The following is a 143829-nucleotide window of genomic DNA, read 5'->3' as shown; positions in this document are numbered from 1 at the left end:
CTGGGGAGAAGCCTTAGCGGGAGAAAGGAGTCCTGGTAGAGTCTGAAAGTGTGGGCACCATGTCAGGGTAAGCAGAGGGTGTGCCTTGCATGCGTGCACATGCTGGAAGTACAAACACCGTTCTAGCTGAAGCATCGGATACAGCCAAATTCAGGAAAATATAATGGACATTTTTAGGGAGCCAGGGGCGTTGCAGTCCCAGACTGTGGCATTCTTCACAACTTTGGAGCCATTTACAGTTTTGAGGGCTCTCTTAATGGAAATAGTTACAATTGCATTTCTTAAGGAACATAAATCAGCATGGATGGCATCAGGCTGACAATTTGGAAGGGTGCTTAGCCCGGCTCGGAAAAACGTGAAAATATTCAAAGCCCTGAAAGTTTAGTTGGAGATGGTACAGGTTAGCCAAGGGTGTTCCACAGTGGCTACGTGACTCACAGGTGCTTACAAGAGGGGGGTAGAGAAACAAGCTTCCTGTAACAAGCTATTTTTGTGGGAAATGATGGGTACATGGTGTTAACATGGGTGCGCGCAATGGGGCCAGGGGGAGGTAGAGCAAAGTAATTTCTAAGGAGAGCTGTCAGAGTCCCCGAGCCCAGCCAGCAAAGGGGAAGATCCTGGCCTTTCCCAGCCAGGCTGTAGCCTCTGAGCTTTTCTACTAATCTTGCCATCTTTTCTGACAAAAGGTGGTAAATGGCTCCCCTGGTCTCCACGGTCATCCTAAAGCTGCAGAATAAAGCCCCGCTCATTGTTGCCATCCTCTATCCAGAGGGCTGATATTTTATTTTTTATAATCCAAAACTATCTTTGATTGAGCAGACCAAAAATGTAATGTCCCTGTTGCAGGCGTCATTCTGCAAAGGCGGTACTGGGCTGTGCCCCTGCAGCAAAAAGCCTGGCATAGCCAGCATGGCCAGCCCCCAAAGCCTCCAGTTCTGCAAGGGATTTGCACTGGATTAAGCTAGGACTACCCCAAAAAGTTGGGAGGGAGGCAGAGAAAGGGGCTGCTTGCAGCATGTTGCTGCATGGGTCGCTAAAAAAGGAATGAGCCCTTCCCCACTCCCCCTGAAAGCACTGCGGGATAAATAGATCACAGAGAGGAGCTATTAAAACGGGTGCCGGGGGGACGTGGTTTCAAGCAGGGCTTGGGACACCGAACAATAGGCTACCATTTTGAAGCAGCTAGAGCCCAGGGTGCTTATGACGACGTGGCGGAAAACGCTGTCACAGGGTACGACCCTTGCTTGCAAAATAAACAGGCCCCTGAGAGTTCATTGTGCAGTGGCTGCTGACGTGCAAAGCTAGCACTGAAAAACAGAAACTGTGCTTTCTAAAAATATAAAAGAGCAGTGCCCAAGGGAGGGCGGCTCGGGAGGGAGAAGCAGAGGGAAGAGACCAGCGTTGTCGCCGAATCCCTGTGGGATTTTCTGGAAGGCACCATGCCTTTCTGTGCCCCACTGAAAGCAGGGTACCTCTGGGGGCCCCGCTCGCAGGAGCCACCACACCGTGCAAACAAGCCCCCGAAGGAAAAAAACCCTTCCCTTCATGAGCCCTCGGGGGAGTTCGCATACCTCCAGCAAGTTTTGCAGGCTGGAAATAATCCTCCAAGCAACACTGTTGGTTTGCAGAGGAGGAGCTGCGCACCCTGGCTGCCACTCAGCAGGGGACAAGGGACAAGGGGTGCTGCTGCCCCTGCTGAGCTCCCCAGATCCTTCCCGACCAGGACAGCGGGCTTCCAGACCTCGGAGAGGCTTTGCTACCTGGCAGGTCTGAAGCACATGGCCAGACGCACCCGTGCAGGGCAGCCTGGCCTCTGCCGCCGGGGTGATCCCGGCTGCCACCACCGCCTCCAGCTCCCCTTCCAAGCCCCCAGAGATGGATAGGGCTCCTCAGCCAAAGGAGAGGCCAGCCAGGGAAGAGGGTCAGAAATGGTTAAAGTAGCCAGTAAATAGAATTCCCAGTAGAAAACCATGATCTGGGCAGAGAAGAGCATCCTTTCCAGCACTGCCAACCCACATACTCAAAAATTATTTGTCAGGCTCCAGAGAATCATGGCTTAAGAATCACAAGGGGTTTTGTTCTGTTTTTTTAACAAAATTATAAATGTTTGAGCTTTTCCTAATTGCACTCTGGTTTCTTGAACTTTATGATCACATTTTCAAACTTTTCTCCAAATCCCTGAGGGCTACAAACTTCTACATTTTTATTATAAAATAAAGTTGAGAAGCTCACCTAATGCCCACAGCTTTGAGGCAAACAGCAAAGATCAAAAGACTTACGCTAAAATAAGGAGAATAGGCAATACTGGAGATCTCAAGAATGAACACCATGCAGTATACGTGTCTCACCGTTTTTCTCCAGTGTTGCGCAAAAACACTTTTAGAAGATATTTTGCTGTTTTAATAAACATCATGTTGCTTAAGTACTTTATTCGCCAGCGTGAAAAGCAGGTCTTCAGTGACATTTTGCCCCCGAGAACAATGTGTCTTGCAGCCAAGGGCTGTAGAAAAGTTAAAACTGAGGCTGCTGTCCCGGGCTAAGGAGACCAGAGGAGCACAGTTTCCAAGAACATGTTGTGTGCTTGGGGCTGCTGCTGTTCACGGAGCAGAGAAGGTTGTGAAACATTATCCAAGGTCAAACTCAGACCTGACCTTCCATTTTTAGCCTGATCCATACAGAAACTTACTGCCCAAAAAGGGGTAGTTGGGTGCCATCCAACTTACATTCCTCATCTCCGAAGGCGCTGAAAGAACTGCCATATGTCTTTACAGGGATACCTGTGTCACAGGGCAGGTAGACTGTGATAAATGTATCAGCCTGTAAAGAGCTCAGTCATCCTCCAAGATTAAAGGCTGATCTGAGTGCAGACTCCCTATTGTGCCTCTTGAAAGGATCTGGCTTGTAACAGCCTGATTATCGATTGCTGCCTGTAAGAGAATGTGATACTCTCTTCTGCACTGGTCCTGTTAGCTTTATTTACTGTAGCAGTTGCTGAAACATCCTCTTGTAGAGATAATGGCTTCCTTTGGTTGCTGTCAGAATGAACAAATGGAAATAAAAACAAGCTGCTAATAATTGTGTCCTCTTCTAATTAAAGCAAGACAAAAGCATTGCACTGCTGGGTTCAGCGGCTCATCATTGCCTGGGTGCTTGGACAAGCCGGAGCACAGGGGCTGACCACAGGAATGCCAATAACCAAAAGACAACGGTGCCTAATGCATCGGTGGAACTCAAAGCCACGAGGTTTCTGCCAGCCCAGAAACTCAGCAAAACATCCAGAAGGATGACGAATACATTTGGCACCCAGACTGGGATCCAGCACCCAGAGGTGCTGCTCCAGGCAGAGCTCAACCCACGTGGACCTAAGGGGCTGCAAAAGGTGAAGGCGGATGGTGAAGTACACAAATAAGCAAAGTTTTTTCAACAGTCCTCTTGAACGTTTCATGGCCCATCTGCACCACACAGAAAGGCCAACGGCTCAGTTCAGGCAGGAGGCAACAGGGTTTCCGCAGCATGGTGCACACCGTCTCCCAGGGTGCTGGGGACCCCGAACCCCTTCAGACCCGAGGACACACCTAGAGCCCATCGCACCAAACTCCCAGCCTTCCCAGCATTGCATCAAGGCATGGTGGAGTCAAGTACCACGTCTCCCATCCTCCAGGGTCTTCATCCTCACCACACCACCAGGAAGCAAAACGTCCCTGCCTGCAGAGGTGGAAGAGAGGCAGAAATTTGCTTTCCTGTGTCCTACAGCAGGGGTAAGCAAGGAAATAGGTCCAGCTCTCTTCCCCTGCAAGAGAGCATCGTAACCCTCGGCATGTCCTGCCTCTTCAGGCTGAATCAGGGTCCCATCACAACAGGTGCAAGTTGAAGAAAAAGGCAACAAAATAAGTGGGGGGAAAAAAGAGCAAAACTCTTCCCCAAATCCAAACTAAAAAGCAGTGGCATAACCACTTCACTGAGCACTCACAGAGCTTGCCCTGTAAACAAAGAGGTGGCCATACCCAAGCACTGCTGTACGCCCAGGTATTTATTTAGGATTACTCCACTGATTGAGTGCGGATCATGGGAGAGCTGGGCCAGTAGTCCAGGACTGACCCAGCGACAGCCAGGCTTCAAGCATCCCTTGGGACACGGTTTCAGGTGCCCCACCTCAGCTGCAGTGCTGCCTTGTGAAGCCCTGCTGTCCCCCGTGCCTGCTCGGGGTGCTCCCTCGGGCTGGCACACTCGGGGTGCCCCGGGGTGCTAAGGGAGCCAGGCTTTCACACCGGCCTTTCTGCGGCTGCTGCGAATCGAAGCAGGCTTAAAAGAAAACCCTTCTGTAGCTAAAATGTGCTATGCTCATCTCTTATTAAGCTCGGATTGCTTCAGGAGCTTTCCCCACTGTTTTCCCTGCACAAGAGGTGGTGATAAAGCAGGGAGCAAGATCTAGACCGACCCCAGCCATCCACTCAATGGCTTTCTTTGTCCTGAGCCTCATGAACAAGTGCAGTGCAGCTGCTGCAGCCATTTCTGCCTCTCAGGGAGGTCTTCACGGCTAAGCAAGCTAACGTGTCCTCTTCTCAAAGCTCCCAACACACCTATGGGAGAGAGAGAAGTCTGATCTTCTAATACGCAGTCCACAGCTTGCCTGCAAAGTCTGTGAGTAACCACAAAAGGAAGAGAGAAGAGAGACAAGATCGTTTCCAGGCACCACAGTCGGTGACGCAAGGATGCCAAAGGAGCAGACAAGAACCAGGCAAAGCCATGGGCTCCACAGCGGCAGCACCGTTTTCCTCCTTATTAGCCCTGTAACTCCAAAGTGTCAGCTTGGTCCTACAAAGTCAGGTATGCACTTAAACATAGCTCTGTTTAGGACTACATTACTTAAATTGTATTTTCTTTTTGTTTTCCAAAAGAGAGATTTTTCCTTCTCATGCTAGGAAGGATGGTGGCTGAGGGCATCACAACAGAGTTGAGGGACAAGAGGATATGGAGGTCAGCATGTTGACAGATAATTTACCCAAATTGATTCACAGGTGAGGATTAAAATTTCCAGGCAGCTAAAGCTGCTTGGTTGCTGGCTGGAGCATTGTCTCAGCAGCTGGAGGACGGTCTTCAGAGCCATGTCAGGACGTAGGCTTTGCTGGCATCCCACTGACACCTGCAAAGGCACTGAGGAGCATGGGATACTCTCCTCCGGCACCGCATGCGTGCTGCAAGGGAACCTCGGCTCTCCTACTGAGCCCTCGCATGCAGGCGCTGAGTTGAGTGGTTCTGTGGCACTGCTGCTCTGCGCCCAGTGGAGAAGTCTCCCACACAGCCACCTGGAGAAGAGGATCAGAGTAAGCTCATTTTTCACTGCTGACCGACCAGAGCGTGCTCCAGCTGACACTGCCGAGTCCTCTCCCGGTCTCTGGCTGTGATGAAGCCGTCAGTAAAATCACAGGAGGGTGCACCATCCCCTCCTCTGGCTGTTTAAAATAAGTGTCATTAAACCAGACAGGTGCTGGTGCTGTGTCTCAGCAGGCGCTGCTTCAGCCCATACTGAATGCTCCTACATCATTTGTTCTGGGCACAGCTTAATTGCAAAATTAATTATTTTCCTATCAAACAAAATTGCATAAGAGGGTAGTCATGGGATTTTTAAACCTGATGGATGCTAAATGGGATTTGAATAAATATAAACAACTTTGGCTCCTGTCTGTGCTCAGGACTGCTAAGAGAGTAGCACTGCCAGGGCAGGGAGCCAGCGAACGCCCGGTGATGGGGTACAGGGCACGGCTGCCACCGGGAAGGCAGAGGCGCACGGTCCCAGCCACCCTGCCACAGGGAGCCAGGATGGGGCCGCCATCCGTGCCGGGATGCCATAGCAGACACAGCTGGGCATTGAACCGCAGATCGCACTGCCGCCCATCTCCGGCACATCCCAGCGTCTGCCGGAGGCTTCCAGGACGTGCTGCTGGTATCATGGCAGGGCTTCCAGCCCCACTGCAAGGACCTGGCAGGACCATGCAGACCTGCGGGAGTCTGTCCAGCCCCCCTTGCCCTGTCCTGCTCCAGATGTGCCCCTTCCCCATGACGTGCCAGGTCCAACATGGAGCTGGCATGGCAACATAATGGCACCTGGCATGGGGGTGAGGAGAGGGGAGTGTGGCCATCACCGTGACATCAGGCTACAGCTGCCTGTGCCCAGACTGCTCCACACCAGGTGGTGAGTGGTTTGCATCTCAAGACAAGCCCGTTCAGTTTGTTCTCGTTTCTGACCCTATCGCAGCGAGCTCAGACACAAGCAGAGCTGATCACCACACCAAAACATAAAACTTTTCCCATGCCAGGGCATATCAGGCCTACATTTTAATTGGGGGGCATCCCATTTAAGTGGACTGCATCCTCAGGTGATGACAGAAGTGAAAAAAACATGGGTAGGACCAAAACTGTGGCCTGAGGGAGACACAGTTGGAACAAGTCGGGACAAGGAGTTATTGTCCCTGCAGAAGCCCTCCCTCTTCAACCCCCTGACAGCCACTCCAGCACAGTGCCTGCCATGCGGGCAGGGCTGTGGTGGGCAAATTGCCTCAGAAGCACACAGAAATGAGTAAATAAATTAGCCAAGCACGTAACAGTACAGTGAGAAAACCTTACCTGAGCAAAATATGGGCACCAGATGCCAAGGTCATATCTCGGATTGTGGGCCAACATAGTGTGAAATCCGGCACAAATCAAGTCACCGCTGCTCTTGTTGGGCACGTCTGCTGAAGTATGGCCTTTGGGTAACAACTGGGCTGAGCTCAAGTTACATTAAATTCTGTAAAAACACAGAAGAAATGACAATCCCAGCTGCAAAGTGGAAAACTGGACCTCAGCTCCTCACCAGTGAAAGGGGCACGTGAGCCATTTCACGTTTATCCAGTGAATTTATGAAGCTGCATTATGAAAGCATGAAGCACTGAATCCTTCGGTGTCTAAAAAAAAAAAGTCTACAACACAGGTTATTTCAAGCTCCAGCAGGAAGTCTGCAAACTTGTATACAGGGGTTTTTTAAATGCCTCACGTTTGTTAAGCATCCTGGGATGCCTTTTGCATTAGACCGTATCTCTGAATTTGGGAGTATCTGGCTTAACAAAAACAATCCAAGCCACAGCACTTACGGTGAGGATTTGTTGTTTTATGAGGTCGTCTATCCTCAGAGAGCAGCCAGGCTCCGGGCAGGCAACCAGTGCCCTCAAGTGGCACGAGCAGTGAAGGACCTTTCACGAAGCTCCTTACCTTTATGCAGCGCAAGGACACAGGCAAAGGCAAAGAGGCCTTTGCGCTGTGGGAAAGCTGTCTGAGCATATTTGGGCCTTAAGAGGAAAAAAAGGAGACCATTTAAAGAGCATCTAGAAATCTACCTTTGACAAACTGAGCCCGGAAAGCGGTCAAAGGAAGGAAAAGGCACGCTTTGCCTAGGGATGGAACCAGAGGCTTGTTTGCCAAGCAGTTGGCTCCTCCGAGGCCAAAGCCTCCTCTGAACCGAGGTAGATGATGGTCAGCAGCAGCCCGTCGCAGGCTACCAGCAGAATGCCCATGCACCACCCGGCCCCCCTGCCTCCAGGAATGGGAGCTGCTCCTTCCTCCAGCCACGCTCCCACCTCCCAGATCCCAGGTTCCACCGCAGCCAGCAGTGGCTTTAGAGCTGAGATGGAGCTCTTCGGCCATGTCTGAACACAAACCCCCAGCTCCAGTGCCCATGTGAAACAACTGGACATCCCCAGCGTGAGTCAGGGTGAAATAATGATCCTAATTCATTCTGCTTCTCTCGACCAGTCTCTCCCTTGGTTCCCGTGGCATTTCCTGTGTTAACCACTGGGAACCAGCAGGAACACTTGAAGAGCAAACAACTAGCAGGCATTTTTTTAATTATTGGGGTAGCTGAAACATTCTTCTGCAGCCCTGCAAAGACAAAGGGCGAGAGCGTTACGACATCATTGTTTTAAAACCCTGAGCTGGACTGAGCTTGCCAGGGGGGTCTGAGCGCTGCCGAGGCAGCAACGCTTTGTAACCAGTTAATTGTTTGACTTGACCTTTCTCGCATCTTCTGACAAAATTCAGCGCACAGCTAAAAGGCAAACACAGCGAAAACAAGCATTTCCTTAGGATGACTGGGGATCTATGGGAGAAAAACCTAAAGGGAGGGAGAGAAAGAGAGAAGAAATTGCTGTGTGCTTTGCTCCTGCGTTTTCTGCTAATTCCTATGGGCCGTGCCCACGTGCTACTTGGGCAGCCCTTACTTGTGCCTGGAAATCTTGCAGATGCCCAAGGAAAAACAACACGTGTGCAGTACTGCAGGCCTCCTCCTCCTGCTTGCTTAGCCAGGGCCCAGGCAACGGGGCTGGGCAGTACTCTTTGCCACCACAGCGATGGACCGAGAGGTCTCAAAGCACCGCCTGTGATTTGCAGGAAGGGCCCTTGTTCCCAGGCATGGTGGTGTGGTGCTCACAAGGGTGTAGGAGAAGCCACGGGCATGGATGCACAGAGCCACGGGGAGCTGCTGGCACAGCTCTGTCCCACATTGCTGCAGGCATCGCTCGTCCCCGCTCGATGGGAGATGCCCGTGCTGGGCTCCAGAGCTGTCGTCGGTGCTTTTCCGTCCTGGCTGCCAGCCTGGAAAACAAAGTTCCCAGTCCAAGCGAGAGCAAGTGGGGAAGAAAGGCTCCAACATTCCTGCCTGCGCCAGTGGCGTTTCCAGAGCAATGGGGCTGGAGAGGTTGAGCCTGTTGAGCTCCCAGATGAATAGGAGTGATGGACATATTACTGCAGCATTATAAGGCCCTTCAGGAAAGGGTTTAGAACTCAGCCATGTTGCAGCAGACCTCCCTGGTTAAAATCCCTTCCCCAGTCCTGCAGCAGAGAGAAAAAGACTGCAGTCCTATAACACAACTACCAGTTAACAACTTCCCTGGCCTCAAGGCTCTTTTAGACCCAGGCTTTATATTCTGCAAACAGAGGACAAGATTTTGCCAAGGGGGAAAGATTTTCTTGGAGCAGAAGGACTGAAGAGTGCTATCGCTCACCGAGCTCGGCCAGGAAGGGATGGAGCAGCAGGTAATCTCACCGAAGCCCCCCCCAGCCGCATCCACAGGCATGTAAGGTAACGGCATTCCTTTCACTCTAGTTTAATCTGCTCAGCACTGTATGTTTCTAGAGTCCCGCACCAGAACTAGGAGTTGTCTCAGGTCGATTTGCAGGCAATAAATGCCTTAAATGAAGGCAAAACCTGCAGAGGGATTAGGGAGCATGGCACCTGGGGACGGGGCAGGCAATGTGCCATTCCCCATCATGGCAGATGCAGGGAAGCACATCCTCTGTACAGCCAGGGGACAGGGAGCTGTGGGAGGATGAGCAGAAGTCACCTCTGCAGCAGCTGGAGGAACAATCTTCATCAGCCACCTCTCTGGTCCCTTTTCCTGCCCGAGCACCAGCCGCCCAGCTCCCGTTTCCCTGCACACCAGAGCTCTGCATGCATGTCGCGCTGTGCAGCCTTGTACTGAAAGCACAGGGGTCCGGGGTGGGTAAAAGCTGCCTATATGGCTTTGCTTGGAGAATTTGGGTGATGCCTGCACCGCTCGCCTCATCACGATGCAGAGCACCTGAGGCCCTGAAAGCAGCACTGCTGTGCTGCAGCGAGCACAGCTTTGCGCTGCAGAGGTCGGTTAAGGCTCCTGCCACACAGAACCTCCCCTCAATGCTATGGAGGGAATAATGTTTTGGATGTTGGTGAGGCTTGGAGAATTCATTCTTATATGCAATCAGAAAATTTCTAAACAATGTCAGACTTACCGCATCGGGAAAAGAGACATGAAGGCCCCTAAGAGTTTGCTAGAGAAACTACTTGCCCATGGAGGAAGTTTCTTCCTAGCCCTCCTATTGAGAGATTGATTTGTGGCCAGAAGCATAAGCATTTTATAACCCTCGTTAAAAATAAAGTACCCTGGATGCATCATGTTTTTAAGCGTTGGCCTCTGCAGTATCTTGTAAACAAAGGTTGTTCTGGTTCACTTTCCCTGCTGTGAAGTGCCTGTCTTTATCAGTTTTGAACAAGTCTCCCTCTCGCTCTTACCAGCTATGCCCTCATTCCCATAGTGAGAGCGGATGCTGGAAGAGGTGAGGGACCAGAGCAGAAGCTACACAAACTGCACAACGTATTACTGAAGTGAATGGGGTTCACAGCCAGTTGCTCAAAGATGGACTTCTGTTTCAACAGCTGCTGAATGATAAGAGTGATAGCTAGAAGGAGAGCTCTTGTTTTGCTTGCATTAATTGGATGTTATTTGGACTTCTGAATAAATCCCTTCCTCACCTTCCCAGCCACTTACAGAAGAAGGGACCTCTAAACCCTTCAGCAGGATGAACACGACCAAGGGAACTTTTGAGACCCCGGAGCTTTGGAGCCCAGGTCTCACGCAGAGCACCTCCTTGACCAGTGTGGCACCACCATTTGCATTTGGCCAGCAGGCCACGGACAAAGCCCTGAATGTGATCCTTATTGTGGTCCTCTTCGTCATCATGGTATCTCTGGGGTGTACGATGGAGATAGCCAAGATCACAACTCACCTCAGGAAACCCAAAGGCGTGGCAATTGCTGTAATGGCTCAGTATGGCATCATGCCCTTGACAGCATTCGTATTGGGCAAGATCTTCCAGCTGGGTGCTACAGAATCCCTGGCCCTCCTCATCTGCGGCTGCTGCCCGGGGGGGAACCTCTCCAACATCTTTAGCCTGGCACTAAGAGGGGACATGAATCTCAGGTAAAGCAAGCCGAGTACGTGTTCATTGCCCAGGCCGATCTAGTCATACAACTGGTTCAGAAGCTAGCTTAATCAGCTTCATCAATCCCCAAGAAGCTGGGCAAAGACTGAAATACTAAGTCTAGAATATTTTTAAAGCACCCATATTGCTCAGTGAGCCAATTTGTCCCTGTTTCACAATAAAATAGGATTTTGTACCTTTCTGTGAAGCATACGGCATGCTGCTTTTGATGAGATGAGTGCAGGAACACTATTTTGCCTCCACATAGCAGTACATATAGTATATATCAACTAGATCTATCCATACAGCAGCATATAGTTATGTAAACTGAGCACACTGTCTGAAGAGGCTGCATCAGTGAGAGAGAAACGTTGAACTAGCAGGACCCCACAATCCAACAAACCCCAGCGATAAAACAAGATCCAGGGGGAAAATATTAAGTATTACTTTCTCTGTCACTTGGGAATTTCTGAAGTGTGAGCTGTACCCATAACAAAGGTCCTTTCTGAGCTGGTATAGAACTTGAATCATCTTCCCCTCCTCTATTCATATCACATCCTTATACAACCTGATAGCGATGGGAAAACCTCAGTGACAGGTTGGGAAAGAGCAAGGTAAAGTCTTATATTAAAACCATGTCTCCAAGGTAGTAAGAAAAATGAGCGTATTCCACAAAAAAGTGTCATTCTTCTACTGAAGAGTCCTTTCTTCACCCCAGCATTGTAATGACCACATGCTCAACGGTCCTGGCAATTGGACTAATGCCTCTGCTTCTGTACCTTTACTCGGGAGGACTATACGAGGGTGATTTGGAGGGCAAGGTGCCTTACAAAGGAATAATCACTTCCCTGGTCCTAATGCTAATCCCCTGTGCCATCGGCATCATCTTGAATGAGAAGAAACCACAGTACACTGGCTTTACCATCAAGGTAAGAAGTATCGTGTGCTAGTTGCCTTTCAACCAAGGGCCTCGAGGAAGTTTTCAAAAATAGAGGCACAAAACTACTATGTTCTTTAAGGCACGCCACAAATCAATGAAAGGGTTGAGGACAGAACTCAAGACATCCACTTCACCACTTTAATCATTAAAATATTTGCCTAAAGTCCTCCACCTTTTAGAGACAAACAACATTTTGTAGGCAACTTCCTACCTTGCTCTCCTTTGTTGGCTTCAGTTTTAACTTCATTTTCTTTTGCTACAAGCAGCCTTTTGCTATAAGCCTCATAGGCACTGCCCCCAACTACTGCTGTAACCAAAGCAGACCCCAGATTTAAAAAAACAAAACCAAACCAAACCAAAAACCAACCAAACAAAAAACCCACCCCACTGTTCTCAGAGATCTAGCACAGGGCAAAAGACACATCACAAAGTTGTGTTCACATCAATGAGGTATCTATCCAGCAGAAGCCACTAGATCACTAAGCGCCCACTTATGCCTGGGATCATCTCCCTGCCTCCTTTGTACATCAGGCATTTAAACAGCAAAAGGGAAATCCGGATAACCGACTACACCATTGTCTAACTCAAGAGCTCCACTAGCAGTATCCAGATAGCTGCTGTGTAACCTGTTTTTCATAGTTTCTTTCACCAAGGCTTCCTCTCGGAGACACTGCATGGCAAGAAATGGGTGCCAAGACTCAGTAACAGACCTGATAAACTGACATTAGGAATCACTAACCTCTAAGAAGCATGGGAACCTGGGAGCCAGGCTAGAGCAGATGCAGGAGGACCAGAGCTCATCAAAGGTTCCTCTACCCAGGCAGCGAACAGTGGTCTGTTTCAAAAGAAGCTTTAAAAGCCTCACATGAGAAGGTGACCTACACCAGCCCTGCCAACCCTTGGTTCATGTTCCTTTCCGCTAACACCACCTTTCCATTTATCTTCTCTACGAAAGAGGAAGGGGGTAGACAGTTGCTTTTAAAGAACACCTGGGGAACTCTGTCCAAACTGGACTCCAAAGTGGAGAGACAGGCAGGAGAGCTGTGTATTCTGCCTCCCAAAATTCCCCAGGTCCTTCATCCTGCTGAATCACCAGACACCGGTGAGATGATGTGACAACGCAGCCACCACCTTCCGTGCCTGCTGTAGGCAGACTCTACCTGTGAGTAAAGTGGTTTCCTCCCCACCCGCTTCGGGTGGAAGGGGTGTCATGCTAGACCCCCAAAGGGACTTGAACAGGGAGACACACAGCAATGCCTGAGAAACCAGTGGCTGGTGCAGCAAGATGGGAGGTTTTGCCTATAGACCAGAAAGATACATGTTATTTAAGGTCTACTGGTAACAGTTATGTCCATGAAAGGTACTTACACACTCTATGTACTTACATATGTGGTGGATAGGGAACTGGGCAGCCTCTTCCAGCAAATTTTCCTGGGAATTTTTACCTTCTCCATGTCTTGACCACTTTTATTTTAGGCAGGGGTGGTTGTGCTTCTACTGTCATCTGCTGCAATAATCGCTCTGTCTGTGGCCAGTGTGGGAAGCAGTATCACGGCTGTTTTCTCACCAACCCTCCTGGGATCTTCTGCCTTGATGCCTTTTATTGGATTCCTTCTGGGCTATCTTCTCTCCGCAGTCTTCAAGCTTAATGACCGGTATGTTGGTCCACTCCCCCCTGCCCTCACTCTCTGTCACCAGAAGGAACAGAGAGGTATGACAGCTCTGGTCTATGGAGCAATGGTGAAAACATGGGTTTCAACGTGGATGTGCTTTTGTAAAACAAACACTGACTGCAGTCTCCCGAAATGGGCCCTAGGAGTACGAGCAGACACGCTGCAAGCTGGTCCCGAGTCAATACTCCCACACCTTGAGCGGGGAGAGAAATGAGTTCAACCTCTGCTTGGCTCAGCGGGGAGGGGAGGGCAGCTGGAGCAGTTTTTGACACAGGTACGTGATGGCCACGGAAGGGGTGGAAGTCCATTATGCAGGTTCACTGAACAAGCAGAGAGATGGTTTTGATTTAAGGTCACTAGTGACCTGCTAAGCATACATTACCAGCCTCTGCTCTCAGTAATGAAACTGAGGGAAGCAGAGAATGAATAGCACCAAAGAACAACAAAGAATTAGGGAATACCAACAGAGACCAAACCCCAAGTGACACAACTGTTCCTCAGCTGATAATTACCCCAAACCAGTCAGTGCATTCAGCTGCAGCCCCAAGAATTCAGGGTGGAAACCTTGCATATAAAACCCACTCCTTCCCTTTCTCATCCTACCTAATCCAGGTAGGAAGCCTGCTAGTCCTCACTATTTTTTACCTTCACACCTTGGACTCTTCACCTCAGAAGCAGATTCCTTCCCTGTGGGAAGCTGCAGCGCGCAGCACAGGACACAAGGCCTCCAAATACCATTAAGCACAAAGTCCACATTTATAACGTGATCTGCCTGCACATTGCAAAGGGAGCATGAGGCAAAACCTTCCAGGCATCCCAGCATTGCTCCTGATAAAGCAGCTTTTAGCACAGGCAAACACATGAAGCATTGCAACAGCAAGGTGGGCAGCATTCTTCTTAAGTTGTTTGAAAGTGGATTAAATCTGTGATCCATTTAACTTTTCCTCCTTCAGATGCAGGCGGACAGTGTGCATGGAAACTGGCTGCCAGAACGTACAGCTTTGCTCGACTATCCTCAAGGTTGCCTTTGCCCCAGAAGTCATTGGCCCCCTGTACTTCTTCCCACTGCTCTACTTGCTGTTCCAGCTTGGAGAAGGACTTCTGCTGGTCCTGGTCTTTAGGATCCATGACAGAATAAAGAAACCAAGTGGCAAGTACAGCTTTGCTCCTGTATTTCTTACACTTTCCAATCCAAACCACATATGCTTACGTATAATTGCCAACAAATTGCTGCTTTCTAGGGGCAGAACCAGGTTGCCCTTTAACTCAGTTACCATACCAAATGCATTAAATACAAATCACAGTCAAAAATTCATAGGTAGCTGAAGATATTAGAAATTATGACTTCTTGTATCAGCAGACTGTTTCGTACAGCTAGGTACTATCTATATTATCGGAGGTTTTCAGAGTGCTCGGAGGTTTTCAGAGTCCTGTGCTTAAACTAGGATGGGTGTCCTGCAAAAGCCAGGACTTGCACCGAGCACATGCGAAGAACAGTCACACACACCCCTGAAACTACATGAGAACATCAGATATTCTTTAATGCAACGAATTCCAGCTTTGCTGTAAACTGTTAAGAGATTCACTGAAGGGTGTCACTTTTGGAGTGAGGCTAGGAAAGGACAGAACTGTCAAGTACCGCAGCTGAAGGAAGGAAACACGTGGGTCTTTTGCTAGAAAAGTACATAAATAGATTCAAGCTTAAGTAAAATACATATACGGTATTGGTATGGAGAAGAGTCTGCCTCACATCTAACTTCAACAGGTCCATAATGCCAAAGCTCAGCAGAGTGCCTGCGAAGATGGCTGAAGAATGCACTGCTGGATGAGATTTTCCACCAGTCATCTCTCTGATGTTCCAGACCAGCTTTCTCCAGTCCCTTGGGACAGAGAAGCAGCTGAGCAGCTGCTACAGAAGCACTTTACCCTATCTTATAGCTATAGCTGAAGGATGACTGTTAATGGGGAAAAAACCCCACTCAATTTGTATACTCAGGTGTGCCTTCAGTGCAAAGCAGTTGATATCGGATAGAGTCATACAGGTGCTTGCAAGACTATTATAAAAAGGGTGGCTTTCCAGGCTCTGACTTGTAAGTGACTGGAAACAAAATGGCTTAAATACTTTGGGAGGACTTCCAAGTTCCTTCCTTTTGCTTTAAATCACTCAGTGACACCAGTTGTAGCTCTGTCACAATCTTTCCATAACCTGGGTTCAGAACTTCCTGTTCTAACTACATTTTTCTTCAGATGCAGCAAAGATGACCTGCGCAGCTGCGGACACAGTTACTGCTCAAGAAATGAAACCAGTGTCAACACCCTGCAGAAACAGTGGGAAACCAGGAAAACAATACAGATGGATTCTGCAGCAGCCACTATCACAACCTCCCCAAGATCCACCTTCTGCAGCTGGCTTACCGGCCTCCAGCAGTTCCGTGTAAGACTTTTATCTGGATGCTCATTTTACGGCGGACAAAGGGATCGCCACGGAGCTGTCTGCACCCTGTTACTTCCCGAAGACCTTGCTCCACAGACTAAGCCTCTCCCTGCCTGCCCGTGAGGGACACTTCCAGCTACCTCCAAGTCATCACAACAACCCTTTGGCACAGTTTAGGGCCATGTTCCCAAGCAACTGCCCCTACGAAAAAACCACTGCCCCCATCAGTTCCCTTTTTTAATTTCACTTACCTGTAATTGTCCCACTGGCACATGTTGGAAGCAGCTCCTGAAGACATCGCTCAAGATTAATGTAATTTCTCTAACAAAGACCCAAAACACAGTGTGAAAGTTTCTCAGTGCAGGAGCCACCAAGACCCAAGTGTGCAGCTGAGCAGCCCACGGACTGCTGGTCACTCCCGTTTTCCAAGGCCTGAGCACTGTGCAGTGTACCACTGCTGCCCATGTAGCAGAGGCCACAAAAACTGGACCCGGCTACGCAAACTGCCATAGTACGTCAAGTTTGGGTCCAGCAAGCTGTACCTCTGAAAATACATGAGCCTTGGGTGTGCCTTGATTTGTAGGAGCCAGTGGACTAAATGCAACACCTCTTCAGGATACCATCTAGCTATTGTCACACTACAAATATGAGGGAAGATTGGCATTAACACGTCCAACGTGCTAAGTATGCATTGTAACCTGAAGTAATCCACCTTAGCTAAGAATAAATAGGCTCATACCAAGAACCTACGCTTCACAAATGCGGAATCATTTCTGGCCGGAAGTCAACGTAACTCTCCAGAAAGCAGAGCCTGGGAGTTTGCTTTAAACTGAAAGTTCGTCATCACAACCCCTAGTAAAATGCAGCAATCTATTCATGCTGCTTGCAAGCCAAGTGGCACGGTTTAGAAAGAGAATTTGGAACAGCTATTTACAGAGCAGGCAGTACTTCATGTTTAGCCTGAGGGAGGGAACTGTCTGAAACACCACCCCTTTCCAATCACCAGGTGCCTTCAGCCACCTGGGCTCCTGTTGGAGCCAAGTCCCACTTGAACACAGATGCCCATAATCATTCAAGTAAGCAGGAAGGATCAACAGACTTGAGATAATGCAGCTAACCTCACACCCAGATGAGTGTCAACGCTGCCTCTACCCTTAGAGGTTAAAGCCCTCTTCTTTCATACCTCTTAAGATGATCCAGCATCTGAACTACCAACCTCTGAGACTGAAGCCTCCCACCCCCCAAAGCTGACTAGTAATAATCCCACTAACTGCATACCAGCCTGACCACCACTCAATGCCTGTTCCCAGGAGCACTGGGCAGTTTGATGCAGTGCTACCGTAACAGACGAATTCACAAGGCACAAAAAGCTCATTCTTGTTGGTCAGCTTGGAACACGTTTACTTACAACTCTGCAACAGCATGGAGAAAAGGCAGCAGGGCCTGCAGAGACCCCAAACCACTAACCTCCCCCAAAGCCAGACCTCGCTCTGAACAGAACCACCTTGCATTTCCTAGGACCTAATCCAAAGCCCATCCTAGGCTCCAGAAATATTTTTAGAAGTTTCAGTGGATTACTGGAGTAGCTTTGTAAAACACTTTGTAAGAAAACATGTTATTTTTAAATTGAATTCTGAAGGTCTCTCTTGTAACATGGGGGAGGGCTTGAGAAACACAGAGATTAAAGGGTTGTTGCCCCTCTAAGGCACAAACACCAAAATGCAGAACTGCCGGGTGCCACTGCTTCAGTACTCCCACCCGCAAACTTAAAAATCCCTCCTCCTCCAGGATGAGGACTAATGCCTGTAAAAATGCTTTATCCGTGCCTCAATGTTCTCACACACACTAATGAAGTACGCTGACTACATTAATCTTTTATAGTCTAAGCTTATTATCTGAACAGTGATCAAAACCTAAATGACTTGTCCATTCCACTTTCTGCTATGAACTGACAGCATGAGTCTCCTTATTATCAAGGTTCTGATTTCAGAACATAGAAGTATCGACAGACACAGCGTGATATATTTAAAAGGAAGTTCTCCCCCACGCCCAAAACACTCAACGATAGCTTTACTGTAGACCCATCTTTAAGAAACACTTTAACACTGTCCAAGGACATGAGGCGCGGTCACTTTATTAAGAACACACTAGAAGCAGAGACATTATTTCTTTATACTTTATTTGAGCTATTTAATTCTTAAGTATCAAGAATTAGGGTGCTTTATAGAGTATTATTACCACAGGGCAGTGAAATGGGCATTTTCTTAGTGTAGTGCAAGTCATATTAAATGAAAAGCTTTTAAAATAAAGTTTTATTACCAGTACTGACCAGCACTTAATCTGCTGACCTGAAACAATGGTTCAAAACCACAAAAAAATACCCTCTGAAATAAAGCTTTATGTACAGCACATGTAGAGCTCTTAGATGCCTAAAGCTATTAGTTTAATTTGAGATATTAAACTAATGTTCTGAGTTGCTATTCACAGTTGAATATACTGGGAATTAAGTGTTCAGATGACTTTTTCTGGAGTACAAAAAAATTTGTCTGCTTTAGTTATAAAGAGCTCTGCCAATATACACAAACTATACACTTCAGACATTCACAAAAAAATGTCAGCAAGAAAAGGGTTATCAAAAAACATTTAATACAATTAGTCAATAACCCTTCCCACCATGGTCCACATCTACAAAGTTCCCCCATCCCTCCCCCCTCCCCATCCAAACCCTTCCCCACAGAAAGTCACATACTTACCACAAGTTTTAGCAAGTATGGTTTAAAAAAGGGCCCCCAGGGCAAGTTACTTATAGTTCAGTTGCCACTGTCAACAGATCTGGACCTCGATCTGGACCTCTGCCGATCCACAGATGATGGAGATTTAGATCTACTGGAAGAACCACGTTTCTGGCTCTTCTCTGGCATTGGAGATCTACTAACTGATCGAGACTTGCTACGGCTCCTACTCCTTGACCTGCTGTAAGACTTGCGGCTGCGGGAACGGGAACGGCTACGAGACCTGGACGAGCTTCTGCTACGAGACCGTGACCTGCTTCTGGACCTACTGTGGAAGCAAAGAGCATCGGTGTTAGCAATGAAACATCACGGACCACAGACCACGACAATAACCAGGCAGTTCACTGGTCTCCAGTTCGGTTGCCTGGTCACCGACTTCAAAGCTTTCTCAATGAGTATTTAAGCATTATTTAAGAGATTAGTAATCTGTACCTGTGCCTTTTGCTGCCTTCAATTAGTTTGATTTTCCTTCCATTAATTTCTTTACCAGAAAGCTTTTCAATAGCATTCTTTAAATCACTGTAAGAGGCGAATTCAACCACCCTACAGAAACAAAATAAAACAAAAAACACAGAGCTCACTATTACAACTTGTGATTTTGATGACAGAGCAAAACATACTCTGGGGAAAAAAAAAAAACAACTCAAAAAACCTCACACTATTCAGTGTAGTCATCCCTTGTCATACATGAATTGAAGAATTCCCCTCCCAAAATACCAGAGAATGCATTTTCAAAGGGTATCTAAATTAAACCATGAACAGCTGCTGAGCACTGAAAGCAGCCAGCTTCCCTCCCCAAATATATACATACAAATATTACTCTACAGATTTCAAGAGATGATTTTAGAGGCTTACCCTTCATTTAACTTAGGTCTGTGTGCATCTGCAAAGGTTACTTCCCCAGCTTGTCTCATGAAGTCTTTGAGATCCTAACACAAGACCAGTTATGTTATGCAAAGAAGTGAAATGAATACTTATCTATATAAAAATAGTTAAAAACAAACAAAATAAACTTATGACTACTGAAAGAGAAGATGTTAGATAAATTACAAACATGGCAATTGCCATACTTGTATTCTATCAAAATTGAATTATCTTTATCAGGGCACGAAATAAATGAAAAAAGCATATTGCTTTAAGCAAAATGCTAATAAAGTGTCTTAACATTAAGGAAAATATTAGTCTACAAAGATTATAGAGATTAAAGAACAGAGAGGAAGAGAGAGAGAGAGAGAGAGAGAGAGAGAGAGAGAGAGAGAAAGAAAGAAAAGTACATTTGTATATATACTGGACTGAGCGTGAAATACTACCCATATATTTTTGTACTATTTCAGTCTCCATTTACATTACAAGTCTTATATGCATACAGAATTACATTTACATAACACCAATTATTTTGTGCCCCATATGCCATTAAAAATATAGTTTACTTTACCTTTATTAACCTTTCCCTAGGCTAGCCAAGCAGCAAACTGCATTAAGCGACCGGAGATACCGTCATGATATATGCCCGACTGGCTCTTCGCCACCCACTTGACGAACACTACCCAGTCGATGGAAGCCATTAATCGCACTGCCCTCCCTATTAGGAGACTATTGATGGATCCAGACATTCTCTATGCTTGATGTTACCAAGGACCACTTTACTGCGATCAGGATTCCAACGACCACCTAATTTCGTATCTTTCAACTCTTTTCGACCAGGACCTCTTTATTCGGAAGCGTTACAGGAAGAACAGCTCTCAACTTAGGAATCAGATCTCGTTAACGCTCTGGGATCGCTGCAATGTGGCACTTTAAGGAGTGCATCGATTACGTCTAGACCGGCAAACACAGATCTAGAGGTGGCCAAGTGACATTGTAGGAGCTGACTGGAAAGTCAACCAGGCCCAACCAAGAGTGACCAAGACAGAACGATTAGGATAACCCACAGGCACTCCTCGTCATAAGGCCAACGACACAGATAGGCTGGCAAATAAAGGGTTTAATATGTGGTTAAAATGGATTTAAAAAACAAGAAAAAATAAATATATATCCTCAAATATATACATTTATTATTATTATAAATTAAAATTAACTAATTTTCATTCAAAATATTTAAATTACATTATTTAAAATAACATTAATTACATAAACATTTTTAATAAATTATATTTAATTTTAATTAATTAATTTACAAAATAATTACATTACATACCGATTAAACGAAGTCAAAATAGTTAATCGTGTTTCAACAAACCTGCCAGCTGACTCGGGAAGACAAATTTTCTACTATGAGGCGATTTTCTGTTCTTACAGGTGGGGCATTTCTATTTGGACATAAACAATTGAGACTTTTATTAGTAATTAAAATATAACCGCATGTTAATATTAACAAAGGCTGTACCAATAGTCAGTATCAGCATATCACCATTACTACTACAACTTAACTGTGTAATGCCCCAAGTAATCTAAAACAAGCATTAAGTACTTTGGGGAGGGAGCATAAAGATAACAAGCATATCTGAGAAGTTTTGTAATCCTCACTATCCTACTGCCACATCAAATAACTGACTAAAAAGGCGAACAATATGTTTTAATATCTCATTCTAGCTCAAGTTCTTGGATCAGATGAGCCCACAGTGTTCTTTTTCAAACTATGTCAGTTCAAAGCTATACATACCTCCTGTCACTACGTGGACGGCGGCTGCTAAAACGGTCAGAGTACCTCCCTCTGCCTCTACCCCTAGAGCGTGCTCTTGCATGCTCAATTGTAACCCTGGAAAAAAAAAAGAAATGGAAAATTACACATTTTTTCATTTTTCTTCTTATATATTCCTTCACGGTTATAGGGAAAAAAACCCACACACAATAGTTTAAATGAAACTGGTAACATAACGCAAGTTAATTGTAACTCACTTCTTATTTTAGATATTCAAGCTTATATACTCATAAGGGTACCTCACCTCTCACTGCAAAGCTCTTTTCCATCCAATTCATAGACAGCATCATCTGCATCCCTCGGATCCTCAAATTCCTGCAAAACCACCACAGCAAGAACATAAAAGTAAAAAATTACATCTCTAAGAAATTAACAAATACTCATTTGCCACACAATATACTTAGCTGAGCACGTTAACGGCATTATCTTTAAAAGCAGCTTCGCGCACGTCAAAGGCGCATGAGAACCGAGCGACCAACAACGGACAGGGACGGCAGAGCCCTGCAGAGGGGCGCACTCACCACAAACCCAAACCCCCTCTTCAGATCGATGTCCCGGATGCGACCGTATCCCTTGAAGAACCTCTCCACATCCTTCTCCCTGGCGGCCGGGTTCAGCCTCCCGATGAAGACGCGGCAGCCGCTCATGGCTGTGGGCGCTGAGCTCGCTGCAGGAGACACGGCGCCCAGCCCGTCAGCGCCCCCGGCCCGCCGCCCCCGGCCCTGCCCGGTGACTCAGCACACCCCCGCCCCGCACAGCCGTCCTCCCTGCCGCAGTCCGCAGCAGGCCCCCGGCCCGGCCTCGCCCCCGCTCCGACCCAATAGGAAGCAGCCAGGTGGGGTCCGCCTTAGCCTGCGCCAATGGGAACCCGACGTTCCGCCTGCAGCCCCGCCCACAACATGCCTACGGCCGGCGCGGCCCCGCCCCTCTGCCAGCGCATGCGCGCTGCCCCCGCCGAGCAAGGGAAGAAAAGTGAACGCCATCGCTCCGCCACAAAATGGCGGCCCGGGCCGCGCCCAACAGCGCCCGCTCCGCGCAGGACAGCAGAGTAAAACAGAGCGACAAGAACACCGGCGGAGGCCGGCCGGCTGCAGAGCCGGGAGCCCGCTGCGCCACCGACGCTGTTCCCCCAACGCCGCCCGCCCGCGGCGCTGCGCTGCACTCCGCTCCGCAGGGAGGCCCACGCGCTCCGCCGCACCGGGCCCCCGGGCCTGTCACGAACCTGGGCTGCAGGTCTCGGTGCGGGCCGAGCCGGGCGGGCGCGCGGGGCAGTCGGCGCTCGGCTGGCGGGCAGCTCCCTCCTCCCTCGGCGGCGGCTGACTCCGGACTGCCGTGCCCCTGCGCTGCAAAATGGAGGCGGCCCCGCGCGTCACCGCCGCCCCGCGTGACGCTGGCGCGGCGCGGCCATTGGCGGAGGCGACGGCCTCGCCCCTTCCCCAGAGAATCTAGGTCAGGGCGGGGAGGGGGCGAGCCCCGGCCCGGCTCGCAGTCTTCCCGTAGGGCTGGCGGCGGGGGCCAGCCCTGTGGGCGAACGCCCCTTGCTGCCTGCCCCCTGTAACCGGGCCTTCCCTCGGGGCGCGGAGGGAGGATGGCCGCTGCGGTACTCACCTTGGCTGGTCAGCCCATCCGGCCTGGGCTAGGTAACCGGTGGCGGTACGCTAAAGCTGCCTGCATGGGAAGAAAATTAACAGTGGCATTAATGCTGGTCCGGAGTGTGGAAAGCACAGTGTGTTACTTCATCTGGAAGCCATTTTGAGAAGGCAGTAAAAACGCAAACAAACCTGGATTCTCACAGTGCTGTGTAGTGTAGGGCTGCCGTTAAAGCTGAGGTGATGGGTTAAAGACAACCGCTGGGCTGTTTCATTCATACAGTATATAACAGACTAAAAACTGTGCTGTGCTTGTGTGCCAGGCAGGCACAGGGGTGGGCAAGGCCTTGCGGAAACAGGCATTTCTCTCTTGGCCGTGAGAGGAGAGAAATATGTAAAGAGCACCTGATGTATTTGCATGCTCGTTTGGAATCAGGTGTGTAATGACAAGGTAGAGAGCTGAGCTTTGTTTATGTTTCACATAACTCTGCAGAATTTATCACAGCTTGGCTTCAAGATGATTGCAGTAAAGGCAACAGATTATCCCAAGGGGCATTCGGAATGCGGAAGACATCTGGAAGTAGGAAGATACACCCACTAGTTTTCTAATGCAGATGGAGGTTGTGGCTCTGTGACTGTCATTGCCAGATTTGTGCACTGCTGGATCAGTTGGCTTTACACAAAGAGTTAGCCAGCAATTACAGCTACGTCAGGCTGACCTGAGGACAGTATGACCCTTTTGATAGCATTTCCCTGACTTGTCACCTGGAGTCCCATGCTGCCTCGAGTCCTACCCCCTACCCATTCCCCTTGTGGACTGTGAAATGCCAGCTTTGTTACACCCAGTGCCTGTTATTAATCAGCTCTATGGGGACGAACTTCTCTTTTTCATGCTTAGTCACTGACGTACAGTAAATTTCCCTGGAACAATACCACACGTGATGGCAGTGACATCATAACTTTATACGACTGCCCCCCCTCCTACTCCTCAAACTGCAACAGTATGCAGAGTCCCCAAACTGGGAAAGTTATTTCTGCTATGTGCAGGCAATGATGAGAAAGGCTACAGTGTAGCTAAACGTTTAGCATGGGCCACTGGCAGCATCCCCTGCTTTTCTCTTCGATTACAAAAATGTGTACTTCCATGCTGCGCAGCATTCGGGTCCGTGAGAAAAACAAGGATGATGCACGCAGGGGAGAATCTGCAGTAGAGGAAGGACTTTGAGCAATGAAAAACAGCACTTGTGATTATCCCTGTGGATCATAACCTTTACCTGCTGAGGAAGATACATTCAGATGTGCCATCTAACATTTAACACTGCTAATTTCATAATGAGTTACGGTGATCTAACAGGTGCCATGGGAACAGGCAGTCCTGTTCCTGCCAACACTGGGACTCTTCTGACTGCAGAGTGAGCTGGTTCACAAAGCTAAACCAGCAAAAACTAGCCCCGAAAAAGGCAGCAAGCAGATTGCTGCTGGTTTAACTCCCTGAAAACCAGCTTGCAGCAGGATAAAAACAAGGGTTAGCACTGACCAGAGAGGAGAGGAAGGGGCAGGAGTACCCCATTAAGGAAGAGCTGTTCATTTTAGCAGTGTGAAACTGCAGCCTAAGAAGTGTTGTCCTTGTTACCGCAAGGCAGTAATCTCCTCTGTGCATCTCATTTTCCGACCTCTGAGAGAAGAGAAGCAAAAGTTAGGAGGGAATCCAGGAGACAGCAATCACTCTTTGAAAGGTTCCTGTGTTACCCACGAGTGTTACTGACATAAAGGTCACATGCTTTTTTACTCACATGGGCTTCCCGCATGAGGGTCATGAGCAGGCACATCTCTTTCCTACCCAGTTTCTCCAAGTTTTATGTTAACAGGATGGAGTATTCCTCCCTTTGGCTTGAGGGTGTTTGAAGACCACCTAGGACTTGTTACTATTCTTGTTGCTGGCTAGCCCAGTCATGTCCACACCCCTACCTTCCTTGCAACCCTGGGCTGCCAAAAGCCACACAAGCAGACTGAAATCCCTCTAGTTAATTCATCAAAGTAACTAGATAAATACAATCACTATTTGGAAGCCAAAAGGGCACGAAGCAGCAGAAGACTAAATGAAAGCTGAAATGAAGTCCCAGCCAGCCACCATTACTATCTGGTACTGCTTGTGGAAAATAGTCGCTAGGGATTAACTCTTCACTGTCTCTTCCAAATAAAAAAATTAGATGTCATCAAATTAAACTAATGAAGTTCAAAACATGCAAAAGGATGTGGTTCTTCACCAACTGGTAGTAGACCTCTGGAATAACTTGCTGGAGGATGCTCTGGGTACAAGAAGTTTCTATGGTTTCACCCTACAGACAACTTTAAACCAGGAGGAAGAAAAAAGGGAAAAAAAAGGAGGCGAGAGAGAGAGGAAGAAAGAGAGACTCCACTTAAGAGACTACCTGCCGTTGCTGAAGATCCTCTGCAAAAACTACTGCCCCTCAGATCCACAGTGAAGGTGCTTGTATAAGCCATATAGCCAAAGACTCAGCACTTGCTCAGCTCTGCAACAGTTCTGTGAACAGAAGCAGAAATGTAGCTATCATCCTCTTCTGTTGCTGGTGAATATATTTGTTATTACTTTCACTATGGTTCTCCATGTTAATCTCCTTTACCTTTCTTTACTTTCTCCTTTTCTGTATGCTTATTTGCCTGTGCATTCTCTGTCCTTTTTTCCAAGGCTCTGTGAACTAACGTATTTCTCTTATTGCTAGACTAAGCGTAGCTCTCTTAAAGGTAGCAGCAATGCGGGCTCAAGAGCTGCTTTGCAGAAGTCTCAAGGAGATGGCAAAAACTAAATAGATAATTTAATCTTTGAGCACCAATTGCTTTTCTTCAAAATATTTGGAGAAAGAAAATGAAACTCGTCCTAAAATAATAAAATAACAGACATTCAGAAATAAGTTTGTCACTGGGTTGTTCCATTTTTCTACTTTTCAGGAGAGCTAAACTTCAAATTGCTTAAATCCAAGTATATGGATTTCTCCTATGTTAGTGTTAGGCTGAGAGTCCTTGCCCACCATCTGGAAACATATTTAGCTGCAGCACCTTTTGTCCACTAGACTGCAATTCAGAGAGAAATGTGCTGCCGTGGGGCTGTGTTACTCAGCAGTAAGTGGAGTTAGGGAGCCTGACTGAGGGCTACTCTTCCACAGTCCGAATGGATCCTCGTTGACTAACAGGCCTTCTTTCAGCTGGCTCCTGCTAGAACCCCTTGGATACAGTTCCTCACACTTGTCTTTCCTAGCCAAACGTAATAATTAACATCCTATTAATTATAGCTTAGCAGCAGTATTCAGCTAGTCCCGGAGGTACCTTATGGTAACCGGGGGATCTGTAGCTCATCACTGAAGTTGCAGACCTTAGCTCTTAGTTCAGGTGAGTCTGTTAGTCAGGGCTGTGCTAACGGCTGTGGCTCAGGAAAAAGCAGCAGAGCCAGGAACCCACCACCTCTTCTTCCCTAGGATATGGAGCAGGCACTGCCTATGTCTCTGCAGTCTGCCACTGTGTGAAGCAGTTAGGGCAGATTGACAGCAGAATAGTGCATCATCACATCAGATCACATCCCAATAGATATTTAATACTGATAAGGCACTACACACCATCACATTTTTTACATTATCTAGTACATGCAACAAAGTTTAGGTTAGCTTTATGTTTTTACGCTGAATTTATGCCAGCTGCAGAAGGACAGGTGGTACCTGGTCCAACATGAAGCTTACAGGTACAAAGTGGAAAAGATTTTTTTTCTCCTTGGGTTAATATTTGAATCATCAGAACAAGTTTACACCAGCTCAGTGTCTTTAGTTGTAGACGCTGAACATGAACTCGTGAGGAAATCTCACAACATTGTGAAAGCAAGCTATAGACCACTACAAAAACACTTTACTGGGTCAAAGCTATTTATAAACCTTCAGAAGGTAACAGGAGAGCTTCTGCCAGATCATGTGTCCTTCCTTGGCTGCCCCTTTCAGGCCTTTCCTAAAAGCCACCTGAGCCCCTTTCTGATTTAGCTCAGCATTAGATGTACCCCCAAATGCAACCACTGCACTCATGGCCATGGTCTGCCATTTCATTTCGAAGCAGCTCAAATCATACCATGTCTTTGCTTTGACAAACCATCTTCTTTGTTTACACAGACCCAGAGACTAACATTGGCAACAGTTTTTGTTTTCAGATTGCAAACACTGAGCATATCATGTAATCTCTTGCTTAATTGAGACCCAGTATTCATCTTAAAAAGGGTGTGAAGAACATAGGTCATAATAGGGGAAGAACAGTATGAAGAAGTTCACATTTTCTCAATCACTTTCAATCCTTAAGAAACTCCCTGTAGTAATGAAGGAACCATTACCAAGAAATCTCTAGCACCATCCCAAATGCCTGACTTCCTGGCGGTGCAGTGATTTTTTGATTGGCAAGCTTAACTTTAAAGGTCAGAAAGGCAGTGGAACAAAAGATTAAATCATCAAGTTATAAGCACTTTCATTCAGTAAACTGGTAAGCTGCTCATGCCAACAAGGCAGGCAATCAAGAACAAGCTGTTTCAAATGAATCCAATACTCCTTATTGGAATAACTATGCCAGCGGGCAAGGGGAAAAGTAGTGATGTGTTAAACCTGACTATAATAAAGATTTTAGTTCATTTTTCTTAAGCAAACAGGAAAACACCACGGTAAAATTCATTGTAAGCTGGAAGCACAACTTTTTCAGAGTTTGCATTCAAAATAGCTCCTTGACAAACTCGGGGGCAATTCCTTTGTGGAATCAGGGATCTCTTCTTAGCACAGGACCATTCAACACCTGCATTAATAATTTGTTAAGCAGATTAGAGCATGCAGTGTTAAAACATGCAGATGAATCAGCCTGGGAATAGTTTCAAACACTCCAAAGACAAGAACAGAATTCAAAATTAGTCTCAGAAACCAAAGGAATGATTCAACAACAAGATGAAATTCTGTAAGAACAAGGGCACACTATGTTTAGAAGTCTAATCCACCAGTACAAAATCAGAAATACCCATTTAGGAAATAGTAACATCTATAAAGGCTTGAGCTGAAGTAGATCGCAATCTAAAAAATAACTCAACAAATACACTGGCATTGCAGAAACAGGTAAAACCTATTCTGGGATGTGGCAACAGAGGGTATGATATTTAAGGGACAAGTGATGATCTACTTAATGACAGTAAGGTAAGAAAGATTTAACAATGACCTCAGCTTTCTTACAGCACAGTACTACTTCAACATGCGTATGGCTGCCACACAGTTCACAAAGAGCTTTGTGGTATCTTTAAGAAATAGAGGTCAAACCCTTGCGGTGCTCTTTCCCTGCTGGGCACCATGCCACCACGTGACATCAGGCCCTTGAGCTTTAAACCATCCGGTGATCCATGTGACAGGTATAACAGCACAGAGCTAATATAATTAGGGAGAGCACTGGAATTCACCCTTCCCCTAGCCCATAACGACAAGCCCTCAAGAAGACAGCAATTCATGCTCTGAATATTTCACTTTCAGCCACAAATGCTGGAAAGGTTGTCTAAATGAAAGGTAAAATTCAGCTGGTTTTGTCTCATATTATCCTTAGACATGGGCTCTTTCTGCAAGAAGCGCTCCATCAGCACAGTGGGTGTTTGGTGCTACAAAGCACTCTCATCTGCAGGCATTAAGATGTGATTTACACCAGCAAATATAGAGGTCGAGGTGGGACAGCCCTCAGGGTGCAACAGCTGGAAGGCTCAGAAGAAGATTTCACAGGCATCTCTTGATCGTTAAGCAGCCGGCTTTGACTGAACAGTGGTACTTTCTGTGAAGGCTTTAAAGGCCAATACTAGGGTATGAGGGTCAGTTCGTACCAAGTTCAACCTCAGAGCCCTGATGTCAGTGCGCAGCAAGCTGCTGTGCATGCCAGGCTGCAAAGCAGCAGTAACCCAAGGTCACAGATGTCTCCGGCATTGCCTCCCCTTCTCACTCACTTCAGTGGGCCTCTGAGGGGCCGGTTGTCACCCGGCTGGGGCCAAGGGAGCACTGGCAGCACACGGAGCTGTCAGCCTCAGCCTCCCTCAGCAGTTTACTAACATGGTTAGATTTGACAGTAAGTTTCTAGCCATGCACTAGTTTTGCATGGAGTGGTTTGGTATCTCAGCTTGGTTCCCAGAGCCACATCTATCTGGGTGTGGTGCTTTCGGTTAATTATCTGCCATCAGGCTAACTTGGTGCCAGAACTTAATTAAACTTTCAGCCTCAGAGACAAGGGTTGCTCTGCCTCAGAATTTAGCCACAAGGACCATCAGGAGGCAATGGCAGAGCTGCTGCCTGACTTGCCCGCTCCAGAGAAGGCGGCAGCTCGATTCCCAGACCTTTCACCAGGAGCACCTGCACCGCCCTGGGCTTGCTGGCACTATCTGCTGGGCCAGCTGGAGCAGTGGCTTCTCCTTGCAGAGCCAGAGAGGAGCAGGGCTTTCCTGCTCCAGCTTAGAAAACAAATGCGCGGTCAGGCACTCCGGGGTTGTCAGGATGCTGCAGAGGACAAGGCCAGGAGTGCTGGTGTCTGGTTCCTGCCAGTGAATCATTATCTGTTTGCATTAGCTTTGCTCCTTCGGCAGTTCTTGCTCCAAAACGCCTGCTTGCTTGGCACAGGAATTGGTGTCACCACCCATAAGGAAATGTCAGCGGTGCAGCTGCCTTCCCGAATTCTGCACGCAGCTCAGTGACTCTGCTACTTTTTCAGCATTGAGCTGAGGACGTCCCTTTTGGTGAAAATACGTTCTTTGTTCAGATACTTTTGGGGCTTTTCTCATGAACACAATGGCCAGAAAGCCTACTGTTTAAATTGCATTTTAAATTGGTTTAGTAAGATTAAATGCTTTGGGGAATAGGCATATTTTCTATTTGTTCTTCCTCCCAGACCATTCAGAAGCACATATTGCACCTATTGCTCTAGAATTAAGCGTTCAGCCACCCCAATGTCCTGACCGTGTGTCTGCCAGCAACAGACAACATGATTATGCAGACCTCTGTTCTATTTGGCATCATTTCTGCAGCTCTGAAACAGCCAAGGCATCTCTCATGCAGCCCCCTGCACTGCACAGTGCATTAAATAAAGCCACATCAGTTTTTCCAGCGGTCTGATTCTGCTACATGACCTTCTGACATCCCCAGTTGCTAATTCCCAGCACATACACTGGCAGAAGAGTTTTCTTTTATTGCTATTGTCAAATTCAAGCGTCGGATGGCACGTAGGATAAGCAACAGGCACAGGCCGTTATTTCCGGCAGGCAGAAAGCTGGAAGACAAAGAGGCTGGCAGGTCAGTCCATCGCTCTGTACTTGCCCCGGGTCCTCGCCACCACCTCTTGCCTTTCGTAAAGCACAGGAGAGTACATCCCCTCCCTGGCACACAGACAAGTTGAGAGCCTGGGCTTCCACGGCTCCCCATGGGAAATCACTTCAGTTTAACAAATGACATCAGGAGGAACGTTTTTTTCTGTTGAACGCGTATTTTCCTTTCAAAATTCCTCCTGTCACATTGAGTTACAAGCCCCTGAACTAGGCTAAAGACTCCCTTTTCCTCCCTGGGGACTGTTGCCTTTGGATGGTAATATCAACCTTCCTTAGCCATCCCTGCTCAGCTGAGATACACATATTTATCCCTTTTCATCTTTTCTTGTAAGTCCTTCCAGCCGCTGATCATTTCATTGCTCTTGTTTGACCTTTCCTCTGTTTTCCTGCGTCTTGGACTTATCTGCAATACTGCTGATGACAATGATAAATATCATGCTGCTTGAATACGTGGCTGCTCCCCAGGGTGCCTCCCACCCCTCCTTCCCATCTGTTGGTGAGAGTGAGCCTCCTGGCAGCCCGGGGGGCTCGTTTTCAGGCAGGGCGGAATCCGTGTTACAAGGCTGACCTGGTCAGCCTCTGCTGCTCTGGGCTGCGCTGCTGAGAGAGGAAGGAAAATGGACTCCCTGTGTGGTGAAAAAAGCTCTCCGTGACCCTAGCTCAGCCGTCCGACTGAGATGGAAATATGGACGTTATGCCACTGGCTCTGGCAGGAAGCTTCATGGTAGAGGAGAATAGTGATCTGAGGAGAATACTGCCGGGCTCTGCACTTGGTGTGTAACACGCTGCGGCCAAACGGCGTGTGCAGGGAAGCTTGGAGCATTCCTGACAACTGCACTGGGGTTTCATTCGGTTCTATTTTGGGTTTGTTTTTTCCCCAAGGCTAGGGAAAAAAAAAAGAAGAAGGAAAAAATAAAAAAAAAAGAAGGGCTTTTTATATTTCATTCGCTATTTAGGAAAAGGCAATTTTAATAAGCTTTTATATTTTACCTAATTATTGTCACATTCAAGAAAAAAAAGGGTGGCTTTGTGGTTCAACGATCAGGTACCCTGACTGCAAAGGTAGAAGTAGCCATGGCTGTGTAATAGCTAAGTGCTTCGTCATCTAGGTTTCATGGTCCAGTAGATAGGTTGGTATACAGATGAAAATCCAGGCAAGACCTACCTTGTGTGACTACGAAGCATCAGCAACAAGACAACATCACGCAAACTTCTGAAAGAAGGAATAAAGGCCCTCGCCAAATGGTTAAGCTCCATTTTTGTTATACATGCTTTTAACTTCAACAGCTAAATGACATACTGGCTCACAGCTGCTTTATTTAAAGTTTCATTGATCTTACTCTGTTGGGAGCTTATAATGAATACCAGACCCCATATCCCTAATATTTTCTATGGAGACAGGCAGAAAGAAAACACTTAAAACAAGGCAAGCTTTCTTTGAGAAGCAGGGGAGGGAGGGAATCCCCCTCAAGCATTAATATCCCCCTGCTCCCTCACCAGACTACGAAGGAGACACATAAAAGTTTTAAATAACCTTTTTTCAGTTATCGAACCAAATAAAAGAAGAAAAATATTTGGGCTTTGGACATTTAAAAAAAAAAAAAATCAATATTTCATGGTTTTGAAAATTTCAGGGGGAACTGCAACAATTGCCCAGAAGGGCATCATGTCTGGAGAATTTGTTTCCTCTCCTGTAAGAAAACGGCTCCGCATTGCTCTGGCGAAGAAAGCAGCTAGCTCTGCTGACTGCAGGGAGCAGATGATCACCCCGAGCAGCTACAGAGATTTGTTTTCCCAATGGCCGTTCAGTCCGACAAACAAATTGGACACCCTCATGCTGAAGAAATCATCAGGTTTTTGCCCGACAAAGCAAAAAAATGCATTCTACCATCAGGTCTTCTGCCAAGGACTTTGTGGCCCAAGCCAGGTGAGTATGTTTAGGATGGGCTTGTGACCCTCTGCAGATGGCAAGTGCCAGGTTGGAATCTATGGAGAGGAGCGGCCTCCCAGCGCATGTCCTCGAGGTGGCTTTCTGAGGGTGCCCTGGTGGCAATGGCCCTGCTGCAGCACCATTCACAGTCACCGCAGAACACGGGCTGGTTTAGACCAAAGCCACCGCTATTTCGAATTTTGTCATCTTGAGAGTCTGTTCTGGCGTAGGTGTCCTGGCAGTTGCGTTTACCAGCTCCTTTTCAACTCCATCACTGTCGCTGGCACCGTTCAAACCGCGTGGGAGTGCTAATGGAGGCTTGTTTTAATACTAAGAAAGTCCAGCGTAGGAATAACACTTGCAAGGCCCCATTCTTGGGCAAGTATTTGACATTTCATAAAGCGATCACACTACACCTTAAAGCCAGCCATCTTCCCGGCTTCCCTGACCCTGCCGCAAGGCTTCCCTGGTATCTAACCGACGGTGGTGATCCTAATTTCTGGCCTGATTTCCATCATGGCTAGTTTAGACCCATTTATCCCTGTGCCAGCACTCTGTGTAGACGTGTTGTGGGTTGGTTTTGTTTTTAGGGTTGTTTGGGTTTTTTGCAAAACTTCCATTATTTTGATCTTAAACACAAATAACCTTTTCTCTATTCCCTCCCAAAAGAGGCAGCCACCCCCGCGCCCCAAAAGATTGCGTTTGGGTTGCAGCGTGTTGCCCCCAGCACCGCCGGAGGGAGAGTGGAAAGAGCGCTTGCTCTCCATCCCATTTACATCCCCTCCTTGCCACCATGGCTTGGGTGAGCGGCCGGTGAGACCTTGCTGTGTGGGTTTTGCCTCCTGTGGGAAAGGTCAAGATGCAATTGGAATTTGCATCCTGGAAAACAGACAAAAAAATCCCCAGTATAAAGTGAGCAGGGTGGCTTTGTATAAATGCAGAACAGGGAAGAAACAAAGAAGAAACATTTAATCTCTCTGGACCTCTCATAATTGTCTCCGCCAATTGCAGGGGGAAACTAGAAGGCACTAATCCTTGGTCCTCAACTCACAGGGACCAGGACCAGTCCGACAACTGATAAACCAACCAGAACAGCAACACACTTTGTTCCCTATTGCCCTAGCAAGCAAGACAACCTAATTCCAGCATCTCAGAGGCACCCCAGCACCGTGTGCCCCTGCACCCAGGCCCCTCCCATGCGCCATTCAGTTGCGTTTTTACCACCTTGTTCTGAAATTCCTAATTTTGCTGCCAAAATGCAGCAAAGAAGAAAGCTCACCTTCCTGTAGGACTCTCCCAGAGTCCCCACTGACCTGTCTTGCACCGGGAGCAGCAGGGCCTCCATTTGATTCCCCAGGGCACAGCCCTGACTGGTTTATCTCAAACTCGTTAGCCACAGGGCAGAATAAGAAGAGAGTAATTATGCAGCAGGTGTTGCCCTTGGCATTACACTTCCACGATGAGGAGAATTAATATCTCTGAATTACCATTTCAGTCATTCCCTTCGGGCACAGCCGCGGTGGAATAAAGGGGCCGTCCCTCGGGGTGACGGCTGGATCACCACACACAGAAGAAACAGGAGCTCACAGCTAAAGCAGAGGTCTGGAAGAAGACATGCTGAAGGTCTCATTAAGAGCATTTTTCTCCCTGTCTACAACCTATCCTGTGGTATGACCTGAAAAAGGTTACTTCAGTTTTCTGTGTCTTGTTTTTCCCCCCCCCCGTCAACAGGGACAGTGTGGGCCTTCCCACCCACTGAGATGCCATGAAGATAAATTCACAGTTATTTATAAGGCTGTTGAAAATGCACCAGAGAAGCACAAGAGAAGTACTCAACAGTTTCAGTAACAACTCAACTATTTTAAAACTTCCTGGAGACAGCAATCATTTAGAGCCAGGTTACATTTATGAGAGGAGACAGAGACTGTAGAATGGTAAAACTTTGTCTGCAGACCTGAACCCTGGATCATAAATCTCTTGGAAACAGCCGTTACAGGGACATTGCTGCCATCCTGCGCAGGCAGCTCGTAGAGGTGGAGGAAAGTCATTTGTACAAGACTGCTGTCCTGTCCCACCTGCAGAGAGGCCCACGCTGCCCTGCAGCACCCAGGGATGGGAGCACGAGGTGAGAAACCCAGCGCTGTTGCCCCTTGGGTGCCAGGCTTCCGCTTCTGGCTCCCATCAGGCTTGTCCAAGAGGGTTTTGTTGCCTAAGTTTTCCTCCCCAGAAAAACTCTGTGTATTGGGTTTGCGTGGCAGCGCTTTGGTAGCAGGGGGGGCTACAGGGGTGGCTTCTGTGAGAAGCTGCTAGAAGCTTCTCCTATGTCTGATAGAGCCAATGCCAGCCGACTCTAAGACGGATCTGCCACTGGCTAAGGCTGAGCTAATCAGCAACAGTGGTAGCGCCTCTGTGATAACATATTTAAGAAGGGGGAAAAAAACCGGGAAGCGGCAGCCGGAGAAGAGAGGAGTGAGAATATGTGAGAGAAACAACTCTGCAGACACCAAGGTCAGTGAAGAAGGAGGGGAGGAGAGGCTCCAGGCACCAGAGCAGAGATTCCCCTGCAGCCCCTGGTGCAGACCATGGTGAAGCAGGTTGTCCCCCTGCAGCCCATGGAGGTCCACGGTGGAGCAGATATCCACCTGCAGCCCCTGGAGGACCCCACGCTGGAGCAGGTGAATGCCTGAAGGAGGCTGTGATCCTGTGGGAAGCCCATGCTGGAGCAGGCTCCTGGCAGAACCTGTGGAGCCGTGGAGAGAGGAGCCCAGGCTGGAGCAGGTTTGCTGGCAGGACTTGCGATCCCGAGGGGGACCCACGCTGGAGCAGTCTGTTCCTGAAGGACTGCACCCCGTGGAACGGACCCATGCTGGAGCAGTTCCTGAAGAACTGCAGCCCGTGGGAAGAACCCACCTTGGAGAAGTTCGTGGAGAACTGTCTCCTGTGGGAGGGACCCCACGCTGGAGCAGGGGAAGAGTGTGAGGAGAAGGAGCGGCAGAAACAACGTGTGATGAACTGACCGCAACCCCCATTCCCCGTCCCCCTGCGCCGCTCGGGGGGGGAAGAGGTTCAGGAGTGAAGTTGAGCCCGGGAAGAAGGGAGGGGTGGGGGGAAGGTGTTGTTTTTTTAAGATTTGGTTTTACTTCTCATTATCCTACTCTGATTTTGATTGGTAATAAATTAAACTAATTTCCCCAAGTTAAGTCTGTTTTGCCCATGATGGTAATTGGTGAGTGATCTCCCTATGTCCTTATCTCGACCTACGAGCCTTTTCTTCATATTTTCTCTCTCCTGTCCAGCTGAGGAAGGGGAGTGAGTGAGCAGCTGTGTGGTGATTAGTCCGGCTGGGCTTAAACCACGACACTCTGCTACTCCTAAACCTGATCCCTGGTCTCCTCTATAAAAGGAGACGTTAAATGTTTAAAGATGAACGTTACATACTTTCTACATATGGGTAGCACGTTAGCCCTTCTTAAAGGAGGACCTGCCCGATGGGCACAGCCAGTGCAGAAGCAAATCCAGCTGTGTGCCAGCTGCAGCCAGCAGCTCTGCCCAGCCACATGTCCAGCCCCATGCGAACAGCATCCCCAGCTGCCATTGACCTGGAAGGAGGGATGTGCACTGCCGCTGCCAGCTCTCCAACCTGTCCTCCTCCCACCCCAGCTGCCGCTGAACCGCAGGGAGGTGGCAGCCCCAGGCACAGGGGCAGGAGCAAGTCTAACTACATGAACACCTTGTCAGACAGCGGTGGCAAGGGGAGGGACACCTACCTGCTGCCAAGGCCTCCTTGGTGCTCGCAGGTATCCAGAGCGCACTCCAGCCCCTGGAGAGCATCAGACCTGTGCTCAGCAGTGCCCAACTACCCCTGCTGCAGGCTGCCTCAGGGCTGTTGGGCACCGTGGTTTGGCACGTGTGGGGACAGGGAGAGCATATCTGCCCCATGAAGTGGGTCCCCTGGCCTCACTTGGGATCTATGGGCCTGGAAGACAAACCCCGCTTGCCAGGCAGAGCTGCTAAACACAGTGTGGTCTCAAACATCACGCCGCAAAGTAGCTACAAGGAGATCTGAGCGGCACGCCTGGAGAAGCAGACAAGGAGACAAGGGTGTTTGTGCTCTGAACGCCAGCGTGTTGGCACCAGTCTGTGCCCTCTTGCCCCAAAATCTTTTTTCTTTCATGGATGTAACATGAAAAGCCTGAGCTGCATCGCATAGACCCACCTTGAGCTCAGTGCAGGCCAGGTGAGAGCGAGCTGCTGAAGGACAACCACCTTATGCCGAGGTACCCTCAAGGCTCCTTAGCTCTGCTGTGGCCCAGCCCAGGTCTCCCTGAAGATTAAGGTAAGGAGTTTGCTGGTAAACATCATCCTCCTGCAAAAGGGAACAGCAAGAATTGGAAAGTCCATTGTGCGCGTTTATCCATCCCTTCCCCTGCGTGCCGGATGCCATTGCAGTTTTGCCCGATGAGGGATGGGGGCTGGCAGCGTGTCCCAGCCAGACCCGGCTCTCTTCTCCAGTGAGAGCACTCGTAAGGGACCCCCTGCATGACCCTGGCGAGTGAGGAGGAGTGTGCAAACACTTGCTTTGCAAAAGCATGGGGCTTGTTGCCATGTAGCCTGCCAGCATCCTTCTGCTTTCAGGAGGGGGAATCGTGCATTTCATGACACCCCTAAAAACAGGTCAGAGGCTGGGGGAGCTGCTCATGCAGGGGAGGTTTCCAGCAGGGGCAAAGCTATGGTACATCAAGGGACGATTTGAAAACACAATCCCACCGCCAAGCTTTCTAATGGTGGCCTTGCGGCATGGAGCAGCCGGGGTGCCGAGGAAAGGCTCCAGATGCATTTGGTCCTGTTAAAGAGTTAAAGCCCGTAGCTGTAATGGGGCCGGTGTGTCCGTGGCTTTGTGTTCCTGGAAAATCCACATGTACAGAACATCCTGTTTGGGAGCTGGGCAGTATAGCATGCCGGCTGGCAGGATGCCTGGTAAGGGCAGGAACCCATCTATCCCCTTTCCCGAGCAAGTTTCTCAAAGCGGCTTTGTGGTGGGGTAGATGTCTTTGTGGCGAGGCTGCTTTTCTGGAAGCGGAGGTGTTCCTGCGTGCCCTGGCCTTTCCGCCCTTCAGCTGAAGGGCCACCTGTCAAGGAGGATTTCTCAGACCACCCGCCTCCAGCTTGCTTCCCTCGGGCTTGGCTGCCACAGTCATTCCTCATTGCAGACACAAACCAGAGGTGACAAATTATTTCCAACATATCCATAGGTAAGAGCTGCAGAACAACAAGGAAGGCGCATTCCTGGCTGCCAGAATTGCTGTGGCAGGAGACCACAGCCCAGTGAAAAATACTAGTAATTTAAAAGCAATTCCTGGAGGCCGCCGACTCCCACGTGCCAACTGTCGGCTACAGGAGGGCAGACATAGGCTGCAGAGCTCCAGTTTCGCCATGGCAAAACTACAGTAAGATCAGTTTGCCGTGTGGGAATAATCTAAGGAATAAATGGAAATGGGAGGAAGGCAAGTGTCACCTCTTACCTTCGCTTTAACCTGCCTGTTCCTCCACAGAGGGGGAAAAAAATAAATATATATATACATGCGCAACTATACAACAAATCTCGTAACATCTTTCAGGACTTTCCTTGGACAAGTGGGCCAAAATGATCTCCTCTCTCCTTCGCTTTACCTCTTTTCCTTTCCTATTACAGTACCAATAGATTTTGTTAAAAATAAATGAATTCTCATTAGTACAGTTGCCTCAAAGTGCAGTGTTACCTTAGGTCTTTGAAGCAAAGCAAACAATAACAGTAAAAAAGGACCATATATAGCACTAACAGAACAACAGGTGTCCTTTCCTCTGCAGTTTCTGCTTCTGCCATCCTCTCGGTGCAGCACAACTACCCAGAAGAGGGAAGAGCAGAGCCTGCACCCAGCCCCACCGCTGCACTCAGACCTGCACTGTCTACACCCACGTATTTGAAAGATCTCGCCAATGTCTCCTATGCTGTCCTGCTACCCGCTTTGGGTTAGTATTTTGCCAGTCAGAGCTATCTTCCCTCTAAAAATAACACCCTCTTCCTATATATACTGTTCTCTTTATCTAGTCTCCAAGATTAATTAGCCATTTATTATACTCACCCCTTCTTCCTCTCTGAAGTCCTCTCACGCCATACATCATCTGTTTAAACCTTTCTCCCCCCTTCCCTTTCCCATCGTTAACAACTCGGCCAGCCTCCCGTGGCATACTGTTCCCCAGGGCCCCACCAATGATGGAGACACCACAGCAGCTCTCAGCCATTGGTGCCGTAGTCATCGATGCAGGTTCGGAGCCCAGCAAGCAGGGGACTGTACGAAAACGACGCAGCAGTTGCTTCAAACACCCCCCAAAATGCATCTTCTCTCCTTACATCAAATCCAGACCCAATCTTGTTCCCTCCTTGAGGCCTCCCTGGGGCTTCCAATCAGCCCATGTCTCCTGACACAGTCAGCCCCCCTTGCTTTATTGCTACTGCCTTTCCTCCTGCACATTCCCAGTGGGCACACGTTTCCTACCGCTGCCGGAGCAGAGCCAAGTAATTGCCATGTCCTCCTCCCAACTCACGTCCTCCCTCTCCATCACTGACTGATCATTGCTGCTTGCTCCCAAGTAACTCAGACTGCACAGACTATGTTTTATCTGGGGGAGCAGAGGAAGGGACAGAGCACATGCAGGGGTCTTTCCCCACCACATTAGTAAACTGCTATGCCTGCATACAGTACTATAGGAAGTAAAGGCAAATACCTGGCCCAGGCTCATGCAGCAAGTCTGCACATTGGATCAGGGGACTTCACATGGAAGGCGCTGCACCATTGCAATGTATTCACTAATGATCTGCTAGATCTCCAGCCCGTAAGGCCCAAGCAGTTAAAAAAAAATACACAAGAGATTATAGAGTCACTTCAAAAGAACTTTTTTTTTAATTTAGAAATGCAGTTATATACATAGAACAATTAAATTAAACTTTGTACAAATATTAAAATACTATCTTCACACCCACTGCAATGTACAGGATACCAGAAAATATATATAAAATAAAGCAAAATAAAACTGATTGAGTGACATCCTGCACAGCATCAATTATGGTTTTGTTTTTAAATCCCACATATATATGGAGTACCATTCTGCAAATAATTCCATAGTGGTGCAATTCAGATAAAAAGAAAACACATACAGGAAAGAAAAGATTAATGCACAAAGGCAATCAAGCTCCCTTGCATTTGCATCAGCAACTACCAGCAGTCTACCCGCCGCATCATAGGACATCTGCTTCACAGACAACTTCGCTTTGTTTTCTTTTGGAAGGAAGCAAATTTGAGTATCGAACTAAAACGCTTTCCAGCACAACTCAGTTGCCTCTGTCCTTGCACACCCCAGGAGAGAAGCAAAAGCACAGCTTACAGAAAGCATATGCAGAGCATCAGTAGAACCTACTCTGGTGGGTACATATATCCGTACATCATCTGCAGAGGGTTGAGTTTGGAAGCAGTGCTGAACACAGGGCCCTGAAGAGAAGTCTGGGAAGTGGTGTGCTCTGTCCCCGTGTGGAAGGGCAGGAGGAGGGGATGAAGGATTGAAAGGGGGCTTATTTCCTGTATAAAAATATGCCTTAAAATGAAGCCTGCTCTAGGAAACCTCTCTGCACTTTCAAAGCGTAGAGAATAAATGTTTTCTAATGAAGTTCTTCTGCAAACAAAGGTTTTCACAAAGAGCAAGTTCAACCTGCAGTTCCCTCGTAAGGACTGAAGGGTGAGGCAGGATGTGCAAAATGGATGGGATTTATTGCATTTATATATAGAAACCAGAAAGTGAAATTGATTTAATTAGTTAGCTGGATACAGTAATAAGGCAGATTTTTTTTTTTTAAAAAAACAACTGCTATCAGAACAGTAAAACCAGGTTTTGCAAATATGTTCTAAAAAGGTCAGCAAGGAAATCTCAGTGTGTCCACCCAGTTGTGTGTTAGTATTTTTTTTTATACAGCAAGCCTGCTGGTGTCTGCTAAATCATCTGAACAAAGCACAAGCTTCCTTACAACCCGGTCATGAATGCATTAGCTCATTAGCCTGCAGCATACCTCTGTTTTCAGTCACAGTTCTTTCTTACCCCCCGCCTTGTGTTCCCCTTTCTGTACTGCAAATGACTTAACCATCCCACATTATTTCCAATGGCTGAGCCTGTTGCTCTCCTAAGCCCCGCTCCTCAGTATTGACCCAAATCAGCCACCTCTGGGAGCATCTCAGGATGTTTCCTCCTAAACACATGTAACAGATTTCTTCCTAACACACCTGACTTCTCCATGTGCTGAAAGGCCAAATAAAGGCTCCAGATGCATTAAACAATTCACCACACTGGAGCTGAAAGGCTAAGGAGAAACCTCAGGGGAGACCTCCAAGGGGTGAACAAGCAGCATGCTTGCTGAGTAAGCATTCTTCTACACAGCAAGTTCCCTGGTAGTTAAGAAAAAGGATAAAGATGCATTAAGCTCTTCTCCCTCCTAAACTCATGAAGTTATAACTCAGCAACAACTCGGCAGGCTCACATGCTGCAGCACGTCTCTCTTCCTGACTTCATTTTTTTACCTCTTCTGCAGTTAATGATGGGGAGATGCAAGCTATTTAAAACGAGAATGCACAAAGCCATCTCTCACCAATGCCGCTGACCCCCTTCAAGGTGGCAGGAGGCTCCGACATAATCATTTGAGCTGAGCTTCATGATGCAGATCCTGACAGGAGACTGCCCCGCTTCCCCATGGGTTACTGCCAGCTTCACTTTCTGGTTCTCTTAGGCTGGTCCAGTTCTGCAACACTTGGGCTGTAAACACTGCATTTGGTTGCATTTTATTTATTTTTCTAAAAAAATTATATAACTGAAAGGGAGCAAGGAGGTTTTTCTATTGCACATAATATTCTGAATTTCTGAAATGCCTTTTTTTAACCTATCAGACTCCTAAAAATAACAGAAACCTTTAAAATAAGTGCTATTTTTATTTTCCAATTGCAATTAAATCATTTTAATATTCTTGAATATCACAGGATCCAGCATGTATGACAGAGCATGAGATTATGTCAGGAGTGTTAAATACAAAAAAAATGCCTCCCTCTGATATTTTTTTTTTTTTTTGCCAGGCATAGGTGGGAAAAAAGGTAAGGAGGCTGTGCCCCCATCAGAAAAAAAATCAAAACAAGAGAAAAAAAAATCATTTACTGTGTTACATCTTGCAAGGCTGAGCCCCTGTGCTTCCCATCCACCACGCTGAGATCCAGGCTGCATCTACCCATGGCAACAGCCAAAGAGGACACGCTCCTTGCTCAGAGGTAATGAACGCTCCTCAGATAGAGTGGAGCTCATGACTGAGGGATCTTTAAGCCTTAGCCCTTGCTCCCATAAGTAAAGACAATCTGTGCAATTTCGTTTTTCCTAAATCTCTGCCCAAAAGACTTCCCAGTCCTTCAGCCTCCACAGAATTAAAACAAAACACACATGAGTAACAATCACTTGATAATCAGTAATTAAAGTGAGGCCTTGCTCCCTCTCCCCCTTGAAAAAAACTGCCAAGCAGGCATCTCTCAGGTTCCTCCCCAGCCATTCTACCTCATTTTATATGAAAATAAACCCCAAAGCTGCGGACATAGGCAAGAGAACGCGATGCCCCCAAACTGTTTTCCATGTTCTGGCGTGCATGGGTCCTTGGGGCCTGTTCCCACAAGCGTCGCTGCAGGGGACGGGCTCTCCTGCAAGCGCTGGAAGGGTCAGCTGGGGTTACCAGCCCGCACAGCAGAGACTGGCCCTGGAGCTGCTGGTGTACCCTCAACAAGCCAACAGAAGCTGCCTGTTTATGCCTCATCACAAGATTGATGCTTGCATATTTCCCTCCACCTCCGCATTTCTCCCCCCTCCTTAGTAAAGCCATTTCCCACAATTTCCATAAATGAAACAAAATTAAAGCACTCCTTCTTCTGTACAGCTTGCTTCCTTCTCTTCCCCGCCCAAATTTAATTTTCTCTCCCAACCTGGCAGCTGCTTGCTTTACAATAGCAGAGAGAGGAGGCAGGGCCACATGGTACATGCTTTCTGCTGGTGGAGCAGGCGCTCATCCAGGGCAAGGTCAGGCCTTGGGGTCAGCTTCCAGCTCCGTTGTGGGATTCTCCCACCAACCTGGTGCTACCACTGAGTTGAAGGACTGTCTCTTGCAGGAAGACAGCAGCTACCTGACCTCTGCACCTTGATTGCTGAGGGTCAGTTTGAGTAGACAGGACCTTAAATGCACAAAGAGCAACTCCTCCTGCTCCGAGTTGGTTAGGTAGCAGGAAAGAAGTCATGTGTTCTTCCCTCCACACTCCCTTACCACTACACTCGCTCGAACCCTTCATCTGCCCTGATAACCAGTGAATGAGACAATTTGCTCAAGCTTAGACTATTTCCAAGGTAGGAGTTAAAAACTAAATACAAACGTTCCCACACTTATTTTCTAAAATTCCAATAGAAGATGTGTAAACAACATTTGCCCTCTTGAGGGCTCGAAGCTGAGATACCGCAGCCCACTGTAAAACGGCGTGGGATTTTCACCATCCAAACTGAACAAAAAATACCCAAACCACCCAAACTGGATTTATCAAATCCTTGTGTTAATGCAAGGTAGCATGAGCAATAGGGAAGGAAGTTCAAAATACTGTATTTTTAAATTAATAACATCCCTCTAAAACAAGGATAGGGAAAGTAGGATTCTTCCATCCACAGGCACGCACTGTCCCAGGTGTCCTGGGATTTAACAGCTAATCAGGAACAGGAGCAGCAGGTACATGGCTGGATACTATGGCCAATCCCCATTCCTAGGAACGGGAGCTAAACCACAGTATTTTTTACAAACAAAGGTGTTGTGTCACTTCTACCAAGTGCTGTGACGGTATGTTCCTGGAGCAACAAGGATGAGGATAGTGAGGATCATAAACAAAAAGCAAAGCAGCAAAGACAGCATCCCTATTTACCTGTACATTCCCACATGATGTATAAGGCCATGACATTTTGCTCCTTCAACTCAAATAAAAAATGTAGCAGCTTCTCAAAGGGCAAACACTTCCCTGGTTACTTCAAGAGAGTTATGACAAGTTACATGCACCTAAGAAGCCAACTCTTCTTGCTGAAACCAATCCCAAGGAACAGTGCCCAGACTTCCCCAGTGAAGAACCTTACAACCACCACAATGCTCTTGTGATTGGATCACCTACCCCAGACAAATGTGGCTTCCTGCAAAAAGAGAGTCCTGTTAACAGCAACCAGGATATTCTAACCTGCTGTAGATAACTGTGGGGGGCAGAGGTATACGTGTTTTTTGATTTTCTTTTCCTGCTACCAGAACTTGAAACAATCTTTGAATCTTCGGTTCAGGAATAAGCTATGGTGTCCTCTAGCACTGCCATCAATTTAGCCAACCTTCCCTCACAGCAACAGGCAACTGTGATGTATTTAGGAGAGACTTTACAAATGCTGCTTACTCCCAGCCACAAGGAAGGAGCCCTTCTCTGTGGGCCCACTGAAGCCCATGAGGATAAAACAGCAGACTTGTGTATGAAGCTAGGAAGACACACTAGCCTCTGACATGGTAGCTACGCAGGATTCAAATACCAATGTACCTAGTGTGGCTGGAAAGGTAATTTGGGATTGCACCAATAGTGCTAGGCATTCGCTACCTACAGACATTTTTTCTCTTGACATTTTCAAACACCTGAACCACTTCCAGATTACATCTTAAAAGTGTTACCTCTGCCTGAAGATCTGACCAAAGGAACCTAAGCTTTAGTGCAGAACCACCTTAACTGAAAAAGCTTTGAGACACACAGCTTATTCAGAAGAGCAGGGCCACAAATTTGGTTCCAGTCCTGATGCCTCAGTGAATGGGACTAAGTCATAGTTAGCAGAGGGTTGGTTAACTGAAAGTCACATCCTCCAAGCTTTCTGGACCCTGCTAACCACTGGCCATTCTCCAAGGCTCTTCTACAACCTAACACCAGGAGCTGTTCTGGCACCAGACCAAAGCTGAAAGGTTTATTTTATCGCCAGCACAGTGCCAGTCCCAGCTTCTAGAAACACAGCATCATCAAGTAGGCTGCACAGGTAGAGAAGGAAGGAGAAGACAAAAGTGATTTTCAGGAATGGACTCCTGAAGAGATTGTTTTTGAGAAGGGGGCAGAGGGCACTCCTACACATTGGACTTCTCAGCCTTCAGCGCTCTAGCAATTCTCAATGAACTGTTATTGCACAGCTAAGTTGTCACACAGCCCATCTCATTGGAGGCGCTTCTAGACATCACAAGCTGCCCCTTAACTGGGATCTCTCCCAAGCCCAGCTTCAGTCCCAGTGAGGCGTTTTGTCCTGCCCTATCACAAAGAGGATGCCGTAAGAAGAGCCTATATAACATATATACGTATATATAAACTGTGTCTGCACCCAGTGAGCAAGCGGTTTTAGCCCCTGCTCTCTGGGCAGCAGAAGGGCGAGAGAGGCTGATAAGCTGCAGCAAGCCGGTGTGAGGAGGAGAAAGGCACAAGAAAAGAGCAGCTCTTCAGAGACTGCTGTCAAACATCTGGCTGGGGAAGAGGAGAGGAGAGCTCAAATCCACTCGGTTCCTTGAGCCCTTGATGCTGATGGAATGGGGAAGCCAGCGCTGCACCAACTCCACTGGTGCATCCAGGAGGCAACCTGGCGACATCCTTTGGATCATCAGCTGAGGGCGTCTCTGCTTGGAGGTATCCAGGGCACAGCTCGCGAGGACGGGGAAGGCTGCACAGAGTGCTTCTGTCCTGAAGGCAGGGGGAAGGGAGGAGGGAGAAATCCAAGAGGAAGAAGGCTAGACAAACACAGCAGGCCTCATGCTTCCTTCAGTAAGGGAATATCTGAATGGTGGGGAGAGAAAAAAAGAGAAAGTAGTCAAACTTTTGCGGTTCCATGCACACCAGAAAAAAATACTGCTGAAAGCAAGACAGGCTCCCATTTCCATAACACAATAATGCAGTGGTCTTCCTGTCATCATAACACAGCAGAAGGGACCTCTGGAGGAGTCTGCTCCAACCTGCCCCTGCGAGCGGGACCATCGCCAGCTCCAGCCTTGAAAATCTCCAAGGACAGAGATTCCATGACCTCTCTGGGTGCCCATCAGGTCCTGCACTACCCTCCTAGCGCAAGATATTTTCCTAATGCCCAATCTGAATCTGTCAAGTTACAGCTTGTGGCCATTGCCCCATATTATATCATCTATGATATAGAAGATATATATATATCATCTATGATATAGAAGAGTTTGGCTCCATAGTCTTTTCAACTCCCTGTAAAGTAATTGTAGTCAATTGTTGGGCTTGGCCCTCAGCTGCTTCTTCACCAGATTAAAGGAGCCCACCTCTCTCAGTCACTCCCCACAAGCCCCTGACTATCTTGGCAGGCCTCCAACAGAGCCTGTCCAGTTTCTCCATATCTCTCTTGAACTGGGGGTGTCCTACAACAAGACACAGTATTCCCAGTAAAGCCTCACCACTGTTGTTTAGGGAAGGTAATAATTTTGCTTAAGAATGACAGTTTTCTTCTTTCACATGACCTCCTCAATCTTTTAGTTTCTCAAAACGTCCAAGACATGTTTCTTACTGTGACAGGGATGGTTGGAAACACAAGGATCACACTTGCCCTTATCTAACTTGAAGAAATGCAACCTTCTCCAGTAGCTGCAGTTTCCTCATCTTTGAGCCATAAGCACAAGCTTTATGGTCTGCTGCAAGGGGCAATCTGCTACTGTACAACAAAGCCTTAGAGGCAATACATGTTTCCAGGCAGTGATATAAATGACAGCGCAGAGGCAACATCCTCTAATTTCTACACTGCAGACATTTTTTGTTAAACTTCACTTTTGGATTTCTTCTGTTTACACACTTGAGGTTTAATGCCCATCTCAGGACATGTTGCCATTTCCGCCCTTTAGCAGAAATCACCTTTAACTGTTTTTACTGCAAGGGTTCTGGGTGGCGTTTCTATGGCTGTAGGGCCTGACACCATGGCAAGGAGAAGTTCTGCCCTGAGCTATCTACAAGCCAGTTACACTTCTTGCCTAAGACACAGCAGCCTCTGCAGAAGCAACCTTAAGCTGCAGCTTCACATCAGCTCTGGCATTGTAAAGCCACTCCTTCAGGGCAGAATAGAAATGAAGAATGCAAGATGCACTGACTGTTTACTGGACTTGCCCGTCTGTCCTGTACAGTAAGTTCAAGCACATCCCGTTCAGGTCTTCTCGCATGTCAAGGCTGCAGCACTGTATGCACTGTGGCAGTAAGCTGCTTACAAAAACAGTCTAAAAATGAAGCAGCCCAGACATCACAAAGGGTTTGTATTCCAAGCATATCCTCCCACTCCCACCAACTTGTTTTCCACAAACACAACTATTTACTGCATTTGTGCTATGATGCTGGAGGCTGACATTTCTCTGCAAATCCTTTGCTAAGACAAGAGCAGCGAGTAGCAGAATCCCAACAGTCTTTCCAGACTGCCCTAGGCTCCCAGTCTGAAAGCACTGCATACTTCAGAAGAAAGTATTAAATACTGCTTGCACATCTAAGTTGTGAAACATGCCACAGAGACTGGAACACCTCTTTCCAAAAGCTCCTCTGGTGCCTCACATACATAGGTGCATTCCTTGCCATTTTCATCCTAGGTAGTCAACTGCAGAACCTGCTCTTATAAGGGTCTCATTCAGTGCTCCTTGCCCAAGTCACATACCATCTGTGTATTCCTCGGAGGAAGTGAGTGATAAAAGGCTCTGTATGTCACTGCTTTCTGAATCTTGGACGTCCTTGTGTACAGGTCTACTGCTAGCCATGCCAGCTACCCAGGAAGAGGTAGCAGCCTGATGCACAAGAACAGTTTCAGAGCGCTGAGAGCCACTGGCTTCACACAGTCCAGAATGTCCGGGGGCTTCATCTTCTCTTTCAAAGCTATTGCGAGCCCCTTGGTCCTGCTGCTGCATCTCTCTGGCTCCATTCTGCCCAGCTCCCTCCGAGAGCACGATCTGCACTCGGGAGTCCGAGGGTGGAATGCAGTTCCCTGTGCTGCCATACACCGCTTCTTCATAGGATGGCAAGGCCACTTGGACACCATCCACCATGATAGAGACCTGATCGCCAGACACACCTTGGTCTCGCCTCAAAAAAAGAAAAAACGGGGGGGGGGGGAACACAACAAAAAACAAGTTGAGCATTTTCTTTTTTTTTATATATATATTACTGAGAACTCCAGTAATCTCCCACAGCAGAACTCTAATGCTCACCATTGACTTATTTAGGGGAGAACAGACAGAAACATGAATGGTGGTTTAATGAGGTCAAGCAAGCACAGCCTTGCAGCCCTACTGTGAATTGCCATAAACATGAGCAGGGGCTGTAATTCACAGTGCCCGATGGATTTAGCAGCAAGAGCTGAAAAGGTTACAATGCTTCCCACTTCACCTGCCTCCATAGCTAAATCTGACAAAGATCATGACTCAGAGCCCTCTGCTGTCACAGCCAGCAGATAAAAAGAGCTCTGACCACCGCCGATTTCAGCTTGTTACACTCCTATATTCTGCAACACCCAGCGCTGCCTGTTCTGCCACCTTTGCTGCTGGCAAGAAAACCTCTGGTGGGGCAGACAGCTCTTAAACTGGCACAGTGTGAATCACCTAGGCTCATGAGTCAGAGTCCTGAGATTGTGAGATTGAATTTTTCTTTTCCAGTGGTTTGGACTTCTTCAGAAAAGGGCAGACTGAAGGATCCCACCTCTCAACCTCCCTGCTGCTGGACAACCACGCCTTTACTCTTATTTAAAGAGTACTAGTAGCTGGTTCAGAAGAGAGAGTCCACAGTGACTTTGTTGACCTCAGCTGGCAGCAGTGTTACGGCTGAGTCCCTCCTCTCATCCACAAACCGAGGCCAGGAGGGTTCTCCTCCCACTGCAGGGAACAATGGCAGATTTGCATGTGCATCTAATCAGCAGTACTGTCGGAATTAGTGTCCATTGGATCTTGCAAACAGACTGCGGGAGATGCACATACATACCCAGACACATACTTCGGTAGCTATCCAAGGCTAGAAGAGGCAGGAGACTGATCTATAGCCAGGCTAGTAGGGATCATAACTTTTCACATTCAATGCCAAGGAAAAAGAGCAAGGAAACCACTCATCAGATGGCATGCTAGAAAGGGGACTACAGCTGGGTATCACAGACCACCATTTCAGACTACTGCTGCACCATGGGGCACAGGTGCCACTGAGGTGATTAAAACAGGAGCAGGGAAGCAAGGAGTTAAGTTGCTCCAAAATGAAGGCCTAAACCAAAAACCTTAATGGGTTTCTGCTGCAAAGAAACAGGATGCCTCTGAGCCCCTCCAAACCGTAGCTACACTTACCTGCTATGATGGAATGACTTTAGCTTTGGCTGCAGCAAAACAAACAGCACAACTAAGAGCAGAATCAGGGCGACGGAGCTTGCTGTGGAGGCTACTATGGATAGCGTGGGTACTCCAATTGTTGGAGGAGAATCCTTTTCTACAAAACCAAGAGGAACACAAGGTAAAATGATCCACTCCTTTAAATGACTGCCACAGGGGAGGGAAAACACACTGCCTGCTCTCAGGAGTTACACTTGGGCGCACATGTGAGGAGCCCAAGTTTCCTATACAGTCAAGGCACACCAGCTACGTTGTATAGAGGACAGTTCAGAGCTCAAGCTGACACCTCTCCATCAGCTGTAAAGGGAACCTAAAACATGCACATACAAGGGTCCTTCGGAAAAACACAAGGCAAACAGAAAAGCAGTGCAAGCAGGCCACAGGAACTGATAGATGGTGGAAAGGGTCATGTTATATACAGCTCTGGCTGAGCAAAAGCTAAAAAATGTCCTGATGTCACCAGCAAGGCCAATAATTGCCTAGCACAATAAGCAGGATATTTTAGGCCAGACAATAGGAAAAGTTCCAAATAACGTGTTTTCTTGACTAATGGAACAGCCTCTCAAAGGAAGGGGTGGAAGTCACCTGGCTGGGTATATTTAAGACATAGCAAGTACTCAGTTTCTCTCTCACACAAAGATGTGCCAGGGAGCAGAGAGGGAACGCAGATGTTGCTTCAGAATGCTGAGTTTTCAGTGTTAGATATATGTGCCCTGTTCACACTACTCCTTCCTACCCTTCCTCAGCTGTGCTGTGTGACTGTACAGGAACCAATTTGGCTTTTAAAGATCCCTTGCAAGACAGGAATAAAGTGGGAGTGGAGAGAGAATGGCCTGGAGCTGGTACTGCTGAGCACTGCATATCATGCCTAGAATGCTACACTAGTCCTTTCACCTCCCTAAAGCAAGTAACTGTCTGTATGTGTGTTGCCTCTGTCCCTAATTGATGTCTTTGGTAGAGATCTGAAAAACCTCACCTCCCCATAGGCAAATACTGTCGTGCATTTCACATTCAGGACATTCCCATATACGCAATTCCTTAATTCCTGTTTGCTACATTCAACACGTTCTTCGGAAGCACAGGTCTCAAACTGCAGGGGGAATGCAGGACACACATGCAGGTAGGGATGAGGGGAAGAAGAGCATGCAAACAGAAGAAAAAGCCAGAGGACCACTGTTTTTAAGCCTACAGCCTGAAATCTAGGCCCAAAAGGGCATGTAAGCTAGAAAGCCAGTTTGCACTTTCTGCATCTTCTCTTGGGGTCAGACCTACTGGTTTAGTTGTTTTGAACTGGTTTTCCTGAAATTTTTCAGAAGTAGCTTGACCTTTCCCCAGGGGGCGGTGGGGGAAGTTTGGTACATTTTTCCTTATGCCAGATAGGGTTGAGTAAGGATTTCCATTTTCAGCATTCCTTAGGGCACTTCAAGTATGCTGACAGGGAAGAGGGTAGGCAAATATGGGTGCTCCATTTTCAGCATCAGCACACGATGCTGTAAAACTGCTCACTAGCCAGGGTACACCCCAGCACATTCACCATCTCATATTCCAAGAAGATCCTCACTAACTCATACAATAAACTGTCAAAAGGCTATGGGACTGACAGGCTCAGAGCTACACAAAACATCTGGCAACTGCTAGGGATTTCATTTACTCTATATGGAGCAAGTGGGCTCTTACCCATTACCAATCACCTTAAGACTTACTGCCTTTCTCTCTACAGTCTCTCCCCTCCTCCTCCTCTTAGCCCTGTGAAAGAGACCTGCTAGTTAAACCTCTGCTGTCTCTGACCCTAACCAGTCATTTCAAAGCCTGTGCTGTGAAAGCAATGGCTTTTTCACTGGGTCAGACTTTTGAGGCCCCATATTTTTGATAAGACCACTGACCCTTCAGTATGCTAAAGGAATCTAAGGGATTTCTGCTCCTCACAACGCAATCCCTTCAGCTCTGATGTAGACCAAGTGCCACTATGCAGGAATGACACCCAGGGAACACTATCTGCAACAGCACAGCTTTGTTCTCCAGCCTGGGTGCAGCAAGGGGAAGGGGGACCACTGTAGAAAGGAAGCTTATGCTGAATTTGAAAAGTCTCTTCAGGATCTAGCTGCTGCCAGGTAAACTCCCAGTTCCCTTCCTTATACGTCATAGGAAGGGGCTATTGGAGTGGCTGTGACAGAGACGCTGAGAAGACAGTGTCTTTGGGACAGGACAGGATGTTCCAGAGATCACAGGTATGCAGTGAGCTCCATAAAGAGCTACAATAAGGTGCTTTTCTGTTTCCTTCTGATTAAGCTAATACATTTAGCTTTATGGATTTCGAGACTTAATTCAGAGTGTACATCTTGCTGACTTAGGATGACTGAGCAGTAAGACTCTATTAACAAGCCAAACCTGAAGATGGGAGGGAGTTCCCCCTTTATCCAGTATGCATGCTTTTAAAACCAGAAGGGCCATAGGCAAACTAAGAGCTGTATGATGAACATTCTCCTGCAAACCTTCTTGCTTTCCTGCTTTGATGGAGGAATTCCTGTTCAGCTGGGAGAGACCCACAAAACAAAAAGCTGTCCATGTCCATTTGGAGAGAAGCAGAAATAATTTGTCAGTAATGTCGTTTCCTTCCAGTACAGTGAAATGCAGCACCATTGAGCTCCTTGCTACAGGAGGCCAACAGTTACTTAATCGGTTTGCAAGGAAGATCGCCTCTACATACTCGCACACACGTGCACGTGTGGACAGACGGGTACACCACTGAGGGGGATGTACTGTCAAACCCGTGAGGAGCAAAACCAGACAGCATGGAAAATGCTTCAGTTAGGGCCTCCCTCATTTCTGGGATGACAGCTGTCAAAATAAGAGGCTCCACATAAGTAACAAGTCGCCTCCTTTAAACTCTCTTCCATGGGTTGTCTCCTTGCATGAGGGACTCTGAGCCTGCATCTGATGGGCTATTATGGAAGATATCTTTTTAATTAAGAGCTGTGTTTGTGAGCCACATTTATGAAATTGCTGGAGCAACGAGAGGTAGCTGTATGGATTTCCTCAGCATCACACTGACTCAATGTTTAAGGATAATCTGAAAAGCCAATGCAAGGGCAATTCTGACTATCTCACCGGAGTCAGGGAGCACTCACCTGGGCTGAGCCTGCAGCTGACTTCCATGGCTGGGTTCCACTCTCCATTCTTGCAGGTCAAGTATTTATAATCTCCTTTCAGCATGTAGCCTTCGACGCACAGATACTCTATGACACTGCCTGAAGTCAGAGGGTTGTTGCAGGGGCTAGGGTGGCATTTATAGCCTCCATTCTCAGGCTGTGGTGGCTGGGGACAATCTGGAAAAAAGAGAAAGCATCATGGACATTATCTCAGAGGAAGGTGTCTGTTGCACAATAGATACGGCACATAGGCAGACTTCCACCTACGAACACCCACTAAATTAAGAAACTACCAAAACCGAGAATAAAGACTGTTACACAACAGCAGAGAACGCTGCTTAGTTTCACCTCTGATATGTCTTCTGTGATTGCTAAACACTGCTTGTTATGCCAGTAGTACAATCTAGTTGGCAGGCGTCAAACTGGTGACATTTTTGAACAGTGACACAGAGATTCCACATGAGAGAGGCCCAGAAAATCCTTGGTGCTATCTTTTCCCCACAGCTGTTTCACTAGAGACTGGGGGGAACCTAACAACCCGGCTTTCCTATTAGCTTGATATGGAAAAAGCACGAGACCTCCTACTGAAACAAATGAAGAATGCTAACACCCTACTGTACTATGGGTACAATGTCAAGGTACAGAGCTGCCCCATAAGGCACCCTGGAAGCCTGTATGAGCACGCCAATTTTAGCTATTTTACATAGATATGCCACCAACAGTATGGGGAACAGAGCTTTGCTGCAGTAGGGCCAAGTATTCTAGCCTATTTTTAAAAAGGAATTAGTTATATTACAAAGACATTTCTAATAAACCCTCTGTTTACCTATGTGAAGTCTGGAGCGCTGAAAGCACTTTACATTTCTTCTTGCATCTCCCCTATCTTGACTAATGGGTATAGACATAGCATGTGCCAGAAATTTTCAGTGGCCATTCAAATAAAAACAACAAACCACGAACAAGGAAACTGCGCTGAAAACACGGTATTTGTATTGCTTAGAATTTCCTCTCCTCTGGCAGGTCACAGTGACCCTTCAGAACAGCCCCAACACCCCCCACTGACTCCATGTATCTGCCTGGCTGAAAGGGAGAGAAATACAGATTTTTCCCTTTAAATCCACATCAGCTTCCCAAACTTCACAAAATAAAATACATCAAAGATCCCTCTTGAGATATTTTGAGGCATGGAACACCATCAGACCCACCCACCCTATTCAATCACAGGATGGTGATCCAGGCCTGCCCTTAAACCCTGCAGCACGCATTCCCACATTCCGCCTCTAAGTGTCCCACTTACTGCAGGAGAAAGAGCGAGAAACAGCTGGGCAAAGTTCAGGTAACTGGATTTTGGGCAAGATTTAAGAAGCCAAAGAAAACTTCAGAGATTCATTCCACTGCGGAAAAACTTGCTACGTTGCTGCAGTGCAAGTGACCCTTGAACCTAATCACATCTGTGAATGCATCATAGGTAGTGCCTTGTAAATGCCAGTAAACCCCGAGGTGAAGTGCTGAGCGAAGCCAAAAACTCCCTGGTATGAGTTCTGCCAGCTTTATAACTGCAATTCAATTTACCTCTTGAGAGAAAAATGTTAACTGGGTCTAAGCAGCAGCTTTTCAAGAAGAGTTTGTTCTTGAGGAGATTTATTCTTAAATAAGCTTCAGAGAAGCCACTGTTCTGTGCCTCATGAGTATTAACTGTTGCCTCTTCTGTGTTTATTTTTCCTTTCTGCAATAATTTCCCATTTTGGAACCAATGTTTTAACCCTTCGCCTTATGAGGCTAAAACTTGCTTTCACTTTAAGCCTGCCCAACACTTAGGGTCAGCTGGGATCAGCTGAACTGACAGATTCGTGGCACATTTCACATTCAGGCACACAGACAAATGCACTGCTTCATCTGCAGCCCAGGAGAGGGGTTTCTTGCTAAATTGCAAGGACCCATTTAAGCGCCAGAGATATTCTCAGAAGTTTAACACATACCTCTCTAGGCAATAGTAGAGAGCTGTGGGGAAAAGCTACTGTTGTCACAGTAGATGCCAAAACTCAGGAGCGGAAAGGACAACTTCCCTACACCTTTTTATGCCACAGCATTTTTCTGCTAACTGATGGCAGCAAACAGAGCTCGTTCCCCCGGTTCCCCCTTCTCCTAAGCCATACCCATGTATGGCCATTGCACCAAGAGCCCTTTTGGAGCAGGCAGCAGCTCACTGTTCAGTTCCCCTTCTATCGTGAAGTGCCACCTACACTAATAAGGATTGAGTTATGTACAAAATCAGCCAGCCAACAAGAAACAAGCACTCATTTACATTGCAGTAGTGCTCTCAAAGGCTTGGAAATACCACCGCATCAGTCACCTATAGAACCCTGACTTGGCCTCCTCGCGCAAGGGCTTCAGGAGGAGATGTGCAGCTACGCAACTGCAGATTGGTTTCCTTCTCACCTCCGCAGGCCACTTGGCACACAAAAGGAGAGAAGCAGCTTGATAAGTGTGTTCAGTCAGTTGTCCTTGACCTGTCCTCTTCACACAGGGAAGAGATTGCAGAACTAGTCACATCCCTTTTTTCCCCCCCCACCTCCTTAGGTCATTTGTCATGACAGCATCCAAAGGTGTCACAAGTATTTTAAAATGTCACCCTCACTGTTATCAAAGAACACTGCTTATGTGCTAGAGAAATAGATAAAAAGAGATTTGGATCAGGCAGCCAGAACATCAACACCCTCCACCCTGAAGTTGACTGAGCATCTCTGGGCAACCCCAGCTGCCCCGGAAGACCACCTGAACCGTCCTTTGCAAGGCACCCTCAGGGGAACAGAGCATCTCAGAGCCTGCACCTTTGGAGAGGGCTACTAGACAGTGCTGATGGCTTTAAAGATTGCTGGAGGTGGCCCAGGCAAGGGTAAGATGATGGACTGGTGGTGCCTGAAAAAAACGAGGAAGTCAAACACCTCTGCTCCCTGCTGGACCAACTCCCACTCCCTGGCATCTCTGACAGAGCTCAGCACCTCTGCAAACCAGGGCTCAGCCCAGCATAACACAGGCACCCTGAAAGCTTGGGACAGACAATGCAGCTTTCCACTACAACAACCCATTCCTAAGTTTTCAGCACCCTCAGCTTTCACACGCTCCATAATGGGTTTCTTCAATTGCCTCTATATGTGTGCTCTAAACTGGGGCTAACAGAAGAAAAGGTAGAGTCTGATTCTGCACAACCCTTTATCTCACCTAACAGCAGCAAGGCTTACGCCCCGAGTTTGCAGCACTGGTATACTCACGACAATACAGAACCAGGCAGAGCAGCCCATTTACCACTTTTGACAGAACAAACCACTGACACACCAGGGGTGAAAAGACCTGGGTGCCAACTGCTGCCAGAATGCATGTCTTATGCAGCCTGCTCCTGGCCATGCTTTGCAGCCAGAAGGTACAGACGGATGGGAATAGCTGCCTGCGTGAAATGTTTATTAGCACTCCAGAGCATGGCTGTGCCCTGACGGTTCAGTACTGGGTTTGGGAGCAGGGAGCAGCCTGACCCAGCTCTCCTTCCAGCTCACACCTCCCTAGAGGGCTGCTTGCCTTTAACCCTCAGCAGTGTTCGCATGCTGCTGTGTGGCCCAGCCCCAGGCTAAGAGCATTGCTGTTTGGATATTACTTTGGCACACTGATGCTTTCTGAGGCCGTGAACTAAACCATGGAGGAGGGTTTTTCAGTATTTCAGCCCCAATTAAAAGCTGGGCAGATTTCAAGGGACACAGCAAAACCGTGACCCCCAGATTTACTCCTTCCAAGTTTCAAAGGTGTGTGGCAGATAGTGAACACACTGAAGCTTCCCAAAAGGTTATAAAAATTTCTTTAAATTTGTGGGACGCTTTAAGTACATATATTGTAACAATCCAATCCCTTCCCAATAGTATCAGCCTAAACTCACAGTGGCACTGGTTATATTTGAAATACAAAGAAACATGCAGGAATTTCATCAACTCCCTCCCTGAAACACATGTTCTTGGAAGTATCCCAGAGCTTATGAGACATCTTAAAACAAATGTTGACGCCAGGCAGGGAAGAGAAAGAGAGCCAAATTACAGAAGTTATCAACTTCCTAGGGGGTTACCGACAGCCCAGGCTTGCAAAGCTAATCCCAGCGTCTTGATTCATCAAGCTTTAAGGATGCACAGAAACAGTGGTTTTGAACATTGCGGCACTGTGTGCGAAGGGGGCAGAGCTCTACTCCCAAAGGCCCTGTTTTTAAGAGGTACTGAAGTTTATGACATCTCCTGAGAGAGCTGGTTCTCTGCCAGCATACACTGCTGGAAAACAGGAAAGAGATAACAACTGACAAGAAGTCTGAACAATTTGAACATCACTGAACTCTGTTCAGAGGTAAAGAAACTGTCATTTCCAGATTGACAGGCAGAAATAAAGGTTTGCACTGGAGTTTCTGCAAATGCCATTCCAAAATACTAAGCATTTAATATACAGACCATTTTTTATACACAAATGAAAAAATACTAAGGCAGTATGCAACTCTACCCAGCTTCCCATCAAATCATCTGTAAGCACTGTATTTTTCCGTGTCTAGGTCACTGTCCTCCTTCAAGAAAGGTTAACTGCTCTGATATTCTTTGAATAGCTGTTATCAACTTGACAATAAGCAGCACAACACTAAAGGAACCTCTTTTTTATTGCAACCACAGTGTCATCACATTGTACCTTCACTGGCTCCCTTTCCCATGGCTCTGCTAGTAGCAGCAAGCTCTACCTGCTTTCTCTTCTACCAAATTCACGGACAGCTGTGAGGGGTTGGAATATGGCTTCTTTTAGAGACAGTAAGAGATGTCAGTTGACTAAACTCATTAACCTGATCACCAAAGGATGAAATGGATCTTCCATGTGCTGGCTGAGCTGAAGCTGAGCCGTAGTCCTGAACACCAACCTGATGCAGAGCTACAAAGCATTTCTAACATAATGTAAAAACCACAGGAGCACAGCTGAGCCTTGATTTCTGTGAGTGAAATTCACAGACACACAAAAGATTTCCAAAGCCCAAGCAGGATGAACCTGTTGTGGCAAGGATCAAGTACAATACACTGTACTTAGACATACAATGTAAGATTAAAACATACTTCAATCTGACTGGATAATTGACACAGAGTTATAAAAGGTCCCCATTACTGACCTTCTTTGCACAGACACAACACTGTACAAGAGGTGACCGAAAGGCACCTCTCTACAGTCTTGTTCACTTGGCATTGCACATTTCTTTTCTCAACTAGTAAGACTCCCAGATCCCAGCAGAGGTCTTGCACCCCTTTTTCTGCACCGAGCACCTGAGCTGTATTTCAGTCAGTCACCTCTTTTGCTGAGCAGTCTGACCACACAGAGATAAAAAACAAATCCTCCCTAACTGAATGCATTCTTATAAGAAAAAACCCGAGAACAAGACAACTACTAATCATCATCTGCTAGAGCGCGTAACTGTAGGTTTGTAACTGAGAGAGAACAAACCATTGCATTGCTCACCTTACGTGGGTGGACAGATGGATGTAACATTGCTTAACAAAGGGATGTTTTGCACTGAACATCCAGTAACATTTCTTCTACTTCTTCACAGCAAGGCACAAAGGTCACTAAAGCTAGGATGGGAACAGCTTTGACCAATTAAATTTGCTGTTTATATGAGTCAGGCCCAAATCCCAGCAACTTTAAGAGGAAGCTGGACTGAGCCTCAGGTAAATTCCTCACTGACTACACAAGTGCTCTAGCATGTTTGACCATCCTCAGAACAGCATCAGAGGAATCTTACATGTCAGGGCTGAAGCATTTTGGAAGCAATTTCAGTAGACAACGACTGCTCCGCTGGATCCCCTGAACACGTGCCCTGTTCGGGTATGTTAACACCTCCCGGCCTTTCAGACATACCACAACTTTTGTGGGATGTGAAGACTGGAAATGGAAGATCTAAGTTCAGTACTTCTCTTTCCTCATCTACAAAATTTACTCCATTTAACCGATATTATCAAGACTCACAGAGGAAAAACATCCTACGAACAAAAAACACCCTCCTGATCTAAGATGATGAACATTCGCCTGGCTAGTCTGGTTAAACCTGTCATGATTGTCTCACACCACCATGTCCTGCCTGGTGAACAAACATCTCTGTGAAGCACAACACATAAGCACCCAGTTAAATTGTCCCAGTACTACAGGACATACTATTTCCTTCATGCTGTTCCCTCTGAAGCCTCATCCTAACTTTCTTGCGCTACCTTGACTCCCCTCTAGTAGGATTTTTGTGGAGCAGCTTTAAAAAAGGTTGTCTTGCCTTAAAGCATATCTTTTTGTCTCTTTTCATTTCTCTTTGTCATACAGGAAGGTTCCCTCCTGGTCACAGTCACTGCTTTTGCCTATTCAATCTCTTCCAAGTTGTGCTCCAGCACATTCCACAGTGGCAAGGAGCACTTCCCTGTCCAAGTCTCTGGTTCTCCAAGACACCACCACCTTTATTCTCCCAGCCAGGACTTGCCACTAACAACATTAAATATTATATTTATAATAATAATAATAATAAAGAAATAGCACATCTAGAAAAGCATCAAAAATAAACACAAGATATCCCCATCTTCCAGCTACTTGTCCCTACTATGGAGGCCTCTCATTTTCAACTAATAATAATTTGTGTGTATTATCACTTCAGTACAACAGAAGGAACTGCCAAAAGCTATTGCTGACGTCTGGCAAGGACCTTCAAAAAGCCCCCAAGTCTCTAAGGCACCCTTGAGAGTAATCCTCCCTCTCTACTCCCCTCTTCAGCCTGGGTCCTGCCACAGCTAAACGGGTGGTCTGAAACACCAGCTGCATCCAAAGCCTTCTCCAGACACTGTGCATTTTCAGCATCTCAGACCTGAGGTTCAGGTTTAATTAACACCATGCTGAAAACAACAGAGCCAGGTTCACCATTTCTCTCCAGGTAGTGCCCCGAATAAGCTTGCAGCCATTGGGGTTTTTTTCCCCAGTTGCTCTATTTGCTTATACACAGGGCTTCATCTTTTTTTACACAATGCTTTTTCACAATGAAAATGTGACAGCCTGACACAGCCAGCTAGACAGAGAGCTAGAAGTGCAAGTCAGAGACCAGCAATAATGCTCACTTTGGCTTCTAGGGGATCTGACAATTTTAGCAGAGTGTTTCCCATGGATCTCACTCAGGGGTGACGCCTTAGGAAGCAACTGAATGAATCTGCTAGCAAGAGCTCTGCCCATATTTGCTAATGGGAGAAGAGACATTGTTTTCTCTCTTTGCAGAGTTTCGGTTCTTGCCAGCAAGGCACTACCTGACCTCTCCACTAATCTCCTGGTTGTTTAGTAAGCCAATAAGGAAACAATTTACCCCTCCCTTAGCCCAGTTCTTGGATCTCTTCTATTTATTGGCTAGACTCCCAACCTCTGTCACCGGTACTCAGAGAAGCATGAATGTGACCCAACCAGATAATAGTGTCACTACTGTCCTTAGCCACAGCAGCAGGGTAACCAGCCAGAGTTGCCAAGCTCACTTAGCACCTTCTTGAGCAACAACAAAGGCAACACATCAGCCTGCCCATGCCTGCAGACAGACTACAGTGCCTCAGCTTACACCTTACAGAACACTGTCCAAATTTTCATGCAAGTAAAAATTTTTGCTTCTTAAACTTAGCTTTTCCTCCTAAAGAAGTGGTTGTCTCAAACCCTCCCACATTTGCTAAGGCAGGACAGATCCCAGCATAGCATATGGTGAACTCAAACGCCACTATATACCTACTGAGAGAAAAAACTAGGAAAGCAGCACCAGAACTAAAGGCATGCTTACAACTGGCATACACACCATTTTCAACAGCAAGCACTTATTTTATAAACCCTTCCCAACAAGCAGACAAGAAATTCACTGTCAAAGTTAACTTCTTTTCTCATGAAAACTTCACCCTCTATGCCCTGAAGAGTCTAGGCTAAAGGTGGTTTGCTGCCTCGAGGAGAAAAAAAAACAACATACACACCTATTTGATTCAAAGAGTGTACAGCTACTTATCAGGCCCCTCTAACCCAAGCCTCGTGCTGCGTCGCTCTCTGGGGGAGCGGGGGAAGACCAGCACAGCTGCAGTAACACCATGACTGGAGAACAAAAAAGTTCCACAAGCTCCTGTTTGGGTCAGGATTTTTTCCTCTTAAACCAGGGCCTTCAGTCACACATAACAGGACTAGTGTTTGGCTCCCACAGTCTGCTGCAGGGAGGGAGATGATGGGGGGGAGAAGACCAGCCAGCTTTGCTTTCAGTGTGAAATCCAGACAGGCAACATCCTTGTTTTTCATCTCTTCCCTTGTGCACACAAACCAGCCCATAAACAGCAGAAGCCTCTCTTGGAAGCCCCTCCCTCAGCAGCAGTTTGGTTTTAGTAAGAAGCAAGTCTGTATCATGTCATACCATTTTTAGACTAGCTATGTCAGCTAAACACCATCTTTTACCAAAGCAAAACCACTTCCCAGGCAGCTGGTCTGCAGAGAAAAAGCACCTAGATAGGCTTTGATCAACAGTAGTGCCTCCTCCCCTCCCACATCTTCCTTCCTGTTGAGAAAGCAATGACAAGGGGATGCGCTTCAGTGGTAGATACAAAAGCAGTCACCTCCACACACATGCTGCAGCTAGTCAGAGTGCCAGCTCCATTTCTGAGTGCTAAATACCTTCAGGTTTCCAACCAGTGATGTTTGCCTGTATACACTCAAAAGCTTTCAGCACAGCAGCTTCCCACTATGCACCCTCTGCTCCTGCATTGTCCTCCCCAGTCCGAGCGTTTGGATTGATACCAATATCGGGCTAGGAAATGGCTCATCAAGTATGCCATAGATAAACGTCACTGCTTGTAACAGCAGGTCTGTGCTGAACACGAAGAGCCACATGCACACCCCAAGTGACCGGCATTTCTCTTGGTTGGCTGGCTCTGAGAAGCACAACAATGACCTGGTCCAGGAATCACATTTGAGATTCTACCCTCTCCCGACACCCAGCATCCTGGGGACATGTGGGGGGACATTTTTTAGCCCACATAATTAAATTCCAACACAAATGTCTCCTGCAGTCATTAGAAAGCCTTCTCCCTAGAGGACAGGTGGGTCCTTCCCAGTGGAGGTAAAGTATGCTCTGCTCCCCTTTCAGGTAGATTGAGGTGTTAGTGATTGGGTTTTTTTGCTTATTGCCCACACATCTGCTAACCTGTGTGTTTTAACTATACAAATACAGTAGCTACAGATACCACATCTGAAAAGGGACCCAGACTGAAGCTGTCCTCTGCCAGCTGGAAACAGTTGAGAAGTCAGTTTGTTTCTAGCCAGAGACAGCACTCACACCATAAAAGACAGATTACCAGATGCCCAGGTTTTCCACTGGTCTGTAATTTCTGGGGTGGAGATGGGGATTGGAACCAGGAGAACAGATTTTGAACCTTCTCCTTTTCAGCACTCCGGCTTTCTCTAGCACATGAGCAGATGGGTCATTTCCCAGAGGGACAAACCCGAGACAGCAGCTGCTGCCGGGGCCCAGTCACAGCAGCTGAGGCTAAAGGACCTCTTTATATTTTACTTATAGGAGGCAGAAGTCAATAAAAGGCCTCCATTGTGACTGCACACACTTCTTGCTGACCCTGCCCCTAAAATATTTTAAGCCTTCCTAAAAACACACCGCAAAACATAACCCTCTTTTGGGCTCTGTGTATTAAGCAGAGGCCAAAGTCCACTGAAAAATAAGCTCTCTGTCTTTACTGGCTCCAGATGCTGCTTACCCTGAAGTCAATGACAGAAGAGCAAACTGAGCAGGACTGGAGCCTTGTACAGGGAAATTACAGTTTCCCTAGCAAGGACATACACTGAAGAGGAGGCTTATTTTTCTTTATGTCATAATGTGGGTAAATGAGAAGAAACCAAAGCAAAGAGATTTGTATATATAATCATATAGCTGTGCATTTATGTAATTAGACACAAGCGCTTACACTGTGTACAGTAACAGGCACCCCTCAGAAAGCCATCCCATCCACACCAAAGCTGCCTTTTTATTTTCTTTTTTTTTTTTCCCCCCTTTTTTTTTTTTAGGGCAGGGGAAGAAAAAGGAAGAAAGAAAAGCCTCTAATTGCAGCCTTCCACCAACGCAGTCGCCATCTGGTAACTCAAGAGACACATGGAGCAGAATTATCTTAATTAACATGTTACAACAGTATTTAAAAAAACCTCTATGCTTATTAACACTCAGCTGTGATTAGCCAACCATGGAGGAAGCCTGCTACTGCAATATTAATTATGGGTCTTGTCTGTCTTTCTATTAGAAATATGATTTTTTTTTCCAGTGGCTTATCTCTCTCCTAAAAAGAAATCCATTAGCATCAAAACTTGCTCTAAAACACAAATTCTATTTACATTCTACAAGAGTCAAAATGTTTAGGCTATATGAAGCTGCCACTGGTACTTCTAGAGTGCTACAGACTGTCTTAATATAAAACATACCTTCCTCTGTTTGCCCCTTAGAAAGCTTTGCTTCAGTTAGACAACTCCCTCTCTCACTGAAATTTTAGCAGAAAAACAAATTTTATGCCTTTCAAGTTCCTTTCCCCCTCCAAAACAGGAGCACAGACTTTACTGTATGCTAGGCAGGGAAAACCAAGACACAAAATCCAGGGCTAACAAAAGAAAAACATCTGTGAAAGGAAGATTTCTGTGATGGAAAGCAGGAACCAAAACACAGCTTCACTCCAGCAGAAGATTTGCCTCCCTGTAAGAGTGCTACTCACTGACAACTGTATTATTTTCCCCATAATAGGCCCACCTGTAATGCGCTCCCCTCAGATACATTCCCAAATGATTCAGCCTGACAGGCTCCGAGACTAACACTGCCAAGTTTTTCAGACTTGGCTCTGCGTTACATTTGCATGGGGCCAGCTGCAGTGGGGCTCTCATCCACACCGGGCATTCTGGACAGCAGGATAACACCAAATCATAAGACAAAAACCTGGTGCTTTTAAACAAAGCCAGGATTGATAAATTAATTCCGGAAACATTAACGAGGAAGGGGAAACAAACTGGGAACAACTGCAGAAGGGCTTTTAAGATCTTCTGATAAAGCAATCTTATGGTTGCACACACACAAATAAATAAAAATTGCTGTTGGTGATGTATGTGGAAGCTCAAGCAGCTTGCTCAGGTCCAGTAAGGATAAAGAGCAGCTGACCAGTACTTTACAGCATTCATACTGCCAGGACAGTATAAATAATTTGCATCTGGGCTGTAGCTGGAGCCAGCAGTATAGCGGCTGCAGAACAGCCAGTTTAATATAGAAACCTGCTCTCCCTCATGGGCACAGCACAGCTTTCTAAGTGGCACATGTTTCATTTGCTTTTGTTTTCCAAGGCCGCTTCTGGCCTCCCAGTGCCTTCTTCCAGCCACTCCATAATTGCCTCCACATGTTTGGAGAAGGAAATTAAGCAAGTGCAGTAAAAACACTTTGTATAATCGCCAGGGTCCCCGATTCTGCTTTTGAAACCCAAACCCACTGTCATAAGTAGCACCCAGCTAGTTTTGTGGGTTTCCTTCCCCCTTCAGAAGTTTGATTAAGAAGGTCCCCCTAAGAAAGTTGCATATGGGTTTTAGTTTAAAATTCTGATTATTAAGAAATGTAAAGAGTCCAAAAGTCTTCGCTGCACTGGGCAGAGGCAGCTCGTGCTCATTAAGGGCCTGCCTCTCTCTCACCAACAGCTCATCCAATTCTAAATCTTACTTTATATTGCAACAAGAAGATTATTTTGACAATTCTTTGTTATCTTTTTTAATAATTTGATAATTCTTTCAAAAAAGGAACAGGCAGCTGTGCAGGAACTTACAGCACCTACTGTGCAGAGGCAGGTTAGTAGAAAAGGTATTAGCATGGCATTTGAACTCAAATAACATCCACTGTCCTCGATTACTGGTGCTAATTTTGAACTTCAACGTCACTCTTCACACAGCTTTGATTTCTCATCTTGTCCCTGCTCGCCTCTTTCCAGAAACCTACAAAACTAAAAATTGGTCTCAGTTCAGAGGTAACCTGCACATTTACCCTTCTGTTTCCTTGGCTATTCCTAGGTGGGTTTTCATTTTGGATACAGTAATAGCCCAAGGCTGCCTTTTTAGGATAAAAAGGCCTTACACACACTATGGAGTCTGTTCTCAGGAAAACCATCTGGCTCTTCAGCAAAAACAATGAGACAAACAAAAACAATGACACATGATAGGAAAAAGCGTAACTTTCAGATGTTCATTCTGTTTTGACAGGACAGAGATGACTGACTTGTGCTTACTGGTCTGTAAGTCCTGACTGAAATAAATACAGTCCCTCTATTGATGCTAGGTGAGGACATAGGGGAAACATACCTTCAGGATAGAGCAGAGCAAAACTCATCTCTACGAGCAAGTGACAAGAGGCCTGCAATTTAGCAGTGCCTCAGGAGGCTTAACTTGCTCGTGGATTTCCATATGACTACAAAACACTTCCACTCCCTAAACTTCAGCCTGGTACAGTAATCAGCTTCCTTCCTCGAGCAAGGCCTTAGAAGTTCTTGCTATGGCAGTCTCCCAAAATACATCCCCGTTGTGGGCTTCAGCACAGCCTCTCAAGCTCTGGCCGCCACGTCACCTGGCTGGTAACACCAGCGGCAGTAGGACTCCATTGCTGTCCTCCCACTGGGAGGTGGAACTCAGGCAGTCACCACCAACCCACACAACACGCGGCTCCCCCTTACCCAAGAGGCCAGCTCATGCCTACCTTCTAACCCCAGTTCTGCTATGGTTTATTCCGAGACTTGACACAGGTCATTGCACAGTCATGAACCTGCTCAAGAGGCAGTCCTAAACTCTGAGGGGACATGGGAATTTTTGAAGGAAGAATTTTAGAGTTTAGAACAAAGCCCTGTCTTCTTACATGTGCATGGAAAGATCCCTATGCTAGCCAAGACACTTTAAAGCTCTGTCCTGGTAGGCCTCCTTTGTTCACTAACGAGCCTTTTGCAGCTGATTCATTTTTCATCTTTTCAGCAGCAGCAGCTGTTGCCTCTGACTCAGCCTATCCAAAAAGTATTAATTTGGAATTTTGGCCAAGGCTGATCTAGTAATGGCATGCACACAGGAGATCACTTTGTGCTAAGCGCTGTTGCACTTTCATCTGTGTGGAAACCGAACTGGGAAGCTCGAAGCCCTACGTTACTGAAGTTTCCCTCTGCAGTACGTCTACGGACAGCTTTGCACTAGGGAAAGGTGGGTAAGGACAGCAATCCTTAAACCTCAATCTGATACATCAACACACGCTGGAGAATACTTTTTCATCCTGCCATGCCATTTCCCTTCTGACCTTTGGCTCTGCTCAGGACCACTGAACATACTAGAATCTAGTATCTGGGCAGATCTGTTTATCGTTTAAGAATGAGTCATCTCTGTCATGGGACTCATCAGAACAAGCACTCAAATAATTTACCACTGACTGGGCAGAATGCAAAGAGTTATTAGTCCTGTCTCGCTGGAAAGCCTCTCAAGCACACTTCATATTTTCACTCTAGATGTGGTTAGGTTAGCAGTAAATATGAAGTCATCTTTTCTGCCAGCTTTACAGGAGCTCAGCGTTGCAAGCAACTTCTCTGCAGAGTCTGGTGGGAAAACAAAAATAGCCCCATTTAAACACTCTCAAGTCATCCTATTCAAAGTGGGAGGCACCTCAGACTAGAGTGACAGACGTACTCCACATGGCAAGCCCAGCTTTCCCAGAGACCACAAAGTTTTAGAGCCTCCCAGTTATGCTGCAAGTTCAACTATTCTCAGCTACAGTTTCTTGAACTGATTAGCTGATACAGACTCAATCGAGACTCTAATAATTCAAATTCTGTAAGACACACAGAGTAAAGTTGAAGAACTAAACTTCAAAGCAAAGTAACAAGTTTCTTCTACTAAGAGCTAGCTGTGCTACACCTTTCTAAATTGCCCAATACTTTAACAGTGTTGGGCAATTTGAGAGCTAGCAAAGTGACAGTAGGAAAGGTGGTGTCAGACCCCATATAACCTGCACTGAAACTTAACAGCTACTCAGTATGTGGTCTTCTCTATTTACTGGCAATGCAAGTAACTAGAGAGTGTTTTTTGGAAAGAAGGGAGGTAACCCAGTGAAGGCATAGGTAAGCTTGCTTCGTGACTGGAGTGTGACTAGCAAGAGGCATCAAGGTCTGGTGGGATGCTGCTATTACTGTGATTTACTAGTCACAGAAGACACCATCAGTTCTGGCAGAACAGGCTGAGTCCCACACATTCCACCCACTTCGATTCTGCTGGGGATCAAATGGCACATGGAAAGTAAATGGCAACTTAGTATAATCCTTACAAATGCAGTGTATAAAAGAATTCATATTTTCAGCCCCCTCCTTTGAGAAGACTGTCTCGTTATACAGATGTAGTAGCTTCAAAGTGTTTGTTTTCTTACCTCCACTTTCCCAGTACCTACTAACAGCTAAGCAACTCAGTGGATATGAATTAGCAAATTGCTTAACAAGATGTATAGCAAATTGTCAAAAGCATACCTAGCAGCAAACATGAAATCTTTCTTTCTGTCTTTCATCCCAAACACCCACAGTGAAAACAAAGCCTAAGTGAAACAAGCCAGGATTGGGAAACCATTGAAAAAACAAGCTCCTTTCACAGCTGGCAAGAAAAGTGTTCAGAAAAGATGTATAGGAGGAGTTCTCACCATTTAAAATACTATTTGCCTTTTGACGCTTTCACTATAGCCATTGGAATCAAAGCACAGGCAAGCCAAAATATCCAGCTGAAAAAGCACGTAATAAAAAAAGGTTAAAGGTAGCAACTGCCAAGACAGGACCCATTTGTAGCCCGAGATGCCTGACAAAAACATAAGAAGAGATGAAATACCATTCCTTCCATTTGACATAAAAAACCCCAAAACAAAACATACAACCCAAAACCCCACAGTATAACTATTTTCAAAAGAAAATCTTCAGGAAAAGAGACCAGATCTCCTCAAGGACTGCTTAACTTCAGTCCTGCCTCTCTGCACTTTGCTGTTTTTGAGCGACAAGAAATACAAGACTGTACATATTCTTTGCTTCTTATTTATAGTCCCTGGTAACCAAGACAGGTTCTTGTTCTGTAACAATTAAAATACCAAGTTAAAGCTAAAAAAAAAAAAGCAAACACTCTCATAATGCTTCATTATGGGGTTGCTTTTGCTCCTTTCCTGGGGTTTTTGGAGCACAGCTGGCCTGACAGATGCTCAAGAGCCTTGGAGACACACAACTCCAGGTCCTACCTACTGCCCCAAAGCCAGCCAAAACACATCCCATTGCTGACTTAGAGCTTATGGATCCTTACACCAGAGGCTGAAATTTTGAAGCAGGAGACACTGCAGCTTAGTGGCTGGAACTAAGGCTGAGGCACAAGGGACCTAGGCCTAGAGACATGCTCCACCAATAGCTTACCTGGTGTTTTACCTCCCTGCCTCAGCTTCCCTCTTCAGAGAGCTTTCCTGCTTGCCTTTGTGAATATATGGTTCCAGGTGGTCTGGAGAGACCAATGTCATGATTTAAGGCTCCTTGTCACCAATATAATTAATTTCAATGCCAAAGATTTACAGCTTAATTTGATTGCTTTAGTATTTGTGTCTTCTTTTTCTATACGAGGAAAGCCAACCCAGATGAAGGATTTCACAGTTTAGTAGTTCTTCCACACAGGTGTCCCTGGCCAGGAATTTAATTCAACCTTTACTGCCACAAACAGGACTAACACATGGCTAGGGACACATATGCTGCATTACCATCTTGCAGTGTTACCATCTGGTTTTAACTCAGCAAGGCTCCTTTTGTGCCAGCTGTTTTTTTTATGTTATTTGTGACATTTCATTAAGTTTCATTTATTGTTTTGAGGCACTTATTTGCTCAGCTCTCTCAAGTGGCTTCCTTCAGCTACGTCTTATCTATACAGCATCATCAGTCATGTCAGAGCAGTTCTTGCCAAACCAGAAAGAGTATTTCTCAGGACAACATACAGTTAACAGAATACCAGTGTGAAAATGCTTGATTGCTTGACTGAATTTGGGCTGCATTAAGTACCCAGAATCACACCTCCACGATAGCATTTTACTTGGATCACCCTTGACTTCGACAGTCCAAGCCTGAATGATACTATTATCATTTCTTTCCAGCCAGACCTTGGGGTCTAGGACACTGCCTTATTGAAAAGAAGGAACTGTTGCAGGCCAGTTTCTTCCAGACAACTCAGTTGATGTGCAGATGCTGCTACAAAACCCTGTTTCCTTGAACACCACAAGAACCAAACATGAAACCATTTTCATTGCTTGTCGTCCTACGCGCTTTCCAGCCAGCATTTACAGCATCAAGTTGGAAAAATTTCAAGTCCCTCTTCAGCTTCTTACAGTTTCGCCTCCTCCTTCCTAAAGTCCTACTGCTCCTCCTACAGCCATCTTCCATGAAATATGCATGAGAAAATTCCTGCTCAGCTCTGGCATTCCATCACATCAGACAATTTCAACTTCTGTTTCAACTGCCTAGCTCCATAAAAGAGATTGTGTGGTTAGCTAGGGTTTTGGGGTGTGTGTTGTTTTTGTTTGGGTTTCGTTGTCGTTTTGGTTTTTGGTTGTGTTGTTTGTTGTTTTGGGTTGGGTTTTTTTTTTTAAGCATTACCTGCAAGGACAGTTTTTGTATATTTCAGTGTTATTTAAGTAAAAATATTAGTGGATAATAGCAGTATCCACTACATTACTAATTGCTCCTTTTTGTCTAAATTGTCAATCCAGCAGGACAACATTTCAAATTTGGTTTCAAGAGGTGCAGAACCATCTTATCTTCACTGGAGAGACAGAAGACTTATCAGAATGAAATGTAACTTTACATTATAAAATGTCACTGTAATAGCTCAATTCTACGATACTCTGAGAAACAGGATGAGGTGGGAAGGCCAGATTATTCCAAAAGACAAATAATTGTTTAAAGGAATGTGGTTGGTTTTGGTTTGTTGGGTTTTTTAGGTTCATAATACCCTAGAACATAAAAATCCCTTCCACTACTCTGATCAACACAAAATACATCTCATATCTATAGACACTGATCTAGCAGACAGATTTCACAACTACCTTCTTCTGACTCAGGCTTTGGAAGGGAAACATTAAGCAAGAGCAACCAAGACAGTAGGAGAAGTTACAGCCAGTCTGCTAAAAACAACATAATCTTTCCCAAACCATGCAAGAACAAAGGAATTTCAAGAAGTTCCTTACACAGAAAAAAGCATTTCAGATGCTCCCCAGGGAAGAATGCAGTACAGGAAGCTGTTGCAGCATGCCTGAATGCCACAGGAAGTGCTCTACTGAGCACAAACAGAGGAAAATCCACAAGCGTTCCCAGCTTCTGCAGAGCTGGGGCCGGAGCTCGGAGGAATGCTGAGAACACCCTGGGGAGCCCTCACACTCACACAGCTGGACCCAGATCTGCCTCCCACATCATCACATGAACACATGTGGTAGGAAGCAAGTATCCAAATCCCAGCTCTTTCCCAGTATCAGTGCTCCCATCTAATACCCCCTTCTACCCAGGAAAAAAAAAAAAGCAGCATCTATTTTTTTCCAGGAAGAGTGCTTATACTATCAAAAGCTTAAACCAGGGGAGGGCAGAGGGGATGCTATTCTTCTCTGTATTCTCTCACCAGAGGCCTCAGTGTTACCATCACTGCCAGGGTAAAGTTTCTGCAGCTAGATTTCCCCGCCTCGTACAGCTCCAACTGCCGAACCTGCCTTACACGCACCTTCCCAGGTCTCACTAGGCTTCTGCCTATCAAGCCTGGCTTCAACCAGTTATCTATGGGCCCTGGGCACTGACTCAGCACGCCCTATTTCTGTGAAGAGGCAGCTCACAAGCAGATCATCTGACACTTTCAAGAAAAACACAAAATCTACGAGATTCCTCAACTATAGGGCACCCCATATCCGAAAAGCTGCCCTCATGCATGTTCCCAAGTCACTTTTTCAGGGAGCTGAAGACAGTACCTCTTGCATGGGGCTCCACAGACAGAGGGTTCAATTCAGGCTCAGTTAGTTCTGAGGCACTAGACATCCACACAGGGCTGGTGGATACAGCACAGGCCCTTCAGGAGACCTGTGCCCTTCCAGAAAGGCAGCTGAAGGGCAGGCCAGATGCACAGGCCACTGACTCTAGCCCACTCTCAATCACCATGTCTAGATCTGAACACTTCCCACGCTAACTAATTCCACATCCCTACTGCCATTTCTAGACCATCATCCAGCCTTACCTCCATGTCCCCTATAGAATTCAGGGTCTCTCTATGCTCCATGAATTCCCTGAGCTGCAAAGTCTCTCCTCCTCATTTAAACAGATGATTCACAAGTTAATGCATTTTTTCTTTCTCCCTGCAGCAGATGGCAAAATTTCTCCCATTGCACCCTCTGGATTGTAGTTCAGTAGAGGGGCAATAAAACATCAAGCGTTATGGCCAGATGGAGTTTACCAGTTGACACAAATGAAGACCCCAGATACAGCAAAAATAAACAGTACACAGACAGTGCCCCTACATCAACTGTTTCCAAGATGTAGTAATTCTGTGCCAGGTTACACTGTGATGTCTCTTCAGCTGCTCAGGTGAGCTCAGTCTACCAGAGGGTTTGGTGAAAGTGCCCGACAGTGCTAACAGGTTTCTTGGTAGTGGAGTAAAAGCTTCCCATGTAACTTTGAGATCTGTTTACTGTATGGTTCAACTTCTTGCCAGTTAGTGAAGTTTCTCACACAAAGAAAATGGAAGCCCCAAAGAAATCATGCTAAAAATAGCAGAAATGCTGCCCCCCAGAGAGACACGCTTGGGCAGTCTCCCAGCTGTGTATGCAGACTCCTTGAGAACACTTAAATAAGAATTATGGATGTCTTATGCCTGAGAACTAGTCAGAAAAACCAGCAGCAAGGGAGGTTATTTTGATGCTGATAAATTAGCATCCAGACAGTAAAACAGCGTTCCAGAGAAAAAACAGGAGTCCATTTACTAAACCTATCAGTTATTGTTCTGTAACATCTTTTTCACACCAATAAAGAGAATTTCAGAGAACAGTATACGCATTTAATAAGGAAGAATAAGCATTACAGGAGTAACAACACAAACAGAAATCGGAGAGCTCCAAACCCAGACTTGATCACTTCGGTCAAGTTTTCTAGGAACACGTGGTGTCTTGAACATACACCATCTAGGAAGCCTACAGATCAGCAGCAGGTATTACAAAGCCATTCTGATACTAAAGACAGAAACAGTATGTCCTTTACCCAGAGCTTTCCTTGTTTTGTTTGTTTGTTTCCCCACCTCCTCCATATAATTGGGGAAAATGGGATTTGAAATCTCAGGGGAAGGAAATAACAGAAAACCCACTGTCTTTACTAGTAAGGCAACAGCCACTGCAGAGCCACGTTTAGCAGGCAGCAGGGAGCTACCAGGACAAGAGGTGGTATAACAATTCCACTGCCCCTTCTTTCAAACTTCTGATAATTTTCCTTTCTTCCAATCTCCTCCACCCCCCCACAATTTGCTCAGCACACGGGAGTTAATCCCTCTCACCAGATACATCCCATCAAGCACAGACACTGTCAGAACTTTCTTCCCATTGCCAACACAATTATAGTCACAGACTGTCCAAAGGCTGTTGCATTCAATTTCACAGTGCTGATCATGTTAGACTTCCTGCAGTGCCATCCTTTATTCTGCTCCTTGTCCACCCCTGCCTTTCCTATTCACTTTTTAGAAAAAGCTACTTTAGCCACACCTAGGATGTAGGATGCTACTCATAAGAACAGCTATATTCTGGCAGTTGACATGGAGAGCAGAGGACAATACTCCTAGGAGACAGCTCAGCCTCAGTGGAAAGTAGCTCAAGTTTGGTAAAGAAGGGAGAAGCATTAAAAGTATCTACTTCCCAGCTGGACTTCCTCACAATAATTTGAATCTTTCATCAGGGTATTAATGAAATACTGAACAGTCTGATCTAAACTCAGAGCTTCTCTGTGTCCTCTCCTCCCAAATCAGTGCTCCTCCTCCCAAAGTCAGAGCACTCAACTGGAGTTTGACCACACATCTTCCAGCTAACACCACATTCCCTCTGTGTGTGCATTGAAGATCCTTCTAAAACATCACAAGAGGGTCTTGCATTAGGATCAAAGTACAGAAAGCCCTTTTCCAAAACCTCTGGATTAGATCTTTTTACCATGTACCCAGGGATTTCAAAGTTACTGTTTCTCAAATACATGTTCAAGACCTAGCACCACCAAGAAATAGATTTTTCATTCTCCCAAAGGGTTACCCAGTGACAAACCTTAAAATAGGTTCTCAGTTCTTAAGCGGATGCTGCAATCATGCAAAAGGCCATTTGGTGGCTAAACACACCATTATACCGTGTCAACTCCCAGCAGAAGTAAAGGTGACTTCCCAAGAAGTAGAAACAGAATTTAATGTCTAGAAAAGGAGGGTGTTCCTCAAAAGACAGACCCACCGCTCTTCTCCACCCTCTTTTTCTTGGTATCTTGCCCAAGGACAAAGAGGGCAAAGGCCTCCCAAGCCCTGGGAAAGGTCACTTGATTACGACACTGGATTTTTCTTTTCTCTCCATTTTTCTTCCTAGTCAGTATTGGCTGAGTGGAAAAGGGAAAATTCCCTTCAATTAACGAGGTGGGTGGAGGTGTCTGTCTTATATTAAATGCCATGATCTACTTTCATAGCCCTGCCCCCACAGCATCAGAACTTAAAGCTACGAACGCAAATCACAGCAACCTAGTTATTGCACATCAAAGCTGTCACTGTCACTCTTATTATCAGGGTGGAAGAGACAATCAGACAGTTGACATTTACTCTTTAGCTCACAGGGTAAACAGAAACCAAGTCACAGTATCTCTTCTGCTGCTCCAGAAAGACACTGATCCCACACTATCCTGCAACAACCACACTGCCAGACCTAGTGTCCCTTCTGCGGCAACTCCATAAGGAAGAGCGAGCTACCCAACTGCAACTATGTTTTCCTCTTAATAGCTGTGCTTTTTGAAGTTATCCCTTCCTGCTCCTCTTAAACTCTTCATCAGCAATGAAAGTCACCCCAGTGTGTAGAACATACTCCAACAAGAACACTCCTCCACAACAGAGGCAGTTTGGGGTCATATACCTTCTTATTCAGGGGTGCATACCTCTGCCAATTACAGAAACTGCTTGCACTGGAAAGCAAAAACACATTTAAATCTCCATTTTAACACGATTAAAGCAGTTTAAAAGTAAGAAGCTGTCATCGTGTGGCAGGCAGAACTACACGGACTATTATTACGTGTTCTGAAGACCACTTCTTGGAAACTAATCCCAATCTAGCACATTTACTGGCAACAGATTTCCAGTCTAGACTCCACATAAAGCTCCCAGAAAAGTAGTTTTTCCACAATGCTCCATTCTGAGAGGAGGTCAAGTGACTGCAGGTACAAAATTAGGACATAAAGGGACCTGGTACTCCTCAGTAAGAATAGTTAAAAACCATTCAAAAACAAGGTTCACGGCAATGGGAACATACCGTGGAAATCCTCTTGAGCAATCACAGGCTACGAGATTGAACTGAGTTCCTGTCTAGAACTGCAAAATACCTACGCAGACAGAACTGTGTTGTAGTCAAGGAGATCTCTGGGGCTGCAGTAGCCCACAGGAACAGGAAGGATGGTTTTGCAAGAGGTGCTCCTAGGACAAGAATGAACAGCTACTTTTGTCCTACAGCATCCGTATTGGCTCCAGTCAGGGGACATGCTTGTTCCATGGTTGAGCACCTGATGAGACTGACGAAACCACCACGTGTTGCTTTCAAACACTCCTCTTGATGACTTGACAAAAAGGGTCACTAAGAAAACCACAAGAAACTGTCTCACCATTGCTGCATAAAACTGCTTCATTCATCATACTAACAAACCATACCCTGGGGAGCCCTCACACACAACTCATGATAATGCTGAAGCTAATAGAAGAGCCAGTTGCTACTGAGCAAACTGGGAACACCAAAGCATCTTTACAGGCAGAATTGCAGCTAGAGAATTAGGCTTCCCTCCATCAGTATTCAGGGCCCAGCCAGCTCTGGCAACGTGTCTATTCTCATCTCAGAATTGGACAAACTGGAAATAGGAAGCTCACTTGTACTGCTGGTAGACTTTTAGTACAGGTAATTAGTATTCTCTGGGGGTACATACCCACCAAGAGGAAATGAAAAGGCATATGGCTCTACTCTGCCTTCCTGAAACAACTCAGAATGGGCTGCCGCCACTGCAAATTGTTTAAGGGAATGGATTCGTGCCTTCTTCCAAATGCTGCCTCAATCTGCTTACTAGTCAAGTAACCTTTGGAGAAAGCTAGCTTAGGTCTCTCCCCATGGATTTCCAGATGTTACTCAGTTGCTCTGTTACTCAGAGTAATCTCATGTTACTCAGTCGTCATGGGACTTTTGCAGCTTCCCTGCAGTACTGTATTGCCTGCAAATTTAAGCAGCAGAATACTAAATCCCTCTTTCAGATTGTTAAACACCTCGGACAAAATTTTCGGCAGTGATTGCATGATTTGAGACATCCTCTCCCAACTGACTTCCAGTGGGACACAAGAACTTTGGAAAATTTCACTTGATGGTAAATGTATCTGACATCAGAGCCATCCCACCAGGTATCTTCTCTAATTTAAAGAAGATGCAATGCTATTTTTCCTTGCTATTTTCTTGCTTAGCTGCCATATCACTTTATAAGGACCAGTTTAAGCTACCAAAAGAGCAAACAATTTAATGGAAACTAAACAATACCATCAAGAAGGGAGGAATTTCTGACACAAGCTTTATTATACAAAGATCCTTTTCTGGCATTCTGCCCCATCTCCTTTCTCCCACCTCATGCGCTCTTGCTGCTTGTTACACAGAATCCCATTACTCTGTTCAGCCATTTCCTTTCCATATTTCTTTATTTTATGCTGACAGGAACAAAAGAAAGAACAACTATATTATAAGGTTCTATTTGAAAGTCAGTATCTCGCTTGCTTCCCTGCAATTAGAATTGCATCTTCTTGCCCTGGTTTCTCCCCTCCCAGTACATCAGAGGCATATTAATTCAGTTCTCTTAACATCTACAGACACAAAGCACTTGCAATGGGGGATATAGCAGTTAAGTTCTTACTCACATCTTCAATTATTTTTACTGAATTGCCTCCTCCTCTTTTAAAATTTGCAGTCTTGTTAAAAGTACATTTGAAAAAACCCACAAGTTTGCTACTAGCTATTTCCAAGTAATTAAATTCATTAATCCAAACAGGGAGCAAGGGAAATAAAACTACTTTCTCCTTCATGCTTTTCTCCCCTCCTCTTACTCCGTAATAATTATAAACGCTCTTATCCCACTAAATGTAATGACCAGCACTTATTCATTCTATTTTTTGCTGCCCTTATCTTTCTCTTGCAAGCCTTAAAACAGTAATTGCCCTGAAATGGGAAAGAATGACAGAGGGTTCCCCCGCACCATAAACCTAAAATTTGATCAGCCCCTCAGAAACCAGGCTGTTTGTTGTTTTCTGCATTCTTTAGTTCGTAGGTTTTTAGTTCACAGCATTCAGATTTACAGTTTTACTTTCTCTCCAGCCTGCTTCCACCATAATACTGAGTATTTAATTTCTATCATCACTACCAGAAAAGGTGTTTCCAAAAGAGGATGCAGAAACTCACACATCCCAAAACCAGACACACAAAGATGCACAGTAGCTAAGTTTAACTGCAAATTCAAAAGCCTGTGCAATCAGCGCTGGTTGCACAGTGACTCAGTGACACTAACCTCCCAAGGAGACAGCTGGCAGATTTGCATAGCTGCGTCTGCTAGCGCATTTGCAGAAACAGAAAAAAGGAGAGGACAAGACAGAGTGAGCATAGCGACTTGAGGCTCTGCCACCCTGTGCTTTCTGTCCAGCTCACCTGAGGCACAGGGCTCCCAAACGCTCTACCTTCACTCAGTGCAGGTTCAATTGAGCATCTAGTGTTTAGGACACTCCATCCTTGTTGAACTTTATAGACAGATGTGTGCTCTACAGAAATAAGCAGATTAGAACACGCCTGGAGATTAGCAGAGTTAGAAATACGCTGAACACACACCTTGTCAGCAGCCACCACACTCCTGGAAGGCCTTCCAGAGTTCCTGTTTTCACACAGAGATGTTAAATGCCTCCCTTCCTCAGCACACCAAGTACCCTGCGCCATGTTTACAGAGGAAACTGTACTTCTGCTCCTCCTTAATGCCCTGAGGGACAGCTTATCTATGGCCCAGGCCTGCCATCTCTCTCAGGAAGAGCTACGCAGTTTGCAGCTTTTCCAGCCAGTCTCCGTCTGTTTGTGCCTGTGCAGGAGCCGTGACTCACCGCAGGAGGCCCGGCTTGTGGCTGCTCCCAGCAGCGCTGCTCCCAGAGCAAGGGGCGGCCATGACTCAAACCAGCACCGCTTTGCAAAACCACTTGGAACTATGCCCTATGTGAACACGCAAGAGACAGCCTTATGGGCACATGCAAAGATTAAGGCCTGTGAACACTTCAACCTATGCATATAACAACATCTCTTCAAAACACACCTTTCCCTTCTTATTCAACAGTTCAACACACACGGCACTAGCAATACTGCTCAGGACAAGGCTCCAGGTAACCACCAGCATCTTCCATTACATGCCCTCCAACCGTGCTCGTGCAGTCAAGCCAAGGGGCTCCTATTTTGGATACTGTGGGTCAGCTACTAATTTTAGGTCCCATTCATGGTTGAAGAGGTTGCACAAAAGTACTCTTGCTTCTCTCTGGTAGGCAAACAAGACAATTCCCTTTGTTCTTTTGCCCCAGGGACCAGATGACCAACCTGCCTGGCCTGACCCATCATTTCTACAGCTAATGGAACTGGAGAGGAGATAGCAACTGTGGGGATTTTCCACTAGAGCCCAGTGTACATAGGGGTTTTAAAGCAAGATTCCAGCACAAGCAACATCAGAAAGGGAAAGTGAACTTAGCAAAAAAATGAAGATGAAACGAATATTGATCCGAGGCGAGGGTAATGCAACAGAGTTGCAAGAGTCAGGCGTTAAGTTTCACTAGAGGAATTTTTGTTTTTAAACAAGACCTTATAAAAATACAGTCATTTTCCCAAGGAACTGCCCTGAAATCCTGTGCCTGCGCACAGGCCACGTTTTTTGGTACCAAAAGAGGTGTGGAAGGCAAAGAATAGGATGCATGTGCTGCCCATTTCTTTTGGTTGAAATACATGAGACAAACCTTAACTTCTTCCTATAAGGATGACTTCAGGATACTTCTCTAGTATACAGTTGTGATCCCAACACAGACCCTTTAATTTAATTTTTCCGTTAAGAAATTCTCAGACTGTCACTCCAAATCAGCAAGAAAGAATGGTATTAGCAGCAACTTCACATCTACCAGCCCACATTTAGGCCAATATACAACCAGCTTCCTCAAAACAGCAACAACGCACTTTAACGTAGTGTGACCACCCTCACCAACCCTTCAGGATCCACACACAGGGGAAAAAAAAAAAGCAAAGATTGCCAGAAAGCAGCTTTTCAAGTAACAGCCAAAATATCCTCCCCTCAGAACCTGGGGGCTGTGGTAATCCCCTTTTTGAAATGCTAATGTCATTACAACCATAGCACCAGAAGACAAGCGGTGGGGCCAGAGTGACAGAGCCTCTGCTGTGCCCTTACACAGATGATTTAAGCTGGGCCTTTTGTAACTCTCCTCCCTAAAGCTCCCTGCCCGGCATCATGCTTGACAGGAGCTGCAGCTGCCGTCCAACCCTCCTGAGGAGCAGGGGTGGAAAGATCAAGCTGATGAATTCATGCGTGCGGGGTGGGGGCCCAGGGCGCAGCAGCCATACACCGTGGCCTTGTGCTCTCCAAACAAGCACGCGAGGACAAAGATGGGCTGGGGGAAGACTTGAAAAAAGGCAGAGCGAAAGGCCCCCAACTGCTCTCTTGCTACTGCTAAACAATTGCACGACAGTAAAAAATCGTTACAGCTAGTCATTAGACTTGGCACAACAGATATTGGTATAGGAAAGCATGGCTCAAAGAAACTGATCAACATAAATACATCTAACCTCACAAGCCCAGGAACCAGCTCAGCCTTGAGGAGGAATCCCTCCCATGGAGAAAGCTACTCCAAAGAGATGGAGAGTGGTCAACTTCCAGTCAAAAGCAACTGGAACTAGTTGCTGTGGGGAGATCAGAGACCAGACCAGGCACAAGTTTCATCCTGCCACCATACAACATGTAGCAACTGACAGATGGTTTATCAGGGAATGACCAGGGAAAACCAACTTCAAGTAATGATTGTTTTAAATGCTATAGAATTTGTTGCAAAAAACCACATTTCCTACAACTTACCATTTCCTACCATCTCCCAGAGAGCCTCCATTACAGGAGAAAAGGGAGACCATCACCACAATGGCTGAGAAGTAAAAATCAAACTAAGTTTTAAACCAGGTGAAATACAAGTTAACTGGAAAGCTACAGACTGAAACAGCATTTGCCATTCACAAACACTGCTGCGTTTACAGTGATTCCCACTTCACTATGAGATTAGGTTAAGCTACTCTAACACCACAGAAATAATACATAAGAGTCCCAAATCCCTCTGGTAGAAAAGAAACAGGAACTATTTCACCTTGAAAAGCTCAGTCATCCCACTGCTGCTTTGGTGTTTGAAATCCTACTTATAGAGAAGTATCTCTGCATGTTATGGAGGCCAGCCTCTATTGCCACAGAAAGAAGGAAGGTGGGTGACAGATCCCTCTGGAAAGGGAGATGCGTTTGGTTTCATTTGTGCAGGGTGCACACTGGCAAGCAGCTTCGTAATGCTGCCACGAAACCCGAATAATTTTTAAATGAAAACCACAAAAGCTTCAGTTCTGCAGACACCCTCCCTTGGTGCTACTAACTAACCCATGTGAGGAGAAAAACTTTCTCCATTTAAAGCAACTAATTAAGTTAAGAGTTCAGCGGATGGAAACAAACTTAGTGGTAGATGCTTCCCTGCTGTCTGAGGATGCAGAAGAGACATCCATTTTCATCCTTTCAAATCGCCCCATGGCACCTGATGCAGCCAAGCGTGAAATTCTCCTGACCTGCCTCAGACAAGTGGCAGGTGGCCAGAGGTATGCAGTAAAATAGTCTTTGCTCACCCTGTGACTTTTCTGACTGTAGTCAGAGAATGAATCTCCTCACAACACCCCTAATTAGCAGCTTCCACCATTCTCTCTTGATTTTACTGACAGCAAGAATCAAGGATGCTAAAAGCATCCTTGTGTACCAGATGACAGGCTGCAACGTCCCCTTTCCCCCATGCAGTCATACCACTGCCCACCCAAGGACTCAACTCGTACATGGGATCAGCTCATGACTGGAAAGAGCTTGTTAAAAGTGGGACCAAACAAGACTAAAGCAACACTGACAGGAAAAAAAAAAAAAAAAAGAAAAAAATAGTGCTCTGAAAAGGTGCTCCAGCCCTGAGGAGTCTCCACAGCTGGAGGCATGTGCCAAGAGGCGGTCAGTTCTCCAGGGTGCTAAGAGGAGGCAAAACTTCTCAGAGGGGCTAACCTCTTCTAGCACAGCATCCACACTGCACTTCAAGTGTGTTCACCCTCCAGAGGCATTGCCTTACGCCAGCAGACAGTGCTCTGGCCACCATTGCATGCACCTCCTCTCCCACACAGCAGAATTGCGCTAACAGTGCCTGCCTGCCAGTCTTGTGATCCACATCAGACCAAACTTGCCGACTATGTTTCACTACCGCTTCAGTGACACAAAATTGAACAAGGATATTGTACCAATAGAAAGCTCAGCTCTCCCAGCACTGTACATCTCCCCCAACTATTCCAAAAGTGGAGTCTAGCTTACTAAACGCCATGGAGGAAACAGTTTGTGCTTTGGTGGTAGCTGTCAACTTAAAGATAACATTTAAGTATTTGAGAAGTAAATGCAAATAAAGAGATTCAAAGTGGGAAAGCACGAAGGTTAAAATTATGCTAGCTCAAGGACATCACATTTCTACATCACAGCAAGACTCATTTCTGGTTTAGGCTACTGGCAGTAACATTTGCAACAAGACTAGCTTGTTGGGAAAGACAAAGAAGTGGAGGACTAAAAGAATGCAGTTGGAAAAACAAACTTGCCATCTCCATGGGTTTCACTAAGACTTGCACTCAAAGGCAAACTCATTGCAGCCTGTGACTATGTTCAGATTTTTCAGCTTACACATTAAAAATTAATAATTTCCTCAGTTGAGAGAAAAGCGACAGCTGAACCTTAACACTGAAATGATAAAGCCTTTATCTTTTCTTAGTACCTTATAACCTAAGTCAATTATGCCCAAGAAAGTGTTTACAATGAAACCTGAAGGTTGTTCTTCAGGAGCATTCAAAGGTTACTTTTGCTAAGGAAAGCAAAACCAGCAACAGAATGGAAATAGTACTAGCTTTAGGGTAATACAGAGCATTACAGTTACGGTCCTTTGCCTGTGCTAAAGAGAAGTAAAGATGTGCTGCAGCTTCATGCATGGCTCAGCACAACTCTGTCAGTACTGGTCCTTTTCAGGAAGCACATCATCAGGCCTAAAACTTGAACTACTGGAGACAGGTTACACAGCAGGCACATCCCAAGGACTCTGAGTTTCAAAGTTAACTGCTCTGAAGGTAGGAGTGGAATGGGCTGGAGGAGACAACATTAAAAACCCACACATCTCCCCTCCCAGCCAGGGATAAATCAACAGCTGTGGGTTTTGTATGACACATCAGAAGCATGTTCCTAAAGGCCTCTGCACAATCAGGTAAGTCTCCTGGAGATAAATCTCCAGGATGGTGGTGGTCCAGAATGGAGGCAGCACCAGGAGTCCCTAACACACTCTGATACAACTTCGTTCCACAAATACAGTGACACACAGACCCCACCTGGAAAGCATCACCATCAGAAGGGAGGGATACCTCGGTGTTGACAAGGATCCAGGGTCTACCAGCTTTAATAGGTTTATCTGGTTTACAGGAAGGGTTCCTCTACAGTGGGTGTAGCAGCCAAACAAATGCAGATGGGGGAGAAGAGCAAAGCAGTTTTTAACCATAAAACTGAACACAAATGAAGAAAAGCAGAACTTTCCAAGAAAGTCACAGATATTTCTCTAAACATGGCAGCAACTTCCACTTGAAATTCCTCCCTATGTCTTGTTTCACACACAGTTGTTACATGGTCTTTTGCAGTTTCTCTCCCTGCCTAAATCCCCAGCCATGTTAGGAGTACTTGTGGGCAGACACAGCCAGTACTTCAGTAACTGGCATCTTCACCCTGCTCTGCTCCTGCCTTGAGGAGATTCCTGCCTTGAAGTTTCAGTTCCTGGAGGGCAGGCGCACTTTGTAACCCTCAAGTTCTTAAACTCTCTGTCAGTGTCTCATTAGTCAGTCCTGTTGCATATAGAAAAGTCTGATGTTGTAAAGGCATATCCTCCATCCTCCCGCATTAAGACACTCCTACCTAACCATTAAAAAACCATAAACACACATATATATATTTCTACTAGAGTCCTCCCTCCCAAGGCCATACTATTCTCAACCATTCTAATCTGCTTGCATAACTAAAACACTACCTTCTTTCAGGACTTAGACTACTTAACCACCAAGCCACTAATTGGCTTTTTAAACCACCACGATCTTTTTCACAACTCCACCTGTGGAAGCCTTCACCTTCCTGTTCTGCTGCACTCCTCTGTCCCCCTCCTCTCCCTCCTAGAATCTTATTCTCCCCTGATACTCCTTCACCTTCAGTCTAGTCTACCACCTTCCTACAAATCTCCATTTGCTTCTAGTCCTTTTCTATGCCTGAAGAGTCTCCATATAGCTTCATTTCCTTCAAAATATTCTAGTTCTACCTAACACAGAAGAACTTCACCTATTGTCTCAGCAGCTGGCATCTCTGCTGAAAAAGAAGCAGAAGAAAATGCAAAGTTGCCTAAACAACAAAATCACAAAACAGTTTTATTCTCTTTCTGATGGATAGTTTTATGGGTGCCTAAGGCTATGCCCAACACAAAACTCGTTATACACTGTTAGAATTCCTCAGGACATAGAAAATGTTCCTTCAAGCCAGAAAAGCAGCAGCAACCTCTGGCTTTCTAATTATGACTCTGCCTGTGTCAGGCCTGCCATGTTTCTTTCCTCTCTGTGGGTTGAAAACTCAAGACAACATCCACCAGAGGTGCTTATCTCACTCTACAGCAAGGCAACATTTTTCAAATCTCCCTTTACTGACAAAGTAAAATATGTACTTCAAAAGCAGCAGCAATGTTTCTGTCTGCTCTCGAACAAGAAAGATTTTCCCCACTGAATTAAGATGACTGGCTAGACCTAAAATGCTGAGCCCGCAGGATTTAAAGATGCTCTTTTGTTACCCTACTGTTCAATTCTTTGCTTTCTGCTTCTCCTGAAAGCCAAGGGATAAATGCATCTATCCTTGCATTCACAGCGTTGGCCCTACAGAGGAGGAACACAGGAGGCATCTCCATCCAGCACCAGCCAGGCCAAGGTACACAAGCAGTGAGGGAACATCCCCACAGCCTCTTGAGATTAAGCAGTCTTCTCAGCACAGGAACTCCAAAAGTTCCCCTCCCCCTTCTGTAATAAAAGGACCACTGTACTAAGACTGGGCCAAAAAGCTCATTTTATTCTTCAACAGTTTAGCAACAAGCCCCCTCTAGTGCAATCCACCTAGCACATTCTACAACTCATCTAAGCAGCCCCATACTTAAGGGGTTACTTTAAATCCCTTCAATGACATCTGGAAACAAGAAATTCACCAGTTCTCCAACTCCAGTACATCATTTTGCAGAAGCAGAGCCTCAGGGGAATTACTGCTTGCAAAGGAAGATGAACACTCCCCAGAGGTTTTGGTTCATTAAAAGGAAAATGTTTTTTTAGATGCAGATCAGTGCACACAGATAAGCAGGTACAACCTCTTGAGACAATACCATAATCCTGTCACTGGGTTCCAATTACTCTGACAAAGGTACAAGCATTTTTCAGCTTGCTGTTCAAGTGCCTTCAGCGCCCTACCTTCACTCTTGACTATCAGCAGCATGTTACTGGCAGTGTTTTAGCAATCCTCATCTGACACAGATTGCTGGGTTTAACACAAGGCCTTGAAAGATTCAGCCACAAAAGCCGAAGACTTAACAGTCTACAGCTACCTGCCTTGCCCTACCACTTGTTTCCCCCTTATCACTCATGTAAGCATGCTGAGGATGTATCTACTCCACAGCTTTACATACCACACACCAGCTATTCCAGCAGTATTTGCAGTAACAGCCCAGGCTGAAGTTTGCCGCAGTTCCAGAGCAAATTTACGTCTTGTTCTGCAATCCCCACTGCAGAGTCAGTAACAGCTGGCAGCACAAACAGGAGGTGGTAACTGCTTGTGCTGCTAAAGTTAAACATAAGGGCTGGAGAAGCAATGGCAGATATGGGTTGCACAGATGAAAAACATTCAACATGTCCTAAAAACGTAATGCCTCAGCTGCAACAGGAATCAGTTTAGGACTCGAAAGGGACAGAAGCAGCAAAGGAATTGTCAAAAGGCACAAGGGATAGCAGGCAAACTTTCTTCTGTCCCGCTGTCAGGATTTTTCCCATGAGACTAGGAAAAAACCCAAACTCTTCCCAAATGACTGCCTCAAGCAGATAAAGAGTAAGGACTCAGTGACAGAAGGAAACTGCATAAGATGACAGACAAGTCTGTATCTTCAACCTAGCAGGCAGCAGTCAGTCATCAAGGGACACTAGGGTGGTGATGAGTCAGAACCTGGACTGAAGTTCACAAATACTTTCTCTTGAAGAATAAACCATGCCACTCAGTGCCCCCTCCTGCTTCCCTCTACCATGAAGCTCCTACCGGTTTCCATCTTTCTCATTCTAGCCCAAGAAGCTAAGGTGAGTTGGACCAGACAACCAGCTTATTTCCTGCTAGCAACCATGGCCAAGAATTGAAAGCCCCTTAATACTAGGTGTGTGTGATACTAGTCTTGCCAGGAGTAAAATTCAGGCATTGGATAAAAATCCAGGATTCAGTGGATTCCATCAGCTCTTCACCCATCTCCCACTCTCTGAAGACCAAAATTTGGTAGGTGGTAAAATTCCCCTCCCACACCTTTAAATACTTCATTATGAATCCATTCCCCTCAGACTCTGTTCCTGTATCTTTTTCTGGAGGAGAGGGGAAAGTTCAGACTAAATGGATCAAATTTCAGAGTTCAGTGAAGATTTACACAAAATTTTATATACTTAGAACAGATACAGAAGCCAAATATGCTTCCCAATTCCTTCCAAAAGCACAGGAAATGAAAAGCAGGAGTATCCAATGGAATGTATCCAGAGTCACACTCTGTGATGAGATGTTCACCTTTCTTGCTTAAAGGAAACAAAAGGGTTTTTGCCTCAGTTGCCCTCCCTGTCCTCTCAATCCCCTCTGGCAGCCTCTCAAAACCTCTCAAAAGCAGCATCCCTCTCTGCGTTTTACTAAAATATTTATTCTATTTGTTTTTTCTTGAGTCATTTGAAGTTAAATGCTATAGAAGGCACAGAGATCCCTTCAAGCACAGTGAAACATATGAAGCTGATCTCACTCTCTCAAACTGAGGGCAGTCATCTTTCCCAAATACAAGGGACAAAAATGGAAATGGGACATAGATATGGATCTCAGCCTATCCAAACAACAAAAGTATAATGGGAATCCTAGCTGATAACCACTTATATTAACCAGTAAAACATCACACTTATTTCTCATAGTACAGCAGCGAATATAAGTCTACTCACATGCAGGTCCTTTGGATTTGCTGAGCCAACCTAGGACAGACAAAAGGAAAATTCAGGATTACTATTACACTTGCTTTAATTCATCCTTCAACCGTTAGAACTGGTTAAAATTAAACAAGTTGTGTGGCTTCTTGAGATTCCTATTATTCCCTTCAAGCTAGTTGCTTAAATAGCACTGTCTGAATCAGTGTAGTAACAGTGTGAATATTATTATTTGAATAGCCTAATTCTGGGCCCACCTGCATCTGCTTGCTAGCTACCTCTGCAGCTTGGCCATTATTCTGCAGCTCCTCACCATGCTCTTCAGTACCACTCTGCTCTTACTAACCTCTTCAAAGGGACTGGTGAAATTGCTCCCCATTCTCTCCATGGAGAGCTACACACTTCTTTGGGCTGACTGTAATTTCTCCAAACCCACCCTTATACGAAGCATGCAGGTTAGAATCAAGATCCTCCGTTTATGCACGACACCTCCCCACGTTTCTGTCTGGCCATCCAATGTTACAGTGTCCTTGTTTTCATGACCATTGAATTCATCCCTAGCTGTATAAACTTATTCCTTTCAGCTGCATAATTAGAGACAAAGGAAACCTCTGCTTTGCATAGATTCCCAAAGAATAGGAACAAGTCTGAATCTGCTCAATGACTGGACTGCGCTCTAACAAGCTGTTCTATGCAATGCAAACAAATACCAGCGGTATCCAAGAGCTTCTGTGCAGAATAACCTTGGCACTGAAAAGACCTTAGAACAGCAAGCAGCAGATTGGCTGCATTTGCGTCAGAGAACACACAGGAATGAAGTCGTTTCAGTTTATTCAAGCTCAATTTATCACTTTAATGGCAATCCTAAAAATTAAAGAGCTAACTTTATAGCATTTCACACGTGATCAGTCAACAAAAATCAGGCTGTGTCTAAATATAAATGGACTTAGATTCACCAAGCCTACATTATTATTAATTTAAAGGTTAATATTTAAACTCTCTCCTTTATGGGTATTGATATTTGCTTAATTCAGGACATTTAAGACTTTTACCAACACCTTTACTTGCACTTCCCAAAACCAGGTGATGTTATTATCAATAATGAAAGGCCGAACCTATGTTTTGATAGGTTTCTGACAGAGCTGGTTATGAATCCAAGAGAGATTACATCATTTGGAACACAAATGATAGGAAGCTTTCAGAGTCTTTTAAAGACTACATGTTAAAATTTAATTAACAACTTATTCTGATCCACTGTCATCCTTCCAAAAATAGCCTGACCAGACAGGAGGACCATTGTGAATGAGATATAAACACAAGGCCTTTGAGAGCTTGGGAATAACCTTAAGGGCCAGAGATGGGAGGGAGAAAAAAAAAATAAATTAAAAAAAATAAATCACAGCAACAAAGAAAGAATAGAGAAGCATTATCTGTAGAGAAACAGACAAACTGGTTGTTACTGCTCTTCTCCAACACTTCAAAAATTCCCCATCTCTATCTACTAAGCACCCCGGCTCTTAGCCACATTCCAGATGAACCCTCAAAGAAAACAGAAGAGACAGATGAAGAGCTAAGCCTCAACATTTCAGGTCCTTGCTTTCCAAGTCTCCTCACTTGCTCATTCCTTCATTATTTCCCCCAACTAATCTTGGAGAACTTGCCAGACTGGTTAAAAAGGCACAACAGTGATAAAGCTCAAGAAGTATTTCTGAATAGCTCTGAAGTTTCCATAAAGCCTCCTCTTCTGACATAGATTCATTGCTTGCCCATCACCAAATGCTGCATTTTTTTTTTGTGTTAAAATATGTGCAGCAGTTATTTTTATATTCATGGATATCTTCCTGTGAAAAGGGAGCAGTTTCCCCAAATTCTGCAGTGTGCTTAGTGACTAAGCAACTTATCATACTCATTTCATGGCACTCCAGGATATTTGGATAGATTGCTTGAGACAAAGTGCTGAAGATTTTTCTTAAAAATCCATGCATAAATAAAATCAATTTATTACCAGAGGACAGACCAGATGCTTGCTGACTGGAAATGAGTCTGCCTTCTGCATTAACCACGTGGCAAAGAGAACACATTCCTGCCCAGAACATGAATATATCTCTAAGCCTCCTGGAACTCAAGCAATAGAATTTCTAAACAGCAGAATTATTTCAATACAATATACATCATATGGTTTTAAACATATGAATCACAAGCTCAGCTTTCTCACTCAGAGCTGAGCCAGCCACTGCCTCCATGCTTCTCTGTCTTTTTATGAGAACATTCTTCAGCTTTTGTAGCAATTGTGAGCATGTCATGTTGGCCCCGCATTCAAGATAAGCATTACCACCAAGATATTTAATACAATCTCTTGCTGCATGTTAACATCACTTTGCTCTGCCTGTTCTGACTGATTTTGCTATGGAAAGTAATAAAGTGAGGACGGTGGGGTGGTTGGGGGACAAAGATGAGGGAAAGATGATTTTTCAAGTACCTCGCCAGTATTCTTTGTTTCTCCATCTGGCTCTCCGCTCCTCGGCTGACTTGCTTATTAATTTTACTCATGGCTGGCGTGCTGCTGCAGGTGCAGCTCTCCGGGACCATGACGCATCGCTGAGCACCCCCATCCCTCCCAGCAATTGGCAGTTGGATTGCTACCTCCCAGTCTCAGAAAACCTGCACATGGAAGCGCTCCTCAGCAAGCCCTTCCCCTCCCCCAGGATTTTTCCCCTGAATGTCTTGCCCTCTGCTATGATCTTGGGCTCCCCTTCACATGCACTCACGTTCTCACTTCCCCTGCAGGAAATGGTTCATGCCTAACCACTATAATCCTATTTAGCTGATGATCTGCCTTGATCAGTTTACCACAGCTGGTTTCAGGTCCTGAAGCAAAAGGAACACCGAAAGGGAAACAATGCAGAACCACTCTTGGGTCTTCTGACATGCTTCACTAGTGCTTTTGTTAATGTGATTGGATGCCTCAAAAATGATACTAAAAAGGCTTGCCAGTATTGTGGCTGCCTTTCCCCACCCAGCAGCCCCATGCAGCACAAGGCATTTGCATACTGATTACAGACTCAATTGAAGGTGCTGAAGTGTCTAATGGGAGTTTCAGAAGGGGATATGCACTCCAGCCCCAGGCTGGGAGGCGTATCTGACAGGCCTTCATCTGAAATGAGGCAGTGACATTATCACCAATAACAGCAAGACTGGAAAGAAAACAAGGATAGACCAGATCCAAAAAGGCCTTGTCCCTTTCCCACTCTCACTATCTGTTCTTGCTAATTTGTCACTCATGTGTGTCTACATGAGAATCTCACTCAACCAAAACATGGGGTCCATGCTCTTGAGACAGTCCAAGTGCCCCCAGCTGCAGTGAAGAGATGAGAATGGAGGGGAAAAAAGCTGAGGGAACCAAAATGACAGGGTAAAGGATGAACACCTATTTACTAACATGCAAGACTTGTTCAGTTCAGACACTGCCCTCTGCTTAACAAGTAGCAATGGAATCTTTCCTGTGAGTACTGAAAGGTGTGTACAAATGCAACCACCATCACCAGCTTCCCCATAAAAATATAAGGCCACCTCCATACTTATACATCTCCCCCTCCCAGCAGCATATGCAAAGGTTTCACTCACCTGTGGCCTGTGCTTCCAAGATAAAGGTACCAAAGATAACTAGCAGAAGAAATAACCCATGGCTAGTCAAGGCAAGAGACGATCCTGTGTTGCTCTTTGGTGCTACCATTCCATGGCACATCTTTTACCCACCAAAGCTTCTTTTTAAAAAAATTCACGAAATATCTGGTTGATCAGGAGCACCTCGGTCTACAAAGACAAAGAAAGAAACAGTAAATGTTGAGCCAAATGCCTACAACATCTGGGGAGGGGAGGAAAAGGTGAAATTCAGAAACAAACAAGAGCGACCTTTTGCATGTTGTAGCATTTAGGAATCTTACCAAGTATTCACAGTTCATAAGGTAACAGGAGCAGAAAAGACAATCTTCCGCATAGGAAATACCAAAAGGAGCTGCATGATAGAGACCAGAACTTTTCACTCACCCTCTAATATTTCAGGTGTGAAGACTGCCTAGCTTACAATTAATTTTAGCTTTTCCTTTCAAGACAACCCCAGAGGATATAGCATCTGGAGAATTTGTTTCAAAATAGCTCCAAGAAAGCCAGCCTTCCAACACCCCCACCACCTTTCAGAAGGTCTCCAAGACACAGCAGACCGTATTAGACAGCTAGGATAAATAAATCAAATGCTTCTTCAGCCACCTGGAAAGGCACAGCAAACCTGACAGCCAGCCGGCAGGCAAACACACACTTATGAGGAGGAATGTGAAACAGTTTGCAAACCTCAGGTATAATGTTCTGACAGTACAGAGCACAGCAATTAAAATTGCAGGATGTGACACTGCTCATACCTGAGGACTGAGGGATTCAGCCATAGCCTATCAGGCACTGTCACAGCAAAACCAGACTCGTACACAAACACACAAAGCGCAGTTGGGAAATCAAGAAAGCATGAAGTTGAACCCATATTTTTAAGGATGGAAAAAGACCCAGCAGAATACGTGTCCCACCAACCTAGTATGGTTCTAGCCTGCAAGACCTCCAATGGTAACTTCAGACACGAATGAATAACAATGTCATACATAACTCCAATGCTCATGAAAGAAAGCTGGCACGAAAAAATCTGTGTGTTCAGGTTTTAAAAAGGAGGAAGGAAAAAAACTGGCATAAAGACAACTGGGTGAGTGATGGAGTAAAAAAAAAAAAAAACAACCAACCAAAAAAAACCCACCTAAACAAAAAACCACACAGAGACACATTTCAACACTTCTATCGAGCTATTCCTTACACAAACATCTAAAGGTCTCAGGGGAAAAAAAAGAAATTGCAGAAATGACTGTTTCTTTACACTTGACCACAGGAATACTTTTAATTTTGAGGGAAACCCCATTCAGCCACAGCTTCTTCACTTAAAATGATATTCACACTGAAGGGGGATTATTTTTTTGGCCAAGTTTCCCATAGAAATTCAGAACTGCTGGATAACTCCAGACAGATTTGAGAGGTGCAGAGGCAGGTATCATACCCTTTTGTACCCTGTGAGAACAGATGGGAGATCTGGGTTAGTGCTCCTACTACCAGGGAAGGCAGTATGACTTTCAAATCCTTAAGTAGTTCTGAGACGAAGTCAACACGCCAGCGCTGACCAGAGAAACACACGATTCAAACAGCCACAACTCACATTTCCAATTACTCAGGCAAAAAAAGAAGCTGCATTATGGGAGGGAGTATGTAGATTTGTCATTAAACCTGGAAGTCATCCTAGTGAAAAGAAGGTTTCCTTAGTTCCATGTCACTGCTTTGCTCATACTTACTTCACAAAAGGGCTACCTTTAAAATTTGGATCTTTCAAGTCAATTAGTCTCTACCAAAGAGAATTCTTTGTCTGCATACACCCCCGCCTTGAAATGTCATTTCAAGATGACATTTAAACTGCCATGTGGAAAGTCTGGAGCTGATGCTACAATAAACTCTGTGTCTGCCCCTTTTTTTTTTTCCTCTCGCTTCATTTGGAGGCGGAAGGAGAGAAGTGAAGCTATCCCACTCTATGCCTGTAGCACAGCCTATAGATTTCTCATGTCTTCCACAGATGAGGAGCCAATGCTTTGTTCACCAAACTCCTACATGCAGAAAGGAGTAAGGATGCTGCCACTCACCTTGCTGGAATTCCTTCAGCAACAATTAGATCATGGAATGAAAAAAAATACTCCTCTGTGAAGAAAGCCAAGCCAGTTAGTCTGTACATCTGCCCCCTCCTCTCAAGTCAGATCTCCCGCATGGATTTTAAATTCATATTTAATTGGAAGAAGCCAGCATCTGGCCTATACTTAGGCCAACAGCTGGCTGCTTTCTTCTAAGAGTCACTGCTGAATTACAGCTCTGACAAAGCAACGCACCATCTTCAGCAAATGGCCCTTCTGATTAAATCAAGACAGGTCTGTCCTCCCCATTCCAATTTAATGAAGCCTCATTAGTATAACAAACTCTACAAGTCTTGCCAAGGTATCTTTTAAAGGTGGCCTTCCCTGCCCTTGGAACAGTGCTTGCAGGGTGACATAGCAGCAGCCAGAAGGAGAGGTAGGGAAGAGGGCCTGCAATTATCACAGAATTTGCTGAGCTGCCTGAGGTGTGCTGCCTTGCCCCAGAGGCATTCTCCTCTCCCAAAGATCCCACTCGGAAGCTAGCAGTCCAATTCTGGTCTCTGAACAACAACCAAGTTGGAGATACCTAAAACAAGAATATCTTTTGAGGGAATCAGTTATTGTTTAGTCTCGATTCACTAACAGATTGCTCTAAAGCACAGAGCTGTTTCTCTCCTTTCTTCTAAAGTCAGGCACGTTTTCCCCATCTCTTTTCAGCTACTTACTCAGTCACCTGAGTCCCAGGTTATCAGGGATGCTGTCTGTCAGAGGCTCAGGGCTGCCCCACAAGGAATGCTGTAAATTGCTGCTGCTATGCCTACAATAACATCCCACTAAACTGATTTAGTTCAGTGTGGGATTTGAAGGAGACACAAAGGCAGCAAAACCATTTCGTGGAAGATAGCATCGATAAACCCCTCAGAATTGTTAGGAGACAATGGGCCTGCAAGGATCCTCCCTCAGGCTTCAGCCAAGTTACAAAACTTGTTCCCAGACTCGACTTTTCCTTGGCAAAATTAGAAGATGAAAGAGATTCTGGCTAGATAAGAAGGTATCCTTTCTTCCCAGAGGGGAGCTGGTGGTTGGGAAGCTATTTAGACAGACATTCAATCCTCTGAAAGTTGACTGTTTTAGCACATTCCTTATACCTACAGCTCAGGGGGAAGCAGCTTTCATAACAACTCTTCAGGCCTCCACCTCCAGAAGTTAACTGGAATGCAGTATAGAACACACACATTTGTCAGAAACATACTCTCAGGGAGATAGCTTAACAATTCACATGTATCAAAGCAATTCCCTGTTTACACACAGCATTAAGGAACGGGCTGGTTTCTTTAATGGATCCTAGAAACAGTGAGGCAGCAGCCACCAGTAGCAGGAGCATACTGAGTGAGGACACTTCAGACCTGTTTCACATGCCACAGCCTAGGCTGAAGGGTTATGGGAGGATTAAGTTTAAACAGAGATGTTTTCAAAGATAATATTTAGTATAGCCAGCAGTTCCCATAAATACAGTAAGGAGGGGAGGGGAGATTCTTCTGTTAACAGTATGTCAGTTAGAGGGTGGTGGTTTTTCTTTTTTTTCTTTCTTTTTAATGTGCACTTTGAAAAACACCTACTAAATATGGGCAAGAAAACAAACTGTTCCCTATGGCCAAAGTCAAGAGTCACACACCCTCTCAGGGAATGCTATGAACAAGGGAAAAAGTACTCATTCCTCCCAGGTTGCAGCCACCCCTGGCTCCTTCTTTTCTTGAAGTCTTGTCATCAAGCAACCTTCCAAGTGATGCTTCAGCATCAGTCCCCCTTGCTGCATGGTCAGCCCTGCTCACACAACAAGCAGTAGTTCGCTTCTACACGAACTCCCTGAAGCAGGCATCAGCTTCCAGTGAAGCCACGCAGGCCAGACTTCCTGCTCACTCTTAAGACACAATCAGCTGTCTCCAAAGATGATGCACTCGCATATGGCAGGAGCTTTTTCGAAGCTAAGCTGTTTGGGGACCTCTGCCATTTATCTTCTAGACCTTCAGAAGCTGCCAACTCATATCCCTTAATCCAAGATACCTTCGTAAGCATGTGTACATTTTCCCAGGATTATGACTAATTTTCTGATTTTTCCCCATTTCATCACAGTAGGACTCCTAGGTCCCCATGGAAAACTGTTCTTTGGAAGGTCATATGCTCAGGACACAAAAGAGAAGCAGGTTCAGGTAGGTCTGGTGCATCAAGGACATGATATGTCGGGGGGGTGGGATGGGACAGTCTGAGGGTCTCCAGTTGCTCAAGATGCTGGGAACAGCTATGTCCTGTGTCACTGTTGCTGGAAAACAGGTCTTCAACCTGGATTCTTCACAGTTTGTTTAGGGAAGTGTTCAGTATGTTTGGAATACTACTGGCTTGCTTTTAAATACCATACTTGAAACTTGCCAAAGAAAATTAGTTATCCTCATGCACGTCAGAAATCTCTATTTTATCCACATAGTTTCCCCCTCACAGAATAATACTCAGAAATTGTTTGCTACCTCTTGAATGCTCACAGCAAAGATCTTGGCAGAGGGATGAGTGATGGGTGTGCACAGCATACCTTTTGAAAGGCTAAGCACAAGGATTGTTCTTGCCTCATGGTCACGCTGCAGGTGGTACCTAATTTGAGCAGTGTGGTTCAGAGGACTTAACCTTCATCCTTAGTTGCTGGTTTTGTTGTACCCTTATTTTGTCTGCTTTCAATGAGCAGTAAAACTTTAAAACAAAAAAGCATCCTCTTGGCTGCTTAATAAGAAAAATTACAGAAAAATCAAGTTCAAGTGCCAGCAGAGGAAAGAAATCCCTAATTCTACTTACTTTCTGTAGCTAAACCAGTTCAATGGAAAGCTTTTAGAAACAGAATTGTATTTTTAACATTTTGGGATAACTTCACAGTTTAATTGAACTGTTCAGTTAAACTAGACACAAAGAAAAAACCAAAGCATTCAAAGTTACCTGCAGGCAGTTTAGAAAAAATCTTAATCATCTGACTTTCCAGCACAGCCAACTCTCAATTATCCAGGATAATTGGAAAAGGTGGAAGAGGAAGAGAGGAAATAAGAAAAACCAAACAACCCGTGTAACACTGCGCCCCCCCAGTAACTGGATGATTTAGAACATGTATGTTTGGTAGCTTCATTGTACACCTTCATCTTTGAATTATAAAAAGGCAGATTTCTGCACAGGCACAGCATAAAGCAGAGGGCTGAACTGCACATATCCCCTGCTACGGAGAGGAATCACTAGGGCAGACTGAGCTGCTTATTCCAGACACTGGAATCAGCACACATCCTCCTGCAAACCAAGACCTGATTGCAACCTGTAGTGGGACCTGAATTGTTGGGTTTCCTTCCTCATTCCCCAACTGTGCCGCAGGGTTTGGCCTATGAGCTGCAAATTCAGCTGTTTCTTTCATGTAAGTATCTTGGTTTAGCTTTCACCTCCTCTCTCTCATGAAGGTTTCTAAAACACCAACACAATTGTTGGTGATGCAGAACTCCTATTTTCAAGAGGGAATATTTGAGTTTGCTCAGAAAGAAGCTTGCTGGACAGGCTAAATTCTGAAATTCCGTTTTAATCTCTGATAAACAGCATGTGCCTAACACTCCACAGCCCCACTAAGGCACACTTAAGCTTTAAGCGAGGAAACTGGATTTTTCCACCACTGGATAACCAGTCCCTTACAACTGAGAAAAATCACACCAACATTCCTACCCCAAGTGAATAAACCTGCAAGATTCACCAATTTGCATAGCTTACTCTTCCCCAACCTCCTCCTCTCTATCCTTCCTATCACAGTCTAAAGTCCTGTTTGCATCTAGATCATGTTTTTGCACCCCTCCCTTGCCTCCTTATCTCACTTGACGTTCCTCAAGAAGTCATCCTGAGGTTAGCCAAGCATATTCTTCTGTGGGCTAAAGGCAGGGACCACTTCCTTCCTCCATCTATTTCCCTTCCATGCTAACAGTTAGGTGCAAGCTTTTGTATATGAGCTTCTTCCCTGCTGCAGCCTAAAGAGAAATGAACAGCAGGCTCAAAGATACTCCTGAGTGGACGAAACAAGCTGCAACTCCAACAGTCAGTCCCCTTAGAGGTAAGGAACAAGGAAGGAACAGACTTTTCAAGGTGTACAAAGAAGAAGTGCAAGGTTGCCAAGTGGGAAGAAGGGGTGGTATTCAGTACCCTTCACTGTCCATTGCATGACGGAAACTGAAGTCAGTTGTGGATTAAGCCCAAATAGTTTACCATTCCCCAGCTCAGTGTGATGTACAGGGCAATTTTTAAGCATAACAAGGACCACAACACACTGCTGCTCGGGACACCTTGCTTGCCATCTTCCTCTATTCCTAGTTATCCAGCCAATGAAAATGAACAAGAGGCATAGAACCTCTTTAAGAAACACTTGTGCACATCCAAGAAGCACAAGAAAGAAAACGACACCTCAGATCCCAACCCCTGACCCCAAATTTTCTATGCAGTATGCCCTTGAGAACCACAAGACATATGCGGGCGTTTTGAAGATATTTTGTATGGAGGATAAACTCATTGGGCATAAGTCAGACAACTGAGGGGCTCCTGGATCCCTCAATGGAAACCAGAGCAAGTATATTTTCACTGCACACTTTAAAAGTCCATTGCTACATCATTGTCAGTCATAGTTCACAGATTTGCATCTCCTACAGTCTTAACGGCCGTCCTTTTGCACAGCATATTAAAGATTTAAGAACCAGCCAACCAGCCACACTGATCTTCTAAATAAATCTGTGCACGATAGCAGTAAATTCCATCTTCCCAAGAAGACATCAGAGTAGGCCTCCAAAAAATGTACTGCACTTCAGGACTAACTGCATCAGACATCCAACTGCAGAGGACAAACTGTTAGCAAGGTACTCTGATACATCAACATACAGTAACGCTGTTTCACGGCATAGCCTTTAAGCCATAAAATGTTTTCTGTTCAATTGACTTGCTTTCCCATCCTGTGACACAGCAGAAGAGGACACCACAGCACAGCTTGCTCTAGGACCCAGTTTTCATTCTTGTAAATACCACTCTTACACTTTTAGAAACAGTCAGAGACCAATTGTTAGGAAGCAGTCTCAGTCTTGTGAAGATCCTTCCCGATTTCCAAGTGCTGTGGTTGTCATGCCAGGTCTGACACAGTCACACAAGATTTGAATTTTATGACAAAAAAACCATCCCATTTTTCTTGCCATGGTAAATCTGAGAGAAAGCCCTACATATCATTAGCTCCCCAAATTTTAAGAAGTTTCCTTGAAAGTCACAGAATTTCACTGGAAACTTTTTCTGGTTTACTTGGTAGGAGGAAGATAAGAGATCAAAATCCAATTGTCCTTCCAAATAAGGAAGGAGAAACTAGTTATGGGCAGGCTGTGAACTTCCAGGCACCAGTAGGAAGGACAAGCAGAGCCATGGAAGGGCAGGGTGGAGAGTTCGACAGGTTAACGCACACAACTCCAACGCATGGCAGATTTCTGTGCTATTACAAAAATGCTTATAGCAACGGGGTCACACCACCAGTGAATGAAGAGAAACCAGTTGTTAAAGAAAGAAGTGCTGGATCTGCTTTAAGGGATTGTCTTTTTTTTTTAAGCATGCTGGCATCTATGCAATCTATCGGAGAAAGTAGACACTGGGGGATAGTGGAGAATACATCTCACATACAATCTTTCCCAGTTTTAGGGTTTGTTGTGTTAGCTTTTTTTTTAACATATGTCTTTATTTGGAAAAGCATTCCCTTTGGAAACTATTGTTTCAGCATTTTTCCCCTGCCGCACTGCATCAGAAAGGCTAGGTTTCATGCTTTCAGCAGTACAACAGCACATTTACAGAGGACCATATGCACAAAATGTTCCAGAACGCTTTCCAAAAATAATAAATCCTAAAAAAGAAAACTCACAGTAAACTGAAGTGGCTTCAGGGAAGGAGAATAAAAGAAAAGCTGTGCAAAGGCAGAACCTCTCAAAACCACATGCAAGCTTGAAATGTTACTTTCAGTAAGAACAGGGTTCTCAAAGCAGCATTGGATTGGTAAGGTCACTTGTATATCCAGGATGCTCTTCTCATTTATGCAGCTGTGTTAATCTGTTTCAGTGAATGCACCACAAGGCCCATGTACAGTAAAGGCTTATTTTGTAATCCCTCACTACTAGAACATGCTTCTCCCATCCTTACCACTTGTTGTGCTTTCATTTCAGCTGATGTGGCTAAAAGCATCAGTCTGCTATACACGCAGCTGCAATACCATCAGACAGCACAGCCATTTGAAGAGACACCCATTGGGGAAATCTTTTTCCTATCAAAGCCCTCTATATATAAACTTCAGTGAACCAGTCTGACATTTAAATAAGAAACTATACTAGAAGATGGAAGCAATCTTACATTTATTTCAAAAAAGCACAGCTGTGAGACACAACTCAAGTTTAGAAGCTGCCATCCCAGATATGAAAACATCTACTCACCCACTTCCAAGGGATGATGACAATTGCTGTGCAGTACTGATTATTTGTATTACAGTTTATATAGAAAGTTCTCTGCAATAGATGTGTTCTAATATCAGAACCTTCCAAGCTAACAAATCCTTGATGTTTGGATGTCTGTCAGCATAAAGGTCTTTTCAAAAATAAATATGTGCACACACACAAACTCTGAGAAATAAGACTGCCCCTTAAGTCCTCTGAAAACTCCATCTTCCAACAGCCTAGTACCATTGACCAAACGGAGAAAGTTAAAAAGCGCAGTTTCAAATTCTGGTTCTGACTTCAAGACTGCATTTGGGATTCTAACACAGCAGAGAACTGCTGCAATAGATCTCAATAAGGGGGGGAAAAAGCTGGCCTTCAAAAGGTCTCAGCACCATGGCTCAGTTTTTATCTATTAGCTCACTATTTCCCTTTGCTGCTACTAAGAAAGAAAAGGCAAGTCATTAGATGCTTCCCATTGCTTTTCCTATTTAGGATGCACTGTGGTAACATCACAGATGCCATATGTATTGCCACAAACCCTCACTGTGGCAGAGACTGATCACAGTGGCATTGGGCACGTTTCACTCCACAGAACCCAGCCACGTCACTCTTGCCAGCGTACAATCGAAAAAGGAAAATTTCGCATTACCATTCAAACCCCTTGCAACTAAAACTGTAGGACAACTAGCACACCGCCTGCATGCAGACCTGCTCCCATGAGGCCACAGTCGAGGGTGGCTTCAGAAGGTGGCCCAGGCGGGCTCCCCAGCTGGGCACCCTCACCGGCAGCAGGCACACCAGCGTTCACCCCAATACTCGACTTCAGGCTTTCAGACTCTAGGCAAGGTGCCATAAATTAATCTCAAAAATCAATACTCAAGGGCTGAGAGAAGAGGGGGTGGGAACAGGACTCTGAACAGCTTCCTTTCTTTTAAATCACTCTCACAATTACCAGCTCACAGAGAGCACACATCACTATGCTGAAGACCCCCACAGCCTTTTCTCTCTAACTGGCTTCCCTCAACAGGCTATGCTTAATTTGATTTTCTAACAAAGGATCAGTTGTAATTATATTCTGATTTGAGCAGCACAAGCTAGGATCATCAAGCCAGAGAGGCACCTCAAGAAGGAGCACTGCTCATTACGTGTCATCGGAGGACATACACACGCCACGAGCAGACCAAGCGCTCCAAGCAGAATCCCCAGGACAGGTCCCTTTCTAACAGGGTGGCAAACTGGCTTCCTGATACCTACAACCATCATTCAAAGGCTGCGCATTAAAAATTTCCACCATTAAACTGGGGTGGGAGAGAAGCATGCCAGAAAGAAGAGTAGAGAAGTAAGAGTCCGCAGAATAAAACCTGTCATAAATAAAACCTGTAATTTGCATCTCAATAGAAGGTCAGTTTGAAGCTTCAGCTTCACCCTCACTTGACTCAGTGACATTCACATTTCACAAAGCATGGCTATTAGTGAAAAAAAAATTTAAAAAAAAATCTATATGGACACTGTTTGCTGGAAGTAGGACAGCCCAAAGGTGGGACCCAGGATGCTCTGACCTGCAGCAGGAGGGGGAGCACACCCACAGCCTCCTGCACCCATCCCACAGCACCCACCCTGCAACCATCACAGGGATCGCCATTCCTCAGCTTCCCGAGGAGGGGCCTCTGCCCAGCCGCTACCAAAGAGAAACTCAAAGAAAATGTTAAGTAAAGGGTCTTGAGGCAACTGAGGAGCACTGCCTGCTAGTAACTGTTCATTCAGCAGCTCTCAGCACCTTGTTTATATAGCAGCAATGGTTCCTCAGCCTTTACTGACCCACAGTCTAGTCTGCCCCTTGAACATCAGTGCTGCCCCTTTGCAGAGCCAGCTGGGGTTGAGGCCTGCCCCTCCATCATCCGAGCACTTACAGGCTTGGGCTGCTACCTTGGCTTAAGTATTGACTCCTTGCTCTTGGTGACTAGACACCCCCATGCTGATGCTCCCATGCCCACTTCGCAGCTAACTGTCCCCTCCAACAATGCTGATGCAACCTTCAGGAGCTCGTTGGGGAAACTGGGTCCTTGCACCAGCACAGCTCTGGGGCCAGTGGAAGCAGCAGCTGGGGAGAGGTAAGAAACTCCCACCTCAGCTTTGCTGCTGAAGCCTATAGTGTGTGGAACCACTCTGACTTAAGCGAGCAGCCTGTACAACGTGCTGGGCCAAGTAATTGCACAGGCTTCTTGCTCCTGAAACTGGCTCCATTTTCAATCCACATTAAAGTGTGGCAGAAATAATTTACTATGCATAAAGATGTTCTAGATCTAAACCCTCCCCCTAGATCAGGGCTCGGAGCACCCTGGTTTCCATGCAGATTAAAAGCCAGAAAGCTGGGTGAGAGTGATCCACGATAGCCAAAGGCAACACAGGCTTGTCTAGTTAGAGGAAGTAAAATTAAATCGAAGCCGAAAGAGGGGAAAAAGTTATACAAAGCAGGACAGCAAGAGTCAGCAACTTGCTCTGGCAGTAAATCTTACAGTTTTGTGCAACAGTGAGCAAGGCTACGAAGTGCTGCTGCATGCAGACGAGAATCACACGTGCCAATGCTACGTCAGAAGGCAATACACCAAAAAGTTCGAGGATACAGATTATTTAATCTTCTGTCTCACACCTTGGCTTTTTCACTAGCTCACCCAGGACTGCAAAAGCACAGCTAGGCTTTGTCCAGTCTGCTTCAAAACTCTAGGGAAAACCTTCCCAAAGATCAAATTCCCTCCCGATACTCACATGTGCAAAGACAAACCCTGGATAAAGCCACAGGCAATGCCTCTTTACCACTGGGACCAGAAGCTAGAGGTGAAGCATCCTGCCAGTGACCTGGGCAGCTGCCTCCTTGAAGGCAACACATAGTGCCTGCTGTCCCTCAGCCAAGCACACTGCTCCGCAGTGCTGCCTCCCTCCTGGCTCCAGTCATAGTCCTCCACTCCCTGAATGGCCAGCTTCCATGAAACACAAGCAAGAAGAGAGCATAGAGTCTTCATTGGATTTCTGCATTTTGTGACTTCGCCAGCATGCTTGTATTTAATGTCAACAGGCTGGGCACATGAACCTGGGCACGTAAAAGATACCACACACAAGTTGCCCCAGACACCTCTTCCCCCCACTCCTCTTGCACACACAGCTGAGAAGTGGAAGATCCTTCCCCATTCCCCCCAAAAAGGACATTTTAGACCAGGCATGTTTAACTCTTTGCTATCTGCTGGGTAGGAAACAACTCTGCCAAATCACTAGCAGCTAAGTGATAGTACATACATCCACTTGGGAAACAGGTCACTCTGCTTTGCTTGGGGTTTTGATGCATCTCCAAGCATCCTGTGTGGGTACACTCAAGCCATCAAACTATTTGTCAAGAAAAAAAGCATTCTAGCACAGAATTCCCAGTGACCTCTAGTCAGCCTCGTGGGAAAAGTGCAGCAACTCCAGCTTCAACTGCCTTTAAAGGAAAACTAATTTATTTTTTTTCCAGACGTTTTGCAAATAAACATGAAGGTCCTGCCACAGCCAGTAATCCTGAAGCAATTTCCTGTATCTGGAGACAAGGTTCCCTCAGAGTGAATTGATTAAATAAAGGTTAGTAGAATTAGTATAAAACAAGCTAGTTTAAGAGTCATACTCTCCATGTTTTTACCTGTAACATAGTGCTCCAAGCAGCAGCACAAAGAGATCAGCTACAAGAGCTTATAGGATAGTGAAATTAATATGCAAAACCCACCGAACTGTGAGATGAAGATTTAAAACAACTTTCAACAGCAGAGGATTTTTGTGTTCATTTAATCTATTTCCAAGTGAGCTTCTCAAAAAGAATTCACCCAATCCCTTTATTACTGTACTCTTAATCTTAAATTTGTTTCCCCCATTTTGTCAATCTGACATGCAATTTAGTCTTTCAAGAGTCAGTCATCCTCACCAAAGCTGTTCTCCTTTTGCCTTTGCAGTTTAAGACTGCTGCAAAATAACAGGCTAAATCCATTCACTCCATCTTCCAGTGTTACCAATTTCCTTTTCCTCTAAAGCCGAAGATTTTAAATAAAAAAAGCATATAAAGACACAAGTGTTAGTTCCCACAAATACTAGGGGTGGGAGGGGGAGAAGCAATTAGCCTAATATCAGTGTCAGAAACTTGCTCAACAGTTCTCTGGCATCTCTTGAACAGACACTAGGAAGTATCAGTAAAGTAACAGCACTGGAGCAACAGTTTAATAGAAACAGAGCAACCACTTAAATTTAGGTGTGCTTTGCAAGTAAGAAAACCTGTAACTTGCAGCAAGGTCTAAATATTAACAGATTGGCAACTGTCTCATATGTACAAGTTAACTGAGCTTCTCATTCTTATCCACATGAAAAAAATACATTATGCAGAGTTTCCAGAAAGGGCCCCTGCATAGGAATGGACAAAGATTTTTTTTTTTTTTTCAAGCTAACCTCACTTCTCTTCACTAAATGCACAGAGAAACATTTGTTGAAGAAAACCCAGATGTCATCTCTAGTTCCACCTAGAAAGTTCAGGGGAAGATTGTAATGTGAATGTCATGTACAGCAGCAGTATCCAGAGGAGTTCGTGGTCTGTCATTTGCAACTGTCCGGGCTTCCATCAGCATCTTTTAAAAGGCCACTTACAAGCTTCATTTTGTGAAAAGGCTTGCCTCTGCCTGCTTTTATACACATTCTAGCACGCCTAAAACTGCTTTTCTGGGTGAGCTGAACATGACATTTAACAGATGTAAGCAACAGTTGGCTCTGGACAACGAATTATCTTCTTTGTCTCCCTTTGCACTTCAGGATCTACTCTCCTCATGAAGCGGAGTCACTGCTTCACAAGCAGAGAGAAGTGGGGGGAGGACAAAGAGAAGCCTGCATTGTGGAAAATAAATAGCTCCATTAAGGCTCCACGGGATACTCTAAGGCACATTTTGAGGAAACCACCCTCCTTACAGCATACTACAGAGCACAATAGTTATCAGAAGCCCTTTCTCCAACAGCCACATCCCCTTCCCTGGCCTCTAGCAACAGTCCCACCACCACCTCCAAGTCGCACTCCTCAGAGGCGCTTTGACTATAGCTGCTGGGAATCACTGCAAAGGCTGCTTCACACCACCCCTGCAAACGGAAAGGAATCCCAGTGAAACGCTATTACGGGCCCTTTTGAAAGGTAGGACCCACCTGCTGGTGAGGACAGAGCCCAACAACTTACTTCTGAGAGACCAAGGTTAAGACTCATCTTCTCTGCCAAGCACAGCCATGCTTTATTTATATCAAAGGCATCAATACTCTTCACTAGTTCCTTGCAAACAAACCAAATCTGAAGAAGCTAATTATATTTATGCTACATTTGCTATGAAACAGATGTAATAGGGTAGGAGTTTCAGTTCTCTGAAGAATCATTCCTATTCAGAAATCTTTGTTTTTGACCAAAGAAAGCTGTTGGGTTTTGTCAATAGACCAACAGCAAGTTTCAAACTCTGAACTCTGCATCACATGACATAAAAAGTTACTCAAGAGGCAAACGCTCTCAGGAGGAAGGCCTCTGTAGAATTGACAGGTACACCTTCAACACCACCATCATCAAGGGAACACAACTATTCCGTGCAAACACTGCAGGTACTTCCACCTGCAAGGAGGAAAGCAGCGCAGGTGGTGGTCTGCAGTGTCAGCAGTTGCACGATGCCCAACCTGAAATTTTTTGCTTTCTTTCTTTTCTGGGGAAATAAGCTTGGCCATCGGACTTCCTAACCACAGGAAAGACTCCTGATCTGATGAGAATGAAGAAATGCAGAAAAAGGAAAGAGCCAGCCTTGTGAGGGCCATGTCATTTCAGAGCACAGTAATGCTAGATGCCCACTGCACATTCCTGAGAGCAGGCTATAGAGCTCACCTACAAATCAATCACCAACAGATGACAATATGCAGAGGGATGAGTGCTCACCCAGGCCTACGCACAAAATGCAAAAGGTTTGAGACTGGTGAATTAAGACGGATGCTAGTAATGTGAAATACACTGCAACAAAAGATGTACAACAAGACTCTCAGACTTTGCAGAAGCCTGAAAAAAAAGCTGAGGAGGAGACTGGAACAGAGGACATGCATGTTACTGCCTTAGTACCATCCATATTGGGAGGGTCTGGTTCATGGAATTAGCCAATGTTAAGGATTGGAATTATTTTTTAGATATTAAGAAGATTAACCCAAGGTCTTCAAACACTTTCACTTCAAGAGGCAAAAAGGAATCCTCTGCTTCTTTAGACAAGAAATCCTTAAATCCCCATTTCCTACACAGAAAATTTTTTTCCTGGCATGTAATAGTGGAGGAAAAGTATGAGGGGAAAAAGAGTATCAGGGGGATAAACCAGTCTTGAAGAACTTCAGAGAAGTGATTAACATAATCAAAGCTTCTTTTTAAAACCACACCTGAACTGCAGGCTGCTTCGTATAGGTGACTTGCGTAAGAAATCATCTACCAATGGTCAAACCAGAGCTCTAGAAGCCTTCTGGAAGGGTTTCAGCTTACCATCAGCTGGGTAATACAATTATGTTGACTTGAGAAACGTCATGCCTATCCCCAGGAACACTTGGCTTATTCTCCTCACCTACAAATAGCCAGTAGACTTCAGGCAAGCCTGTTATTTCACTAGAATCAAGTTGGAGAAGACTTGTCTTTAAATAGCATAAACGTGGACAATAAAGGCTGCAGCTACCACAGGTCTATCTGGTCCATTTTCTTATGTTTGAAGCTGAGGCACATTTCCTGAAATAAATGACAAACACATACTTCCTTACAGCAGGCTCTCCTGTGCCTTACAGGGAAATCATTTCTTGTAAGACACACAGGAAGAAAATATTAGATCAGATTTTAGTTGTGTGATCTTTTCATGCTATGCAATAAAAAGCCCACTGATCTCATGCTGCTTCTTCCTCCACTGCATGCACCTCCGTCATCCCCTCACTCAATGAAAGCCTCTTGGCTGAAATGTCATTTCTTATCCCCTTCTCTTTAGCACATGCTTTTTAACATCGTTTTTTATACATTACAGCTAGTTGTCATGACTCACTATGGAAGTCACTGCAAGTGAAGAGATGCATGCAGGAAGCCTGGGGCACACGCCAAAGGATAAACTTTTGCTTCGGACAGGTATATGACTAGGCAAAAAAAAGCCCTTCACAAGCACTTTTTGTCTCATTAACATTTGCAGGCCAAAGGGAAGCATCACATGGAGAGAAACCACATCTTTAATCTTAACCACGACTGGTTCTCTGATCTTACTCAACAGCAGGTTCTTGCTATAGAACATACAGAGAAATCCAGAGCTATTTGGTCTACTGCAAACATGCAATAAAATCTGCACCACGCCTGTTCTTAATGTTTGCTTTGTTCATTACAGTGGATTTAGGAGACTGTAAAGGAAATTAAAAGGTCACTCAGATACATGAGCTATTTCTGTCCCAGCACATGCCAATAATTTGGCTCAGAAGAAAGAATCAAAGAACAAGACTGCTTGGAAACAGGTCTCCCTCAAATTCTTATCAGTAAATATTTAACTCCCTTTTTATTTTTGTGGCTACAGTCACTGACATGAGCTTGATACTTGCTCTTTCCCCTTGTCTTCAAGTCTTAACACAGCCTCACCTCTGCTTTCATTTCCCTTTCATTCCTTCTTAAGATTACTACCACACCTCCTTACCATCTCCGCACACACTCCAGTTCGTGCTTCGCACGCAAGAGTGAGCCTTCCCTCTCCCACAGTTCCTTGTGCTATTTCCTCAGCTGAACTCATTAACAATGTCTCCAGGACTTCCCATGACTGAAAAAAAAAAATCGCCCCTGGGCATATAGGAATGAGTTTGTAAGGTTTTCAGGGCAGTTACTTTGTGCATTTTGCAAAGGTCCTGTGCAGCTGCAGCATTAGCAATCCAGTGAGACTTGCGCGGACACACCACCACCTCGCCAAGGGCTGAGCCGTGCTCTCACTTTTTGGAGCTCACTGCAGAGATGAGCTGCATACTGGTAACGGAGGCTACGTTCCTTCATGCAAGGGGTTATCACCACCCTACAGATAACTGCATCAGGCTTCCCTGAACAACCACAACTGGGAACACAGGAATCTCCCGCTCCAGGGAAAAAGGAGCAAACTAGCTCCCCTCTCATGCCAGATGTACTTTCAGAAAGCATGTAGGTTTTGTGGTGCGGGTTTTGTGGGGGGTGTTTTGTGGATTTTTTTTTTTAAACTATTCCCCAGTTTAGCCATGCCTCCCTAAGAGACAGAACCTATGCACAAGCATGCAACCCCTCCTTGGCTGGGATCAAGAGCTGCTGCTGAACGTATCTTTCAAAGCTTGGTACTAAGCCAAAGCATGCCTGCAGCACAGACAATGGGGTGCTGCAATGCCAGTGGGGAGTAAACCACTTAGAGCAGCGGGACAGAAAACACAGGTTAGCTACATAACATCTCCGGTCAACTTGAACACTGATCTTGTCCACCACAGTTTAAGTTTTTTTGGGTTTTTGGGTTTTTTTTTTTTTTAAACTTTTTTCCACTGCGCCCCCCATCCCAAAAGGGTGTACATTCTGGCAGCACCTTGAAGACTGTGGTAACTTTTGTAATACAAACAAGAACATTAAGAAGGGATCTGTCTGTTCTTGATGTCTTAGCATTTATCTGGCCCTTCCTTGCATTTCACCACCCTCAGTGCAGCGGTTCCTCTTCTGATTAAGGACAAAGATGAAATTGCTGCCTCCTTGCATCCTGTTAACTGGCCCCAGTGGGATTCTCAGGGAACCTGAGCCTGCTCCCAAACATGGCTATTGATGGGTTTCACTCCTGTGGTTTTCTCTTCTACCAAGAGCATTAAAATTTTAGAGCAATCTATCATAACTGAGTAACTCTACCATTAATGTCAACGTTCTCATATGCACCCTCCCTCTCTCAAACAGTCCTCTAGGTTTCAGTCTCCTACAGGAGCAGATGCTTAAAACGGCGTGGCCCATTGACCGGCTCCACCAAGGGGCCACACTAAGTTGGAACTACCTGCAAGTTACAGTATTTTGCAGTTAAAGCTGCCTGCAAGACCACCTTGTCTCACTGAATGTAGCAACTACAAGCCCTCACATGCTAAGCAGCACTGTACTGGCAGACTGTCACAGGTGACTTACAGCCCAAAGAGAAAACAGCCAGCCCAGGAGCACCCACAGACACGAGTCTTCCAGAAACGACTAGCAGTGTCTCAGCACAGACAGGAAGGGCAGTTCTGTACTGCATCTTTCTTTAGTGCATGGTCTGAGGCAAACCCCTCGGGCCCTGTGATAATTATCTCCCCACCTCTGCTTCCTTCACCAGAAAGAATCCCTCCTCTAGAGGCTCATGCTTTCCCCAAAGGGGAATCGACCCATGCCACTGCCATACGCCTTCCAAAGTAAACCAAGAGACAACACATGGACTGGTCACAAGACCTGTGCTAGTACCTCTTCTCAGTATCACATTATCCAGTGAGCACAAACACACACACCCCCCCTTTGAACTGTTCCACAGTCATTTACATATGAAGAAAGCTGGTATCTGCATTCTCTTGAAAAGGAAAGATAAAACCAGTATTTGTTTCACCTTGAGCAATCCCATCACTGTATACCTCACTGAACTATGGAAAAGTTTTTCTTGTTAAACCATAGCAGCTTCCTTGATGTTAACAGCAAATCTTCTTCCCCATTCCAGAAATCTTTAAAAACTCTACCACCACATTCTTCTTTGTTTGATAGCCTTTTTAGTAAGTACATCAATACTGATACACTTATCTTTACACAGAAGACTAGCAGGCAGGGTCCCTGGACAGGGGAAAGAAAGAAATTTTGACCACTGCTAGATTTACAGGGAAAGGGGAAGGAGCTATCTATCTATGCCCAGACAAGAAGCCCGCAGAAGGGCTCAGTTCATAACCCCACCTGTTCCAGCCATGCAATAAGAGTACACTGAGGTCAGCGTGGCAGCACAGGCTCAGCCAGCCTCTGACACAGCCTTAGGGCAACGGATCTCCAGTGGAAAAGCAATGTGCCCCTTCCCACATGAGGATTCCTAAGAATACATGAAATGAGATTTATGAAGAGGTCAGACATTCTCACCAGCAAGGACCAAAGCTCCTCTTAGTGTTGTGTCAAGAGCTTCATATCCCATGCAAATAAAGACTCAACAGAGAACAACTCTTTGTGGGTGCAACCCTTTAATTCCTGCATCCAGACTGGGGGATGCCATGGTCTATCTGGCACTCACAGATGTTTGTCTGCTGCAATCCACCACCATATGCCTACTTTCCCTTACTAAACTGGAACAGCAGCTCATGAGCACACAAGAGGGCAAAACTATACTGGCAGAGAGAATATAGAAAACAACCACTTACGTGCAAAAATATCCCCATTCTCTCACTAAAACAACGCGGCTCTGGGATAGAAAGCGATGCAGATTTGTGAAGAAATTGCATGCACTAGCAAAACCAAACCAAACTACTACAAAGAAGGTGGGGTGGAATATTGTTTTATGTTGAAGAACAAAGTGCAGAGGCCGTAAGTAACAGCGAAACAGAAACTGTTCAGCTGAGCACACTGACCCAGAACGCAGGGTTCAATTGCCACCTATACACACACATGCATCAGACCCACAATCCAAGCAACATTTTATGCAGCCTCCACCTTACTTGTAAATGCATATTTAGAAATTCAGGGCAATAACCTGATATACTGGAACTGAACACTATTACAGCCCATTGCAGACAGGGTAGAAAGAAAACAAAGAGAATTTGTGTAACAAAGCAAAACACAGCAAGAGAGGAACATCTGCTACTTTTACCAGGAATACCATATGGTCAGTAACTGAGGTATGGAGAATGAATTCATTCATATTTAAAAGCAAAAGTAATAGGTCATTCCCTCCAAGATGAGAGAGAAAATGCCTGTTCCCCTTCCACTGTTCCAACCTCATCATCCCCAGTCCAGATTTGGCTTTCTGACGAACTGCTGCTGCCAGTATTCTGGCTGGGACAGTCAAGCTCAGAGAACTTTTTGTGATAGGATGCCAGAATGAGGAAGATGAGAACACTCCTGCTGGAGTTTTGCTTAGCCTAAATAGGAGCCTGGTTTATCCACAGCCCAATCAGAGCTGCAACACTGAAAGACCAGTTTTGTCACTAGTAGATTACAATAACGTTCTGGAGCTGTGAGGCATCCAGCAGCAGTAAGCATGGTTAGCACAGTAAATCTCAAACGCTATCTAGAAACCATCTTCAATTCCTGAAAGCACTGCCCAGAATTGCAACCAACACAGTTGGTTCAGATCAGAGCACCCAAGAACATGTGCATCTCAACAAATGTGAGGCCAGACACATGGCATCAATGCTTTCTAATACCCTTGCAGAACACAGGCACACTAGCCCAGAAAGCTTCTACTTCAGCAGTGCTATCCCACATACAGGCCTGCCATGCACCGAAGTTACAATACAGCATACAGAAGTCAAGCGGGACAATCTTAATGCATTCTCATTATCTCTTAAAAAACAGATCAATAATGTCTTTTTCTATTTGAGCACCTATTGGTGGGTATCATTTAGTTGCAGAAGTCCTGTGCAAGGAGATAAGATCCCCGGTACTAGTAATGTCCCTCAACAGCTGTCAAGATATAGCACACAAGTTAATTCACGTATTGTAAGAATCCCTCAGTCCCAACAAGGTCTTGCCATATTTGCTGATTCTTCATTCTTCCCAAACCTGAATCCCCACTTGCTCTCTGAAATTCAAGTATTCACTTTGTCAATTGAGTTTTCATTGCAAGAGATGGATGGCAAAAAGGATTAGAAGGATTTTGCAGCAGTGCTGAGCAGCCTAAGCCACAAAGAGAATGCAGTATAAAAGCCTGCTCTGACAATCAAGTGCCAGGAGTAAATAAAATGGAAAATGACAGGCCAGATTAACTAGTGCCAGCATTACTTCCCAGATCCATCCAGGTCACAACATGTCCCAGTCTCCCTGCTCCATCCCTTTAAAACACTCCACTCTGAGGCCAGGTATATTATTGTCCTGAGCCACACATCTCACTTGTATTCGCTCTCTGCCAGTGGAAGGGAATTCAGGCAAGAAACCCAGAGATGAACACTCCTACATAAAGAGCAATCCACAAGGGTCTCCAGCAGAGGCAAGCATTTGCTTACAGACAAAAAGGCAGCATCCCAGGTACCTGGTATGTAACTCTCATGTGGACTTCAAGTCCGCTGCTGACACAGCAAGGCTTTTTCAGCCTCCTCACAAGCAGTAAGGGGAAAAGCAATGCAGCACAGAAGAGACACAGACAGCAACTGTCTGGTTAACAGCCTCACAGCCAGAAAATGCCAGAGGGAAAAAGAGATGCAATACCTGAATTTTAGTTATTGCCAGGCTAAGTAATTACTGAGAGAGGTGGCTAGCAGCCTCATCTTAGGACCAGGAACTTCATCTTTATGCTTATAAAAGCCAGCTTTTGATGATGAGTTTGTAGAATGAAGTGTCATTTTCTTCCATGTTTTGCCCTCCTTATGTATTTCATTTACTGATAAGCCTATTAGAAAAGGATACACTTTGCACCAAAGAGCAGCAGAAACGGTGCACAACCGTGTGGGGTAGCAACCTCCTATGGAAGCTGAAAGCTGGGTGCAGGCTTCTGACTTTAAAGTCTTCTGCAACTCAGACTTCTGCACACGGCTTACATTATTCTTATGTAGGATTTTCCATGCCATCGCAAGTTACTCCCAATCAATTTCTAGCAAGATCTATAGTCTACATTTCTTCATGTGAAAAGGAAGACCTATTGCCAGCAAAAGCATCACAGAAGTAAATGCATTTTCAGACACAGGGGGCAATCAATAGTCTTGGAAATCAGAAAAGTTGTAGCACAGCTTTAAGCAAGTCAAAGGCCACTGGGAGAGATTAAATATGGACTTCCCTAAAAAAACATTTCTAGGCTCTTTTTTTTGTCTAGTATCATTAACTCTGCTTGTGGCTAACAGTGATCAAACCACAGCAACCTTGTTACTGTTTTCAGAAAAGGCGGATTTTGTGGACACAAAGTCCATTTTTTTTTTCCTGTGTGGAACTTGGGACAGCCTATCCATTTTAGGATCACCTGAATCCAGAACTGGACATGGTGTCCCCTTTGCACTCTGGGGCATGAAGCAGTGGAAGTCTGAGAAGAAAAGGTCAGAGCAGACCAGCAGTTACGTGGGTGACCCCAACACAAGCACACAGGACTGCAGGAAGCAGCAGTGGTCAAAATGACTCTGCACATGGCACCTGTCCCCTGCTGAGGGTAAGGAGGCTGATGGGGCAAGGCTGGTATTTCACAGGGCAGACAAAAAATAAGTCTTTCACATTGCCTTTTCCCAAGTCTGCCTTCTCAGCTCTGTAGTCCCAACATTAAACTTCATTAGCAAGGAGAGCCACGATTACTTCCAGCTTATAAGCAGTTAAGCTTCGCCTCAAAAGTCTCACTTTGATCCTCATATTTGTCATCTATCCAGTAATTAAAGGACTTTTTTCCCTCTGCAAGTTAAAAGGAGCTTCAGGTATTGGGGATGCCCCCAAGCTGCTCTGCCATGGTCTGAACTTTAGACTCACAATAGCTTGGTTGCTCATTACCTCACACAGCGCAGAGAAGAAAAACAGAAGCGTAGCAAGCCTTCAACCCAGGGAGAAGCAGATTTACTCTGTGGGACATCAAAATGACCATACCTACGTCAATGGACACACCATGATCTGAAAGGAGAAATACTTTCTCACCCTCTAAACTTCTTCATAATCTTATATGAATAGATGTAGAGAAATTTTTCAGACAAAGGTAGGACTTCCCAGTTGACCAAGTCCCTTTAAGTAGTCACTGCTCATCAGGCATTCAGAAACCCCAGGGCAACAGGATTTTTTTTTTGTTTTCTGAACACCAAGTATTTCAGCTTTCCTGCCCAATGAAGCCTGGCAAGGAAGCACTTCCATTTCATGCAGAAGATAAGGTCTAGCTCAGTGCTACTGCGGGAAGAGATCCCCAAATTCACGTTCCCCCAAAACAAGAACAAGCACACCCTCAAACTTATCTATTTGGTATTTCAAGCCAAAAAAAACAGGACAAAGTATCTTGGGTTTTTGTTCAACAGAGATTCATACAAATCTTCCTTTGTGGTATAGCTATCCCTGCATGTTTGCATTCTAGATAAATCAAGTGGTTTATTTAATGCCCACTACAGCAAAATGTGCACCTCCACAGCCTGCAACACCACCAAACGCAGAGCAAGGCACTCCAGAGGCCACCACTGGCTCAGCAGCAGCAGAGACACATCCCCCCCCCCCCCCCCCCCCCCGCTTCTTTCTACCTTAACATTTTCCACCTGAAAACAGCATTTCTACATTAAGACTTTGTTTTTCTTTCCAGGCCAGGTAGCAGCCCTGCATTCCCCAGTTTGGCACTCAACCTGAGACCAAATGACTAAACAAATAGAGACTTCTGTGTCCAGCTACAGTAATGCCAATGCCTGCCACCCCACCCTGTGCAGTACATAAACTCTCGTCCTCCCTGCAGCCACCCATGCCCTGCACACATATAAGGCCACCACCTCCTCGTGTGGCAGGCGTGGCTGGCACAAACCTACACCAGCAGCTGAAAGCTTGGCAACCTTACAGCCATACACTGGGAAAACCACAACATAATGAAGTCACACACCACAGTGCAAGGCATGCAGCAGCCCCGCATTACACACTATTACACCAGAACTGGTCATTATTGTGGAAGTAAATCCACATACCATTTTTACTTGATGACTTTTTGCTTCTGTCTTTTAGCTCTTTTAGTTCCTCTTATTCCAGAAAACATCAGAGAAGCTCATCCTGTGTTACAGAGGGTTACCTATAAATCACAGCCAATTCATCCAAGTGCAAGTCACACTCCAGCAATGTCTTCTCCACAGAAATACCAAGGAAAAAGAATGTGGTTTAAGCTTCTAATACCAATACAAAGTAAACTGCATTGAATTAACTTAAAACTTCTTTTGCCAAACAAGGCCTAAAGGCAAAAACCTATGGCCAAATAATAACACCCATACCCCCACCAAGGGGATACCATTCACCACATGAGAGACTGCAGTGGTGTTTGAAAACATTGTGCTTGTAAGGATGGACATGTTTTATCTATTCTAAGACATGTATGTCCTGGAATACATGCTTTCATCAGAGGGTAAAGCAGGGTGGGAAGGGAGGGAGAGAGGTTGTCACATCTGGGCAGGCCAGTATGGTTTTACTTTATACAAGAATGCAAGGCAAGAAATCTTCCTTCCCCCTCTGTTAAACAAATGCAACAACTTCTCTTGAGAGGACACCTACAACCTCTTACCACTTCTTCCTGGATCTATATTCTCGAAAGACAGAAATAATAATAAAGGGCCTCAAAGCCCAGATCCCAGCAGCCAGCTGAGTATCGCCTAAACACGTGGATCTGAACAGAGAGGCCTTTGCAATCCTCTTTGAGCCTCCTGTTGTTCTCCGGCTAGTAGCAATGATTTCGCTAGTTGGGAACCAAGCTCAGCGTTTCTCTTGAGGGAAGGTCCCATGAGGAAAACTCATCTACTACATATAGCCCAAACCATTACATAAGACATCCAGACCCACCTCTTGTATCCAGATCTACATAACTCAAGTGCCTGCTCTAAGCAGGAGGTTGGGTCTATAGTAGCTCCAGAGGTCCAACCCTTATTACTCTGACTTTTCATAACCAAAGCTATTCCTTCTCACCAGGAAGCTAAGCAACATCGTCTCTTCTGAGAACTAGTTCCTGGACATCAGGAGACTGGTAGATTGTTGAGGGGTTTGTCTTCCCAAATGTACTCAGATCAGCATCTTCCTAGAAGTAGCTTCACATAAAAGAAACAGCCTAGTTCAGTTTTAATTAATTACATTTTCCTGTATTTTCATTTTTCCTACCTTCCCCCTTCACATGCTACCAGCCTTTAATTGTGACACGTGTCCCCACCTGAGAGCACTGCCTAGCACACTGTAGATTACATCTCGATTACAGACAGACACATAGCAAAGAAAACTGATCTGCCCTCAAAAATTAACACACATTGGTATGCAAGAATTCATGTGTGATCAAAATGAGCTCATCTAGCTCACTGCTCCATTTCCTGCAGGTGCCAGAGGCTTTGATAGGCAGGAAGCATGTGGAGAAGCCCAGGCACCAACTACACAACATTCATGGCACTGTACAAAGCTTGCATAAATGCTGCCTACACTAATCACCTTCCTTAACCTCCCCTCTTTTTTTTCTTAGAGGCTAACAGAGCCTCAGCATCCAGAGCTGTCAGTCTCTGTTCTCACAGGCAGTCTAAGACAAATACCTTTCTCAGCATCCAATTCCTGGGTAGCAGGCACAGTGTCACACTTGCCAATGGATTCTACATACTGTGCAATATTCTTATTTTCCTTCCCTTCTCCAAAAAGGGGAGAGGATCTCCGCAGTAGTCTTTCAAACTTTAGGTACAGAGGGTGTAACAGCAATCACCCTCACAGTGCAAGTCTGAAACAACTCTACTGAATTCATGGGCTCATCCCAGTATAACTAATGAGATAAGCCAGCTTCAAAAAGCCTGCTTAAAATATCTTATTGGCTCCTCCTTAACCTCACCTACCTCCAAAAATTTGCTTCAACTTGAAAAAACAGGCTGCCTTCTACACTTACAGCAAATTCTACCATCATCATGTACAACATTTTTGGCTCCATAGCCAAAAAGACGACAGAGAATATCTCAAAGACAAGAAAGGCTAAGATAATCATTGTGTCCTAGAGAAAAAGAAATCTAGATAGAATTTACTGATTTTACATTTAGTATTGATCCTCATGGCTTGGAAGACAGAAGAAAACCCTCTGCAGTGTTTACTGTGTCAGTCCTATAACATTCACCACTTGTAGGGATTAAGCAAATTGAGCACCCAGATTGATGTGCTGAAAGGGAAGAAAGTGTTGTCTTGAACTTCTCTGAGCAGCTAGGCAGTGCCCAGCTATAGCTTCACAGAATTTAGGACATGCATATGCCCTTGACACATGATGTTAAGACACAGTTCTGTATTGTCTAAGCTGAATAACATCTCCCAACAGCTCAAAGTACTATAAGTAGAAAGAGGGTGCAAAATTCCCCTATGTACTGGGAGCCTGTTAAACAGTTGGCATAAAAAAAGGAAAAACTTATGTACACTTGAGACAGCAGGAATCAGTTATGCAGCAATTAAATACACAGTGCAGGAGAACTATAAAATACCAGCTTGCTTTAGCAAATATGGTTGCTTGCCACCAAGTATCTCAGAAAAAAGAAAAAAAAAAAATCACATATCTCAAATTCAGCAAGGCTTGTTTGGAATAGCACTTGGAGAGGCTGCAGCACATGCACCATTCTGCAAGAAGCAGTATTTCTGACTTGAGTCCTCCTCTTTAGTCAGCACCAACCAACACACTACTACACCACTGGAGATGGTGGAAAAGACCGGGCACAGGTACACAGATCAACCAAGGAGCAGCCAGGACTATTTTCTCAGCCATGTTGCCAGAGGTCAGAAGCATGTTAGTGCCAACTGTTAACATTCAGTGGCTCAAATGCTTCAACTCCTTCCAACTTCAGTATTCAGGCCCTTTCAAAAGTCTTGCAAGTAAATACAGATCTCCTTTGCCTCCTCCCTGTGTTGCCTCACACTTATGCAGGGCAGCCTGATTTTAGTCAAAAAAAAAAAACAAAAAAACCCCAACCAAACCAACACCCGAGTTGTTCTGAAGAATCTAGGTGTCTTCTGTGAATCATTTAAAACAAAAAAACAGAGAGACTGACAGATTTCAACCTATTCTGCAACAGCCCTATCTTCAGGTGACATACCTCTCAAACAGTTGTTTTTCAGATGAGTATTTCATATTCATGAGTTCATCCCAGGCTCTCACTGCCATAAAACTGCCACTCCACCAACACAAAGGCGAGTCCCTGCCCCCAGACTAAGTTACATATCAATAGCTCTGATGCCCATTACAAACAGCTGTCTTTTCTTGGGACTCTCACAACAGATCTGCTGAACTAGAGAAGACTGCTTTCTGTCAGGAACTGCAGAGCCCTTTCTGTTGGAAAGGCAAAGAGAAGAGAGGATTTCAGCAAGTGAGATGTTAGACCAGCTATAATGACAATTTCCTTGAACAGCCACAGTAAGGACATCAGCAACACCCATTCCCCCTGGAATGCCTTCATTTTCATCTGAAGGGCCCATCCTTGTAAAGGAGAAGCACGTCAATCTATACAACCCAGGTGAACCCAGCTTGCCTCACTACAACTCATGTTTAAGGAGAATATGGTAAGAGCCTGATCCCTACTACAGTCAGAGGGGAAATAGCACACACAGGTAATGCTGGGTTCCAACCTGCTGCTCCAAGGTTAGGTGAGATAACTGTTCACCAGCGAGTTTGACCCAAGCACTCCCCAGCTGGCTGTTAGAGTAACAGAGCTGGAGGGGAATTGGCCAAGGAGCACAAGGCTATGGGGGGGAATCTTCTTCCCAATCTCACACACAGCAAGTTGTTTGTCACATCAAAAGTTGAAGAGTCTTTTTGCCATGTATTAGTTGATGACTAAGCTATGCTAATTAAAAACTCTAGTTTCACAATAAGGGATAAATACAGATGAAAAATTAAAATCACGAAGTGTCTGTTCCACAAAATGTTGGGGGAAAGTGGGGAGGAGGTGAGAAGAAGGGATTGTCGTAGCTGAAATGGAACAATATACTGTTTCCAGGATATGGTGGCAGCTGAAAAACCCATCTTCCTTCCTCTCCACTGGAGATTAAACCAGACAGTCACAAGGGTAAAGCTGGTCTTCAAGTTACCTTTACATAAACACCAAAAAAATACACAAAAAACCCAACCCACTCTCATCTAGAATCCAAACCCTCAACTCATACGTAAAGAAACCCACAGAGGAAGTCCCCTCTGGCCTCCTACCAGTGGAGCAGAGAGAAAATATCTGGGGAGAAAAACAGATCAATTTTCAATATTCTGTACTGTTTCCTTAATTTTTAATACCAACAATGCCATATGCCCCTGGAGTTTCATGCTACAGCACACCACTTGAAAAGGAAATACTAACCTGGGCAAAAAAAAAAGTCAAAATATACACAAAGGAGAAACCCTGATACGTATGAAGGGATGCAGGTGAACGCTGGACGACCCCAGAGTGGACACCACTGCTGTAAGCGCTGGGAGTTTAGGCTTTCCATGTTACAAATCGTTCAAGCAGACAAGGGGGGGGGACAGACAAGAAAGCACAGGTTAGAGAGCATTGAAAGCCTTATGGGAAGCTTTGCACAGGAGCTGTTCAGAAATGCTTCTGCCATCCTCCTGTTCTCACTTCACAGGATAAAAATAATGGGGTAGAGGAATCCTGTGTTCTGTACTGCAACTTCTCTGCGGTCTCTCTCTCTCTCACACATACACCATTTCAGGATAATTGTTTCACATCATAAAAGATGAACACGATGTTGAAAAGTGATAGAATATGAATAACTAAGTACAGGGCACTCATTCGCAGGAAATGCCCTGCATATGCCAATCGAGAGTAAAGAAAAAACCCAACAACACATATGCCTTCCAGTTTTTATTTTCAGGTCATGAAAGCAATCACCACCCTGAAAATGAGCATTTCCTGGGATTTAACAACTGTTGGGTTATTAGCGCTAGGCAAAGGCAGTTATGCCTAGCCCATAATTTTACCCACATAAAATGTGTCACACTGCATCTATTAGCAACATCTCTTCAGGATATTGTCAACAGAATCAACCTTAAAAAACAATTGCTGTTTTGAAGTGCTCATAAACCCTTTCTCACAGCTAATGCTTCCACACAGGTTCACATCAGGAAGCCACGCTGGACAGCCTTTGTAACACGCACTCCACATCTGTGCACAGTCACTAGCAAAAAGGTAAGTTTCAGCGCTGGACCCACTGCCCCAAACGCTTTAAATCAGTCTTCTCAGATGGGCATTTTCTGATGGAGCCTTTCTGCCTCCTCCCCAATACCTTTTTTGAGCCTCGCTCATCTAGACATGATGTCTACAAAGTCCAAAAATTGTGCAGTTCGCAAAGGGATCAGATTTTTATATCGTCGCTGCAGGCCTTTTCCAATTCTGCATTAGGAAAAAACACTCCATCAAAATGAAACACTACAAAACATTGCACTGCTACACAGATGCTAGCTGTGCGGACGCACTCAGTTAATCTCTTGTCTTCTAGGGAAGTTCTTAACTTGTCTAAATCCCTCCTGTCCCTCTATTCTGTACTGATACTAAAGAGGGTCTCAAACCACCCTGCAGAGAACAGCCTCTAGAGTGAAAGACAGTAAACTCCCTTACAAATTCACCAGGAGGCCAGCTCAGCCAGACTCAGGACAGATTATCCACAGAGGATTGCCACCAATTATCCTCAGAGAACCCACTATCACAAACCAAACGGCTATACTAGGAGACCTGCTTTTAGAAGCACAAGGATGAGCTTCTCATCAGCTTTGTACTGCCAAGAAAAGGCTGAAGAGGCTAACTCTGCACACTTCTCCCCTTCCCTTCTTGATATGCAAGACATTTAACAGCTTTGTCTGAGTGATCATTTCACAACAGACCTAACCAGTATCTTCACCACCACCCCCCGCCCTTTCCCCACCGCCACAAATAAGATTTAGTGAAGAGACACTGTTTTAATGGACTATTTTTTGTGTTATATTACTTGCAAAGTCATATTTCACTATATATCTAGGCTTCAAGCTCCTCTCTCTACGGCTGCACAGTTCATCTTTAGATCAGGAGCAGATTATTGGCATAAACCAAAACAATATATAAGTTGCATACACATTCATCCTAGAAAACTTACAGAGGTCTTTGGACTAGTGATCAGAAATTAGTCTCTTTAAGGGTATTTAAAAACATTTGAGAAACAATAGTTGTTTGCTCTGGCCAAGGAAGGAGGAAAGAAGAGACAGAAGGAAAAATATCTTCTAAGTTTCAGCTACATGCCGACTTGCATTCTTTCAGTTACATGTCCCAAAATGTCCCTATATTCAAGTCCAACATGTCCTGAATCAACAAAGAGTTATTTTCTTATTCAATGATACAAAAAATAAACACACACACATATCCACCAAGATATCTATTTAACTGAAGTGTACAAGCACCACTCAGGAGCACCCAAAAAGTCTCAAAAGATTTAAATGAGCACTCCTAATGACACCCCCTGAAAACTCAAGCCTTTGCACTCAAGGTAGCAGTTGCAGGAAACAAGGACAACAGGCCAGCACCGCAAGAAGAGTGGCAGCAAAGGAGTTTAATGCCTTATCGCTGCTAGAGGGATCTGAGGGGAAGAGGGCGTAGTCAGAGGAATTATCCGTATTCTGATTAGCATCAGAACAAAGGCTCACATTAGTTCGTCAGCACTAGGACTCCCCTAGAGTACTGGATAATAACCTTGTTGAAAGTATTAGAGGGATTTCCTCCCCACCCCACCCCCCCCAATCTACTTCCCTTCTCTAAAGGGGGATAAAAGGGTGAGGTCCGAGAAACAGCTTTATATTTTGTTCTCTGAAAGACATATCCAGGTAGTTTCTTACCATTAAAACATAACACACACAAGATCCTTCTGTGATAGGTTTTCAGAGGTAACATTTGGGAGCAGGTATGGAAGAAGAATCAAAACAAAACAAAGACCATTTTCTGTTCAAGAGAAAAAGCCAGATAGTACAGGTGGCTTATCGTGCATGCTTAACTCTGCAAGGCAACAGTTTCTACAGCAAAACCAGGGAGTGGTAAGGGGGTGAAGAATACAAGGGAAAAAACAGCTTGTGGTATCTGAACACCACAAAAACCAGGTTAACAGAGGTGTCAGGAAAAAGGCTAAGGAATGGCTACAAAGGAGCCAGACCCTACGAACATTTTAGAACGCTCGCTTTCGAAACAGGAAGTAACGCTAACAGTAAGTGGCTGTCTCGCTGCAGGAGGAGAACATGGAAGGCAGCACATTCTGATTTTAGTCTACAGAAAAGTCACTGGCATTTGGACAAAATGCAGGTTTAAAAAGCAAAGAGTCAGGAAAAATAAAGTAATGGCATTAGCTTTCATCTTACCTGGTGTTGACACAAGCTGGCGTACAATGGTTGTCAAGTCAGTATGATTAAAGCAATGATTCAGTGACGATAGGTTGATTCACACACCTAGGAACGCACAAAAAAAGTAAGTATTAGCTGTGAATACATAGAGGATAAGAAGGGCAACCCTGTCGCACAAAAGAGCCAGAAGACCGAGGGGTGGAAGCAGCTCTATTATGTTTTTAGGACACAGGCACACAGCTATGCTTCAGGTACAGGCATTACCTGCAAAATTCAGATCTGGGTTTGAGATATACTGTACAAGTTACTCAAAACCAAAGAATATCCAAAACTACCCTCACACATTCCATTTAAAAATTTCAAGTATAAGAAGAGAACAGATCACAGTTTCAAGCATAGCAGTGTGTTGCTGAAAACGTCTTTCAGCAGCACTCAAGCTTTGTTACTTTTTTTTTCCCCCAATGGGACGGAAATTTCTGAGAAGTTACCTGAAATACTCGGATTACAACTGCATCAAGTCCAGCCATCAGACACACACGTACACTTCTACAAATAAAAATCTAGTGATCACAAATAGTGCATACTTTCCAAACAAGCATAGGAGAAAGGAAAATTATTTCTGTGGTGCCAAAAAAAACCACGGGTATGTTTTATTGTCTCTTATCCCCCCACATACCCTTTTTATTCAGTATTAATACTAAAAATTCCAAGACTTAAAAAGAAAAGATGGTTATTAATAAGGTAACCTCCTCCACTTGGGAAAGCACAGCAACCAACTGAGAACTGGGCAAACTGGTCATCCGAAAGTGAAAGTAAAAGCTGTGCAGCTGGAAGGAATTTTTGTGTAGCCTGCTTAAAGATCTCCTTTGCTGCTAAAACATCTCATTGTCACATTTAAATGTCAGCTTTTTGAGTCTCAGGAGTGTGCAAGCCCTGCAAGATAGCAAACCAGAAACAGACTTGAGATGGAGGTTCTCACAGCTAACGAAATTAAAAGTAAGCCTAGCAAACTCCTCTTCGTGTCTCTCATTCAACTTAAATAATCCTATGCTTACCAAAAGACACAACCCCTGCTCATACAACCTTGCTCCCCATACCCATGAAGCAGTTTTTAATGGATCTGTTAGTAGGCTTGTATGGTTTTATAGCCTGCTCAGAAAGCCAGGGCAAAGCCTGCAATGGGTCTCCAGCATATTTTTGTTGCACATCACAGAACCAGTTTGCAGCATTTCAGGGTCACACGGCTCTTTGCAACAACGCTTTGGTTTTATAAAGACGAACTACTAGATTTTCCTAAGGGGAAAACAGGAACCTCCCTCTCCTGAAGCAAGCAGCACGCCCTTTTTGGGCTTTCAAAAGGAGTGAGGGGCCTTCGGAGAGGAGCCGGGTTTAAAGCTTTTGGGATGATCCCACATATGGCCACTGGGTCGCCACTGGCATATGCGGTGGCAGATGGAGAAGTGAAGCTTTCATACCCTCTGAGCAATGCTCTGCAATTTTGACACTTCTCTCGAAAAGCAGAGATGTCAATCACCCTTCCAGGCTGGTGTTTTGGCACAGAAGGGATTCTCCTCAGGCTGTGTAGCAACACCGAAGTATAACCTATACAGGCTATTTTGGGGGCAGTTTCTGTCTTATAATGAATCCCCACACAGCAGAGGATGATAAATTACTGTTAAGTCTTCTTCACTGCACATTAGCTTTCTTTTGCCTTTTGGCTTATTACAGAGCAACACAGACCCAGTATGCATCTTTACCTTACCCCCCCATCCCTCATTTAAAGGAGTTTTAATTAACATTAGAGCTCCTTACTAGGTCTAACAAATAAAAAGCCTTGTGAGAGTGATTGGCACAAATGGGCTCCAATACCCAAAGGAGATTTTGGCACACCCCACAATATCACTGTATTAGCGTGGGCTGCTTCAATATCTACTCCTTTAAGACTTTACAGAAGTTATTTATCAAGAAGAAAAAAAAACCCAAACACCTTAAATAGGTTAGAGACGTTCAAGTATTTCACTAATCTATGTATTTAAAACTACACATACAAACTACAGCTCCTTTCAAAGCAAGCTGCCTTTAACAACTATTGTTGAAAATCAAGTTGCAAGTTTAGCTTTTGAAAGATCTGTATTTTTATATAGCATAAGAACATCACTCTCAAGCTCACTTACAGAAATCAGGGGTTTGGAGTTGGGTTTGGGAGGGTGTTGTTTGGTTGGGGGGGTGTTTTTGTTTGTTTCTTTTAAACAAGACTGATGCATCAATAGGCTTTCCCTCCTAAAACTTATGCTCCCGTAAGAGTCCTGCAGAAAGAGATCTAATATTCTAACATAACTTCTTATCTATCTTCATTCCCAAACCAGATGTAAACTTGGTTTTGATCAGAAATTCTTTCAATTCCCACTCATTTTATTACAAAACCACATTAAACCAATGCAGGAAAAAAACAGAAAGAGCAGCAAACTGTAGCAACATTTGATTACAAACCAGGAGGAAAATGAGTTGAGGGAAAATGTAAACAGCTTCAAAGTTTTCAAAATGGTTCTGGAGCTTTTAAAGTGTAAGCTAACGAAGCTATGGACAGGGACAAAGAATATTGACAGTGTTTCACTTCTGAGCATGAAGTTAAAATGGTGCATATTTCAGCCTAGCAAAATTCAAGCATCTACAAGGAAGTCATTCCTATGGCAAGTGAGTTTACACTGCTGGACTGAAAGCCATTCTAGTCCATAGCATAAATACGACAAACTGCTTCATTTTCCACTTAAAAGTGCTTCCAGAAGCCAGTTTCCCTTTACCCTGCTCTAGCAGCTCCAAAAGCTGTACTTTACCTCGCCTACAAGGTTACTGCTGAAGAGGTGATGACCAACCCGTTCCACTTAACATTCACTTACACCAGGAAGCAAATTCACTGCTGGGTGGGCTGGTTGCCAGAATAGCAGTTCCCCTCAGGGAATCAGCAGAGCAACATGAGACACATCGACCCTTTGCACTGTGGAGAAGGTTCTCAGTGTATGCTCCGCTTTTGGAGCCTGCCTGCCATTCAACACACAGGCAGAAAAAGCCAGAAGATGGGGAAAGGGGACAACTAAAGCAGCAGTGAAGAGGCAGGGGTTTTATACCTCTAACTTCTGGTCCTGCAGCTCTTCAACAGTGTGAGCTTCCTCAATAAACTGTCTTGAATTATCACACACAAATATCGTCAGTTTGAAATAAATAAGCAAGCAAGCAAACAACAGGCCAGGCCTCGACTGGTCTCTTATTAGCATCACTAGGCTCAGTATGAAGATACCCTGTTTGCAGACTGCATCACAAAGCAAGCCGTGGGAGAGCACTAAGCTTCCTGTGAGAGAGCACTAGCTGCCACTACTCAGTAACAAAACAAACAGCACACAAATGGCAGGTGAAAATATTTCTTGCTACATACAACAGCTTGCTTCCTGAAATTTATAGGAAGCATTTCCACTGGTTAAACTTAAAATCAATTTTTGCAGCTGCTCAGCAAACAAGCCCACTACCAGAGTCAAGGAAAATACTGTCTGCATAACTACCAAACAGCAAATCTGGGTGAATTACACAGAAGGACTTGCAAAGACGGAGTGCACTTCATCGAAGACATCTACCTATCCCTAACTACTACTCCCTGTGCTGGGGGTTAAATCACTACATCTGAAGTAATTCCATTTGTACCCAGAATAGCTTCATAACAAGAGATTAAACATGTATGATGGCATTTCTAAAGACATGACACTTGTCATAACAACTACATAAACAAAATTCCAGACTACTGTATTTCTGGCAAGAGAAATCTACTGTAACCAATACCACATTATGAGCAAGCATCTTTGTTAGGTATGGGTTAAGTCTTCCCTTCTCCTGTTCTAGGAAAGGCCTTAGCATTTCTATTTACATACTCCTAAAGCAGAATTCAATCTCTGCTTGCCTCTCCCCCCACCCCACCTTGCTTTCAGTCTTTCAGGCAAGCAGGCCCAGCCCTGCCAGTGAAAGATCACCCCTCTCCCAGCTAAGACTGATCAGCTAGGATCAGCTGGTTATAGCAGCCAACAAGTGGCTCAGAGGGCAGGGGAGCTGCGGGGAGTCCTTGTACCAGGCAGAGCGCGTGACAGGACGCAGACTGGAAAACGCTGGAGCAAGGCTTCCAAGCTACTGACCTTTCATGCAGGTATCAGCAGGCAATGGGCTTCTCTGGGAGGATCTCAGGTTAGCAAGGAGAGATGCAACTTGCAAAAGGGCAAAAAAAAGACAGCAGTGGCCTGACACAGGCTCCGGGTGCTGCATCAAACCTTCCTGGACTTACAGCAGCCAGCAGCTTACATCTGTTTTCTCATGAAAGCAGAACAAGCAAGAGACGTATTTGGGCGGTACAGCAGTAGACAGCTGTGGTGTGAGCAAGTACACTGATAAAAAGCAGAAGTGATGCAACAGGAAGAGACACAGAAACCCCAAGTCTGTATGTAAGTGATTGCACAGCCAAGGAGATGAGGTTAAGACCACTGCAGACTGCTCTTACTGAGAGCTGAAACAATTTCCAGGCAGGAATAAAATAGCTGAAAACAACCATGATCACAGGACAGAACTAATACCACAAAAATCACTACACTACAGGCAGGACACACATTTAGTGACTTCAGTAACCATTGCTCACAGACTCCCCAGGCAGCTCGTGAGCTCAAGCAGCCATTTCAGTCCACCTTCACATGCTGCACTAAATATAAACTCTGTTGATAACTGTCTGGAAACTGTTTCAGCAGAGACATAGTGCACTGAACAACTCAAGGACATTGGGCCCTCCTCAAAGACCACAGGTGGTCAATTTGCATGACAAGCAGAGAAAAGGTGACAGAACCAAAGTCTCTGTTACAGTAATACCGTGGTTCGGAAGTTTCAGCCTCCAGATCAGTACTTTCCCAGACCTGGACTTCACTGAAGCATCTGCATATTAAAAAACCCCTTTAAAGTAGGAACACGAGGGCACCTGGCTTTTGATAACAACTTGTCTAAGAGGAGGTTACGGCTCCCTTGTCACATGCTACTCTGCTCTACAATGAGGTGCAACACCATGAAGTGATAACAGTCATCTTCGATTTTAAAAGCTAGTTAGATTAGGTTGCAGGTCTTTCAAGCACATTGCCTTCCTTTCAAGCACATCCCAGCGTCCCTTTAAAGAAACATACCTTCCTATTTTCGGACAGTACTCTCTTCTCTAGTGGTCCATAAAACACTCATTTATATAACAGGACAAGCCAATTTAAGAGGGCAGATGAAAACTCCAAACAAGGAGGGAAAAAAAAGTTATTTTCTTCTCCCAGTTTTGCTTACAGAATCACTACCAGAAACAAAATGCAAGTTATAAAAAGACAGAAGTGTGATCTGTAAAACTGCCAGTGCCACAACTGGCCACCCTATTACAATACTGGAAAGAACTATTCTCTCTGCAAAGAAATATACCCCCAAAAAATAGCATGGCACAAAAAGAAGAAAAGGAGGCAGACTTGCAAAGAGATTTATGAGACACCTGAAGAGGAGGCGGCAAATGAAACCAACGATAACTGCAGACACAAAAGCACTGATCCTTAGAGCACTGGCATTTAATATGCAAATTCTCTCTCTGCTTAGGCATTTTGCCTCTCTTTGATGTATACAGACAAGTTCTAACTAGAGATGCAGACTGGGGAGAGTCCCCTTTCCCCATGATCTCAAGTATTTTTTTTCTAAGCAACAGTTAAGTGCTCTGAAAATAACTCTGTAACTTCTGCTTCTGTTCAGAGGGGAAAAGAAAAAAAAACACAAAAAAGAGAAGTATAAAAATTGTTACTATTAAAGAAGAGAGGCAATGTCATCCCAGCTCTGACGCAGGATGCAAGCGGCAAGCTGGTGCCTGATATCTATAGCGCAGCCTAGGAGAAGAGAAAGACAAGCTGAACGACAGAGGACAGTAAAGACACTCTGGAAGAGATCCAGATGTCTTGAGCTTAGTCCTACCATGAAAAATTAAAGAGGTTAAAACCTCCTCTTAAGAACTTTTCTTCCTATTGTTCTGACCACGACACTCCTGAACAAGCTGCATTGCTCCAGAAACCTCAGGAATTACGGTGACAATAGACTCCTGCCAAGAGAAGCACCATTACATAATAGCATTTATGGGAACACGCACAAAAAGCCACTAGGAAGCGCAACCAGACAAGTGCAAAATCCTCTCTGCCCATCAGCTCAGTTTAGCTCTCGACCATTCCAAAGACAACTTCAGGATATTTTTAATTTATGCGTTTACTTCCTCTCACCTCCTTCCACCCAACAAAATCTGTGTTACTGTAACTACACTGAGATCAAGTCCCTTCCCAACAAGAACGTAATCCCCTTGAGAATAAGCCCACTTGAAACTATTGTATTTGCATTAATCTGTTTAAAAGAACACTACGAAGATGAAAAAATGTGTCATTGTTTGCATTAAATACATATATTAGAAGTAAGAACTCTTTACTATGGTATTTATTCATCTTTTACTCAATTTTAGGGATACTTACAACAGTTCTTGCTTTTCAGTTCTCAAAAGCCCAGCGTGGCTATTTGAGTTCCAGGTCTTCCGGGGGATTTACGATAGATTTGTTACACACACGTACAGGTTCAGCCTAAGCACTGCAGACATGTAAAGGCAGCTGCCAGGGCAGCTCTGACCTTTAGGCACTGTTAAGGCACCCCAAGTAAGAAAGCAAAGATGAAGCCCTCACGAACGCAAAGTTTCTCACATTAAATCAGCTGCAGGAGTGCCTTCGCTAATACCTTCACCTCAGACGCCACTTTTCCTCCGAGTCTCTCTGTGCTCCCGTAAGCTGTACCAAAGGAAAAACAGAGGAGAGCAAGGAATACTTCTCGGCTCTTACTCTCGGGGTTTTTAAATCCCAGAGGTTCACCCCACACCAGGGAGGATCCACAAGCCTAAACATTCGCGTTGAAGACCGCAGCCCTCAGAGGAAACCCAGCCCTCCTGGTACTGCCGACCGCACTGCCGGGAGACGAGGGAGAGGCCGGTACCACCGGGGACATTACGTAACAGACCCGGCTGGAAAGCCCAGCGCCGACCTCCCGGGCGGGGAAGGGGCTCCCGCCGCAGCCCCGAGGAAAGCAAACGCCGTCCGCCGGCCACGCGCGCAGGGGCCGGCAGCCAGGCGGGGCCCTCCCTCTCTCGCCGCGGGGGCCGCTCCGCCCCGCGCCCGGGGAAGCGCCGCCGAAGCCTTCCGCCTCGGCCGGCGCCTGCCCCCGCCGCCCAGCTCTCCGCCGACGGACACGCTCCCGTGCAGGTAGGCGGCACGCTCCTCCGCACGCCGGCGGCAGGCCCCGCGCCCCGCCGGAGCCAGGCCGCTGCCCCCGCCCCGCGCACCGGCCGGCCCCTCAGCGGCGCAGCCCGCGGAGCGGGCTGCACACCCTCCCCCGCGGCGGCTCACCGGGCGGCTCGGCGGCGGGTCGCGGCCAGCGCCTGGCCGGGCGGCGCGGCGCAGCGGCGGCGGAGGGGCGGCGGGGCGGCGGTGCCGCAGCGGCGGGGCTGAAGGTCGGCGGCCGCGCGCCCCGGCCGCCCCGGAGTCTCGCCCGCCCAACGCCCCGGCCGCCGCCGCCCGCCAGGCCCCGCCCCGCGCGCCGCCGGCCGGGACACGCGGGGCGGGGCGGGCCTTAAAGGGGCCGCGCGGCGGCGGCTGGGGGCGCGGCGCGGCCGGTAGGGGGCGCTGCGGTGCGCCTCCGTCTCGCCCGTTGCGAGCGGCGGCAGCCGCGGGTGGGAGGGCGAGCTGCGGGCCCGGCCAGCCGGCAGCTGCCGCTTCTGGTCTACGAGCCGAGGCTAGGCAGCGGGAGCCCCACCGCAAGCAGCACCTGCCGTTGTTGGAGGCCTGAGGGAACGCTGCAGACCCCCTCTCCGCGGGGCGGCGTGCCGCTGCACGGACACGTGGCGCTCGCTCTCGGCCCAGCCGCTGGGAACAACGGCTGTGGAGGGAGCTGGAGCCCTCTCCGGCCTTCCGCTGCTCTTCTCCCCGGCTGGGAACGGCTCTGCGGCAGCAGGGGGAACGCTGCTGCAAAATCCAAGTCGTTCCCTTGCGGTTTCAACCCTCCGCTCCCGGGCCGAGGGGTTTACCTCACAGTGAGATGCCCGTTGGCCTGTGCCGCGGCTGCGAATCATGCCAGAACTCGGGCCGGGCACAGGCTCTGCCATTGGCATGCCGCGGTCAATGTACCACAGCGGCGGCACAGAGGCCATGCTGAGCCCCCCTCAGCAGCTGCTGTTCCAGAAGATGTCCATCTGCCAGCCCGTTCCTCGCCCGGTCTCCTCCCTTACCTGCTGGCAGCCCCTCCGGCTCCCCTCCCAGCCGGACCCTGCTGGCGGCAGGCCTGGGGAAACTCCAGCCACAGCTGGCTCCGGCCTGCCCTGAGGCACCAGCAGACAGGTTGTGGGCTGGAAGGTCCAAGGCCCAGCCGTTGCTGGAGGAGGAGAACGTGCTCACAGAGGTTTGGTGCCCGCAGGTGTAGGGGGAAGTTCTGCCTTCTTTGCCACCTCCTCTGTCTTCATCAGCTATTTGCAGCCTCTCCCAAGACAACACTTAGACAACACTTCTGTATCCAACAGTGCATGCAGAGAATCAAGAAGGATCTCTTTGCTTTCCTTTCTCTTCCTTGAAGTAACACTTACCTTCTATAGCTCTGCTACGTTACTCATGTTTTGCTATGGAGAGTGAGCTGTTCTCATATGGGGAAACATACGTAGCTCTACTGGTTTCGTGGAGGGAAGTTTACTGTTCCTATTTTTCTGCAATAGTACAGTAATCATTCATAGTAAAAGCCCATAATAGGCTATAGAAATGGCTTACCATCACTTGATTGGGTGTAGGAGGTGAATACGGTACATGACAAAACATTCCCTATAAATACTCCCCTTGTAAGCACTTCAAAACCAAAAAGCAGGAAAAAACTACATGGTCATCCGGAAAACACGCCTGAAGGCAGGAAGGAAGAGAGTGGGAGCTAGAGCTGCGCACAAACCTGCCGATTCACACAGCTGCTCTTCTCGTGAAATCTTGGACGTGCGCCAATATTTTCACTCTGTCCCTTCCACCTTTGCATTTTGCTCTGGTTTGACCCATTGGTGCAGCTCTCCTGGACCCAGAGGAAAAGTTTGGAAACCCACACACCTCTGAAAGAAAAGAGCAGTGAGGAGGCTGCCACGCTGCTCCCTCTGCTCAGAGTGTTAACGCACACGGAAAGGTGAAACTCCTGGCAAATCCTCACTAAAATGGCCTCTCATTGGGGGCTGGTTCACATTTTCATGTTCAACCGGTTAATGTTTTTAAATATTTAGAGGTACTTTTTCATTTCTATGCTATACTTTGTTTCCTTAATTCTCATTCATATGTATTTCTCTTTATAACTGTATCAAGCTGTAATAAAAAATACTACGCTCTTCCTTTGGGGCCTCAGATACACTAATGGGACTGTGCTTGGTTTTTTGTTTGTCGTGGAATCACAGAAATCAGCATTTACAGACTGTGTTATATGTCCAAAGTATCTCACAGACATTAACTAATGCCTTTTACATTGGATTTGCCATACTGCATCAGACCACCGATCTGTCTAATCCAATATCCTGTTTCCAGCATTAGCCAACAGCCGATGCTTCAGAGGAAGTAAACCCCACCAACTGCCCCCGAAACAGGTACTTCCCTCTTCACAGCCCAGTGCCTGTGACCTACTGGTTCCATTCTTTTCAGGCTCCAGGTTCTGAACGGGGAGGTGAAATATTTTCCCTTTATTACACATGCGTCAATAAAGGAAGATGAGGAGCTGCCACCACCAGAGCACCTCTCCCCCAGGCAAAAAGCTTATGGTCTCAGCCCAGGTATTTTGGCACAATTTTCCTGGTGTTCAAAGGCTTTCAGGTTGCTTGAATAGAAATGAAAAGAAGTAATTCACTGAAACACTTAATTTTCGATAGCAGAAATTTTAAAGCATGAAAGCTGCCAAACTTCACCAGAAGGTCGAAGCACGCTTATTTTGTGCAGCCCCATCTGATTAAACAATTAATTTCTTGTCCAGTGGTTATGGATGTCGCTTTTATTCCACAGAAGGAGTATTACTATCACAGGAGTCTTAGCCCATCAATATGCTCCTTCCTGGCAGAGACGCCGACGGGCGTTTGCTCAGGCTGCGACTCACTGGCAGGGGGCCGGGGGAAGAGGGTGGCCCATACATGGGGGCAGTGGGTCACCCCACACTGTTTTGCCCCGATCCCCTTGGCAAACCCACGGCAGTGGGGGAGGCCTTGTTTTACAGCAATACAAAGCATCTCTCCTAGTGCAGCGAATGCACGCTGTTCTACACGCCTTGATAGTGCCCCCCCAGGAACAGCTGCTGCCCTCCAGATCCAGACCTACCACTGGATTATTCAGATAAAAGAAACACCTTTTTAATCCCAGCCATGAAATTACTATCTTCTCCTTCCAACTGCTGAAAGCCCTTCACATCCTCGTGATAACAAATGGTACCTTTCACACACACCTGCCCATCCCTTCCATCCCATGATGGACTTCACAGGTTATCAATGTCTGTCCAGGCACCACATATCTAACATGACCCCAATTTCAAGTTAATTTCCCTTCTGAGAGAGGAGTCACAGATAAAATATGATTCCTGATGGTAGTGCTCAGCTGGAAAAGGTCTCATGACAGTCTGAGCACTATCAGAGGAGAAAAAATAGCCTAAGAGATAACGTTACCTCAGGCTGTGATACAACCAACCCATCCTTGCTCATGAGCCCCTGGTAACGTTACCATCCTGTGCGACGTCCTCCTCCCCAGTGCTATGTGCTCCTGCAGACGAGGGAGTGCTGTGCCGGCTCTGTGCCATCTGCTCTCTCCTCCGCAGAGCTGCCCAGCCAGCAAGCTGAAAGTCTGAGACAGCTTCACTCCAAGAGCAAGCTGCCGCAGAGACCCTTCAGCATCCAACTCGGTCACCAAAGACTTTTTGGCTTCACAGGGCTCCCTCACAAACCTTTTCTCCGTAGTGAGACAGCTCTGAAACTCTTGCTAGTAAGATGCAGGAGAGCTACTCACCTTTGGCTGCTTTCATCAATCCCCCATGTCCAGATTCCGGAGGGAAAGCAGGTACCTGGCATCACACCAGAGGTGCCTTTTGTTCCTTGGAGCCGGCAGCACGCCAGGCTTGATTCTAGCAAACGGCATCTCCCACTTGGGCATACATGACAGCCACACACACTCTTGCTCCTTTGCCTTCTTGCTGATAACACTTATGTGACCTATTCATTGGCAACTTGTTTGAAGTGGGATTTGTGCAGCAGTAAATCAGTTTTTAAGTGCTCCTGAAATCCCCACAGCCCACTAGCTTCCCGTACAGTTTACCTCTCCTGTGTTGCTTTGTTTTCTCCCACTTCCTTCTGCACACATCTCCTGTTCTGCCAGCTCTCGGTTACACTTCCAGGATCATACACTGGAACCCACGCACATTTTTCATATTTAGCAGGGCATTACTCATTTATTAATATTCAGAGTAGATGTAAATAGAGAAGCTCATCTCCAAAAGACTACTGAAGCAACATGGGAAAAACAACAGTAAAACAGAAATCTTGGCACACCATCCACCTTCCTACCTTGCTGAAGCACTCCAGAAGCAGAGGGGATGATGCTGAGCCCCTCATCTCCAAACCCCTTTAGCCCTCTCTCTGCGCAGTTCATAGCCTGCTGATAAAAGACAGGTGAGGCTTAACCAGGCTACGAGCATGATGCTCTGCCATGACATTTCCCTTCTCGGAGTACCGCCAATATTGACTGCACTGAGATAATTTCCCTTTCTGTGACTTGAAATGCAGCGTGCAGTTGTGGAGCAGCCGCTGGGGCTGTCACGCCGTCGTGGGAGCCAGAAGACCCACCTCACAGCCTGGGAGCTTACAGGGATTTGGGGCTTGAAGCTGTACAACATTTGTTCTGTATATATAGGCCTGTAGGAGCTCAGAAAAAAAAAAAAATCATCTCCTGGAAACTACCCAGAGCTTTTCTCTCTGAGGGAAACAAACAAGGCCTTAATTAATTTTCTTTCAAATACAGCAAATTGACTTCTGCTCCAGTTGTGCTAGATTCAAGCCACACAGCACAATGGTATTAATTCCACTTCACTTAAGGGCTAAATGTTCAGAGCAAGGAAAAGGGAGTTTCCTGTAGGTTTTGCTCATGTTGAAGTGAACAACTAAACTGCCTTGGTTTTCGCGGGAGGGGCGTCTTCAGAGCCTGCGTTTCTGAGGTTGACTGTGACATGCCTCTGGTTTAGCACAGCAAAATGCAGCATACATGGAAGGCACTGTCTGAGCAAGTTGCCTGGTCCCTTGCGTATTTTTAAAGATCTGCCACATCCTGCCTCAAATTTAATTTTACAGGCTCAAAGATCGAAGCTCTTTTAGTGTCCTGTCCTAAGGCTAGTTTACTGGTTCACTGATCACCCTAACTAGCTCCGCTGTCTCAAACTTCATTTAACTTTCTTAACACCAAAGTCCTGCCTGCAGGCTTTCCTAATACTGGAATAACATGCAGCATTCTGGACAGGGTCTCCTCGGTACCTTGCAAACCGGTGGTGTACTCCCTCATCTCTACCAGAGACACTTTGCCCAATAAACCAGAAGATCACATTGGCCCTCTTAGCATTTGCTTCATATGTGTAGCTCAGAGCCACCCTGCAATTGGCACCTAACCCTTGAGGTGCACCCAAATCCCAGCAGAACGATTCGCCTGGGCACAGCGCCACTGTACAGCAGCTGTCCTGCATGGATATCTCAGCGTGGTGTTCTACAGTGCCAGGGACCTGTACCAGCTTGTCCAGCACCATCTCATGAATCCCATCCCTACACTGTACTAAAAAGCCCGAGATGGAGGAAAAAAAGGTACAACAAAACCCAAATTACTGAGTCCAGTGAAATTGTTGGTGTAAGCAGAGAAACTGCAGAATCTCACTTGTATACACATATATATGAAACACCAATTCTACAAAACTGTTATGGTAAAATATCCATCCTGCCCCCTTTATTATCTGTTCAATGGTACAGTAGCTGTATCGCTGCCTATGTGCTACAATAAAGAGGCACAGGGGACCTCCTCTTGTCTGAGGGATTACGTTTAAAAAAGGCTGAAGGACAAAATCTCCTTCATTGTAAAATCCTATGATTAATTTAAATTACCTTCCAACCATCTTGAGATCCTCCCGCTGCCAAATTTATCTAATATATTTAATAAACAGCTTCGTTATCACATTGGCTATGCACCGCTTAGGGAAGGTGCTATTATTCCTCTTCACAGATGGAAAAGGGAGGCCCAGATCCCCAAAGATACCCAGTTACAGCATTTATTTAGGCAAAAAAGTGACAAAGCAAACAACTGAACCTATTCCTGTCTAATACCCATTGTCCTCAACCTTTCTTTCTTTCCAATGAGATCTTCATGTTCCAGGTTCTCCTGTGAAAAGCAGCCCGATTTACTCTCAGCTTCTCCTCTCGTTGTCAATTTTGAAAATGAAATTAAGGAAGTTAGGCATCTCTTGACTTATTCTTCAAAATGAAGGGTAGCTGTAAAAATCTTTTTATTACACAGTAGGTTTTTGTTATGGGACATTTGTTAACTTCTTGGATTCCCATCTGTTCTTTCCACATGGTGTTGCATTGTTTGGCTATGTATAGTCAATCTGCACACCTCAAGGAAGCACTAAATCTTCATTTTCTTTCTTTTCTATAAAAACTCAGCCCTTTTCAAGTTGCAAAGCTGCATATTAAAACTACTGTCTGCTGACTTTCATATTTTCTGAGGCAACATCTGGCATAAAAACTGATTGCAAATATGATCAGAGTTAGAAAGATTTCTTCCAGCAGCCTCCCAGCTGGCTTCATTCCCAGGTATCAGCCCAACGGAAAAGAAAAATCTATTTGGCACTGCCTCCAGCTGCAGTCTGTCGCTTTTCAGGTAGAACTGTTTCCCTTCCCAGGGAGGTTTTGATGACATGGGATTCAGATGACAGGATCTGAACTGCACTGGAACTGGTACAGCCTCCGGGATTCAGGATGGATATTCTCTGATGCCTAAGGAATTAGGAATCCCAGCTCTTGCTGTAGAAGAATTATAGAGTTTATCCCCTCCAAAGTGTAAACATACAGATACAGATATAATTTTGAGGAATTTAAATGTAATCCTATCATTATGGGTAGTAGGCTTCAGCTGCAGACATTTGCCTGTAATTAAGCGGAATTATTCATAAGGGGGTTTGGCTGTCGTCAAGGCAGACTGGATAGCTCAGGTTATTGTTAAACAGTGTTAAAACAGCAGGGGCAACTCAGCCCTGGGCGACCGGCTCGCTGGCCTCATGTGGGTGCGTGATGCAACTCTGCCCGTGTGTGAACGCTCTGCCTCGACGAGTGTGATGTTTGTCTTTCAGTTCTCCTGAATTCTGGAGGCAGGCACCATGGGCTTAACGCTTCTTTGCCCTTCTCCTCAGGCCATAATGTACATCAAATGCAGGCTGAGTGCAAAGCCCCCATATACCTCTTTTACGCTCCATACACATGGCTATACAGCTAACGAAGCGAGGAAGGGTCCAGCTCCCAACTCCTGACCCCTCTCTCATGCTCGCTGCTGCACTTCACTCCCAGATGACCACAGAAGCAAACAGCGAATCTCTTCCTCCTGTCTATGAGCTCCTTGGCACAGTACCATCAGGCAAGAGCAAGTACAATCTAGGAATGCAGAAGTAGCTCGTATTTAGATCGGAACATTAAATACTATACCCTGGAAAACTATGTCTTGGTGCGGCTTCTGATAGGGGAAGGAGGAGCGATGTGAGATTTTTGCAGTTCCCCTAAAAATAACTAACTGATAAAATCCATGCCGTGGTCAAGGCAGAAATGATACAGAAAGAGAAAGAATCCCTTACTATTCAGCTCATAAACACCTCAGATTAGTTAAAACTAAAATAATTTAAAATCTCCAGTCCTAATCTAACAGTTTATTCTGTTTGATTACACTTTGCATTTCACTCCCCCTGAAGAGCATCGCCAGTAATGTCTTATTTCCCACTGTTCTTCAATAGCTTCACATTGTGATTTCCAGGCTGCGCTAGAATAAATAGCACAGCTTGGAAACTGAAGCAGCATGCAAGACTGATCATTTGCTCAAAACCAACAGTTTTCAAGTAAATGAATGGAAAGTAATTGCTTTTCAGCTTTGGCTTGAAAATGGAACCAGTGTTAGCATGTAATCTTCCCGTTGAGTTTACACTCAATGGCACTTGCTTATTAGAGATGATTCTGGGTCAATGCTTACTACTAATCTTAGTAATAATGGGGTAATGGTTGGGGTCCCAAACAGGGATCAGAACCCCCTTGTGCTAGGCGCTGTACACAACTATCACAAAGGCACTTCCTGCCCAAAATGAACTGTCAGGCCACGGCCTGGTCTATACCGAGGATACTGCTGCACACAGGATAATGAGGTCTGTCCAAGCTGGATTTTGGTGAACTCTGAAAATAGTAAAACTCAGCAGAAAAGTTTGCTTTTTCTTCGGTGAAAAAAGCAAGCCACAGTATTTCTATACGGATAGTAGCTCATGAAGATGTAGCCTGGAGTCCTGCATGGACCACTCCAATGGTGTACTCTGTCCTCTCATACAACAAAGACTTCCTCATACTAATTTCTGTATTTGTTTACCCCACCTTAAGTTTGCTCTATGACCCTGGGGCCAAATCTACTCTCCATGATTCACTATGTGCAAGGACTCTATAATGCCCTCACGACCCATGAGCCCTCCATTAGAAATGAAGCCTGGCCAGGAAAACTGAGTGCATGAGGTTCAGCAGCAGCAGCGTGGATTTGGTTTGGGCCAAAATATGTCAGTATTCTAATTTCTCCAAAAATAACCACTGACAATGGAATATCCCCAAAAGCAAATAAAATGTACTCCCACATCTATACTTGTTTCCATGGAAATATGCAATGACAAGGTTTTTTCCCTTATTTTCAAAATTTTCTCTGCCAGCCTACCATATTTTTTCAGACAGCCCCGGTAACAAGTTTTGCCCAAATAGAAAGACTACTGCTGTTGTGCCAAACTTGCACAAAGCCGAGTAGAGAGCTGTTCATCGTGACCCCAAGAAAGCATCAGTGCAGCAACACTGCTGCCAGTCCTTAATACAGAGGGAGCCAACTGCCTGGAGATCCTTTCAGCCAGGGACCAATGTAACCTTTTGTTATTGAGGACCAAGTGTTTTTGGTGAGACACCAAACAGCACGCACCGTAGTGTCACCCAGCAAGCTGAACACTACTAACTCAGCGTCAACACAGTTCATCTGCTGGCCTTAGACTCCAACTTTGTATTAGGCTGAAGGATGTAGTATTTGTAGTGCAAGTCTGTCCCCAGTGGCCGCCAAACATTTTGCTTCTGGCGGTAGCCCTCTGCATTGTCCCTCGCCATATGTCACCATCTCCAGTGACCTTCTCACACCCTGTCTCTTCTCTGCTTCCCTGCTGCGCGCATCTGCCCCGGCAAGAAGCTCCATTTCTCTAGAGACTCATCTGAAATGGCTGAGGCCCAGCCACAGATGACAACATTAAGCAGAGCCTCTGGGCTGTGAGCACCGGGGACAGTGCCTCACCTTTGGGCAGTTACTTTGAAGTCACTCAGGGTGCTGCGCACTCACTGGAAGAGCCTGGCAGCAGGCTGCGGATCACTGGAAGAGCCTGGCAGCAGGCTGCGGATCACTGGAAGAGCCTGGCAGCGGGCTGCGGATCACTGGAAGAGCCTGGCAGGGGGCTGCAGAACAGCGCCTGCGACCCAGCGGAGGAGGGAGGCTTTGCCTGCATCTCCCGGGCAGGCAGTTTGTGGCAGCAGCAGGAGGAAAGCAAACGCCCATCCTGCTGCCCACAGAGGAAGGGAAAGGCAGGCCGTGCCAGGACTGTGGGCAGAGCAGAAGCAGGGAGTGACAAAAGGCAAAGCACAGGAGTGGATAAAAGGAGCCAAGGCTGAAATCTCCCAGTGGAGGACTTCGGCTTTTGTCAGGTTGTTACACGGCCATTGTGGCGTGCTGGGTTTCAGTCCTTGGCTACCAGGCAAGCCCGGCATGTAAAGTCTCACGGGACTTCAGCATTAGCTCAGAGCAGGCTGCAAAATCACCCAGGTGGAGGGGCTGCAGGGCTGTAAACAAAGGATTATGGCATGTGGCAAGGGACTGTTTAGAGGGAAGGGACCAAGGGTATCATGGGGATGGGGATCAGTAAGACCTAGATTGAGTGCCTCATTAAAGTTTTAAACTAGTACTTAAACCGTGCAGCTGACAGGGGAAGGCTGTGCTGGAGAGGTGTGTCTGGGAGGGGTGCAGGAGCTGCCTCCAGGCAGGGAAGGGACACACTCATCCTCCTGCCCCTCGGGAAGGCACTGGCTGCCTGTGCTCCATCTGCAGCTAGAAAGAGAAGGACACTGTGCCTGGGAGACACCAGCAGCCTGTAGCCTAAAAACTGTGTTAGAGGGCTCCTTACTCTCCTCGAGGCTGTCACCTTCCCCCTATCCCCAGGGCTCAGGAAGGAGCAGGAGTATTCTGGTGCAAAACCAGGAGGAGTCTAAACAGGAGGGAGTAGGCCAAGAGCTGGAGTAGCTACACAATAGCTAGGTCAGGGTCCTCCCAACAACTGCGTAAACACAGCGTCAGAAAGAGAGTAGAAATCGCAAACTAGACGGAGACAGGATTCAACATGGAAAACAAAAGCTATTAAGCAAGGAGGAAATAATTCACCAACTAACGTTCCCCATGGCAGAGGGCGGAACACGTCTGGAAAGTCAAACTGCGTTGAGCAAACCTTAGGAGAACTAGCAAATTAGAGAAGGGGACATGAGGAGATGTTAGAGAGGAGGAAGGCAACACACCGGCACCAGGGCTGTGCACGCAGCGACCCCGTGCCAGGCAGCACGGAGGTAAGTGCTGGGCAGGAGCCCACTACTCAGTTCAGGGCAGCAGTCACTGGGAGAGCCTGACACGCTCGGAGGAGGCCAGAAGAAAGGTGACAGCTCACTGTGCAACTACAGGGGATAGATTTGCAATGACTGTATGTTTTCCTTGGCTCTGAAGGTATACGTTAACAGTTTGCAAACATTTGTAAGGCATAGACCCAAGCAGGAGGGAGGGCAAATTACTTACTAGAGAAGATAAAACAGAGAGGGGAAAAACTGAAGCTGGAAGTAACTCATAACATTTTACCAATGAGCTCTAGGAGGTTGTGAAATAGCTCTCATGAGGAGAGCAGGGAAAAACCCAGGTACCAGCAGTTTTAAAGTTAGATGGGAAGAAAGTAATTAATACATGTGCACTGAAGAGCATACAGAAGAATTTGATGAAGTCATACAAATATTTCCACCCCCACAATCTGTAGTCCCAATTTTTCACTACCCTGCATCTCTTGCTATCATTAACAGCAATACAAAGAAGGAAAATGTTTATTAAAGCAGGAGTGTAACCTTATAGTACTTCTCTGCCTAAGTGCATAAATTTCTAGACATTTCCAGCCAACAGAGAATTAAGGTTTATAATCGTGTGGGGGGAAATGACTCACTAGCTGTGATCCTCTTCAACTCCTCCAGAGATCTCCTCCTGCCCCATCCCAAATCTCCTTCAGTCTTGATGAGGTAGGGATATGACTCCGTGTTTGGACAGTGTGTGTTAATGTCTCCTAAAGTCACATCCAGCTGCTTCTAAAATCTCCCCATAAATCCCCTTCCAGTTGCATTTGGGAGACCACTTATGGGACTCTTAAAGATCCACATGGAAACCTGAAAGATCAAGGCCCAAATACAGCCCCACTGCAGGCTGAAACAGCAACCTGCCAAAAGCCCCAAGAAGCCTACACCTTACCTGGCATATACACTTACCGGCTTAATGTTTTCCACGAGGAGGGAACACAGCCATGGCTTGACAGCTACAGTGCTGCAGCTAGTATTAATGGTCAGCCCCATCAGCCAGCGAGCAGGGCTCTTCAGACAGCAGAGAGCTGTTCCCTGGCCTGAGGATTTTTCACATAGCTAATTAGCAAGCTTTATAACCGTCCCCTGCAGACTATGATGATGATGATGAATGAACGAGATCAGATTAGTCAATGTGGTTTATTGGTGGAGTTTGCCCACTCACTGTGGATGCATCATTACTGTGTGCATTCACCAGCACAGGGATGAGCACGATTCAATGTCTTTGCCTGTACAATATGAAACCACAACCAACCTACAGCTCTTCAGCTTTCTCCCTAGGCCTTTCTTGGGTCCTTCTGTTGCTCTGTATCCTTGTCCTGAGCCGTCCTGGAAGTCCTTTGGTGAGTGCCATGTCCTTCCTTATTAAAGCAAAGCAGATTAAGCTGTGCCTGTAGAGGTTAAATGAGAAATTGCTGAAAAGCACTGCAGTCATAACACACTGGCTAATGGTGCATTTGCTACTACTGTCCTCTGCCTGACAAAATCAGAGTTGCTCCACTGTGTGGCACAGATGCTCTGCAGCTCCACAACCAGCAACAATCTTTTTGCTGAACAGTATTTCTAGAGCAGGACATTCCTCAAGCCCACTGAGGCTGTTGAGCCCAGTATCCCTGTACAAACGGGGGATCTATCAAAGCAACCACAACCAGCATGTTCAAAGCGGGTACCTGAAATGGTGTACTGCATTGCCTATAACATCTCTCTAATTCCTCCCTTGTCAGTCCTGAGACATCCCTGCAGCAAGCAATAGCTTGCATTAGCACTAAAGGGAATAGGGTTTCATGGCTGGAAACTGCTTCGAACTGAAATTTGAGAGCGGTGCCTTTCCTTTCCAGCTCTGGCACGAATTCCCTAGGTGGCCCAAGGCAGGCACCTTGATCTCCCTGGGGTTCAGTTTGCCATCTGTAAGACTGGGTTAGCATCCCCTCCTCCTTCTTACACCCCTTTTATCCTTCTTTATATTAACTGTAGATACAGATGGGCTTGTTTGTGTGCAGGCACAGTGCAAAATAGAGGGCGCGACCCTGGAAGTGCCGCTCATATGAGGAAGGTCTGCAGGGAAGGACGCGAGCACGCAGGGGCAGGTGCACGGACGGACGCAGGGACGGAGGGACGCGCACCCAGGGACGGAGGATGCCTGCAGGGTCGGACAGGCGCTGCCGCGCCGCGCGTTCGCCCACCGCCCGAGCCGCCCCCGGCGCCGCTCCCCGCCGCAGCAGCGCCCGGCCCAGCCCCTCGCGGTGGGGGGGACAGGGGGCGGGACCCCCGCCCGGCAGCAGCGCTGCTCCCCGGCCCGGCCCCGCCGCGGGGCCGCGGGGCGGGTTCCCCCCGCGCCCGCCTCCGCCCGCCCCCCGCGCGGGGCCTGCAGCGGGCAGCGCGGGGCGCCGCAGCCTGCGGGCGGCCGCCGTGCCCGCCGCCGCCGCCCCTGAGGTGGGGGCGCCGCGCGGGGCCCGGGGTGCCATGGAGGAGCCGCCGCCCGCCTGATCCCCGAGGCTGCCGGCACCGAGACAAAGCGCGGGGCTGCCCGCCGCGCCCGCCCGGTGAGTGCCGCGGGGGCCGGGGGGGCTCCGTCCTGCGCCGTGGGCACCGACCCGGGGGGGAGGTCCCGGTCCCGGTCCCGGTCCCGCACCCAGCCCTGCCTGACACCCCCGTGCACCTCCATCTTCATTCACAGCCCAGACAGCCCCGTCCGCCGCTCTGCCCAGCCCACTGCACCGCAAGCATCCTCATAACCCGACCACCCCCCACCCCAAACTCTCCCACCTCCGGCCCAGACACTCGCCGTGCACCCCCAGCACCCCCCTTCATTGCGAAACAAGCCTGCGCCCACTGCCCAAACATGCCGCAGGGACCCTGAACGCACCCCCCATCACCCCAAACTCCCCCATCACCCCAAACGCCCCCACGCACACCCCATACACAACCCACGCACCCTAAAGACTCCCCCATCACCCCCCAAGCGCATACTCCCAACACCCCCACTGACCACCCAAGCGCATCCCCCCGCCCCAAAAACACCCCACCCCAGGCACCCCTACATCAAAAACTGCCCCCCCCCACTCCCCACGCAACCCGTCCCCCCCCTCTGCAAACACACCCCAGCTGCACCCCCCCAGCCCAGGCATCCCCCCGGTGCAGACCCCGCCACCCCTCTCCAGCTCCTCCTGCCCGCCCTGCCCTTGCGCCTGCCCGGGGAGACAAAAGGGGTCCGGGCGCCCCGCTCGCCCGCCGCCCCGCTCACCCGCCTCCGCTCTCTCCCGTGCAGGCTGAGCCATGGTGGAGCCGCCGGCTGAGCCTCCCCCGCAGCCCTGCCCGGCGCCCGGGGGGGCAGCGGCGGCGGCGGCAGCAGCGGCGGGGGGAGAGCCGGCCCGTCCCGGGGAGCAGTCGCCGCTGCTGCACCTGGACCTGTACAACTTCGACTGCGCGGCGGCGGAGGGCAGCCGGTACGTGCTGACCAGCCCGCGGTCGCTGGAGGCCTGCGCCCGCTGCGCCGTGCGGCCGGTGGAGCTGCTGCCGCGGGCGCTGGGGGAGCTGCTGCGGGAGGCGCCCGGGCGCTCCATGCGGGTGGCCGCCGGCCTGTACGAGGCCTACGAGCGGGAGCGCCGCCGCAAGCTGCAGCAGTGCCGGGAGGAGCGGGAGAGGATTATCCGGGAGGAGAAGAGGCGGATCCTCGCACCCCTCGGCAGCCTGCCGCCCTCACCCGCCTCCCGCGTCGCCCCCCGGGCCGCCACCGCCGCCACCGCCGGCGGGCCCCGGCCCCATGGCGGGGGGAAGGCCGCGGCGTCGGGGGGTGCCAAGGCCAAGAGCCACTCCCTGGACTCGCTGCAGAAGCGCCGTGAGGGCAGCTGGGGCAAGACCTCCTCCGAGTCGGGGGCCTCGTCCTCCTACAGCGGGGAGAGCCTGCGGGAGCGCGGGGGCAAGGGGGGCGGCCGGGGCCGTGGGGCAGCCACCGCAGCGGCCAGCGGCTCCCTGCTGGGGCGCAGCTTCAGCCTGGGCGACCTCAGCCACTCGCCGCAGACCGCCCAGAGGGTGGAGAGGATCGTCAGGGAGGTGAAGAGGAGGAAGGGCCTGTCGGAGGTGCCCGAGAGGGACAAGAAGATCGCGGCGCTGATGATCGCCAAGCACCAGGAGGCCAGCCTCCTGCGGGAGCAGCGGCAGGCGGCCCACCTGCAGTGGGACAGCCAGCGGCGCTTGGCGGAGCAGCGGAAGGAGCAGGAGGAGAAGGAGAAGCAGAGGGCCCTCCTGCAGGGCCAGCGGATGTGGGAGAGCCAGGTGGAGAAGCGGCGGGGAAGGCTGAGCCAGGAGCAGGAGGAGGCCGCCCTGCTGAAGCAGAGGCAGCGCCTGGTGTGCGAGGAGAGGTGGCGGGAGCAAGCGGAGAAGCAGGAGCGGCTGCGGAGGGAGAGGCTGGAGAGGGCTGTCCAGGAGGACAAGCAGAAGAAGCTCCATCAAGAACACAACCTGAAGGCGAAGGAGGAGGGCAAGAAGGAGCACCGGGAGCGAGAGGAGCAGCTCCTGCAAGAGAAGCTGTCCACGGCTGCGCAGAAGAGGCTGAAGAAGGAGGTGCAGCTGCAGAAGGAGAAGAAACTGCTCAACCAAGCAGAGAAGCTGAAGCACGAGGCCTTGCTCAAGGAACTGGCCAAGCAAGAGGCAGAAGAGAAGGAAATGCTGAAGGCCTCCCTGGAGATGAGTTTGACCAAGGCTCAGGAGAACTACGAGCAGCTAGTGGAGAAGAGGAACCAGGAGCTGAGGGAGAAGGCCAGGCGGGAGGACAGGCAGATCCAGAGAGCCAAACTGGCAGCAGAGAAGAAGGAAAGAGAGCAGAAGGAGCACTTGGAGGCCCTGGCTAGAGAGACAGAGAGAAAGCTCCAGCATGCTGCCCAGGTGGCTGAAGAGGTTGTCCAAGAAAAAGCCCGCAAGGTGGTCTTGAGCCGTCTGGAGAAGGAAAAAGTGCAGAAGATGAACAAGCAAAAGGTGGAACAGTACGAGGACTTACGGCGCAGGGAGATCCTCCTCTCTATAGAGAGGAAGCTAGAGAGGAGCGAGCAGATCTTCAAGGAGAAGAAGACTGTCCTAGAAAATGCCAGGTCTGTTGCTCGGGCATCCTTCCATGTCCGGGAAAAGGTACGGGAGGAGACAAACATGCGCACCTTTGACAAAATGGCCTTGGAAGCAGAACTGCATGCCCACCTGAGTAAGAAATGAAAGATCTTGGCATGGACAAATGGGGATACATCACTGGTTGTCCATCATAATGCATCAGAAAGCTCCTCTGCATTAACATTTAACATTTAAAAAACAACCACCAACAACCACCCTAATTTTTTATTTTGGGGGAGCAGGGTACCGCACAAAAAACGTGGCAGCTATTTCACATACTTTGTAGAATAAGTTTTTGTTCTGGGGGTGTTTTAAGGACTGACCTCAGTCATCCTTACAGAGGAGAAGTGAGTTTTTGTGTCCTCCACCTGACAAGGACATGCATTTTCTCCAAGAGGGCTGCAGAAGAAGTCTGCTTGAAGCCTGTGAGTTACCGATTGATTGTCTACACTGGAGCTGACTACAGATGCACTCTTTTCAGTTGGAAATGCAGACAACAGAGACTACTGACTACTAGAGCCTACTGACTAAGAACCAAAACCAACCCAGCGGATTCTGGCTTGAGTGACAGGCAGCTTAGTTTACGTTACAGGACTGCATTTTCAAAGCCGCTGCACTCCCACGCCGAAGGTGAGGAGGGCTGGAATACAGAATGCCGTATGCCCTGGGTGCCCCTCGCCCGCTGCTGGTACCGAGCAAGAGAAAGCACAGATCAAGACTTCATAACACCATGTAAGTAGATGTTATGATCAGAGCTGGGCAGAAGCTGTTAGAAGTGCTCACAAACACAATTTCAGTTTTGCTGTTTGCAACTGTTGCCCCTCCGAAGTATCCTCACCTCTCCTTCTCCTTTCAAAGTTTCCCTTACAAACATCTGTACAATTTCTTCTTTTCTTTTGGAGAAGAGGGAGAAGTTGTTTGTGGGCAGTCCACAAACTGACGGGCACCCACACAACCCACTTGTTCATTAAGATATAAAAATGAATGAACCTGTGGAAGCTGGCCTTTGTGGCAAATGTGGATCATTTGTAAGTGGAAATCTGCAAAATCTGTAGGTGGAGATCTGCATAGAGAAATTGCTACCCTCGGGAATTCTCAAAAGTCAAGGAGACCCTCAGCAACCTTATCCAACTTGGCCTGCCTTGAGCAGGAGGTTGGACTAAGTGTCCTCCAGAGGTCCCTTCCAACCTAATGGTTCTATGAGCTGCATACAATGAGACGTTCATCCAGCTCTTATCATCATCTACTGAGCAGGGCAGCATTTATCTGTCCGCTGGTGCTAACAGTTGTATTCTTATATAGGGCACAAGAAAGAGTAGATGCACAAAATAAGGTACATTACAGATTCTCTCAGATGAGGATCATGGCTTTTTTATAACTCAAACTCAATACCGTTTAGAGGGAACTGAGTCCTTCCGCCATTTATGCACTCGAAATGTGAAAAGCCTACCTACGCCCCGTACGCAGCATTCAAGCAAGACAGC

General features: G+C 46.3%; 4 protein-coding genes across 5 annotated transcripts; 2 read left to right on the top strand and 2 right to left on the bottom strand.

Annotated features, from left to right (window-relative positions):
- Positions 1 to 10368: 10368 nt before the first annotated feature.
- On the top strand, positions 10369 to 15821 carry SLC10A1 (solute carrier family 10 member 1). Its single transcript, XM_059819560.1, has 5 exons — positions 10369 to 10769; positions 11465 to 11699; positions 13187 to 13365; positions 14337 to 14533; positions 15631 to 15821. Exons 1-5 carry the CDS (start codon positions 10369 to 10371, stop codon positions 15819 to 15821), a joined length of 1203 nt encoding a protein of 400 aa, XP_059675543.1.
- A 2164-nt stretch (positions 15822 to 17985) lies between these two features.
- Positions 17986 to 22559, bottom strand: SRSF5 (serine and arginine rich splicing factor 5). The gene is made up of 8 exons (XM_059819302.1): positions 22533 to 22559; positions 21832 to 21977; positions 21555 to 21625; positions 21272 to 21367; positions 20849 to 20918; positions 19465 to 19538; positions 19042 to 19152; positions 17986 to 18877 (listed from the first exon to the last, which is right to left on the bottom strand). The coding sequence occupies exons 2-8, from the start codon at positions 21955 to 21957 to the stop codon at positions 18628 to 18630; spliced, it is 798 nt and encodes a 265-aa protein (XP_059675285.1). The 5' UTR covers positions 21958 to 21977; positions 22533 to 22559; the 3' UTR covers positions 17986 to 18627.
- A 16560-nt stretch (positions 22560 to 39119) lies between these two features.
- On the bottom strand, positions 39120 to 126684 carry SUSD6 (sushi domain containing 6). 2 transcript variants are annotated; one of them, XM_059819522.1, is made up of 8 exons: positions 126660 to 126684; positions 119212 to 119298; positions 88411 to 88599; positions 84805 to 84834; positions 51813 to 52010; positions 48643 to 48781; positions 46980 to 47401; positions 39120 to 45115 (listed from the first exon to the last, which is right to left on the bottom strand). In XM_059819522.1, exons 3-8 carry the CDS (start codon positions 88529 to 88531, stop codon positions 45090 to 45092), a joined length of 936 nt encoding a protein of 311 aa, XP_059675505.1. In that variant the 5' UTR covers positions 88532 to 88599; positions 119212 to 119298; positions 126660 to 126684; the 3' UTR covers positions 39120 to 45089. The 2 variants fall into 2 exon arrangements, with proteins under 2 accessions (XP_059675505.1, XP_059675503.1); XM_059819520.1 differs by lacking the exon at positions 126660 to 126684 and adding an exon at positions 125964 to 126032.
- Positions 126685 to 140521: 13837 nt separating this feature from the next.
- Positions 140522 to 142450, top strand: CCDC177 (coiled-coil domain containing 177). The gene has a single exon (XM_009811953.2). The coding sequence runs from the start codon at positions 140522 to 140524 to the stop codon at positions 142448 to 142450; it is 1929 nt and encodes a 642-aa protein (XP_009810255.2).
- The last annotated feature ends 1379 nt before the right edge of the window (positions 142451 to 143829 follow it).

The sequence above is a fragment of the Gavia stellata genome, chromosome 7 (genome assembly GCF_030936135.1).
Source record: "Gavia stellata isolate bGavSte3 chromosome 7, bGavSte3.hap2, whole genome shotgun sequence".
NCBI lineage: Eukaryota > Metazoa > Chordata > Aves > Gaviiformes > Gaviidae > Gavia > Gavia stellata.
This window is presented reverse-complemented; position numbering and strand designations above follow the sequence as displayed.

Excerpts from the sequence above, each read along its gene's own strand:
- SLC10A1 (XM_059819560.1), top strand. The coding sequence starts at position 10,369 with ATGAACACGACCAAGGGAACTTTTGAGACCCCGGAGCTTTGGAGCCCA. Across the intron at positions 11,700-13,186 it reads ACACTGGCTTTACCATCAAG|GCAGGGGTGGTTGTGCTTCT; the intron begins GTAAGAAGTATC and ends CTTTTATTTTAG. Across the intron at positions 14,534-15,630 it reads CAGAATAAAGAAACCAAGTG|ATGCAGCAAAGATGACCTGC; the intron begins GCAAGTACAGCT and ends ATTTTTCTTCAG.
- SRSF5 (XM_059819302.1), bottom strand. The coding sequence starts at position 21,957 with ATGAGCGGCTGCCGCGTCTTCATCGGGAGGCTGAACCCGGCCGCCAGG. Across the intron at positions 20,919-21,271 it reads CGTCCACGTAGTGACAGGAG|AAATGCCCCACCTGTAAGAA; the intron begins GTATGTATAGCT and ends ATGTCCAAATAG. Across the intron at positions 19,153-19,464 it reads AGACCTAAGTTAAATGAAGG|GGTGGTTGAATTCGCCTCTT; the intron begins GTAAGCCTCTAA and ends TTGTTTCTGTAG.
- SUSD6 (XM_059819522.1), bottom strand. The coding sequence starts at position 88,531 with ATGTGCCATGGAATGGTAGCACCAAAGAGCAACACAGGATCGTCTCTT. Across the intron at positions 84,835-88,410 it reads CTTGGAAGCACAGGCCACAG|GTTGGCTCAGCAAATCCAAA; the intron begins GTGAGTGAAACC and ends TGTCTGTCCTAG. Across the intron at positions 45,116-46,979 it reads CTCCGAGGAATACACAGATG|ATATTCCCTTACTGAAGGAA; the intron begins GTATGTGACTTG and ends CCCACCATTCAG.
- CCDC177 (XM_009811953.2), top strand. The coding sequence starts at position 140,522 with ATGGTGGAGCCGCCGGCTGAGCCTCCCCCGCAGCCCTGCCCGGCGCCC.